General features: G+C 40.0%; 4 protein-coding genes across 11 annotated transcripts; all 4 read right to left on the bottom strand.

Moving 5' to 3' along the window:
* Positions 1-5,659: 5,659 nt before the first annotated feature.
* syt19 (synaptotagmin XIX) lies at positions 5,660-12,500 on the bottom strand. 6 transcript variants are annotated; one of them, XM_080474431.1, is made up of 10 exons: positions 12,283-12,486; positions 11,998-12,056; positions 10,948-11,183; positions 9,670-9,743; positions 8,491-8,613; positions 7,729-7,911; positions 7,361-7,513; positions 7,062-7,181; positions 6,777-6,888; positions 5,660-6,700 (listed from the first exon to the last, which is right to left on the bottom strand). In XM_080474431.1, exons 3-10 carry the CDS (start codon positions 11,147-11,149, stop codon positions 6,393-6,395), a joined length of 1,275 nt encoding a protein of 424 aa, XP_080330557.1. In that variant the 5' UTR covers positions 11,150-11,183; positions 11,998-12,056; positions 12,283-12,486; the 3' UTR covers positions 5,660-6,392. The 6 variants fall into 6 exon arrangements, with proteins under 6 accessions (XP_080330557.1, XP_080330556.1, XP_080330558.1 ...); XM_080474430.1 differs by having other exon boundaries at positions 11,998-12,072; positions 12,283-12,446; XM_080474432.1 differs by having other exon boundaries at positions 11,998-12,053; positions 12,283-12,446.
* A 1,938-nt stretch (positions 12,501-14,438) lies between these two features.
* Positions 14,439-21,334, bottom strand: LOC308116447 (C-signal). The gene is made up of 6 exons (XM_080474642.1): positions 20,987-21,334; positions 20,707-20,758; positions 19,709-19,896; positions 16,461-16,631; positions 16,115-16,225; positions 14,439-15,937 (listed from the first exon to the last, which is right to left on the bottom strand). The coding sequence occupies exons 1-6, from the start codon at positions 21,137-21,139 to the stop codon at positions 15,824-15,826; spliced, it is 789 nt and encodes a 262-aa protein (XP_080330768.1). The 5' UTR covers positions 21,140-21,334; the 3' UTR covers positions 14,439-15,823.
* Positions 21,335-34,402: 13,068 nt separating this feature from the next.
* Positions 34,403-55,757, bottom strand: calb2a (calbindin 2a). Of its 2 annotated transcripts, none has more exons than XM_080476035.1 (11): positions 55,438-55,757; positions 48,125-48,201; positions 47,956-48,045; positions 46,843-46,923; positions 44,348-44,404; positions 42,258-42,335; positions 40,298-40,353; positions 40,117-40,156; positions 39,932-39,985; positions 36,716-36,787; positions 34,403-35,793 (listed from the first exon to the last, which is right to left on the bottom strand). In XM_080476035.1, exons 1-11 carry the CDS (start codon positions 55,529-55,531, stop codon positions 35,677-35,679), a joined length of 816 nt encoding a protein of 271 aa, XP_080332161.1. In that variant the 5' UTR covers positions 55,532-55,757; the 3' UTR covers positions 34,403-35,676. The 2 variants fall into 2 exon arrangements, with proteins under 2 accessions (XP_080332161.1, XP_080332160.1); XM_080476034.1 differs by having other exon boundaries at positions 34,957-35,823; positions 55,438-55,634.
* A 5,760-nt stretch (positions 55,758-61,517) lies between these two features.
* On the bottom strand, positions 61,518-73,088 carry pnp6 (purine nucleoside phosphorylase 6). 2 transcript variants are annotated; one of them, XR_013935781.1, is made up of 7 exons: positions 72,905-73,088; positions 69,868-70,037; positions 69,673-69,776; positions 66,855-67,030; positions 66,576-66,766; positions 62,630-64,658; positions 61,518-61,693 (listed from the first exon to the last, which is right to left on the bottom strand). XR_013935781.1 is itself a non-coding variant. In XM_080474902.1 (6 exons), exons 1-6 carry the CDS (start codon positions 72,919-72,921, stop codon positions 64,459-64,461), a joined length of 858 nt encoding a protein of 285 aa, XP_080331028.1. In that variant the 5' UTR covers positions 72,922-73,088; the 3' UTR covers positions 61,518-64,458. The 2 variants fall into 2 exon arrangements, 1 of the variants encoding a protein (XP_080331028.1); XM_080474902.1 differs by having other exon boundaries at positions 61,518-64,658.
* Positions 73,089-125,180: the final 52,092 nt, after the last annotated feature.

Genomic DNA, 125,180 nt, shown 5'->3' with positions numbered 1-125,180 from the left:
TTAAACTTGGAAGCAAAACCGCAGTTCTAATGGGAGGATTCACAAACCGTGAACTGATCCAGAAGAAAGTCCCCTCAACTAGCCAGTGCAATAGCCACTTGAATGTAGATCACAGCCTCAGACCACAGCAAAATAAAAACCATTATTACTGTAAAATAGTGTAAAAGAGAACAACTCAGGAGGTGAAATCAAACAGTCTGAATCAATACATCCACTGGAGTTTGGTTGAACCATTCACTGAAATATAGAAATAACAAAGTGTGTGTGATCCCAAAAACATGCACCGTGGGTCCCTGAGCAAAACTTTCGGCCCCCACCATCCCCAAGTGCTGCTCTGTGTTGCTGCGACTGATGGGTCAATTCGGTAAAAAAAATCTCCCCAACGGAATTGATACAGTATGATTAAAATGAAATTTTGAATGACCATCCTCACATACAGAGGGGCTATAACTTGCAGGAGCAATGCAATCTATGATTAAAATTTTCATTTTATTTTATTTATCTATCACAGTGCAATTGCTTCTACCTTACTTCTCATGTAAAGGCTGCTTTTATCTTTACAGACTATAAATAATTTGGAGTATGAAAAAATTAATTAAACTTTAATGAAAGTATTTTTTCATTGGCGCCAGCATTTGTTGAGGGACTATTTATTGTCGAACTTGAGGAGTGTTTACCACTCACTGCCGTGTGTGACATTTTGAAGATTACATTTCTCAACAGGCGGAAAGAGGATGACATTCAGAGTGCAGCAGTCTGCAGGAGCCAAAAATGGACTTGTAATGGTGTACAGTCTTATAAAGCGTTAACGGCTTGACATATGAATAATGATACCAAAGACATATCCATTACACCTACTGATGAGGATTTATTGTATCTATAATATAGTTAGATAAAATTCATTCCTTAGTTTCTGAATGAAGGTTATATCTTTTAATTGTTTCTCAAACTATTTTATTGAACTCTGCAATTTAAATATCTTATTGAACAAGTTGTTTTAATCAGTAAGGATAACTCAAATCAAACAGAAATCTCTCATATGAATAAAAAGAATCAAATTGATTAAAGTTTTCTTTTCTATTTTAGGTGGAGGGATCATTACAAATTGAGGATCAGCATTCGCTGATGGAAACATGAAACATTAGATGCATGTAGAGTCACAAATGCTAGACTCATTGGATCAGCTGCCAGCCGAACCCTATTTGGCATGAGCCCCATTTTTAACTTTTGCTTTCTAAGCAAACACATGCAATTGCTAAGAGTCTGATACAAGCCTGCAGACAAAGGCGTGTGAAGTATGTGCATTTGGATGATGTACTTATATATTTAAGTGAATGAATTACAAAAGAAAACATGTCATGTATAACAACACTTTTAATCAATAAAATATTTTTAATGGTGTCAATTACACAAAATGACAAATACACACAAATACTACAACAATAACTATTTAAACACATTATTCTGTTTAATTGTGTGCAAATAAATCTGTTGTTAATCATTTACCTGTTTTTAGTTAATATTTGATTGGCTTTTATAGAGTCTGAAAATCGAACTACCCTGATGTAGTTATATCACTTTTATTTGATTTATCATATATTTTCCAACACGTATGAAACAGAACAAACAGAATAAAATAAAATAGTCCATTTGATACAGAAGGACTAACTAAATATAGGAAGACAATTTAAACAAACAAAACAAAAATAAGATAATCATGCAGATTGTAGTGGATCAGGATGAAGGCACATTTTGTATTCTTAATCTTTTTTAGGTCTTCACTGACAAAGTACCATAACTATTACTATATATATATATATATATATATATATATATATATATATATGTGTGTATACACTATATACACACATCACAATTGTGATTTCCTGCTCAGATAAATAAATTTATATTAATCAAGGCTAATGTTGTAATTAAATAATCCTTCATTGAGAGTGTGTTCAGTCAACAGGTGGGAGGAACTGAGGATCACAGGGATATTCTGAAATAGACTCTCCGGGGGTACAAAGTGTCCGAGCAGCTGCTCATAACAGCTGATGACTGCTGTGGACACATGCAAGCATTTCTACCGGACTAACAAAATTACACACTTTCATTCATGATGATTTTTCTCTATTTGTTGAAAGGAGGGGTGAAAACAATGATTTTATATTAAGAGTAATAATAATGAATGCAGGAAGGCAGCACAGACTGACAATCTGATAAACTGTGCCATGGACTTGAAGCTCTGGAAAGCAATGAGAAGTGAAAAGCCTTGATAAACACACTTGTAAACTGATGTTTTCCTTATTTTGGTAAGCAAAGTTGAAATTTAAAGAGTCAGGGTGTAGATAAGGACATGCAAAAATAAAAAATAAATACTAGACACTCTGCAGAGTAGGAAGGGGAATTCCCCCCCACCTTGCTGATTTATTTATATCACCAAGCCGTGGTGGTAGGGGGTAACTTGTTAATGACTGTTGGGATTTATTGGCAGTAAATCACTATTACTGAAGTGTAATGCCGCAGTCCCACCGCACTGTTTGTAAAGGGACAGAACAGGACAGGAAGGATTTTCGTGCAGCCCCACTGACAAAAGTTGTGGATGATACAGAAAAAACCGTAACCATCGGTTACATTTTTCGTCAGCCCTCTGGTGATGTACCTAGCATGGGTCTCATAAGGCGAGGCTACAATGCAGCTGTCTGCTGATTGGTAGTGACGATTGTCACTCTGGACTTGCCAGCAATACTTAAATATTTCATCGCTCCCATTGTTGTTTACATATGCCGCTTTGCGCTCACTGGTTGTTTTGTTGACTCTGGTTTATTGTCTTCCAACGACGTGCAGATGCTCCTCTCTGGAGCATGTAATGCTAGCCCGATTAGCAGTTAGCTGCTATCTGTCTACCGTAATTTCAGGGTCTCATACACAATAAAGCACAATGTTACACAAGTGGCAAGACTTACCAATTGCACTGCAGGTGAGTCTCCGACAGTCAGAATCTTTCCAAATGCAGGATTGATGCCATCTCCAACTGGTATTGTCCCAAAATAATGAAAAATTGAGGCGCACATTGTATAGCGCCGACATGAAAAGCTGCTTGGAGAGTCACAGGTACATTGTTGTTATAGATAAATTTGATTCCTGGTAGTTTGGTTCACAAATGCAAGGACACTTAAAACACTTTGGTGTTGATTTTGGCAACCAACAACAGAGCAGTTGACATGTGAGCAAAGTTTAGACATGTTTCTTACAACTCATCAGTATTATGCTGTGGCAGCCAGTGGCAGAAAACAATGTTGTTTTCGTCAGGAGATTTACTATAGCGAAGTTCGCGTTTGAACAAATTGTTTGATTCAAGTCACTTACTGGACAGTGACTCACGAGTCATCACGTTCATTAACTCGTTCACAAGTCATTCTTGCTACAGCCGACGAGCTGCAAAGAGGAAAACAGAAATGTCCCTGTTGTGCAGTTGTGTCCTCTAACGGCTTCTGTATAAATATATCACATTACTCACATTAGTCACCCTTTGGGAAAAGCAGCCCTTCTGCTAGTGCTAATAGCTGTAGCTGCACGGCTAGTGCTAATAGCTGCCACCGGCTACTCAAGTTCATATGAGGCGTTCAGTGCGCATGCTCGAATCAGCTCGCTTCAGTCGTTCAGTGCGCATATCTGATTCACCTTGGAACACGATAGTGTTAACCGCCTCTGTGAGCCCTCCGCCCCTCCCGTACCTGAAAGTCTCCAGCTGCGTTCAGATTGTTTCTGAGTGACGTTGTAGAAAAAAACCCACATTGTTTGTTTCGCAAAGCTGTTAGAAATAAATACATGAATTATTCACATAATCGCTAAGGTTAAAATAGGACTGTCCCTATAGTGTTGCATTTAATGCTGCCCTCTAAAAAAAATTTCCGCCCTTTGAACATGAAGTTATTAATTCATACTAGTTAAACTATTTTCGAAATTTGTAAGAAGAAAATAAGAAGAAAACTTTAAATAATATCTGTAAAGAATATATACTGTATATTTGCCATTCTGAACACCCGATATTATTTTATATTTAATATCTTTAACTTAGTCCCAGGTTGAAATAAACCTTGAAAACAACAAATAATGTAGACTAAAGAGACCAGTGCCACCAAAAGCTAGTGTGCATAGTGTTTATTTCCCTCAGAAGTGTTTCAGCATTTTACTATTAATACATGACACCCCATCAAAAAAAAAAAAAAAGAAAGTTTGTGTCCGAGCCACCATGTTGGTCCGGTTATAACTGCAGGAGCTGACAGCCCTGAGTGATATGCTCAGGTGCATCCTGTAACTGCGATCTGTGCTACAGGCTACATACTAAACACGATTAAAATATGACTGATAACACTCATTGGTGAGCTCGAGCGTGTGCACGCAGCTTTCGGCAGTGCTTGGACACCATGCACGCCACCCTGTCACAGACTTGTGGTGGCCCACAAGTGACACAGTTCTCGTAGAATGCTGCTTTGACAATGAGAGAGTAGTGAACAAGTTGGTGAAAGAGGAGGAGGTAGAAAAACAGATTCTTGAAGCTGAGGAGAAAGACGATTTGGTGTTGACACGTGCGATAGCCCAGCAAATGAAGAAGAAAAAGCACAGGAGGTGGCATCCGTTTTGGTTTGCGAGTGCCGGAATTTGAAGTAAACAAGAAAATTCTGACCAATCACACAAGTGTTTGCAGATCACACAGCAGAAACAGCCCCTCATCGCCCAGATGAGGGGCACAGCTGGGCGAAATTGTTTCTGACAGAACGAGTTGAGTGAACAATAATTACATAATTTGTTTGCTCAGAGACCTGTGTGTCAGAACTTTCTTTATTACAGGTAGTGGACAGAATGGGCTGGTGGAACAGAGGTGGGCTTATGATATTAGCCTTCTGTCTTAATGACATTCATACAATCACAATCTCCTGTTTTGGGGTGCATGCCCTTGTGGGCGATTCTGATTTGAACAAAGAGACTAAACAAAAGAACCCAGCCACTTTCAAACTCCAGTGCTCATATTCACCAAGCGTCTCCAAAACCTCCCAGAGAGCTCCTAACTTAGCCTAAAAATTTCTAGCAAGGAATCTTAGCTTAAAATTGATCCAGGAAGTTTCTAAGAGCAACTCTGATCAAGGAGTTGACAGAAACTTTTATCTTAGTGAGGAGGTGTGGTTGACCCAGTTGCTATGTATGATGCAAACAAAACTATTGGCCTATACTGCTACCATGTGGACAAACTGAGGAGTTACTGTATCTCATGAGGAGTTATATCATGTACAATAAAATTATTTTCCATACATTCCATACTCTATGCCGCACTGCAAGTACACAAGTTTGCATGTCAGTGTATAATTTGCACATTATGTTTTCCCTGTGTGTTTCGTCACCAGGTTTGAACATGAGTGTGTTTTTTTCCCAGGCAACCTGTCCAGTTTCCACTGCCTTCACCCAGACCTTGAACTTGATAAAGTGGTCTGGAAGATTGATGGATGATATTTACTTATATTGTTCGCAAGCTAAGTATAACCCGAAACGTGGCAACTGAGAGTATTGTACACACATCGACAAAAAGATAACTTATGTGTTTAAAAAATACGTTTGGTTTTGCTTTGTTTCAGTGATAAAAAAAGAGAGAAAAAAGTATGACATGTATGTTGATTTTTAATGCTTAGCAGTCTCAAACATGCTTTCCATGATCATTTGCCTCTCCACTCAAAATAAATAAAAAAATTTTTTTAAATGGTGATACAAGGGGCTGGCACACATTCTTCCAATATAGTATTGGCCATCCAAAGAAGGCCACGTGCTCCTGGGAAGATGTCAAGTGGAAATCACTGAAAATGCTGTACTCACTAAACACACATTTTATCAATCCAAAGTTTTAATGATCCAAAATAGACAATTAAAATGTACACAAAGACTTAGTGATATGATAAACTTTAACCAAAACAAGACAGTTTTTCATATTTATTAAGTGGAGTTAAAAAGACAGAAGTAAAGAGTGCAATATTCATATTTGTTACCTTCTTCATGTCTTCCTGTTTTTCCCCCAAACTAATAAAGACCTTTTGTAATACATTGACATTGATGCTGCCTGCCTACAGTTTGGGCAAATAACAAACTATGGCACTTTTGTTTTTGCATAAAATCTTTCATATATTTACACTGGTTTTTTCTTGCTCTGTGTGTGATAGTGGTCTTTGCTTAAACACGCAAAATAAAAAGAAACAAACGGTCATGGAGCCACCTACAAACAGTCACACTGCAGAAAACAAACCCCGATTGACTAAGGGAAAAGAATAAGGGGGTCATATATCGACAGAGGTGTCTCATATTCTAATTCTCAGCTACAAGCAAAATACAAATATGAGAGAGACTCAGACCAGCAGGCTGTGCCACTTTGCTACCGGCTGACGAACTGAACGCATCATCAAAATCCAGTGCTCATCCTCCGAACTCTTGTCCTTCCCCACAATCGACTGTCCAATCAGATGTTTGGCGGATTTCTTAGATGTGTAGGTCTCGTATACGTAGACCAAAACTTTACACTGCTCCACGGGAGACTCCGGCAGGGAGAATATGAGGACCTCATTGAAGACGGTCAAGGAGCACCGGGGCACTGCACAGGTTTTCTGGTACGGCAGCTTGGACTGGTTGCACTGGACGGTGATCCTCGCGTAAAGAGCTGAACACATGAGGAGAATTTGCATTGCACTGCACATTTGTGATGATTGTATGTGTGAAGTCGGTTTGTTGTCTACCTTCATTTGAGCAACTCGGAGTGAGAACAGTTCTGATCTTCAGCAGGCCAACCTCTAGCCTCTGGGAGGTGGGAAGAAACTTCAGTGACAGCAGCACCTTTCCAACAAGATCCTGTGCATAAGGTCAACAACACATCAGCAAAACCACTGCACGGTGAGGGATCGTCATTGGTTGGTAAGTACCTGCTCCTTCTAAAGGGTTCCCTAAAACATTTTGCACCCTACACGTGGTTATGCTTGGTCCTGCTGTGTGTGTGTGTGTAATTGTGTGATAGCCTGCAGTACCTTCTGTGGAGTCTGCAGAACTTCGTGCAGCTCCAGCGGATAGGAGGAGTGCAGCCGCCCGAGAGGAACCCTCACCTCTCCTAACACTGTGTGTCTGGAGAATTTATCATAGTCCCTGACCTAACAACACAAACATGACAGAATCACAGAATCAGGGATGCTTTGTAAAGTCTCCTGCACACATTTCCTGTATTGTGAGGCCTAAACGATTGCAAAATGTACATTTTAAACCATTCATATAAGTAATGTTGATCATGTACAGTTTTAAGAGTGAGAGGTGTATTTGTGCACTGCCGGACCTCCATCCTGAGGTTGATGTGGTTGAGCAAATCCTCTTCCTCCGGCAGGATGCAGGTAAATTGGTCTCCGAATAAAGGGTTGCAGCTGCCTTTCACAACACGAGTCTTCCACTGCTGCAGCACCGTCCACAGAACAGGCGACGTGGCTTCTCTCTAAGAGGATCACACAGCACTAATCCATAACACCTTCAGACGATCACTGCAGAGAGACAGCTCCAGCAGGGACGGTGTTGGCATATTTTTGCATGGGAAATGACAGGGATTTGGCTGACAAACAACTTTGGGTCAAAAGGACAACTCCAGATGCTTTTAATTCTCAATACTTCATAAAAGAGCCAAATAAAGTTTGTGTTTTACAATCAAATCACCTCATCATAATCAAATTCCTCCATATTCACTGCTGACTTTGCAAACATGAGCCGTATCTTGACAAATGGCTGAAGGCTTCGCGTCGGCCTGTCCTGAAACAGACCCTCAGCCTGCAGCACGGTGACCACCAACTGTGCCTGTTGCTGGTCGTAGAAGACAGAGAAACGTAGCGATCCGTCAACCTGTGAGAAGTAGATACAGTATGTTAGTAAAGAGCTAACATTTCCTGACAATTAAACCTTTCAATAACAATGAGGTTGAAGTAAGAGATAGTTTTAAAACTACTCAGTTAAAGTATTCTTGTGATTAGTGCCTATATAGATCAATTGTGTAAGATTAAATATCTTAACAGCTACCACATAAATACAAGTGGAGTTTTGCAGCTTAAGGTTTTGTTCTGATGTTTCCTTTGAGATTTTAGACTGTTTTCTTCTTCACGTGGCTTGTTTCAAATTGTAATTGAGAATACAAATAAAAATCTATCTATCATCTGTCTAGACTATAGAGCCATGATACATTTTGTGTACGAGGGAGCCATCTAGTGATCAAACCGAGGTATTGGCATTTTGAACATCTCATCACTCATCAGAATTCAGACTCAGTTAAAGGTAAAAAACCAAGCAAATACAGTGAGGAAGCTTTCAAAGAGTGTGCTCACCCTAGGTTTTTTCTTTTTTTAACCACAGAGGAATAGGTACAGACAATACAATAAAGCTTGCATGAGATATCTCATTACATCAGCATGACGGAGCCTCTGTTACCTTCCTGCTGGTTCCTGCTTTCTCTACCGTCTCCCCGTCTGACTGGCTGGATGCTGAGGAGGGAAACGAGGCCAGAGAGAAACAGCGGCTGAGCCTGCAGACCTCGGCGTTGGCAGCAATCATCTGCCAAACACACACACAAACACACCCACACGTTTCCATGACACCTCCAGGTTTTCTTTGGCTTCTGGCTCCCAGGTCTCAGCTTACTTTGTTTGCATAGGTGTTGCACTACAGCAGTGATGTTCAATGCTTGTCCTAGAGGCCACCATCCTGCATGTTCTTAATCTGTTTTTACCACAGAAACCTTAATTATAACAAATGCCTCATCACCAAGCGTTGCAGAATTCTTGAAACCAGTCTTAAACATGCATTAAAGAGGCTCTCCAAGACAAGAATTGGACCCTATCGAAATGAATCAAACTTTATCTCCAACGGACTCTTAAGCTAACAAACTTTAAAATGAGAATCTAACTCTTTTTCCCCCCCCCAACATTAACTTATCTAAATATAGAAAACACATCTATTAAACTCAGTGCAGCATTGACTGACACATAAGTCATGTGGCATCATGCAAACAGACTGAAGGAAGGTTCAATATCAGTATAAACACCACACCCAGCCCGCCTTGTCTTCTCTCACAGGAGTACAAACAGCTGCTAAATCTATGTCAAGATAAAAGCATCGGCTGAAGTCATTTTTGAGTCATAATTTTATGATTCCTGAATATTCGCAAATATTCTTGGTTCGTGTCCAACATTAGTGCCCATAATGACTTTGCTTCCTGTGAAGGCCCTTAAGCTTAATTTGTGTATGAATTGTTGCTTTTAAGTGTTGAGTTATCAATATGTACAAAGATATTCATAGTTGAAAACACTACGTTTTTAGCTTCAAGTGCTGAAAATACAGAAAATCACCAGTTACTAGTTGAGCAGCTTCACAATTAGCATCTTCTTTTTTTACACATGACTTTTGTTACTCATACACTAAACAAGAAGAAGCAAAACAGCACAGAAGATGCTCTTCCCTGAAATGCAGTATTCATTCATTCATTCATTCATTCATTCATTCATTCATTCATTCATTCATTCATTCATTCATTCATTCATTCATTCATTCATATTCTCACTCTGGTATAGTTTATTCTGAGTGATCTTGTTTGGCTCAGTTTCCTCTTACCTTCATGCTTGGAGCGCCCGAGTAGTTTCCTGCTGTCGAGGACTTTTCCTCTGAGTACATCAGATCACTATTTACTGCAACACAAAAATGCACAAGATTGTATTAAAAACATTTTTTTTCTCAATGAAAGTGTTATTCTTATTCTTTTTGTAGTAGTAGTAGTAGTAGTAGTAGTAGTAGTAGTTTTTGTAATGTTGCATAACATTTCACATATAATTTATAGTTTTGTTATTTTGAAATGTTTTTGTCATATTGATGGCTTTTTTATGAGTACCGGTACTTGAGATTATGATTCATTACAATCTCCAAAAATATTATTTTAAATTTGATTTAATGTATTTCAAAATACATAACACATAAACATACAGTGAACAACAACAACAACAACAATAATAATAATAATAATAATAATAATAATAATAATAATAATAATAATAATAATAATAATAATAATAATAATAATAATAATAATAATGTTTTTGTTATTATAACATTTTAATTAATCTAAAGGTCTATTATATCTGATTTTGTTTATTTCTGACTACTGTGAATCATAATTCACAATAACACACAATAAAACAGACACATAGTGTTTCAGTTTTTCTTTGTCTGATACTCAGTCTCATACTTGCTCTGGTAGACATGGGCCAAAATCATCTGTGAAATGGGGGTGTCACGATCCCCTCTTACTTAATAACAACAATCGAACACTATATACCGGTATATATTCAATACAATTGTTTTCAACTATTTACCAATAATAACTAAAGGCAATTGTGCATATTTTAAGGATCCAACGATGCATTTGTTAAAAAGATCATAACCTCCCCCAGTCTGTGATTATAAATCATTCATTCCATTTGTTTGCCTGTCGATTGTAGTGGAAGTAACTGATCTTAAACAAGTTTTAAACAATCAAACTGAAAATGTATTTTGCACCTTTTATGGGTTAATATTTTTTGATATGACTGTATTTTTTTCATGCATATTGGTTTGTTTCTTTTGTCTTTATCCTATATTTTGCAAAAATATTACTAATATACAAATGATCAACATACCGCATAACTATATTTTCTTTTATGGCATGCAAACATTTTGAAATGAATGACAAGTTTAGAAAAATTTTGAATTTCGAACATAAACTAAAATCTTGTGCTGGACAGACATTCAAAGATTGCTCTTACATTAAAAAAAATATTTCTGTTTATTGTTGCCCCCTGAACCATGAAATTAACTTTCCACACATGCTGGGAAAGTAAATACTCTCATCCCGGTCACCTGCATCTTGCTGGGTGTATCTGGTGTGTGAGTGTGTGCAGCATCTGTGGATCTGCCAGGCCAACATGCCCAGAGCCAGGAGCAGGAGGGTGACCGAGATGGCCAGGATCAGGTACTTCACTATCTCTGAGAATGGCATCCTCAGCTCCCAGGCCGCAGAGAACGGCTCCAGGGGAGCAGGAACATCTGTGAGAGTCACCATGACTCTCTGTCTCCATGTGGTCTATACCATCCCTCTGCAACACAGGAAGACGGACAGAAGGCTTCATCACATTCATCACAGCAGCTCCACAAAGGCACAAAGGCAAGAAAACTGCACTCTGTCAACATCCAGGATATGGACACACATATGGACAAAATAAAGAAAGAGTACATTCAAAAAGAAATTAGCTTTGACAGGGTTGAACCACTTCCTCCACCCTGCTTATAATTTAAATTGGACAGTCGCTTGGATAAGAACATTTCTCCAATTGCAATTTTAAAGACCAAAATACGCTTGATGCTGAACTCACAGACGGATACAGACGTAGCTTTCTGTCCTTATACTGACTTCATAACATATGTACTTTGGTACGTTTCCTTGGAGCTTACAGATGCGTAGCAAATAGAGCAAAACCACTGATGACCTGTGGCGGCAGTATTGTGCTGTATAACTTATGTGAGACTACCGAAAGGAACAAAAGACAAAACTCGGTAGACAACACAAATAAGGAAAATAATAAGGAAGGATCTCTTTAAGTAAAGTATAAACGAAAGTGTCAGTGGGTACAAAGAAAACTATAAAAAGGATTGTTAATCTTTTATATTACACTGCCCTAAACTGCATATATATCTACCAAATGTTATGCTTGACAACCACAACAATGTAATGGAACGCATGGAGTATGAAAGCAGTGACATTTAAAATGTACATACCAATGTATGTGCATAAAGGAAACATATGCCTTCAGTGAAACAGAAGTAAAGTAATCAGAAAAACAAGTACAGCTAGAGTAAGACAGTACTGTCAGAATGAAAAGCACACACATTAGATACACATATAGTACCTACTGAATACAATTTGTAGAGACGAAGAACTCTAAAACATCCCGTCAATGGTGGAGTTCCTTCTTTGAGTAGAGAAAACTGGTACAGTTGTAAAGACATGCTTATCTCCTATCAGGAAGCCTTCAGTCAAATCATGCAAAACCCAATGTACGCTGCAGATGATTATCTAGTGTGTTTAATAAAAGAAAGACAGCACTCTTTAAATGTGTAATGTTGTATGAATGAGCTAAAAACTCTACTTAATTGATGAAAAAAAACACTATAAGACCATATGAGTACAAAATGTACCTGTTGTAAGTGATGACAGCTCAATACTTCTTTTTCTTCAGGAATCCATCCCTCCTTCTCTGGTATGAAAACATGCTGTTTAAATTCCCCATGAAACGACAAACCCAAGACACTTGAGCCTCGTCACATAACTGTTCCTCCTGCGTCAACACCGCAGACACACTGCCTCACTCCTCTCTCCGCAAACACCCAGCACATGACCTCCTGCACACCAGTGTGGGCAAACAGGTTTGATTACATCAAAATGCCATTTGAGAGAGCTTAAGATGAAGTCATCCGTGATGCCTTTCTCCTCAACTTTTGTCTGCACGCTTATTTGATAAATTCTCTTTAAATTTATTTTGAATAAAATACAATACATATCCAGGTAATGCCTGGGGTGCTTAACTGAAACATTTGTCAGTTAGATCTATATGATCCATCCATCCATTTAACACACGTTCACATCCATCCATCCATCCATCCATCCATCCATCCCTCTGTCCACGTTTTATACTGTTCAGGATGTAATTAAGAGTTGCCAACTGAATTCAAATGTCCAAACACCAAAAATATGCTTGTCTAATTAATGTATGTGGTGTGAATATGTGTTGCAAAAAGGTTTTAAATATATTTGTTCATGGGTAATACATTTCTTTTTTTAAATATATGTAACTTTCACAGCTGAATTAAAATGATAAAATATAGGGGACATTTATTTAGCTATAATCTGATTTTTTTGGGACACACATGCAGGTACTAAAAGGTCTGCTGCTCTAAATTAGCACCACGTCCTATCAGTTTGCTTCTATCATAAAGCTCAATAATAATCAGTGTATGTAATAATCTAAATAATTATGCACATGTTTTTTGGCAATTTTTCAAAGTTACAGGTTCAGCATTGTTTCATCCTGATTTCTATGCTTAGACTTTTCAGGTGTCTACTTTATTTATTCTTCGAACTGGCTCTTTCCTTTCTTTTAACTTCTTTGAGGACCATTTAGAGTCAATGAAATGATCAAAACAAAAAAGGAAGTTGATGAAAAGAGAAAAAGTTACATGCATACTGATTCTTGGAGTATTGAAAAGAAAAATCCCTCCCAAAGGTTCGAGGGAAAATCCTGAATGTTGGATGATTTCTAAATTTAGAAAATAATTTCTGAACCAAAACTGGGATACATGTCAAATCACAATCTGCAATGTTGAAAATCAAGCTACTATAATCACACTGTGAAACACGTATGTGTGTAAATGTGGATAAGACACCTGACAAAATAAATATTGTTACAAGAAATAAATTAGAGATGTCATGGTTTATATTTTGTTTCTTGTTCCTGGAGATTCTAACTCTGCCTCTTGTTTCAGCCTCGTTGACTTTCCCTCCTTGCGTCTGATTGCTGTGTTCCTGCCCTGATGTGTTTCACCTGTGCCTGAGTGTATGATTGTCTGCACCTGGTGACAGCAGCGCATATATAATGGTTGAGTTCTGTCTTTTCTTGTTGGTTGGTCTGTGTTTCTGTGTGGTGAGCACTCCAGTTGTTCGGTCTGTGTTCCCGTGTTTGGACTTTCCAGTGTCTCTTCGTGATTTTTCCTGTGATCTCATGGACTTTGTTTTGATCATTTTAATAAATTTTTTTCCTGGAATAAAGGTGAACTCCTGTTCCACCTACAGCAGTGTCTGGCGCCATGAGTCCTCCGCCGAGCCAAACCTAACAAGAGATGCTTTAATAAAAAAAATTTAAAAAGCATTAATCAATGAAGTTTGAAATCTACTTCTTCTTAAATATATTTCAGAACTTTTTTTTTTTTATTGTATTGCGAGTACTTTTGGAAACTCCGTCTTAAATACTCTGTGATCTTCTGGTAAAGATAAAATACTCTCTGTAACAGGGAGAGAGCCCAGAGACACAAAACTTAAAATGACATTTGTGTGAAAAATGTTTCCTTGTTCCCTTGAATCTTCTTCCCTGTTGTTTCACATGACAGCAGAGTGACGCTCACAATGGAAAAGAGGCTCAAAGTGAACTTGTGTGGGTGAAAGATAAAGCTGCAAAATAACCTAAACTCGTGTTTCAAAGAATGAGGAAGAAACTCCCTCCAGCATCTCCACTTCCTTGTTTGACCAGGTTAAAGTTCACTTAGGCGCTTTGCAAAGTATTCAAAACAAAACAACAAAGAAAAAGAAAACTGTTTACTGCTTGTGGTTGATATTGATCACAAACAAGAGATTTACAATAGTGTTAATGTCTTCTATAAGATTTTTGATCTTCAAGTATTTGTCCACATACTTTTTCTGATCCTTTTCTTAAGACCGTCAAGCTGCATTTTATATCATGAAGGGGCTCAACAATTAAACTTTATGAGTATTTAAATTTAAATTTAAGCACCATACACAAAAGCTGAATTTTTTTTTGTTGCATCAAAGGGACTTTTCATTTTTCCAAAAGTAGTTTGTTTTAAAGGCAGGCTTCATGAATTACTACTTAAGTTGTAACTAAGAAAGGAAGCCCGTTAATCATGAAAAAAAAAACAAAATATATCTATTCTTCTGTAGCTTCCTGCACAAAACACACTATATTGATTGTTTCAAGTTTACAAGACAAATTACACCATACTCTTTGGTTCATAAAGGTTCATTAAATTTGACTATAATAATCAGACTAATAATCCTATTAGAAGTATCATTGATAGCCCGCCGTAAACTCTTCTTTTCTGTATCTAAGCTCACTTCTTATTCCCAAGGACATTACAATTAAATAAATCTACATTTTTATAGTTTTGCTGCATGTAACAAAAGTTGTTTTAATTTTCAAGCTTTATGACGCTTTGCAGCTTCAAATTTTATTTGGTGGGAAGGTGGCAAAAATGGGCCTTTTCTTGCCCCGTTGCTATGGAGCGATCTTGCCAGAGTTTGCCACGTCTGACGTGTGTGCAAATTTTCACAAATATTTGAGCACGTTTAGGCTGTCACAAACTCAGCAGTTTGCGCAGTAGTAGAAAGTGAAATATAGAGTTTTACAGAGTTCAGGAAAAATTGATTTTACTATTTTAAAAATGCTTAAAGAAAAAGAAGAAAAAAAAGATTTGTCAATATTAATTTTTTTCCAGACTTTTGGTAATAGTCCCCCCCCCCCAAAAAAACCAAAGTGAAACTTCACAATTTCAAAGCATTTTAGCGCTCTATGAGAGGCAACATGGAAAAACGTACATTTCAGAGCTCACCGAAACAGAGAACCGTAATAGTTGGTTTTCCAAACCTTCCAGCAAATCACATCCTTAATGTCAGTGAGTGAACATTAGCAAGAAGTTAACTCAAAGTTACTCTGCACTCGTCTGTCATTACAGAAAATCAGATCAGAGTAACAAAAAAGTGGATGTATCTTCATGATCCCACGTTACTTCATGACTTCCCTCTTTTGGTAAATTTACCACTACTAAAAGCCTAAATTGCACCCTATTTGCTTAACACTGCACAAATTGCATCAAAACTTTGCGGGACCGACGGGGCAGCAGTCAGGATGAGTTCCGAGTTCCTGGAGACTCGTTCAGGTCGCCATCAGGGTCACCAAGGCAGCTTCTCTCCTGTGAAGTTCAAAAAGGACCCGTGATCCTTTTCAGTCAGTCCGCCGATCACAGACAGGACAGCAGAGACGCTGTCCTCTGAGCTCAGCGGCGCCTGCAAAGAGACGGACAACCAAACAAGCTCAGTCTTTACACTTCAAAAGAAGTGGACGCTCGCACCATTAATCACAGCCGACAGGCATCCTCTGAGAAAACTGGCTTCTTACGAAGCCTTTCCCAGTGTTCCAGCTTGTGGCGTCATAAAGGAAGAAGACTGGGGGTCGGCTCGTACCTCTGGTCCTCCCATGTCAGTGCGGACCCAGCCGGGGTGTATCGCCATGCACAGAATCCCGTCAGGCTGCAGGTCCACAGCCATACAGCGGCTAACCATGTTGAGGGCACTCTTAGAGGGGAAGAAGGTATTAACTAGCATTTATCACAACAACAAAAAACTGTTTTCCCATCTGAAATTCCACTAAAGCTACAAAACCAATACAACTTAGCTTTAAATTGATTGAAGCTACCCTTTTATTTAGATTTTATGGCTGTAATATTAAAAAAAAAAAAAAAAAGTGCAATGTGAGATAATCAGAGTTAAACAGTCATTTTCACCCCACAGTAACAGCCTCTGTTCGTACCTTGGATGTCCTGTAGGGGTACCATTTGAAAGTGTCGTTCCCGTCGCCCCAGTTGAGCTCCACAGAGCCCAGCAGAGAGCTCATGTTGATAACTGCTGCCCTCTGGATCCCCATCGCTCCTCCACCTGCACCTCCTCTGGATGCAGCTTTCTTCAACAGAGGCAGAAATGCCTAGCAGGGCCGAAAAGAAGAACTGACACATCAATGTTGAGACATGAGACTTTATCGTTACTGAAACTGAAAATAAAAACGACAAAAAAAACCCCAAAAAAATAACTGAATTTGGTTAGTGCTTATCTGACAGGAATGTGAGCATCATATCCAAATAGAAAGTAATCCGTCCAAGTAATAAAAAAACAAACAAAAAAAAAAACAAGAATATGGTGCTGCAGAGGGATGTAGTGCAAGTTTATTCACGATAATAACATTTTACCTGTTAGTAAATAGTTTATTTTTAAAGGCAATGAGGAAAAAAAACCTGATGACAAACCAGGTAAATGCAGAATCAAAGCACGGGCCAACCATCATTTTATTTATTTTTTTAAATTTCTTTTATTAAAAAGTTTAATTATTTTCTCACCAGAGAAAAGTGCAATATCAACATACCATGAGCAGGAGTGTCAAACGTACAGACTGAAGACCAAAAGCAGCCCGCGAGGTGGCCTTGCAAAGTATAAAAATGTTTACTTATTGTTCAATAAAATAAAAGTTTTTTGTACAGTCGACTAATTGTACCGTTTTAATGAGACGAGCAGATTGAAAAACAGACTGCAGCTGCAGTTACATCAACCATAAATAACCCAATTAAAATAGGGCTAAGTAAACATGTGATCAGATTGGCACCATGCTTTTGTAATTAAATCCACTTTAAGCTGTTCCTGTTGTATGTTCTGTTAAATATCAAGGTCATTATTATTTTACATTTGTATTTCAGAGATTAAAAAATGATTCATAGTATATTCCATTCTCGATTTCCACTTAAGAATCCTCACACTTGTAACTGTTCTGCTGTGCTCATGCACATGGTTGAATGAAAATAAAGTTTGTCTGGGACAAAGTTGGATAATTTGTTTCACATCTGGATAAAAAATTTTTTTTATATTTGACATGCTTTTTGGACTTTTCACAGTATTTTGGTCTGAGCAGTGGCTTTTTTAGTTCCTTTGTATAATGCTGTTTTGTTTGGGGGAGTGTGGGGGGGGGCACTGACAAAAATTACAAAGGTTATTTAAGGAACGTGACAATGAAACAATAATTTAAGGGCACAGATCAATGCAGTGTCATTTAACAAGTTTGTATTTCTTCTCACTCCCTTTTGAACACATTGTTTTTGTTATTTCTTTCCTGCAATACAATAAAGGAATAAAAAATAAAACAACTACATGTATTAAACGTAGACTTTTTGATCATGCACTCATACCTATTTGCACTAAAACAAATACAATTTATTTATAGATTATAATGCTGTGATTTTACTAGTTTTACTGGTATGTGGCGCCAAAACACCCCGACCTACAGGGATAATGTTGAAGTTGCTGCCCTCTGGTGGTGGGATGATTATCTTACAGAAAGGCATGAATCCCTAGTCTAGATCCTCTAGAAATACTTTCAACTTGTCTGAATACAGTTTTAGTCAATGACATAATGAGGACTTGTCCATAAAAAAGAAATGATACACTGCTGGTCATGTTATTCATGTAGCTCATATGTTAGCTTTTTGTTCAGCTTTCAAGTCAAGTCAAGTCAATTAAATTACAATTTCTATACTGTATGTAGCGTCACATACAACAAAGCCATTTCAGGGCACTTTTACAGTGAAAATCCAACAAATCCACATGAGCAAGCATAAGTGATTGTGGAAAGAAAAAAACCCTGCAGTTTTTATAGTAAGAAACCTGCAGAACCAGGCTCAGAAGTGGCGGCTTTCTGCTATTCCAGAGGGAGAGAACAAGTGTGACTGTGATTCAACATGTCCCGAATTTTAGAAATATTACGTCGGTGGAAAAAGGCCGTCATGAAGATTTGTTTAATGTGGGAGTTGAAGGACAAGTCCTGGTCAAAAATATGTCCCAGGTTCCTCACAGTGGTCCTGGAGGTCAAAGTAATACCATCCTATCATCATACTAGATATTTAGATAATTTTTCTCAGACGTTTTGGGCCAAATATTATAACTTCAGTTTCATCAGAGTTCAGAAGTAGAAAATTATGACTCATCCAAGCTTTTGTGTCTTTCTTGTGTCTCTCGAGGCTGTTTGAAATACTTCTAAGTGAATTAGACTCCATTTCTTTGCCAATTTTCAGGCTGATTTCTTTAATGTTCGCAATTGTTCATTACATTATGGTGGTGTTGCTTTTATCTTCAGGGGTAACAGAGTCAAGTGTGCAAGTTTAGATTTAAATAAGCCAATTTTACTCAAATCAATTCAGCCAATTTAAAACAAAACAAATAAGTTGTGTTAAATTTGAAGGTATAACTAATAATAGCAAAGGATTTATTGTTTTACTTTAAAAAAGTCAAAATGTATTTGAACTTTTCCTTCATCCAGAATTTATGGTGAGATCTTCTCATTGCTTTTCTTAGTGAAAAAGTGAAAAAATTGACATAAGTAAAGTTATGTAAGGTATTAAAATGCAGCTAATTTGCCAACGGAGGCTGGAAATGACAAGTATGTGTATAAAATACTCCTTGAAATGTCATAAAATGTTCACTTCTCTGTAGTTTATCTAGAGCCGGCTGGAATAAATGTAATGCAGTGGGAATAATGACATGATTTAACACATACAGAGAGAGGATTTCTGATCTTTGTGCTTCACCGCTGACTTCTGACCGAACAGACCGTGACGACAGGAGCGCTGTGTGCAGCCTGGTGGCCTTGCAGTCACAGAGCGTCCTTCAGTGGGAGCAAACTGTGCGTCAGCAGAAATCTGCCCTGCCGACTTCTTTTTGATCAGCATCTGAGTTTGGGGCCGGCGCTCTGAGGCAGGCCACAACAAGGGTTTTAATTAATATTTATGATTTGCAGGCTGCCGCGAGCTGGAGGGTTCTCTTTCTTCCGTGCGTCAAGGTCATCTCTTAGTGTTTGTTTGCGGCGCAGAAGAGGAGCGGCTCCTCCTGAGTCCTGAGTGACGCTGCTGGAGTTTGTTTTGTCCCTCATCTGGTGAAATGAGAGCCTGCAAATAAAACTTTTGCTCACCTCGAAAGGCCAATTTGGCAGGAGGTACGGGAGTATATACTTCAGGGGATTACCTTGGTGACCATGAGAGGAGCCACGGCGTTGGTGTGAAAGTTTTCCATCATCTTCTCCGCAGTTACCGAATGGAAGTCGGCCAACACATTGATTCCAGCGTTGTTGATGAGGCAGTTCAGACCTTCATCCTGCAGCAGCTGGCCCACTTCCTCCACACACTTCTCGATGCTCTCCTGGCTCAACACGTCTGATCAAGAGGTGGGCGTGAAGAAAAGATGGCAAACAATGAATTCTGTGTAAAACATATTTCCAAGGTATAAACTGTGAAATTGCAAATCCATGGATAAATGTGTGTCCATTGGTCTTATTGGGCGTATACATTAACATTATCTACTCCAGTTTCATTGCAAAAAAGAAAAGTTTTTTTTTTTTTTTCTAAATTGCATATTCAACTGATATAACTGTACTTATGAGCATGATTTTTGTCATGTAGCAGTGGCCCCCTGGTCAAACCCACACTTGAACACCTAAACTCCACAGAGAAAAAAAAACACAACCTCATGGCCGTATTCCCATAAAGTGACAACAGCGAAACACAAAACAACCTAAAGACATTAAACAGCACAAAGTAGAAGTGAAATGACTAAAAGGTGAGAGGTATATGCACAGATTCAAAAAAAACAAGCGGCAAACAAACACCACATGAACAAATCCAAACCACACAAAGTGACACATTATGAAAAACTACCAAAATACAAAGATAAATAATTAAGAACTGTATGTTTCTCTCAGTTCAGGAGGAAGGTGGGGGGCTTCTCAAAGTATGCGTCTTAAGACACATTTTGTTCTTAATCCGACCATGCACAACAAATTTAAAAACACACCCGCACACACACACACACACACACACACACGCACACACACACACACACACACACACACACACACACACACACACACACACACACACACACACACACACACACACACACACACACACACACACACACACACACACACACACACACACACACACACACACACACACCAGTCTTACCAAGTGGGGCAATGTGGATGTTTGGATGTTTCTCCCTCAGTTCCTGAAGTTTCTGCAAGTCAAAAGAAAACCATGACATAATGCAGTAAGGGGGGGGGGGGGGGCAGCGACCTCTAACGACCGTTAATGTGAATAACCTCAAGTTCTATTTATAGAATATCTCCGTAGCATACGGCATGTATGTAGGTCGACTCAGCAGCGCTGAGTTCGGCGCTGTGTCTTCCGAACGCGGTTTTTACGCATCGGGAGCGCACGGATAGCGACAGTTGTTGGTGTTTACCGGCGCTCCTGTAGGATTTCTCGTCGTGGCGATGATCTTCCCGGGCGAGAAACCTCCGGTCGCCAGAGTTTCCACAATCTGCAGTCCGAGCCCCCGACTGGCTCCGGTCACCAGCACCGAGCCGCACTTCGCAAAGTTCATGGCGCTGCTCATCGCGGACTTAATAACAGGTGTTTTAGGTGGATTCCGGTGTGTTTGTGTGCACTCTTTATGCCCTGCACGGGGAGTGATTTTTCAGCTCTCTGCTAATCTGCCGACGTCACGGGGCTCTTCCGATAAGGGGAAGAATTGCAACACCGGCGGACCGAACCAAAACGGAGACTTTACACTGAGGAGATGGTTCAGAAGAGAAAAGCAATCGCAACAGAGCCTGAAAAATAGAGCTAACTCCCCCCACATCACGCACATACACATAAAATAACAGGTGGGTTCATTGACCCATAATTCACGGCGCACAGATGCGTTTGCTGCTGAGTCATAATCAAGTTTTAGATATGAGAGACAAAACATAATTATGTTCTGCATTTGGACAATCACACATTTCTCAGTTTTCCTCGATCCGTGTTGAAAGAGTCTGAAGTAAAACAACAGATTCAACATAATAAAAAAAGAAATTGTATTCATTTCAGGTGGTGTATTTCTCATTGTTGTATGTATTTGTCTCTATAGCTCATGCTATCTACTCAGCTCTATAGTAAAGACTTGCACAAAAACACAGTTTGCATGCCAGATATTGTTTGCACAAGTACAAAAACTCTCTGTCACTTTCCAAACAATGCAAATTTCTTCCCTGAATATCTCAAATGTTCGTTTCTGAGTCTGGCCAAAGGTAAACACAGACGTCACCCGTCTGGAACTGTGCTAATGCTGACTGTGTTACAAATATCTGTGTGTGGTGACAACATGCTGCCTGGCAGCAGCTTTTATTTACCAGCACAGACTGTGATTGCTAATGAAGTTAGCTTTAGCATTGTTCCAGGCAGAAAAAGCCAGTGTTTGCACACAGTCGGAATTAAACCAAAAAAAAAAAATGTTTTTGCACAACACAGAGAGCTTTGTGCTTCAGAGCCCCACTGTTTTATGATTTCATGTTTCATCAAATCCATACAAAAGAGGCAAAGAGTGATAAATTAGCAGCATGAACCAACGATTTTAATGGGAACTAAAGCGTACAACCACCAACAGAATAAAATAAATAAATTTGCCATTTCCAGCATGCATTTCTACAGGTGATGCGAGAGAAGATATCTGCAAGTAACTTTTGAATGCAGGGTAGAACAACTATTTATGTCATTAAAATACTTAAAAATGTGAAAAAAATAATAGTGACTTCATATCAAGCAAAATGTTGCTGGTGTTTGGTTCAAAACCATTGTTTTGAGTTTTATGCCTCAATTTGAATATGCAGTCTCATTTTATGGCATTAGTTTGACCTCCAGTGAAGAACCTGGGTGTTATCCTACACCAGACGTTATTGTTTCAGTCCCACAACAAGCAAGAACTGCTTTCTTTCCCCTGTAATGTCTCTAAAATCAGTAGCGTGTTGGCTCAGAGTGATGCTGAAATATTAACCTATGTGTTTGTTAATTCTGGTGTGATAGTGCTGACAGGAACTCACGGGAGCGATCGTATTTCTCCCATATGGGTTTTTCTTCACTGGCTTCCTGTAACATCTAGAATAGAATTCGAAATTCTCCTCTTAACGTACACAACACTCTCAACAACCAGGCTCGAAGACATCTTAAAGAGCTGCTCGTCCCATATTACCCCAATAGAACTCTTGTTTCTCAGAATGCTGCTTCCTGGAGGTTTCTAGGTTTTCTAAAAGTAGAATGGGAAGCAGAGCTTTCAGCTATCAGGCTCCTCTCATGTGGAACCAGCTCCCAGTTTCAGCTCAGGAGGCTCGCATAGGCTGTACTTCAAAGGTTAGGCTTCAAACTTTTCTTTTTAATAACGGTTACATTTAGGGCTGGTTCATTCCACACTGGGCCATTTTCTAATCGAGCTATCATTGGTGTAGACTGCTGCGATACCTTCTGATTTGTTTTGAAAACAGCCAAATTATTACAATCGCTATAAATGGATAAAAACAGCAAAATTGGTTTGAAAAAAGATAAACATCTAAAATAGCTAATTCTACCAAAAATGCCATATTACAAAAGGTAGGAAGGTAAAAAAAAATACGAGCCCAATCTTCTTTCATGGTAAAAGACTTGGAGGTCCTACTAAGTGCCAGGAGAACATGGACTGGGAGTCATGCCACTCTGGAGGTCATGCTTGTTATTGTTCATCTACTCACATGTGCAGAAGAACTATTGGTGCACATGGACAGAAACAGAAATTCTGAAAATCTGCGCTTTCCTCTTTTTCCACAGAAAAGAGTCGTAGTGTTCCTCAAACGTTTGTGTTTTCAGTGGCTCCGAGCTCCGCTGTCGACACAACGCAATGGAAGTTTTCAAATTTCACTTGAAAACGTTGTCCTGAAAATGGGGTTTAAGCATCTTGTGATCTTATTCTCTGCACTGCCATCGCCAAAGTACATGGATGGATGGATGGATGGATGGATGGAGGAGTCCTGATTGAAAAATGTTAAGGATAAAAAAACAGACACATTAGCCCAAAACTGGTAAGATAGCTAAAAGTTCTAAACCAAATTAAAAGAACTGAATAATCTAAAATTATGAAAATAGTTAAAATACTAATAGAGCTCAATCAGCTAAGACAACAACTACAAAAGTCACAATTCATAAAACAAGTAAAAATGTAAAAAACTAAACAAAACAGGTAAGATGACTTTAAAGAATATATAAATAAAAGGTAAAATGTCTTAAAGGACTGGATTCAACAAAAATAGCTAAAGCTAAAGAAGCTGTTTTGTTGTAAAAGTGGTAAAACTGTTCTTTCGTTCATGCTGGTTGCAGACTCTTATATAAGTGCCAGTACAAACTAACCCATTACAATATATCTTATACACAGTAACGCTGTGTTGAATGCTCACTGAGTGCTGGTACTAAAGGTGCTCGACTCCATTTTTCACCGCTTTATTATACGATTTGACAAAATGAAAAGAGGGGTGCTCCTCCCAAGAAACCAAGGTCGACCACATTAAGGAACTCGTCTTGCTCTGACATTTGAGTTTGATCATTGGGCAGTGTGGCGTTCATGAATACTAATTCAGTCAAGAAGAGACTGCTGTGTGCAGCCAGTTCTCAGATATTGAAGCTGAGATGAAGGTGCAGAGATAAGGGTGAAGGCACAGCCGATGGAGCTTATTGCAGTCACGCACACAGATGGTTTCTCTGGCAGCACCATAAGTCCAGATTCCCTTAAAGCCTCTGGTGCTCGGGAGCGGCAGATATCCCAGGTCTGCTCCAGGTCAGTCAATTTGGATTTTTGGCTTCCGTGCCTCCATTTTACAGACACATTACTTTGGCACCAAATGAGGAGCTGCTGAAGCAGCAGTACAATGTGCGGTGCAGGGAGCTGACTGGCTCGTGCATATGCAACAGTGAATATAATCATGTGGCATTGTCCCTACAGAAAATACAACAGTTAATGGCTTAGATTGCTGTTGCTCTGTCCAGCAGGCTAATTATTGCAGAGGGACTCACTCACAGGGCTTAATATTCCCATTCTGCATGCTATTTTGCTCTTTCAATCATTTGCAGACTCTACAACGTGTCTATGCCAGTGTTTAGTTTCATCACAAAAACAAACAGCTGTCCCTGAGCGACTTTAACAATTCCAATGACCACACAGTAATCTCAATTATGGTTTTACCCACAGATTTCAAATCTGTTTTATTTAATATGATTTAGCAACTGCACTCGGCACATGTTTAAAAATATCTGAGCACTTAATACATGTTTTTTTTTTAAGTGAAATGAAACAATTATCGTATTTTCCTGACTATAAGCCGCTACTTTTTCCCCACGCTTTGAACTATGCGGCTTACAATGTGGTGCGGCTTTTCTGTGGATTTTTCTTCACCCGCCAGGGGGCGCTGTAGTATAAAGTGAAAAAAACGAGACCGGTGAAAGTCAAATTTTAACTTAAAAGTAGAAAGTGCTAATTTTCATTTAGCACATGCAAGCAGCAGGCACGACAGAGATTTTTTTTCAAACCCATACCCCTTCATCATGGAAACCACTCGAAGAAGTTCATATGATCAGCAACTCCCCCCGGACTACCAGGAAAAACTTGCAAATTTCCGACAATTTGTTGAAACAAAGATCGCGGAGAACGCCATAGAACCAGACAACATTATAAATATGGATGAAGTGCCACTGACATTTGATCTGCCTCTGACCAGGACTGTAAACAAGACAGGTGCATCATCCATTATGGTGAAAACCACCGGGCTCGAGAGGACACATTTCACGTGTGTCCTGGGCTGCACCGCATCTGGAAAGAAGCTTCCCCCGATGGTCATTTTTAAGCGCAAAACTATGCCGAAAGACCAATTCCCGAAGGACATTGTGGTTAAAGTCAACCAGAAAGAATGGATGCAAGAAAGTCTAATGAAGGGCTGGTTAACGGAGTGCTACGGAAAGCGCCCAGGAGGATTTTTTCACCGTAAAAAGGCGCTGCTTGTTTTGGACAGTATGAGGGCCCATGTTACCGATTCAGTGAAAGCAGTCATCAAGAGAACCAACTCAATTCCTGCTGTGATTCCTGGAGGTACTACAAAGTTTTTGCAACCCCTGGACATCAGCGTGAATCGAGCGTTTAAAGCAGCACTCCGATGTGAATGGGAGACTTGGATGACGAGTGGCGATAAATCCTTCACAAACACTGGCCGCATGCGAAGAGCATCATTTTCTGATGTCTGTCAGTGGATCCTCGCTGCGTGGAGCAGCGTGAAGGAATCTACCATCACCAATGGGTTCCGAAAGGCTGGACTGTTGCGTGAAGAGGGCACTTCAGCTTCAGAGTCAGCTTCACCCCGGGATGATGACATCGACACGGAGAGCGACAGGGAGAGCGACACGGAGAGCAACACTGACATCGCCACAGAAAAGGTGTGTGACGAAGCTCTTCTGAGGCTGTTCAACTCCGACACTGAAGAAGAGGACTTCGATGGTTTCAGTGCGCAGGAGGACGACGAATAAAGCAATCAATAACTTTTCTGTTTTGTTTGATAAGCACTTTTATGCTTTGGGCACCGTTCGGAAACTGATCAGTTCAGTTCTGTTCAGTTAAACTAAATATTCAGTTAAGTAGTTAACCGCGGCTTTTAGGCCGGTGCGGTATATATAAGTACATTTCCAATTTTTTTTAAAAACTTTGTTGGTGCGGCTTTTATTGAGGTGCGCTCTATAGTCAGGAAAATACGGTAGGTGTTTTGAAAGAGAAACGGTTCAAAACTGAACAGCGGCAGCACCTTTCACAATATATATTATGACGATTTGATTATGGATTATATGATTGTCATCAATGTAGAATTTAAATTAATCTGTAGATCTTACTGATTATGATCACTTGCCCCATAAAGAGTTAATTCCAGAAGCATTGCAGTGCCTACAAATCTGTATTAAAATGGGAAATTAACACATATTTTAGCAAGTGTTAGATAAAACGTCAAATATATCATCCTACTTTTGCTGTAAATACATTCATTTGACTCATAATCTGAGTTGCGAAGCAACTTATTCTTATCTTTAATGTTAATTTCTGAGACAGTCGTTCTTCTTTGAAATTCTTGAACAGTGGTTAAGATTACAGGACATAACTACCATAATTCACCATCTAATTCAATGGACCTTTGATTCACCTGATGACCCATCAAACCTCTTTGCATCTGTTTCTTTCTGCTCGAATGACACCCGAGGTCACGCCACATCAGCATATTGAACATGACTTATTTAACATCATACATGCTCTGTGGCTATGTAACATTCAACCTCACCCAGGTTGAGTGTTTCCAGGAGGTATTTTTCTGAACCTGAACATGTTTGTATTGATCATCTAACAGTACTTCCTTCCACCAAGAATCCCTTAAGGATCCTGTTTCATATGTTCTTCCTGAATCGTGCTATAGGTGGCACAAAATAAACATCATCAGGTCCGTGGAAGTCTGTGGAAATTTAATCACCATAGTGTGATTAAAGGATATATATATCTGTTGACATGGCCCCGTTTACATAACATTGTTTTCGGGTTAAAACGCAAAACAACAGTGATTGAAAATGCAACTTTTGGAAAAACGGCGCATTGTTATCTGAGCATGTGTGTGTGCTTTCATTACAAAAACAAATAACAGCACCCACAAGTGGCCCAACATGCTTACTACATTATTTTCAGCGTTTCTGCTGTTTACATTTGAACAGACATCGTTTTCAAAATGTTGCCATGTAAGCGTGACATTTTTTCTGAAATGAAAATGCAGAGACAATGCAGTTTCACCTGGAATGTTGTCGTTTAAAATCTATCTATCTATCTATCTATCTATCTATCTATCTATCTATCTATCTATCTATCTATCTATCTATCTATCTATCTATCTATCTATCTATCTATCTATCTATCTATCTATCTATCTATCTATCCATCCATCCATCCATCCATCCATCCATCCATCCATCCATCCATCCATCCATCCATCCATCCATCCATCCATCCATCCATCCATCCATCCATCCATCCATCCATCAACATCGGGGAGGAATGGAGGTGTAGAATGATAGAACGCAGCTCTAAAGCTGTTTCAAATGGCAACCTACGTAAACACACGCTGATCAACAACAAAAGTTCTCTTTCACATCAAGTGCCATTAAATTGCACATTTTATGGCAATTATTTATTTATTATTTTAAATCCAAGCTTTCATCCAAGCTTTCGTGTATGTAGTTTGTTTTGTAGTTACTGATGAACTAAAAGTATCGCTTCATTATTAAGACGTTCTGTGGACAGAAAATAGCGGAGCGCAATGCAGGCGCGTGCAGACCTCAGCCTGCGGTCATAACGCCATACGAGACCTGGAAGTTAAGTTAGTTACAAGGATGTTACCATGAAAAAAGTGAACGAAAACGACAACGGAAAACTGCTTCTACATTCTCATGATTGGAATTTTTTAGAATTGCGTATTGGCTGATTTTGATAATTCCCCGATCCGATGTCCACATTTTTTCCTCAGGTATGTTGACTTTTTAAGAGTTTCCTCTTCTCTCCAGTGCAGACCAACACCTCTCTTTGTTCTTTTCCACCCAGTCCAAAATCTCACCACGAATCGTCATCTTCCACAAAGCCTTCTGCCTGACCTCATTCGTCGTCCCGTCCATCCTCATTGCAAACAAGGAGGGGCTAAAAGCTAATCCTGGATGTAGGCCTACCTCCACCTCTTAATCATTTGTTCTGCTGACTGCACACATGTCCTGCACCAACCTCCTATGCTTTTCTGCAACTCCTGACATCTTCATACAGTACAGGAGAGGACAAAATAATTTCATGGTGGTTTTTCTGTCTATGGACTCCCGTCTGTCAAAATAATGTCATGTGATGTGGCACATGCTTTTGTTTACGTGTGCACATACCCATGTTCCGTGTGTGCAGGTGCCTGGGTGTGTGGAATGTACAAGAAACTCAGCTGGAGCAGCCACGTTCAGCCAGTTATTTAATTCACATGAGCTATTTTTAAAAAGATCATAAATAAAATACCAGGGTTTCTTTCATCAATGAATAAATCATGGCCGTTATCCTCTTATATTCATATTCTCTTTCTCTCTGCTCCGTGTCGTTGGCTGCCCGAGGTCTTCATTACAATGCTTTATCACAGTCGGCTGTTTACATGCTGCTTTTGTTTTTCAGTCTGCTCAGATATTCAGTTTATTCATGTAAACAGTTGGTGAGTAAGTAAGCATCATTGCCTCAACATGTGAAACCCTTAACATGATTTTAAATTCAACACCGGTTAGTATCCTGAGGGAAACTCTTGGTTAGACCAGGACAGGGTGGAAAATATTTTCAATGAATGTCATCACCACGCAGCAAAAGAAAGGCTTGTAAATCTGTTTGCAGTCAACAAGAGAAGGCCAAATATGAGCTTTTGAATTCCTAATTTGAAATGATCTGTGTTTAAAACTGCATGGGTTTATAAAGAGACCAATGCAGTAGAAGACTTTTACGCTCCGTTGACAGCAGAGGTGTGGGCTCTGAGTGAAGTGAAGCACTGGATGGAGCACTGAAGTAGCTTGCAAGATGCTTTGCAATGGCGGCTTCATTTACTACATGCCTGGATGCGAACACATTTTCTCTGAGAATTCAACATCATGCCGGGATCTTGGATTTTATTGCTATTTTTAAGTGTACTACATTTTGAAGATTTATAAACATAAAGTGCATTATTATTATTATTATTATTATTATTATTATTATTATTATTATTATTATTATTATTGTGGTGTCTGTCATCTTGAGTCCTTCACTCTGCAGACCATGACAATCTCCTGCTTTATTCTTCTCAAAAGCAACGTTATTACAGTCTCTTGAGCAGATAATACCCTTGTTGATGAGATAATGACATATACTACTTACTGTTACCACACCGATCCAAACAACTTCCAACAAGCAACCATTGTGAAACCAAATGAACCTGACCAACACTTTCCAGTTATAAATATGGATTGATTATCAAACAAACAGTTCCATAAATAAGCAGGGAAACAACAACATATATAGAAGTACATGATTTTGACATTTGAAAAATGTCTGCAGAAAACAAGCAATAGCAGCAGCACATCTCATTTAAGATAGATGGATGTGCGTGTGTGTGTGTGTGTGTGTGTGTGTGTGTGTGTGTGTGTGTGTGTGTCCTCTGACTCAGAGAGTCCTCTGCTTTTATCATAAATCTGCAAATAATCTAGTTGTTTTAAGGGTATTTCATTTAACTTCACAAAGCGAATCCTCATGGGTTAAGATAAAAAATTCATCCAGCATCTGTTTTGAAAGTATCTCATTTACTTTAATTGTAGAATCTCGTCCCAGATGGGAGCAGAAGGCAATGCTTAGTGAGACTGCGTACAGTGACTGTCGATGCATTTCTGCCTTTTAGCAGTTCAGATTCTCCTGACAGTGTCACTGATGTTAGGATGCAAAGTTTACGCTCTCCCTCGTCCGTAGACAGGGGCAAGTGTTAATTCTTTATGACCTTAGTAGCTGTAGAGAAGGTGAAGGCATGCTTCACTGCTGCGGCAGAAATGAAACGGTGAGGTCTTTACTTCTGCATGACTGACACAGTACTATTGAAGAGGACTAAGGTAACCTTTATCTATGGTACCACAGCATTTTCAGCAAAATGTTCAATTAGATGTGTTTCCTCTCAAAAGCCAGAGCTGAAGATATAGAAGGTATTCCCAAACCAGAGCATCCACTCCCTTAAGTAGTTTCACCCCCCCAATGGAAAAAAACTGCTGAGTCATCTCTGTACTTCACTACCGAACAGTAATTAAACATCTCGCATTGTCAGAGCGAAACAGCATTTTATATAAATGTGAGAGGGGAAACAGTTTTTGTCACGGCTGCAGAGATTCATCTGTAAATGATGACGATTACTACAGGTCTGAAATTTTAAATGACTGCACTGTATTGAGTTTCTGTTAGCAGAGACAGAAGTTTTGGTTTCGGATCAGTTTGTGTGTAGCAGATGTGTGCAAGGACAGACTGAGGGAAGGATAGGGCAATAATTATAAAAATGCCTTGTGCGCTAGATTCTGGGTAATTTGAATGACAGAAAATAGCAGGTCATGCACAAGGAAGTGTACCATGACCTTGCACAAAGACTGGACAGGGTTTTAATGATATCCAAGAGGGCACCTCCAACAAATAGCCCTCAGTTAGTGGGGTCAGTCGCCCCTTCTGCCTTCTTTAGGTGAAATCAGGTCAGACTGTGCAGTGGAAATGAGAAAATAAATGATGTGGTATAAATAGTGGACATGGTAAAAGAAGCCTGATCCAACAATAAAAACTTATGATGAAAATAATGCATTTGATTTATAGAGTGCTTTTACCAAGCTGAAAAACGCTTTGCAGATGACAATGAAACACCCACCGAACGTCTTTCCCACTGCAGTGGCAGTATAGTCGGCAAAGAAGCCCATGCATCTTTGTCCTTCGAAGCTTCTTTAAGTTCTTTTTGGGGGACCCCGAGCCACTTCCAGACCAAACTAGATATAGAATCTCTCTGGTGAGTCCTGGTCCAACAATTGGGATGCCTCCCAGTTGGATGTGCCTCTAATAGGAGGTGACCATGAGGCATCGTAATTACATCCCAGAACCACCTCAACTGGCTCCACTTAAAGGTTGATGGTGGGTGGTTCGGTTGTGTGTGTGTGTGTGTGTGTGTGTGTGTGTGTGTGTGTGTGTGTGTGTGTGTGTGTGTGTGTGTGTGTATCTTTGTGTTTTGGTTTCAATGTCTGTAAAGCATTTTGTGCTACAGATTGTATGAAAAGTGCGATATAATTAAAGTTTGATTTGATCAAAGTTCCCCAATTATAGACTTTTTCAACAATTTCACATAGGTGTCAGAGGTCCAACAACATTGTTATCAAAATGTTTGTCACCAAATCCAGTCTTGGCCCTAAATTTCATCTAGTCTAAACGTCCCTCTCGTGAGCTCTTTTGAGAGCAGACTGTTTCTGTGTCTGCACCTTTAAATGCTAATGAGCTGTGTCTGTTCACAGGTACTCCATGTCTGTTATCTGGCAACATTTGCGAGGAGAAACAATGGTGCCCGCACGCAATTTTAGAGGGCAGAGGTCACCTTTCTGTGGGAGTGTCAAAGTGAGTATCCACTACCAGAGGCAGTGGTTATTTCTCCGCTTGAGGTCATGAAGGGAAAATCTCTGATTCGCCTGTATGAGCACACTTTCACTAACAAGTTGGAACACGCCAGTGAGGGAGATGACCAACTTTCTTCACTTCCATAGGGTTAGCCATCAGCGGGATTCTTCAGACTTTTGTATGGTGTCCCGTTGATTGTTTTAGCTGATGTATTTCTACTCTGTGGCGATAGCTGTCACTCGTAGCGGCAGTCGCACTGTGTACTGAAGTGAGAGGGCAGTCATGAAACTTCTGATGATGTCCAATGATGTCAGAATCTTTCTTACTGCACCTGCACCTGAAACCACAGAGTGTAAATTATGAGTAGAGATCTTGTCAAAATTGCCCATCGTTTGCCTGGAAGGGACCAAATTGCAGTGTATGACCTTCAAGAGCCAAAGTAGCGTTTAACTAAAGATTTTCCCATTCTTTGCAATGCAGGAATCAGGAATGAGAGGCTTTAATAGACCAAACACACACTTGACCTATTTTCTGGTGCCAAAAAACCCAAACAGTTTTCAATAGTTTGATGATTCCCACAATAGCCACTCAAGTATACCATCATCACAAAAGGGCTCTATCGTTCCAATTCTGTTTATTTGTCCTTCAGTATCACTGTAGCTCACATACTTTAAATCCGACACATTATAAAAGTGATTATAAGATGATAAAGTGCAGCAAGAAACTTAAGCTGAGCGATTTTTAATTGCATGGTCGTATTCTGCTTCCTTGCTGAGTATAGGCTTAGGGTTCATAAAGCTAAATCTAAAAATAGTTGAGTTCAGCTTGTTATTGCGTTGTAAATTCTGTTATTCTCTTGTCTCTAGTCTTTTTGCCTTTACGCAAGGCTTGCGCTAATATTAAAAAGAAAATCTTAAAACATACTTTTACTGATTGACTTTGAATCTTTTATAAACTAAATTTCCCCCCAGTGTGTTATAACGAGTGTGTTTGCACTGGGATGGACTGGCAACCCGTTGAAGGCGTACCCAGCCTTAGTCGATTAATTGTTAACGGGAATCGGCTTCAGTGCTCCTGAACTGGATAAAGCGGAGTAGAAGATTGATGGATGGATTTAACTTCAATCTGAAACTACGTCTTCTCATGTACAGGCTCAGAGCTGACCTAAAGTTGATACTTTGCTCCCATGTAGGATTCAGTTTAATGTATCATCTCGGGGGTTTTTCTTGAACCGCTTTCACACTATATTTCCACAATTTTCCGTTTTAGTCCAAAACCATCGAAATGTTAAGAGTGGCCTCACTCTTAACATTTCATGTGACAAAATTTTCGGCTAAACAAGTCCCTGTTAAAATTTCTGCAGTATCAGTAAACCATGAATTCTTTCCAACTAAATTCATTCTTAGCGATATGAACACTTTTCTTGTGTAGCTTTGTGTCATATAAAGATTTAAACGCCTCTGATTAATTGATGCGGGTTTGCACCAGCTCCTCGGCGTGTGCGGTCGCTGTATTATTCAGAAGGTTTTAAAAGCATGTCAACTCAATTACAGAGGTTTTACTAGAAATAGCATGTCCTGCCCCACTATCTCAAGAGTAACACAGCCCAGCTGCAGGGGAAAAAGGAAAAAAAACAACAACTCTCATTCTGGATGCAACTGGAAAAAGTGACAACACCCAGTGCACAATTGGAATCAAGCCAAACATTTTTTGGGGGTTGGTTGTCAGTTTAGATTACTGTAAACTCTAACAGTGATCTGATTCAGTAGTTATATTTTATTCCAGACTTTACGTAACAGGCTTTGCATTTGTTTTTTTTTGTTTTTTTTTCAAATTGACATTTAAGGGTTTCTGAAGCACACCATGTCTTTTTTTTTTCCTCTCGATTTCAGGTAATGTCAGATTAGATTAGCTCTCCCCGATGATTTATTTCAACATTTATGAGGCATTAAATCCAACCACCATTTTCAATCGTGAAGGCATTTAAATTGCAGGTTGGGCGACTCTAGGTCAGCTGGTCACGTGATTCATCTTCCAATCACAGTGTTGGTGGTTTGATCCCACTTCTTGGCCTGTCCGTGTATACAATTGGAAGCCATTTGCTTCTAATGGAAGTACCTTACACTGCAGCAGTCAACATTGGTGTTAATCTGTAGTCGTGGAAGTGTAAAGTTCCTAAAGTCCTATTGACATGAAAACGATTGACTGGAAACTGCATTGTTTATGTTTTTTTGAAATCCAACCGTGCAAGCTGAAAGGCAGAGATCAGCTCAATGTAAACATTCTTCTGCTTTTCCTCATTGTTCAGGTCCAGTCACATTTATGCAGATGATGGTGTGGTAAATTGGAATTTTGCTGAAGGTATCTGCCATCACTGTTGTTGTCAATTGACACAGTGAGCATGTGCAGTGTTCCATGTTTCATAAAACAACTCAGTCAGAATGGAACACATTTTTACCGTTCTCGCTTGTAAATGTTGTCTAAACAGAAAGTGGAGCCCATTTACCAGTTCTTAACATTAGTAACCTTAAATATGCTTAAAGACAAGTAAAATTCATTGTGGTCACCTATAACGTTATGCTAGGCTGTGGCTTGTTCAGGTTCTTCAGGAATGCTGCAGCAACTTAAAGACACAGTTAAGATGTTTTCTAATGCAGTTTAATTTTATTCCCATCAAGAAATAAAAAACACTGATGGCATAGTCAGTAACAAAAACACCTCAGTTGTTCCTTCTGCTGTTTTGATTATGTAACTGGGAGAGAGACATAATAAAGCTGTCTGAGTCTGAGTCGGAGCTACAGCTAAGCATGCATCATTTTTATAAACTTCTTGATTCCTCTGCGTGCGGCAAAGCAGTGCATCTGAATTTTAGGAGCATTAGGAGTTTGCTTGTGCTAAGTTTCTCAAGGCTGACCACGAACATCGGAGGGGTTTAGTTTTAGTTTGCCTCTGAAGTAAGTTTGCGAAAGCTTTTCACTGCACACCGTCTTACTCTTGTTGGGATTTGCAACCATCGCTAATCCTTCTTATGCGTTTGCTGGTCGATTGAAGGCAAGGGAGCAGTTTTAAGCTGGGAAGCTTTGATTAAAATTGGCCAAGTTGGGATGGAAAAAGGAAGAACGAGACAACATTGCTTGGGTTTGAAGACAGTTTCTGGTACAAAATCATGTTCATACAATGCAAAGGATAATTTTATCTTAAGATACTTTATTTATATCTTCAATCGACAGTATCAGCCATAAACAAACATTGAAAATGAAAACCATGGCAGGGCAACGGTACACAAGAGACTGAATGGAACAAGATGATTTCAGGAGCAATGGAGGTGGAAAAACCATTATAAGTTCCATCATAGATTATAAATGCAATCGATTCAAACACACCTGTCTGCAGTTTTCTTTTGCTATATATATATCATATCTAATGCAAAGTTGAAAAAGCAAGGGGCATGGTGGAGGTGGGAGGCAATGAAGCCAGGGTGAAGGTTCAAGGGGGAATCAGTCAATCAATCAATCAATCAATCAATCAATCAACCAACCACTTCCCGGGGGGATGGGGTTTGGGCATTGCAAGTCAATCAGCGCATGGATGTGGAGGTCAGAGATGGTTTAAAGGAGGAAGAGAGAGTCTGGAGCTTTCAGGGGGTTCATGTTAGGAGTGGAAGGTTTGAGGAAAGTAATGGTTTGAAGAAAAGAGAGAAGCCGCTGCGTGCTGATGGTGAACTCATCATTCTTTGTCACTTTGAGGAGGAAGAGGAGGAGAGGTAGTTTAGGAAATGACTGGCAGGATGAGGGAAGGGTGGGTGTCCGGCACATGCACCTGATATACGTTGCCACTGGGTGGATGTGGTCTTGGGGGAGAACGGGCGGGGCAGGCAGAGAAAACAATGATATGCAAGAGGAGAGGAGGAGGAGTCACAGGATCGGGTCCCTGCACAGGACGATTTCCAGCTCGGTGCGGTAGAGCTTCCCCCCATCGGAGAGCCTCATGATGCTCTCCTTGTAGCCCGTCAGGTTCTTCAGGTCCACCTCCTTTATTGAGAGACAAGGGCGGATGACGGGCTGAGTAAAGCCAGTGAAGCACCAATCAAACCACTCAGAACCAGTTTTAATCAACAAGATGATGCGTTATATGTCATATATTTTAAAAAAAACCTAAAAACTAATTGTCCTGCAAGTATGATTATTTTCATATATGCAAGAAACTTGCAATCTATTTCACAGAGGCATTCGTCTGTATGTGCTCGAATACAAAGACAAACTACTATCACTGCAAGCCAGAATTAAACTTTTTATCATTCCTTAAACAATTACAATGCTTAAAATGAAGCATGTCTGCTAAAATACAGACATTTAGAGAGTTACAGCAAAGAAGTCAGATGCGTAGTTATTATATTTTGTTTACAGCAGTAAATTACTTTTAATGACTTCTAGAAGTAACTTGCAGTGAAAGCATCAAATCTTCATTATGTGCAATATATATTTTGACACTTAAGCATATTTGATGGTGGGACATGTGATTATAAGTCCAATTGTAAGAGTTTTAATCGTGAAAATGATCTTTTGGTGTCTTTAATGTCCCAACAATCTTTCCCCAGCAAATTCCACAGTGATTACAAACATATCAAAACTAATGTTTGAACATTTTCGCTCACATTGTTTCTCCCCCCAAAAACTTCAACAGATAAAATAATTTACTTTTCTAAGCCTTATCAGCAAGCCATAACTATTTCAGAAGTCACACAACATCAACTAAAGCATCATAGAGACGGAATCCTATTACCCTCATAAACACATCCTGGATAAAGACTTTTTAAATCTTCAGTCGTTTGCGAGGGATCAGCAAAGCTTTTAATCCGAGAAGCAGAGTCGTACAGACGCAAACTGATTGACTGGTAAACATACACACTGTAAACTATAATGATGGAAGTCCAACACTTCATCCTCGTCTTACCTTCTTGTGTTTCTGGTAGAGGTCTCGTAGCAGAGCTTCCAACTCGTGCTCGTCGATGTAGCCGTTCCCATCCTGTCAGTGAGATACACAATCTTAATATTGGCATTCAAAAGTTTCCACAAAAGTTGCAACATCTCACTCAATGGCAAAAAGGCAGTGAGCTCAGTAAGTAGCTGCAGGTTAAAGTAATATCCATTAGAATAGTTATGATCGTGTTCATATCAGCTGAAATATCAATCTTAAACTTAAGCACCATTGTCGCGTAAATGGACATTCAAAATGCAACAAAATTTCGCTTGTCACGTGAGCAGGGATAAAATGTTCTCTGTAAGGTGGGAAAACGATGTGCATCTCCAGTCAGGCATCAGAAGAGAAATATTGGCATATCAGCCAAAAAATAAATAAATCAGAAAATGACTCATCTTGCTGAACAATAACCATCTACCAACAGCAGAACAGATGCCTGATTTGGTTGTTGATTCTCATTAAATCCCTCTAAATTGGAGACATTTTGTTAGCGTTTAAATACTGAGCTTTTTGTTCCATGCTGCTTGGATTCATTCAGTTTTTAAAGGCAGCATTCGTGAATGTGTCAAGCCAGAAAGACTTCCCATTCACAAGTCTTTGCAGGGTTTGAGCTGCAAAGTCAATATGAAGCCTCTTTGCTAATTAATGAGTTACGTCTCATGGTGATATTTAGAGTTGGAGGCCAGAAAATAAGTCCAAATCGTTGGAAATGTTCCCCTGGCAAGTGCCACAGAAGCGCATTGTGTTCATGTAGGCTCGGCCTCCAGGCGCCTTCAGCGTTTAGTGTCTTTGCCAGTATTTCTTCAGCGTTGGGAGACGCTCTTTGATGTGCACAAAGTGAGACTGAAGTGTCCTAGATCTTGGGAATAAAGTGTGAATTCTATTTATTTTCCTTTTTTCAGGATGAAAGATCGGACTCTCTGCAGAGTTTTGTGAAGAAACGAGAGCGACGTCAGGTGTCGGTCGGGCTCCTGCTCGTGTGTGCCATCTTGCCATTTCTCCAGTCCTCCTTGCACAAGATTTTGCCGAAACACGGAGAGCCATGTTAGCGTCCAGCTGACCGACTCTGCACTGCCCCGCGATCTCTCAGCACCAGTGACAGCAGCTGCAGGGCCGAGCTCATAACGAAACGATGAAGCTAATTACACACATAAATGGGAGCAGTCCATTTGCAGAGGGTGTCTACATGAATGTGCTGCAGTGGGTTCATCTATAATTGAGTATTCAACCCTGTCCTCTGCCAGTGAGCTAGAAGTAGTAGAAGCCTTCATTTCAAGCCAACACCAGCAAAGCACGCAACCCAGACTCCGCCCCCGCCATCGCCGCCACCGCCATGACTGACTGCTCTCCGCTCACTTCCTGCTGCTCTCAAACTTTACTGCCAAAGATGATGAATTAAAAAAGGGCTGGACACGAGCAACAAATCAAAACAAGATAAAAAAATACTGAGCTTGAATGGTCATTACTGAACAAGTAGTTTGTCAACGATTCCGAGAAAAATATCAGCTAATTTAAGGGAAAATTGAAGCTCATTAATTTTATTAAAAGTTTAACACTTGGTAATAAAAACAAAAACAAATGGGCTCGATGCTGTTGTTCAAACACTAAAATAGCTTTGTAGGAATTTTGCAATTATGAAACGGAATGATCCTCATGAGAATTTACAAGATAATTCAGATTCCGATTCCATTTCGATTCTGCTTAACAAGTCGGTTCTGATTCTCATTTTGAAATGGATCCTGCAGTATTTAGAAGAGGACGTGCTAATGTTGCCACTGCTGGGTCGAAATTCACTCCGGAGTGGATCAAATTCATTCAAAGGTTACTGCTGCTGGGTGTGCAGATGTTTCTGTATACTGATAGTATTTCCTCCCTTTGATGAAATATCCATTTTGCAAGTATGGCGAGTTAGCCTGTTGTCATCCTTTCTCGTGAAATGCAACCAAACATGTATCGCAACAAGAACTGGTTTTCGATTCCCATCCCCCAGTTCCAAAGCGCCATATGAAAAACTAAAGTAACTGAGATTATAGCTCATCTCAGCTCACAAGCTATCATGGAGAAGAAAATTGACTGAGCAGATGTTCTCTCTCATCTGCTACTCCGCTTTCTTTCATGGTGCCTTGTCTCGTATCGCTTCCCGTAGTCCCTCCTCCCCAATCTGCAGCTAATGTGGAAAATATGGCCATTAGCTCAACCGCTGCTTAACCACCCTGAGTTGTTCACTATCAGATGGGTGTGCCAAGCTCATTTTCCTGGACAAACACTAAGACCTTTGTATAGTCATAGATTTTTTAAACAAAAGAGACTCCTTTCTAACGCAAAACCATGAACATAACAGATACAACAGTTGTTGTTTTTTTGTAAATGCCTGTAAATGGTATATATTACCTATAGATCCCAATGACAATGACAATAATCTAATCCAAATCGTCACCACTTGTCACGAGTGACAGATTAGAAATAATTGCATTTTCTATGCTTACTATACTTACTAGACTTTACCATACATGCATGTTTGTTGAGTCTGCTGGCGAGATTGTTCAGGATTATGACCAACCTTCCTAGAAAATGGCATGTAGGAGTCATTTAATGTGCATTTACCAGCACACTGGCACAATTTTTCAAGTTTAACAATTAAAAGAAACATATTTTGTTCCTATTTTACAGCTGCAGGACTGATTAACAAGATAGTTTTTTACTTAAATGCAATACATTTGTGGGCTAATCACATCCTGATTAGGTTTAATGTGTATCTTCCAGTATAAGAACATTTTCTTTTGTAAGACATAAGGGAAAAAAGATTTAGTTGGTATTTAATAACTTCTTCTCCACTGTAATGACTGCAAGCTGCCATGCATGGAGACTGACATGGTCATGCCAAGCAGTTATTTTCAGCTCAATAATTAGATTTTTGTATTTCAGAGTGAAATAAACTGCTAATGGGAATCCCAAAGAAAGATGATTTATGACCAAATTGATACTACCTGAAAGCTTTCACTTAGAAAGTTACATATATTTATTGTGTACAACCGATATCACATAAAAGCCTATTTGACAGCTTTTTATAGATCCTTGCTGAATGTATTAATATAATCTTTACTCAAAACAATTGGTGTAAAAACAGGGTCTTTTATTGAAGATAGATGCAGAAAATATTTTGTTCCTGTGGAAGGAAATGTCACCAACCTTGTCGTAGAACGTGAAGATTTCATTGAACTGCTCGGAGGTCAGCTTGACGCCCTGCAAAAAAAATTTGGCTTGTGGTTAGTTCAATTCTAATCATGCATTAATAAATGTAGACAGACGTTGAAGTGGATTTATTTGTGAGTAATATTGTGATTTGCATGAGCCGCTCAGTGTTTGTTTCCTACCTGGAATTTGAGGAGGAAATTCTCCTGAACAGGCAGAAGCCTGGAGGACAGAAGGAATTCATTAGCGGACACAATCGGCAGTTAAATTATTCATCCGAACTGACGATGACTGAACATCATCATCTGCCAATGCGCCTCAACGTTCATACAGTGAGCAGAAGCTGGTGAAATCGCACATTACCTCGCCATCTCAGACAGGCCCAACTTCCCGTCTCCGTTCAGATCAAACATCCTGAGCTACAAAGCAGAGCAGAGACGGAATAATACAAACAAGAAGCTGAAAGGGAAGTTTTTTATAGGTGCGCGCTGTCAAAATGAAGGCGAGTGTAGTCCCACGAGCTCCTCAGACCGAGAGATCGAACATAAAATGCTTCTGTCTTTATTGCACATCCACATCTTTTGCGTACTCACAGATTCTTAGCAGAGGGCTAGTAAAGCGACCGTCCATAAACCTTCTCTTTGTGAGTGGCTTTGTGCAGAACATTAAAACAAAAGGCACAGAGAATGACATTGGGAGGAGAGAATATAATCGAAGCTAAAATTAATACAAAGACACTTGGCTGTAGATATATGTGCTTATTCTTTCTTTCTCTCATGGCTGTGAGTTGCAGTTTTCGATGTGTTCTCCGTTTCGACATGCCTCCAACACCATCCAAATTAATTGCACAATACATATATTGTCATTTTAATCATGTGACTCTCATTCTCAGTACTTGAGAGGCAACAGCTCTGCTTTACTTTTGATATTTTTCTGTTATGCCTGACCTGCTTTGAGTTAACTTTGTCCACCGCTGTGGTAAAAGTAATCAAGCAGAAGGGGCAGTATGTGGACCAGAGGGAGGCATATTCCTCCCACCACCAACAATGAGGAAAAGGGAACCAAAATAGGCTGCACATTGGTGTAATGGTTCACACATTTATCGTATAGCAAAATTGTTCCTGGTTGTCGGGACTTGTGGGGCAGGCTAAAATTAAATGTGGGAACCTGACGATCAGGGGGATGCCGGTTCCCAGCATGATTCCTTCTGATTATTTTCTCTTGAAAACATATATTTGAAGGGTATAAACGAGATGAATTAAAATGCTTTGACTACCTCTGAGTGTACCAGCAGTGACAGATTATATACCTCTACAGATTAAGCCTTTAATTATAATGTGGCCCATGTTCCCATACTTTTCCGCTCGTAACCAATTTCCACATATTAATAAATTATTGGTTTCACAGGTAATTTTAGGTTAATGATCATTTTACTTGAAGTAGGTATCAATGGCGATTACTGTGTTACTGATTTTCATCATGGTAAAAAGTAAAAAACAGCGGCGTGTTGATTAAAAGTGGGGACTTGAAATGAGTCCTTTTAAAAATTTTATTTCTTCAACTCTCATAATACCTTGGAGTAGATGTGCTTAGCCACAATTTATTAATATTAATAAGCTATGAGTGTTAAAGCGGAAGGATGGATGGATAATGCATTCATAATACACTTTACACCTAAATAAAAAAAAAAAAAGTTACATTTCAAGTCGAGGCATTAAAGTGTGAGAGTAAAATGAACTAAAACCAAACAATAACATAGAATTGCTTCAAGCAAATGCTCAACCAGCAACATCTGACTAGTACTTCTACCTGGAAACTCTCGCTGGTTTTTTCCACCGTAAACATCTGGGAGTGGATTTTAACTATGAATGAGCGCCGAAGAAACAGTTTGAGAGAATCAGGTCAGTTCATCTTAAGGGCTTCAAGGGTAGAAGCAGATGTGAGCACATCTGGGCTGCAAGCTCACGACCTGCAGGACACGGCGTCCACTCAGCTGCAGCGCACTGCAGCCGCCAACACTGACTAACAGCTTTCATTCTGAGTGCATGTAATTACCGTGGTGAATTAATTCGTGCTCCCAAGGTCTTGGTTTTCACACATAAATCGAAGTCTGATATTAAGTCTTTTATTTGTCTAAGTCCTCTTCAGAGAGAAACCTTATGTTTTTTGGTTTTTTTTTTCTTAGTATTGAAAAGCACAACTGGGTAATAAATGTAATTAAACTGCACATACTGGAGAGAGAGAGAGAGAGAGCGAGAGAGAGCGAGAGAGAGAGAGAGAGAGAGAGAGAGAGAGAGAGAGAGAGAGAGAGAGAGAGACTTACTATGGTCTGCGTATACTCCAGCAGTTTCTGATCATCGTAGTGTCTGTTCGCCTTCTGCAGCAGGTCTGACAGAAAGCCCTGAGGACAGAAACACACACAGAGTAGGAAAAAAAAAAAGGAAATGGTTCTACACCATTAGGGATTTTCCATGACAGAAGTCAGCGTGTGGCATATGTGTAAAATATGTAGTTCAATCTGCGGAACTTCCTTCATTGGTTGACAGTTTTATGGCTGTATTACTATTCTATTACTATACTTGCAATGACAGATTGTGAACATATTTTAAAATATATTCTAAAAATGCAATCTCACAAACCTGAACTACTTGGCAATTAAGTATTTCTATAACATGGTGGCGTTAAAGCTGGCTCAACAAACTGTAGGAAGCTGTAAAAAGAATTTTCGATCGTAGGACTCTCACATGTACTAGAATTCTCTTGAATCTCTTGAAATGTTGGAGAATTTTCATGAATCTAGAACTCTCACACGTTTTTAAAATAGAGTTTGTGAAGTTCTTCTGGAGAAGAAAATTAAGAATAAAGATGATTTTTTATTTTTTTTGGTGCAGGCCTGGAATCTACCTTGAGGTAAACAGTCAAATTCAACCATTGCAATGATTGTAGTTAAGTAAAGATATCATTTGCTCGCCATTTTCCACGCCTGCTCACACTTGAGTCTGCTGTCGGAGATCTCATCTGTATTTTTCCAAAGCTCCGGAAAAGGCACACCTGAAGAGCTCATCTGCACCTGGCCAGCTGGATGAAAATTAATTCCCACAAGCAGCCTAATGTGGTGCAGTCGCTGACCCCGTCCAAGCTCAGCTCCCCAGTGTGGGACGCTTCCTTTTATATAATTAGATGAGGTTTCCACACGAGGTGTTGCGGTGAAAAAGCATATTTTTGGTTTCCCCGGGGGGGAAAACACAGCTTTTAGCTTTTATTGGTTTGAAGAACTTTTATTTAATCTTAAATATGCTGATGATCATTATTGCAAAGGGAAAAATTTGGCATTGTGGTATTCTTTGGAGAACCAACTTTATGTTCAATGTTTTGATGCTGTCATAGGCCATGTTTTTCAATGAATGCCCCCTCTAGTGGCCATTTAATTCATGACATGGACAATGGGGAAAATTATGTAGTGGGGTTCCACATCTGGAGTCTACATTGCTGACCAATAACTGACTTTGTTGTTTGAGCCAAGGTGAATTAAGCTCAAATAATGACAGACATTACGCCTCAAAGCGTTGGGTTATTAACACTGGCATGTAGTTGATTTAAAAAATGTTGTTAGCTGTATCCTTGCAAGACACAAAACAATAGCGAGACCATTCTACCCATTATCTACCCAAGTATGTAGAAAAGTATATATTGTTGGCTTAGAAATATAAAGATTCTATATATGTATATTTTAACTTTAAGAAGAGTGTGATGAATAGATTTGTATGTTAAGTGTAAAGCAAGAGACTGCATAGCATCTCAGAAATGTCCCCCATCAATAATAGATAAATTAATTTAATCACATTAGGAACACACAAAAAAGTATATAATTTACACAAAAATTATAGATTCCTTATGCTTACCTAATAGCTGCAGCTTCAGATTTACCCTACACATATTATAAGCAAATAAACATTCACTTAATGTAAAATAGAATTTTTACATTTAAAAATGCGGTTACTATTTAACAAAAAAACCCCATAGAGGATAAATATTCTCAGTTTGTTTCTCATGCTTTATTAAAGTAAACAACATAGTGTGGTCCATCGAGGGCATACAAAGACAAATATGCATACAAATATAGACATTTTATAGATTTATGTTTGTAGCACATGTTCCCTGATAAACAAACTTAAACTATATAGATTGCAGATGATGCAATACCTGAATGTGTAAACTTTTACTTTAAATTTGCGTTTATGTGCATAGGAATGTGTGTTTGGGGGGAGAAGAGAAGAAAAAAACAAACATTACAAAAAAAGTATGAGAAAGTAAACAGATGAACTCATGAAGCAAATATGTGATATTTCGGAAGATGAAAGATGAATGAAAAACAACTAAAGAGTGATTGATTGCAGGGTGTCACTTCTTTACCTTCAGTTCATTTGCTTCGATGTAGCCGCTGCGATCTGTATCGTATCGCCTCCATGCCTGAAAGGAATCAACATAACAAAAGGAAAGATTGGATTGAAAGTATTTTCTCAGCACTGATGCACAAAGAAGCTCCTCTCCAGAGTGATTTACAACCCTGTTTCACCCCCACCCCCACCCCCGCCCCCCACCCAGTCCCAACATAAATCCCCCCGGATCGACTCCCTGCTTGCTCTTTAACTGAGCAGAGGGTTTGATTTTCCCTCTGATTGTGGAGCAGAAATCGTTCTGGACGGGACGACCACAAAGGTCCGGACCGTCTCCGTAATCACACGGTTTTCAATGCAATCCTGTTCGCCCACATACGAGGCAAAAGTGTGTGTGTGTGTGTGTGGTGGGGGAGGAAACGAGGGGGACGGGGGAGGCACAGAAAGTCACTTTAATGAATGTTTTAATCTAGCAGCTGTCCCTGCCCAAACCAAAGAAGAGCTCCTTATCAAAGATGGATGGTCTTCCCCTTTCTCCTCCTCCTCCTCCTCCTCCTCTTTCTCCTCCTCCTCTTTCTCCTCCTCCTCCTCCTCCTCCTCTGGGCTCTGTAGAGGAGCTACAGTAGTGTTATCCATTATATATGACTCTGAAAATAGAAGGTTCTGCTCCGTCTTTCTAACCCTTTAAAAACCTCTCTGCCCACTTCCTCCACCCTGCAACCTTCAACAAAGACTGATTAACACCCATCCCCCGCACCCCCCCGACCCCCACCCTCTTGTTTTATGATCTCAAACTTTCCATCGGCGTTTCATTTACGCTGCTGCTTTCTCTCCTTCGCACTTTCTATCCTTCTCCCATTCCACACCTTCTTCCTCATTCCTCCCCCCTCCCCTCGTTTCATTATTCCTCCCCAGTATGACACAGGAGACGAGGGCTGCCTCGTCCTCGCTCTGTAATTGGTTTGTAATTGGCTCCATTCTTTCTGTGCAGCAGATCTAACATCAAATCTGCCATTTTTTTTCTTTTTCCCCCCACCCTCCTCTCTTATCTTCATGAGGCATTTTGTGAAATAAATGATTTCTTCTTTCTATTACCTTTCAACATATTTCAAGTTTTCTCCACAGAAGGTTTTTTTTTTTGTTCCTTCAGTCGTTCATGCTTTAAAATTCACATCTGTACACAAACTTCGGGATTTCTCTATTTCTTTTATGTTAACAAGATTTCCTAAACTGAAAATGTGGCAGATTCTTAGCAATAAAGCTGAAGAGATATCCACCTTTGCGCGAGGATTTGGAACGATGGTTCATTTTTAATGTTTCAACACATTTATGATGATTTATATGATTTTTACTTTAAAGTTTGGTGCATGCACATACACTTCTGCAAATCTCAAGGCTTATAATTTGTCCACCACTCTGGTTAATGTCTTAACTGCATGTAAGTAGGACATGTCTTCACTGTCTTCTACAGTTATTCTTATTATTTGATATAAGCACTGCTCTGTAATGTAGTGGTTTGCACTCTTGTCTCACAGCAAGAGGGTCCCAGGTTTGAGTCCAGGCTTAACATGTGTGAGGCTAAATAATGCCTCTTAATGTTCCATAGGTGTGACTTTAGGAGTGTGCGTGTGTCTCTGTGTTTGTCCTGTGACGGACTGGAGAGCCGTTAAGAGTGTAACCTGCATACTCCAGCACTCAAAACCCTGAGTAGCACAAAGAATAATAGAAGATGAATGGTTGAAGTTTTCAATGTGATCATCCAGATTATGTTTATCAGGTTTATTGCTGCTGGTTGTTGTCGCAGTTTGTTGAGCAGCTGCTTGTCTTGACCAGGTTTTTAATACTAACCTCATTAGATTAGACTTAAATTACAGTGGGAGCTAAAGAAATTATATTTGTGTGGCTGATCTGTTTGTAGGTAAGTGATTGCGGCTTGCGCTGAAGATTTCCTGTCACAACAAGCTCTCTACGTTCAATTTGAAGACTCGATTCGATGCCACTGGATGAATTTAAGACTTTATTTACATCCCAGCTGCACAATATATCACAAGTTCACATTAACTGACCTGGAATGAATTATGCTTGAATGATCTTGCAATGCCCTGCAAGCTCAAAATGATTTTAAATGTGAAAGAAAAGGGCAAATTATGATTAACTAACAAAAAACATTTAACCGATTGACAGAGACTGAGCAATTTGGAAAAACAACCACAAAGATATAACCATCACCTACTGCATTTTGTATTTTTAAATTTCCATAACAGACTAAAATGACAGCTGCAGCCCGTCATTCAGGAGGAATGAATCCATGAAATGATCTGGTGGGTAGGAATAAGAAGAACATGGCTGACTGACTCTGGTCTATAATGTCTGGTGGTGTTTTGTCGAGATCGAGAGGCACAAATAGTGAAAGAAAAGAAAAGATTGAACGGCTGAACATGTGGAGAGGAGCAGCAGCAGATTTTCAATTTACAAACAAAAAAATCTTGAAACATAGAGAAATGCACTCACCGCCATGAACTCAGTGCTGGAGCTGACAAACTGTCTGAAGCAGAGCAGGAAGTTCTCTTCAGTTGGGAGAATCTGGGCCAGCTGGGGAGACAAACGACAGGGAAATGGGAGGTGAGAGCATAAGATGGTGGCGTTTGGGGAGCTTTTTGTCTGCAAATGGGCACCTCACACATGAATAATAGAGAGCTGTAACCTCAGAAGTTGGGCTTTTCCAAAGCCTGAAAAACTTATTAAAAATAGTGCTTTTGAGAGTTGAAAGACATTGTGTCTTTGTTTAAATGCAAGCATCCGAACATAAAACCTATTTACAGCTTTTTCAATCCGAGGGTGGGTTATTGATATTGAATAAGCTTTGCTCCTCACATCCTGTTCAGATCACACTCTGAGGATGGTAAAATTGTGGAAAAGCAATAGCCCAAACTGACGCTCCGCAGAGACCATCATGTAGACCACGTTTACGCAATCGATCGGAGTATCGAGCGGGACTCTGAAGCATCTCAATTGCAATGTTATTTTTAGCTCTGTGAAGAATCTTAGGTTTCTTTTTTACAACTTTTCTATCCCTCCGCGGAGAGCGGACATCCCACACCTTTCCATGCAGCTTGTTTAAGGTCTGAGCAGTTTAAAAGTTGTGAGCCGGGGATCAATACACCCAAACACCTCGAGGTTGACTGGACAGAAGAGACATTAGTATTTAGTGAGACCACCCTTTGTAAACTCCCTGTTTTTGAAAGTTTCTGAAGGAATTCTGCAGGAAGGTTGTTGAAGGTTGTTTACTTCCAGGACTCCTCAATCATCTTTAAGTCTAAGATAATACCTAATAATATCTTTGGATCATTGTATTCTGCTGCAAAATAAATCAGTTTCTTTTGTTGGGATTGCATGAAGGAAATGTTTCATTTGTTGACATGTTGAAATGTTTTATTAGCTTGACATAAAGACTGGGATCTGCTAATATGGGCTCTGAAAGTGGGATGCAAAAAATTAAACCTTAGAAAAGAAAAAAAAAATCCAACATCATGCAAAACACATGTTAAAGTTCTCATTTGAATGTGAGCGAAAAAAAAATCATATTAATAAGCTGTCCAAATCACAGGTTTCCTTGTATCTTACCTCTGACATCTCAATCCGTCCATCTTTGTTCTTGTCGAACTTCTGCATGAACTCCTTCATGTTTTCTCTGAATGTTGGGTTTGTCGGGTCCTGGAAGAAATGTGCATTGAGTGTAACCCGAAGGGGTCATTATGAGCAGTGATTTTTCCCCTCCGGTCTTTGAACTCACCACCCCGGCTCCTCTCCGAGCCATCTCCAGCTCCCTGAAGAAGTTCTCCAGCTCCTTTCCCTCGATGTAGCCATTACCTGAGGAATAGAATAACCGCATGTCACTACTACACACCACAGGACATTTCTATTTCTTTCTTTTTCTTTTTTTTTTCCATTGCTGACATGCAAAAACCACTCAGGTGCAGATGTGGTCACAGTGTCACAGTGTCAAACAACGCGACTGTTTTAGCCTGGTATCGATTCAAACATGAGCCTTTTACCAGTAACTCTCTTCCTTCCCCTCTAATAGATTACACTATTGACTGACACCATGCAAACTGATCACTCCTCACTGACTGTGTTGTCGTCGGACTGTACGCCAGGACAGGCTATTTATAGGGAAGACTTTTTCTTGAATTTTCAAGGTGATGATCCAGGAGATGCTTCTTTTATTCCACTCAGATCAATACTTACCTCCATTGAGACTCTAGCTGGTCCAGAGACCAGTGCTGAATATTACCGTAAAGAAAGTCATGAAAGTTTGCTTTCCTTGATTAGGGTCAAAAGGTTTAAAGCAGGAGTCTCAAACTCAGGCTGAGCTGGGGGCCACTGCTGACACTGTCATCGTATTAGAGTGGCCACTTCAGTGTTTGAAAGCAGATATATTTCTTCATTCTTAATCAGATATTGAAAAATTTCAATTATTCTACTGAAATATCTCTATTATAATGAACATGATCAGAAAAAGAAACACATTAGTTCTTGCATAGTATTTCAGAACATGTCCTGCTTCTTCTTCTATCACTACAGCTACTTCTTCTGCTGCTTCTTGCTTCTGCTGCCGGGAGTTTGAAACCCGTGGCATGCTGTGAAGGGGAACATGCAAACTTCACACAAGCTCAAAGCCTGGACTGGAACCGTCGATCTTCTCACAGTGAGTGCTTTCTGAAGGTTAACCAAACGATAAAAATGATCATATTTTGTAAAAAAACAAGACTTTGCATAAGTCCTCTAAAAAGCATCTTAACCACGTTCTTATCTCATCAGTCATCGTTCAACCTGAGACGTCAGTCACGTGCTTTCTAGCTCATAGGGCCATGACAGTTATCTCTTCAGCTTTAATCAGATTTTAATCTTCTTTCGGTGTATTCTCGCCCTGACCGCACCTATTCAGAGGACGGCTGAGCACTTCACCCAGGTGCTGTGCGTGAGCCCACGCCAGCTTTCCATCAACAACTACTGCGCAGAACTGCTGGACAGATGGCTCCAAACGATGTGACTGGCTGCTTCAATAAAACCCTGGAAGGCAGAGCCGCCTCATTAAGCACTAACAAAGATTATCGTGCCATCCACTTCCTCTCCTCCTGCTCTAACTCGCCGCCTATCTCTGTCATCTTTGATCTAAACCCCTTCCCTCCATCTCGCCAGCGCCTTAGCGTCTTTGTTCTGTCCGTGGAAGTTTGCGCACACATACACACACACGCGCGCTTTCCCTTAGTGATTTTATCAAAAGTCATGAATAGAAACTCTGCTAATTCAATAAGTGGGACAGCGAAATGCCTCGCTGCCGTGGAGCCTGCCTCCTGTGGGTCTTATTGACATTTAGCACTCTGGAGAGAAATGGCCTGCTTGATAATTAAACAGGCTAAGATGTGATCAACTACAAGGCGAAAGGCATAAAATGACAGTAAAAATAGATTTATGAATAGATTATTTTCTGCAGCGCTGTCGTCCGTTCGATAAACACCGCCATAGATCCATATGTCCTATGATATTTGTGACGGTATCGTCTGTTTGTGAATGCGCCGCACTCATTCAAAAACTGGTATTATCGAGCACACAGCGATAAGTTATACTATCATTTATGTCTGTGGTTTTTAAAGGGTGGGATGAGCGTCTCCTCAGGCAGCGCGAGAGAGCTTTAGCAGCAAGAAGAAAGGTTATAGGTTGAACAATCTTTTCCCAGTATTTTTTTTTTTTTAAATTGCTTTATTAAAAACGACAGATAACAAAATAATAGCTTGAGTCACAATTTTAAGAATTGTTTGAGTGCAAGTATAATGGAAAACTTTAATAACAACAACAACACCAACAATAATAATAATAATGATAATTATGCAAAATGTACTCCATTTACAGACTTGAAATAAAAACTTGCTGTAATTTTTTTATCAAAAGTATCCATCGTGCAATGGAAAATCTTTTCATTTGCTGATGGATCCAGTAAGAAGTGGAGCGGTTCGTGGAGGTAACAGGAAGTCCCTGGTTCCAGTCCATTTCTCCTGGGAGTTTGCATGTTATCCCTGTGCGTGGATTTCCTCCCACAGTCAAATAAATTGCAGTTATGGATAACTGGTGACTCTAAGGCTACGTTCTGCTCACAAGTGACCCATATCCAATCTCTTCTGTGACAGTGTGAACCATGATGTCTTTCAATGCCACCGTTGTCTGAACGATCAACTTGCATCTCATTGACGTGAGACTGATGTCATGAATCTGTGCCGGAGGAATAGGCACTGACACACAAAATGGATCAGGAAAAAAAAATGGAAGAAATGGACGCGGTAGACACTGGTGACACGTTTAATCTTTGGAAAAATTGCGAGGTTTTGTGTCAGTGAATCTCCGTCCATATCTACTTCCGTAAACAGCGCACTCGGCGTGCCGTCACGCCTTCTACTGCGCATGCAGTTGACTAAGGTGTCGGATAATGTTCACACTGCAGTCTGATGGAGGTCGCGTTTAAAATGTATAGTGAACGATCACCCAAGGAAATCCGAACTCAGCAAGAAATCAGAATTGAGCATCAAGACCTGCAGTGTGAACGTAGCCTCAGGCAGTGATTAAAGCCACCAGAGTTTCACATTAAAGCCTCCAGAGTTTTTAACGTTTCAGGTGACAACACCTAATCAGTAAAAAAAAGGAGTGTGTTTACACTGCAGTAGCAGACACAGAGACAACAATGTAGTTAGTATGCCGGGCCACAGGAGGGTGCTGTTGCTTGATTTTGTAATGAAACTACACAGACGTGTGTGCAGAGAACAGTACACTATATACGTGAAGAAAATGGAGAGCACCCGACATGTGTATGGACTGATGATGCATCGGACACTATCAGGGGTGAGTCCCAACTATAAAACTACTGATCTGGACGATAAAACTAGAATACAGACTGCGAGTCATACCACTACGGGGCCGCCATGTTTGTTTACAACTGGGTGAGCAGGAGGGAGGGGGAGAGAGGCGCATGCGCAGTAACAGGCTCTGTAGCCTCCGGCAGTCTCTACAGGAGGGAATAGCGGCTGTGAAAGAATTTTTCTGCCTTGGGAGCCGGATTAAAAACTTTGCAGATACAGTGCATCCGCACACTGGTGCCGTGTAAACGGACCCCACAAAAGTGAAGAAAGTTTTGCGGATGCACTCGTATTCGTTGTTGTGTTAACTGGGCATCAGATAGAACCTTGTGGCAACAATAGCCAGATGCCAGAAATGCTGAAAATCTTGCAGTTTTCATGCTGGGCCACAAGTTGGTGCTGTGTGTGTGTTTTTTTTAAACTTTTTTGATTAAATAGTTATGATTGTGTGCAGAAAAAAGTAGATTGTAAGCATTTAAGCTCCTTTAAACTTTCTTCATCATTAAGGCCCACTCAGTGTCTCTGCATGTTGGAGAAGTGCTGTTTATTCACAATATTTGTTGACCTACTTACACATATGCAGATCATCTAATGATTGTAACAATAGTGTGCATGTGGAGTACTTCACATTTTAGAAAAGTTGCATTTTACATCTTTATTTAGAGTTAAAGACCAGTGCGTTTTGAAAATGTTGCAGTATGGAAGCCAATGAGGGAATACAATGACCAAGGATGTGATTGTGAGTATGCGTGGATGGATCCAACATGGATGGATCCAACAACTATTGACAATAAAATCTTATCATGTGAAAAACATCATCAACATCGTGCAGTGGGAGAGTTTGGGATAAGGGGGACATAAAGGGGCAAACTGCTGTATGTGATGCATTGTCTGTAATGCAGTAAACAGTCCCTGCAGTAAAATCCCATATCCACTCTATGACAACAACATTATGAGTTACTGCCAGCAGCTTCAATTTAAAACTAATTCCAGCTCCCTCCTAGATCATTTGATTTAAATGCCAAATAACTAGTTTTACACTTCATAATAAGAGGACTCCCACCAACCCGCTTTCATATACTGTACTTTGGTCTTTCTGCTCAGGCACTTAAAGCTTCCACCAACCAGCCACATAAAAGGTTCACAAAAAAAAACACTTTTGGCCTTAACGTGCGCGCGCGCGCGCACACACACACACACACACACACACACACACACACACACACACACACACACACACACACACACACACACACACACACACACACACACACACACACACACACACACACTCTCTCTCTCTCTCTCTCTCTCTCTCTCTCTCTCTCTTTGGGCACAGATTTCCCCAGAGACGCTGGTAAAGACGCTTTACTTTTTAGTTTGGATTCAAAAATTCAACCTCAACACAGGAAAACTCTCAAAGTGTGCAGTTGTGCAAACTAAGTGCATATTTAAATCCTATATAAAGTGCATTTGCCTTTCAAAGGAGAGTGGCGCCCTGTCTATTCAAATATTTTGTGTTGGGATCACAGCTGGGTTAACTTGGGAGGTGGAGATTTGCTTAGTGTTCTGAATTTCCATATCCAGGTGATTCGGAAATAATTGCCAGAAATGCTCTATAATTAGCTAAAGGGACTGTAGTTGTTTCCTTATGCGGCTTTGAAGTGAGTACGTTGAAAAGGCCTGATGGAGACAGCAGAGAAAGATGAGAGGGACACGGAGCAGATGAGCTGCATGAGACGCAATCCAGATGAGATTTGATCCCGGGCCAACAGGGGAATACGTGGTTTCATCATCTCTCGGTGCATTGCCCCCTGTGTATTTTTATCTGCTACTCAGAGATGTTTACTCATACCGAGCAAACAAATTAGCGCTTGCTTTTTTTTTCTCCCTCTCTCTCTCTCTCTGAAGACACTCCCAACAATGATGGCCGGAATCAACCCCTTTAGCCAAATCTGTGGACCCACACTGACTGACTGCAGGCATTTGATTTGCAAAGTGGCTTGTTGCAAAGCACGAAATGTAAAAACACCTGCGAGGGCCGACCTCAGCTCAGGCTTTGTGAGGAAAGACAATAGTCCATATGACAACTCTGTCTTTGCACATTGACTCCTGTGGAGAAGCTCAGCTGCTCCTGAGCGTCTCCACCAAGCCTCACTCCTCACGCCACCTTGATTTCCCCGTGGAACATGTTTTAACATGTGTGTGGGTACCGACTTGACAATTAACTCCCATGAGTCTGTGTGTGTGTGTGTGTGTGTGTGTGTGTGTGTGTGTGTGTGTGTGTGTGTGTGTGTGTGTGTGTGTGTGTGTGTGTGTGTGTGTGTGTGTGTGTGTGTAAAACAAACAGGTATAATACACTTGACTTGTATTTCAGGTGTACAATATAATTGATACAAAAAGTGGTATTGTAAGATATTCAAAAGTGAGTAGCCATGACAAATACAATGTAATCGAGTATTTTTCCTGTCATTTGAATGAGTTATCTCTGTGTGTCTGAATGATGATGAAGAGATTGGCACTCTTGTATCACAGAGGCACCAGCCCCCCCTTTTGTGCAGCGTTTGCATGTTCTCCCTGTGCATGCATGGATTTTCCTCCAGATAATCAGTTGTTTTTCCTCCAAAGTCCATAGAAAGAAAACTAATCATGCATGCATAGTTAATTAGTGCACCATCTGCATTTGTCCGGTGATTGACTGGCGATCCGTACAAGGTGCGACCTGCCTTTGTGCAGCGTCAGCTGGGATCGGCTCCAGCACCCTGTAACCCTGAGCTGGAGAAAGCGGCAGAGTAGATGGATAGATTGACGGATCATGTGTGGCCACACATCACTACTATGTTTCATGTTATTTCATCATATCTAACGCAACATAAGGCATCAGATTCCGCACTTTAAAGGCAACCTACTCTGCAATTCAGCTCTGTACTATGGGACAAATGAGTTAAAAGTTTTATAGCGATGAAAGGAATCTTTCAACTGACCACTCTGGACATTTAAGCCTTTCAGCTTGCAGTATGTCCTCAATCCGATGAGGAGTCTGCAGACCAAACGAAATGCAAATATTCATAATCAGGCTTATGAAACTTTCAGTACAGCTGTGACTTGCTGATGGATATATGAGGGAAAAAGGGAACTTGCCATTTAGACATATCCACACAGAGGTAATGAAGGAAGGAGGGCGAGAGGATAAAGCACCAATCAGGATTGAGATGTCGTGAAAAGTGTTTGTGATGGTGTGAGGAAGACATGCCATAAATCACCTTGTAAAGTGGACTATCTCCTGTCAGAAAGTGCACCAGTTTATTGATGCGCTTGAAAAGCCTGTTTATGATTGGAATCGGATCAATATGAGTGGCATCACTCAGAAGCAATTACTTCAAGAGAACACGCAAACTGCCAATGATTATTGATTACAGATTCCACAGAAAACGCCTATCGGGTGAGAAACTGATTGCAAACAGCACATTAACAGAATGTGTAAAACATACATCCATTATATGAAGAGTTGCACGAGAGATCCGTGCGTAATGCGCGTGGAGACTTGGAGTGCACTGTGCGCGCTGAAGCCAAAAAGACGCAGGGATGAAGATGCATCCGCCTGATCTCCGCTTAAATCGTGCTTTAAAACACGATTATTACGATTATTCACACACATAAAATAGTGACTGGTATACCTTCTGTTGCAGTTTCGGCATTGTGTGTGTGTTTTTTTGATTCAACAAACATAAAACCAGACGCATTAAACGTTCGTTTAAAACTGGAAATATCTTGCTGATTGTGCTTTGAAGTCCCCTATTACGCACCCTTTACCTCGGCAACAGCCAATTTACAGCAACTTTACACATCCATAAAACAGGAAACCAAAAAGAAACGAGATGTTTTCATGATATTTTGTCTGAATAATTTCAACCACTTTTAATTTATCTGGACTTTTATTTTTAATTTAAGAACGATCATTTTCAGTACTTCTGTGGGACACCGATCATTTTGGTTTGATATTTTAATAGTTTGAACTTTTATACTGGGTTTTAATTTTCATTTCACTCTTTTTCTTGATATTTTTTTCACGGTAAGAGCAATAATCCACCTTTTGTCGCGCTCCATACCGAAAGAGAGATATCCAATCATGCATTATTTCGTGATTTCTGAGCACATTAACTTGCATAAAGAAGAAAAGAAAAAAACACGCTCCTACCGTCAGTGTCGAAATGTTTCCAGATGTCGAGGAACTGGGACGCGGTGACCTCGGCCAGGTGCAGGTGAGGGGGCTGCTGTGCTTTGTTTGCCATGATGCTCTCGACGGATGCTGCTGCAGGTCGGACGCCAGGAAAAAAAAAATCCGCGACTAACTTTTTTTTTTTCTGTGCCTCTTGTTCAAACACACCCCACACTGTGGCCCCGGCGCGCCGCCCGCCGCTTTTTAACCCCGGCGCAGGAGCTACAGCACCGCGTCACCGGCACTAGGGGCGCACCGTCACCAACAGCATCCGTCTGAGTCAGCGTCCGTGTGTGTGTGTGTGTGTGTGTGTGTGTGTGTGTGTGTGTGTGTGTGTGTGTGTGTGTGTGTGTGTGTGTGTGTGTGTGTGTGTGTGTGTGTGTGTGTGTGTGTGTGTGTGTGTGTGTGTGCGTGTGCGTGTGTGTGCAAGCTTGATGTAATTGTGTGATAGGACGTCTTGGGCACTGCAGTGGACAGGCTGAGGAGTGCTGCGCGCGCTTGTGTGTGCGACAAAAGATGTGAGGGATGCAGATAGTTAGCAGATTGACTGTTGTGCGTTTGCATCATGATTCTTGACAGTAGATCCCATGTGTGCCGATGTGTTTGATCTACTGCATGCATGCAAAGCATGCGTAAAAGAGTGCGTTTGATCCCCCCCCCCCCACTTTTTTTTTAACTACATCTGTGTGTATCTAAGCATGCAGCTCCCCGAGCCTGTCTGCTAGTGTGTGTGAGGCTTCACAGACTTAATTAGAACTCAAACACTAATCACATTTCCCTCACTGCCTCCAGCCAGCAGTGATTAGTCCACATAATAAATGTAAATTCTGGGGGGGGGGGGGGGGTAGGTTCTGGTGTGTGTGGGCTTTTACATCTATGACCAGTTTACTGTTAAGAAAGACAAGCCAAGCCAATAGTCCATTTGAAAAAATTGTGTTAAAATATATATTCCTTTGTCTCATTTACAGCAAGAAGCAATAATCGTCAGAATGAAGTAATAAGACCGTAATGAGCAGGAGGCCAAGTATCCCTGGAAGCATGTTCCTGCTTGGAAGGAGCATTTCACATGTGCAAAATTCAGCAGCCTGCTTGTCCATGTATTTGGAATTATATGAGGAGTGTACGCCTTTAAGGGTTAACTGATAATATGAACGATGCCTCGGTTTCATTTTATTGCAGTAATCACAGGTACTGGGACAGGAATGGCTTCAGGGACTGGCTAAAAATACAAATTGATTACTTTGAATTTAGTCTACATTTGGTTTTCCATCTTACAACAAACTAAAATTTGTGTGGTACATGTAAAAAAAATAATATGGATGTCACAAGTCCTGTAGTCATTGTCGTACTGGGGTTAGTAGTCTGGCCTCTTAGTGAGAAAGTCCCTGCTTCACTGTTCTCCCTATATTTTCTCTCTGGTTTCCTCTGACAGTCCAGAAACATCTGTTTCAATCATACTTGTAAGATTTATTACAGTTTATTGTTGAGGTTGTAAAATAACTTATGTCACTTAACAGATTCCTATATCAATAATCCTTTATATTGAAACAATGGTGGTGGTAGTGATGAAGATAGTAATAATGTAAGAACCTGAGTGATTGTGCGTCCTTGTGTTGATGAAATTATGTAATAGGAAAATTGCACACTTGATGTTTTAAATCTATGAAAAAGAATCTGATCAGATATAATTATTCTAATCTTTACACACTTACAATATGGAATTGTGAAATTGTATTATTTGCTGATCAATGAACTTGAATCTGAACATGGAAGGACTTGGCCTGCAGTCTTTAGGTTTGACACGTGCAGAGAAAGACAATCACACACAATTTAGATCCTGTTTACACAAAACCATTTTCAAGTGAAAACCGACAAACTTTGTTGCATTTTGATCGTTGGTTTACACAACAACGGTGGTCAAGGCCACTGCAAATGCAGCTTTTTGATAACTGCTCCCAAGGTGGAACTATTTGAAAATGCTGAGGAGATGGCCAAAATGCCTCAGTAACTAGTTCTTCTGCACATGTGAAAGTAGATGAACAATAACAACAATGGCGGCCTCCCAGTCCGTGAGACTTTGTAGTTTTAGAGTAGAGAGTCACCTGCAATAACAATCCAACTTCATCGTCCATCCATATAAATGTCCGCATATTTGCCTGTAGCATATTGTTCACTGCACACGTGTGTGGTTTCATTACAAAAACAAACTGCGGCACCCACTTGTGGCCCGACATGAAAACAATATAGTTGTCAGTGTTTCTGCCTTTTTTTGTGTAAATGGAAATCCTTTTTAAAAGTTTTCTGTGTAAATGTGAAACTAACAAATTTTTCTCTGGACCAGTCTGGCTGTTTTTTCATCTTAGATGGTACCGTCCACTTTTCTCAGAGCCTACAAACAAAGTGTACATTTAGAGATTCCTACCAGGCAGTCTTGCAACAGATGTGCAACCCGTATAGTCCACTTCCAGCCTTTTAAAGTAGTGATTGTCAACCGGTGGGTCATGACCCGAAAGGAATTTGCCCATACAGAAAAAAAGAAAACTATTAGGAGAAAATCAACGTCTTGTCATCTATTCAAACTCCTTAACAGTCCATGGCATTAACGGCTTGTAATGTCAGTTGAAAACCATAATTTTAAACAGGTGTGTTTACATATAGATGTATAGATGGATAGATGTATAGATAGATAGATAGATAGATAGATAGATAGATAGATAGATAGATAGATAGATAGATAGATAGATAGATAGATAGATAGATAGATAGACAGATCTTTATTGTCACTCATAGATATAAACCGCAGGCGCATACATGAACAAGATTTCTTTGCAAAAGTTCAACTTAGCTTTTTAAAAAGTGTCTAAAAACAAGAGCAATAAAAAGTATAAAAACACAGTAAAATATATAAAAACTCACAAGTTCCAAGATGCATCATAATACTGGAGCTGGAAGTTGCAATGAAAACTGATTGCATTGGATTGATTTTGATATACTCATCAAACATGGCGTATCTCAGAGAAGAGATTTGAATTTTATTATATTTAGGACAAAAACCTCTACGATTTATGCAGCAAGTTGTAGGAACAGGAAACTGAAATGGTTTATGCATGAAAATAGTCAGCTGAAAAGGGCTGAAATTACAAAAGTGAGGAGTCCTGCCTGCATTTATCATAATTTCTGGGCCATAAGACACACTTTTTTTAGTTGTCTGGCTGGTCTCGTGTTCATGTTAGGAAGCTACTCATATACCAAAATATATTGGTAGATACCATCTGGGACCACTAGATGCCACTGTACGACAACATAATGCTGCTATGGTACCACAGAAAAACCTCCATTACTACTGTTTTTCACAAGCAAACTGTGGCAAAAAAGAAAAAGCCACACAGCAGAATTCGAACTAAAAATGAAAAAAAACATATAACGTTACTGTGATGAAGAAAACAAAGAAGGTTCCAGTCGGAGCCAAGGAACAAATCCACGGATGGTTCTGGAACAGCAGCTGCTGGCTGACGATTATCGACAGTGCAGTGAAGTTTGGTCATGAAAAAACAAATGCAACTTAAATACCCGTGTGGCCTATATAGCCTATGTTCTTCATGATGCAGTTTTTGACTGATGCGACTTATGCAACCAATAGTCTGGAAAAGACAATAATTCACATGCAGCTAAATGAGAATTAAAAGGAATATTTCATCATCTACATCCACATTTTCTTGTTACTTTGCCATCCATCATTAAGTTTGCTTTTTGTTTTGGTGTATTGTCACAATCTAATCACTATCTTTCCGGCTCTGTCATTTAATGACTTTTTTCAATTTTACTGTAATGTATAGTCAACTTGTGCAACGCAATAATTGAAACATGTATTGATATCATTCATTTTTTTATTATATTGGATTTTGTATATTTGGAAAACCTGGGCAGCACTTTGGTCAACAGGATCAGTTTTTGAATGCGGCGTATTGTTGAACTTGACCTGATGATTCTGTGGATGCAGCCGCAAAGCTGCTTCTCATGAAGTAAATGAGCACCTGTCTCATATTCACAGGCACATGACAGTACAGCAGCTCACACTGTGTATGCAGGATGAGGGCATGGACGGAGTGTGTGGCACTTTTTAAGAGTGTAAACTCAGCAGAGCTGTCCCGCTCTATTTCCTCAGCTTCTCTTTTCACCCTATAATAATCAATAGTGGGCTCGGGGGCTTTGTTGGCACGCTGACAATAGATAGATCAACATTACATTAACGATGAAGCCTGTCGCCAGCCTGCAGGGACTGCCGATCAAACACACTTCATTCTGCTCGCTTATTCTCTTCACACACACACACACACACACACACTCACAATTTCTATCTGTGTACGCCCAGTTTTCCCACTTCTCTCCAATCCAGACAGACATTTGCATCCTCTGTGCATATCTGTTTTCCACAACCCACTATGCACTATGAAGCCAGGCCGTGAGGCGTCTTTTGTGAACGTGCGTAAATACAACAGAGCCGAGAATTGGTGTTGTGTTTGTGTTGTCAGGCTGCCCGGTTCATTTGTATTAATATTTCAGCTCGGCAGTGGGCTGCGCCCCTGCACGCTGTACGTAGATGAATTATGTAAGAGAGTGGAGCAGGGCCTGGAACAGCCATTTCCACTTCATCTCAATCTCACTGCGACTTCATCTGTTTGAGGTGTGTTTAGAGTGAGATAGAGATAGAGAGAGAGAGAGAGAGAGAGAGAGAGGCTGATGATACAGGAAGAGAAAGGACAGTGTGTTTGCCTCAATCTCCCAGCTTTTCATTCATATTTGCATGTCCACTGATCCTCATTATCACTGCAAGTGGGGGAAACTGCTTTTCAGCATGGAAAGAGCTCCTTCGTTACAAACCAACATATTTTCCACATGCACTCATGCATATCGGCAAATGCCAACATCCACATGCAATGTGCATGTTTCCTTTATTATTAGATGGTGCCATCATTTAGCATGGCGATGAACTGTATGAATCCAGCCTGGAAACAGCTGTGATTATGAGCATGGCAGTTTGTTCAGAACAATTCTGCAGAAACATGAGGAAGAAATGACAACAGAGAGCTGAAGTAATATTACTGGGATGGTTTTTCATGTCCAGGACAAACATGAGCATGGCAGGTACAGTCAGGCTTTTTCGTGGCTTTAAATGTTAAAAAATGAATGATGACAAGTGCAGGATGGATCCTATGGGCTCAGTTCCAACACCTGAGTTGTGTGCAGGTGGTATAAGAAGATGGGAGACAAAAAAGGATGATGGACGACTCCTCTAGCTGCTACAACGACTTCTTCTGTTTTTAGGTGTGTTAAAAGCAAGTGATTGAGAGAGATGGCAGTATGCTGATGTGTTCGGGGAGATGTCCGTGTCCGCTGATCCTCGTTACTGTAAATGGGGTAAACTGATTGATTTGATTTTCCTTCACTTCACTCTTACATATCCACATGCACCCATGGATAACCGAAAATACCAAGGCTATGATAGTTTTTTTTTTTTTCTTAATTGCTTTTGTTAATTGCACTTCGTCTTTTATGTTAGTGAGATGTTTTCTTCTAAAATGTATACATGAGGAAGACTGAACAACGGAAGCCACAAATAATGTGCCCAAGATACTTACTAATGTAAAGAGAAACAGTCAGCATGCCAGCTGGGATCTGCTCCAGCAACCTAAGCTGGATAAAGTGTGTCGAGAGGATGGCTGGACGGACAGATGGACAGATGGTTGGCTCTTCCTGCAGGTACAGCGGCTTCATCTGTTTGAAGTTCGCTTAAAGAGAAGGATTGGAAGTTTGAGCTGATGTGTCTGATTTCATCTCGTCATCATTTCATCTTTTCACTGAAATCTCCATTTCCACTTGTCTTCATTGTAGCTAAACTGGAAGAAACAGTTTTTCTCCTTGAAAACAGCTTCCATATTGACTTGGTTTTGAGCGGTTGCTGCCTCAGTGCACTCTCACTTACATGCACAAACCGAAACATATCCATGTGCACTCATGCACAATAACAACAACAAAAAAAACACACACACGCCAGCATCCACATGTGTTCAGCATGTTTTTATTTAAATAGCACCAGCACCAGCATTTGGAATGAAATATTATTTCGCTGTGGTTAAACTTCTACCCCGAGTCTTGAAAACAGTAAATGAAACAAAAAATAAAGTAAGAAATGAAATCAGTGTGATTCAGCACTCCCATGAGGAAGATCAGGGGCCTATACTACGACCCGGGATAAATATACTCAGGATGTTTCTCTTTTACCTGTTATAAGCAACAACATGAAGCATGTCATCAACTCTAATTCAACCCAGGGTGTTCCCATTGGAATCAATGCTCATTCATATGAAAGGGGCGGAGTTTGCAGACTGTCTGACCAATCACAAACATGGAGAGACCCTGCAGCGCAGTCTGCATATTGAAAGAGCAATTATTCTCTGAGAATATAAAGAATTCAAACACATCCACCAGGCTACAGCGATAGTCAGAAAATACCCGACTCGTGAGATTACACGTTATTAATTCATTGGACAATATAAACGTACGGCACATCACTGTGATCACTCAATATCACTCTATTACAGCAGGAACGTTTCAGGCAGAGCTTCTCCGGTGCCCTTCTTTTAGTTTATATCTTCCATCGAGTTGTTTTGAGGATGAGTTTTCCCACATGTGAGCTCTGAGTTGGAATATTATTTCCTCGCCGTGACAGCACGAGTCGTTGTGCCTTCCATAAATTCACGTTGGTGCAGTTCTGTCAGCCGTGACCATTAAGTTCATTATTTCAGATGCAACAGACAAGTCAAGAACAAGAACAAAAACATCCTTCAAAGCGCTCAGTGACAACGCTTTATTTCATTATGTCAAAGAGGTTGCTCTAGAAATTCCCTAAGCGAGCCTGTCTGCTCTGATTCCACGCACCAATCAGGATCTTCTCAGAATGAGCAGGTCAGTTTTCAGGACATCTCATTGGTCAAGAGTGTCTTATTCAGAACAAAGTCTGCTCCGGAGCAGGTTAGACATTTAGAGAAAGTTGCCGGAGTGATTTTCCAGTGAACCAGCGTTGCAGTCGGGAAAACGCAGGGTTAACCCTGAAGTTACCTCAATAAGAGATAATCCTGAGTGGGTGTATAGGCCCCCGACATCAGAAGACTTATTTCAGTACAGGAAAACAGTTTGTGTGGGAGCAGTAAGTGCATTCAGGCTTTTTGGTGATTTAATGTGACAGTAATAATAAATGCATTAAAATTGGACAAGCTCCAGATTGTACATTTCACCAGAGGTTGGCTTTGTTTTAGGTGGAATTCCCCTTAAAGACTATCACTATCTTGATATTAGGCCTGATGCAAAGAGTCTCAGGGGTTTGAGTGCTGATCACGGATTTCTGCAGCCTCTCCGGCTCTAATGAGTGAGACGGTTAAGGGAAGCTGGCATCAGGCTGGATCTCCATCAGCTTGCCTTCACATTACAGTGCTGTCTCTTCGTGCACTGATAAAACAGATGCAAACTTTTATACATCACTTGAGACTCCAGACCTTTTTTCACATTACGTTGTGATCTTGTGCTGATTTGTTGCATTTGTAAATCTTATTTCTTACATAAGAGCTCTGTTAGACTCATATTTGACTTATTTTTCTGCTAAAATCTCATAGAAATTACCACATTATTACATCCATCAATCAATATATTAAATATTTAATTTGACCACTTAAAAAATAAAGAACTCTCAGGACTAAGGTACACTTCACTGTTTGATTTGTGTTACAATTGAACAATAAGAAATCAGAAGCAGGTGGGGTTTTTTCTTTTGCGTTCAGTCATCAAATTCAGGTTTTTCTCTTCTTTTTAAAAAGAAAAAAGGAAAAAAATTATCTTAGAGTTGTTTTTTCTCACATTTATTTTGTTCTCACTAACAAAACAAATTGACCACAGCTTTCTTCATATTCATTAATAATTCATTTTCAGGCTCCTCTTTGGCTGACACCAATGTGAACGCAACAGAATCTTTTTCTCAATCTCAACATTAGTGCCACCTCCTGCTGTGGACTTGTTAGTTATCTCTGACTGTCCTTGATCAAATCACAGTGCACATAAACATGCATATTCAATCTGACCATTGTATTCAGAGTTCATGATGTCCACGGGACAAACTGATTTCTCAATAAGGAAAATGTCGATCAAAAGGAAATAGAAGTTAGAGATAATTTAGTTGTGTTTTGAAATAACCTGTATCTCGTTTCTTATCGTGACAGTTGTATAACAATTTCAAGTACCTTGTGCTCTCAGCATTTAAATGCATCGACTTTAATTTGTAGCTAAAATAAGTATGTTGGTCCGGTTTTAACTACAGGAGCTGACAGCTTTTCGTGATGCGTTCATGTGTCCATCTCTCGCTATAAACTCTACATTCAAATGTCTTTCTATTATTGCAACAAGCGGATCGTTTAGGAGCTAACAGCCGTTAGCATTGCTGGCTAGCACATTGAAAATTGGTAAAGGTATGCTTAACTTCATACATTATATGAATAAACTTTCAAAATATTAAATTGGTATTGAATTTTTCTTTTTTAATGTATGTGACGAAAATCATTGCGTTTAAAGAAATATTCAGTAATTTGAACTTGTGAAAAATCAGCCCTTGTTGTTCATAGGTTTGGTGGCTGTAGCTTCCCAGCCTGGTGTTAAGACACTCTTTAAAGGTATCAGATATTGTTTTAATCATCTGAAAATTAGAATTACAAACATCAAAGGATTAAATTGCCTGCTCAGTTCATTCTCTTGCATTGAGGAGACATCACCTCTATGGGCGATATTATCAATGGCCACCTTTAGCCTGGATTGTACTCTGCATCATATCATTTACCCTTATTAACCCATTACCTTGTAGTAAGTAATAACCTATTTCCCAAACCTTAAAAAAGCTCCCCTCCTGCACATGCTTTAAATTTGAATCATCAGTAACTTAGCCTGGAAACCAAGTAGCTACTTGATCTTGGTGATGAGGTGTCTGATGAGCTTCTGAAGGTCCTGAGTCCGGCGCTCGGTGGTCTGCAGCACCTCTGTGTGGTTCGCTTTCTCTTTGCTGTCGTAATCCATCACAACCTTGTTGGTGATGAGGGAGAGACCCAGGACACGCAAGCCACAGTGACGAGCCACCACCACCTCCGGGACTGTGCTCATACCTGGACGTGGAGAGAGGATGACATTTAATTACACCTCCGAAAAACACCAAATAAAGACTCACTTGACTCACTACTGTAGACGCCCTGAAGAAACCTTAAAAAGGCACAATGCATCCTTATAAGTTTTACATTTGTTTACTTGACATTTGAGAACCTGTTCTTTTGTTACTTCCACTGGAATGAAGAAGTTCAGCAAACTCCGGGTGTTTAGTCAGACCTCGAACAGAATTCATAGTGCAACTATTTTCACAAGCACTAACCAGGTAACATCACTGACGTATGACTTGCTGGTTCAGTGTGTAGAAGTAAAATCCATTTACCTGAAGAGCAACAAGCTCTGGCCAGTCACAGCTGGTCACATTGACTCTTGAAATTGACCAAGTACTCAGACTGTGAGCTGACATATGTAAAGGTCAAAAGTCATCAATAACCCCGGCTCATGTTACAACAACAATGGTCCTTGTTCACAATTCTACAAAAAAAAAATCTTTTCCTCAGAAAAGAACCAACATGCAATGAAAGTTTCTGTGTTCCACCAGATTTATTTATTCCAACGGGGAATAATCAGATCTTCTGTTCTATTAATAATAGATGCATGTACAGAGCAGAACCAAACGAAGTTCTCAAACGTATGAACACATATGAACACGTTCACTCAGGTGGAGGGTTCTAACCAGCGCTGGTCAAAGCGCTTCACTTAAGTAGAAGTACAGATAAATGTACAGATTGAACTTCTTCATTCAAACAAAGGTGAAAAAGTACAGTGGCTCTGAAATATTCTCAAATAGAAAAGTAAAAATGAAATACAAATAGATTGATACTTTAGAACCTTAGTTAGGTTAAGGGTTTGAGGTCAAATGCAGACACTTAAAATGTATGACTCTAAGGCCCTGTATACACAATTCTCAGGTGAAAAGGGCAAACTTAGGCTACGATTGATTGTTTGTCTGCACAACATCTGCATTTGGAGTCACTGAAGACGGTTTCCAGAGTGCAACTTTTTTTAAACTTACCGGTCAACATTTCCGTGTAAACGGGGAAAATGCAACTCCTCTGAACTGCAGCACACTGCACAGGCAAAGTGTGGTCACAGTACAAAAGTTTTTCTGCACGTGTGCATTGTTGTATTGCAACAACACAGCACGGACTAGTGGTCCAAGCTGTTACTATCAGTTACTTTGAATCTGAATATTCAATATAGATGTTGGAAGAGCCTGTTTAAAGAATGTAAGCGGGGGAAGTGCAGATATTCGTCTTAAAAATAAAAATGATCATCTACAAAAGAAATACTCTAGTACAGGTACCTGAAAAGTAAATATTATGTCACTTTTCACCTGTGCTTAAAACACCAAGGCTACTAATTTTACATTTATTCATTTATGTCAAATAGAATGAATTAACTCTCAGAATCCCACATCTGTTCACATGTTCCATATCAGCTTCCAATAAAATTATGTGAATTAAAAATCTGTATTCAGATCAAATGATAAGAAAAGAAAATCTATATATTGAATGAAAATAAGTTTGAAAATAATCTGACGTGTCCTTGAAGCAGAAATATCTGAAGATCTCCTTTCGCCATTTTTGCATAAATCTGGCTCAGCTCATTAATTCTGGGGCGCTGTCAAGCTGCGTAAGGTGACAGACTTCAATGTCATATCTTTACTGGTGAAGAAAATACAACATCTTTGCATTGTCAGATGAGCTCTTATCTTATTCAAAATGTTCATTGAAGATGAATGTCTTGCTATAGAATACATATTTACTGGTGTTTTATTATTCTACGGGGAGCTATCGCTGCATACATTCAAATGTCTTGTCGTAACCTATACTCTTGTTCCTATAGATGCACTGTTGAGATAATTTCCTGCTGCTCAGTGGCGTCCCATTGAGTGAGCACGCGGGAGCTGTACTGACCCACAGCGTCCGCCCCGAGAGTCTGCAGGACTCTGCTCTCTGCAATGGTCTCGTACGTGGGTCCAGCCAGCATGCAGTAAACTCCTTCCTGCAGGAAGCTGCCGCAGCCCTGTTCTTTTGCTGCTTCCTTGGCAAGGTCCCTCAGTGTACGGTCATAAGCGTCCGACATGCAGGGGAAACGCACTCCAAACCTGCAGCAGAATCGAATGCATGAGTGAACAGAGAAGAGGCATGATGCAGCAAAAAAAACCAACAAACAAACAGGATTCGAATTCTTACTTCTCGTCATTGTGGCCAACAAGAGGGTTTTGTCCTGCAAAGCCCGGCATGTTTATGTGGTCCTTAATGACCATGATGTCTGCCACGCTGTAGTGTTTGTTGAGTCCCCCCGCTGCGTTTGTCACAATCAGAGTCTCAACGCCCAGCAGGGAGAAAACTCGCACCGGATACGTCACCTGCAGAGACAAACACACCGTCTCGTTTAGTTGGGATCTTTCTGAAGTAAACTCAAACAAACCGCATGAGAGGCCAGTCTTTTAAAAAGGGACGTTTCTTTAGTCACTGAAGGCGCTTGTGAGTGGCTCTGGAACAGTTGTGTTAACCTTTTTACTGGGCGACTGATGGCCCATAAATGACGGTTGCTCCTTTTCACCGCAGTCACATTTAGAAATTGCTTTTCCTCGTCCACACTCCGCTCCAGATTGAATTGCCAATTGAAGTGTTTTGCTGGTTAGTGCAGAAATGTTTTCAAGTGGCCCCGGTATCTTGATAAGGTCAGCGCTGTCACTGAGGCACATTGGCCTGTTTGATATAAGTTTTGCATATTGAAGCAGCGGACTGTGCTGCAGGTTGACTTGTGGCCTTGTTAAAAATGAAACGCAATCACGGAGCGCTGCATATACAACAGCAACATTTTGGAGCAGAGAGCTGTTATCGCCAAGTTCCATGAATTATTTTCCAAGAAGCACTTAAGCAAATGTGTTACTTGTGGTAAATATTTAATCCTTTATAACTATTTGTTATTTCTCTTGTGTCGTTGTCAGTTGAGGTAGAGACATACAAAGTCAAGCCAAAGCGGAATTCATAAAAATGAATGTGAGAATATGAAGAAATAGTGAGCACATGGCTATGTTATATATAACGTAAACAAGCAGCATAATCCTGATGCATAACTGCGTTAAAGATTAGCTGTTGGATCAGAGGATGGAAACAGCAGGTAGAAATGTGCACTTTTCTTTCTCACACATGTACTTCAGAACACTTTGTTAGTGTACTTAAATAGGAATTTCCAGGTACTGTAGTTTATTTATATTTGAAAACAAATAACCAAGGTTCTCTCTCAAAAGTGACAAGTGCTCCAAAATCCACATTTCAAAAGGTGAATCACTACTTATACATTTTATCTCTTATTTTACATTTATGCATGTGGTGCAGTTTGAGAAGATGGACCTGTACATTATCCTATTTACATTTACTGAAGCAGCTTGGGTGGAGTCAAACCTTTTTGCCTTAAGCTCATTTCATGTGGATGATCTAACTGGAAGATATTGAAAATATCGTAGTCATGAAGCAGCTTTCCTTCTATTGCTGTACTTATGAACCTGGGTTTTATGACACGGTGAGATTATGGGGAGGATTTTATACAAAGATGGCTTATCTCATCTGATAATGAAATAAAACCCTGACACATGGTTTTAACGAGCCAAAGGTTAAACCTGTGATGACTCTGTGTGTTTTTGTCTGTATCTGCCATCACATCAACACAGCAAATTGAAAGCAAACTGGTACAATCACGAGCTCAAGTTAAAGGTCATGAGGACATAGTTCTACAGAGCATTATAAGGAACTAAATTACAACATGATGTAGAAGGTTTTGCTGAACTGGTTTTTCTCTCCAACGGTGAACTCAAATGTTTAGAAAGGAGCGTCACAAAAGAACCAGTTTCAGGTATTTGATTATCGCCAGAGCCGGTGGCTTACTGGAACTTAACACTGAGAGATTGCCACAAAATCAGACATGTAACTTGAGAGAGAATCCCTCCGTGACAAGAATAACTCTGTAAGCTTTTAGAAAAATCCAAGGTTTAAAGATTAAACCCACGCCTACAGAAACCGTGACGCTTCTTTCTCAAAGTAACTGACAAAGTCAGAGTTGAAAGTGCCAACGGTCGTTCTTTTACAGGATGTATAGGACGTCATTTGCATCAGCAAGGTCTCGAAAGACAGGGGCCAGTTGGCTTGTTAAAGAAATTGCGATGAAAAACTGCTCACGAGGCAGATTAGAGAAGTTACAGATAAATAGGCCAGCAGGCCATTTAATCTCTATTTATGTTAATTCAAACTTATTAATAAAATCCCCCCCCCAAACAGAAAAGATGACAGTTATAAGGGATGAATAACGTTTTAAATTCTCTTTTTGTTAAGTCACATGCATTTTGTCTTTGATTTTTGTGCTTCTGTGGTCACCAAGTAAGAAATGGTAATACTTTGAATATATTATACATTTTTTATTCAATTGCTAATAAAAAAAAAAAAAAAAAAAGATCACTATTAATCACACTTCTCTCATAATTAAAATTATGTCTTGGGGGGGGGGGGGGGGGGGTATGACACTATTATATATTTTATTAATCATCTGGTGAGTTTGATTCTGCTTGATCATTAAGTGCGCGAGATAACTTATATCTGACCTGTGATTAAAAAAATAAATCAGCAGAAGGGGAGGCAGGTACTCCAGACACCATTCACCTCAAGAAAATCACACCCTGGATATATTAAACAGCCAGAGAGCATTTTGTTCTGAAAGTCCTAAAAACAGAAACAATGGGCAAGCGTAAGGCTTGTGATGGCTGATCAACTGTTTCAAAGCATGTGAAAGCTTCAGCTCTAGTGGAGTATTCCCGGTCTGCAGTAACAATATATATCAAAAGTGGTCGGAGGATGAAAAAAAAAGCTGTGTCATGGGTGCATGAAACTCACTGATGCCTGTGGGGAGTGCAGGCTGGAATTCTTTTGCACACATCCAAATAAATCAGCCTCAATTAGACCCTCACGGGTGTCACAGGGCGTGATAAATGATTTACACACGGTTGCTTACCGTGTCCATGTTGTAGCCCTCATAGAAGTGGAATCGGCCCTGCATGCAGACACACTCGCATCCCTCCAGCCTCCCAAACACCAGCTGCCCTGCGTGGCCCTGCACTGCACAGCACAGGTATCTGATGAGCAGCTGCTCTGCATGCGAACGTAAAGCGTCCAAACAGTTTTGATGCAAGTAAAAGACACAACTGACCAGTGCTGGTGGGAAACCGTGGAATGCTCTTATATGGGAACGCATTCTTATCCTCCAGCAGGTCAGCGAGGCCACCAAGGCCTGAACCACAGATGATGGCCACTTTGGGACGCTGCTTTGTTTGAGCCAGAATCCAGTCGGCTGTCTCCTTGTAATCTTCATAACTGTATCTGAAACATTAAAGTGTTAATTGAACCACAAAGTGTCCCAAAAACATTAACCTATCGCTGTTGGATTATGTTGCATAAGGCAACGTACATAATATTGAAAATTCTAAACTCTTTCTGTATAAGGAATAAGGAAATGGTGTCAAAACAGTATCAATCTATTGATGTCCTTATGTTGTGCTTTATCTAGTCAGATAAATCAACACAAGAGAAACCAGGGACATTTTTCCTGTGAGGTGAGAACCATAGTGGAGGTTGAACGATAGCTTGTGGAGAAAACACACAAAAAAAACCAACGCATAAATAATGTACTGTGCATAACATTTACAGGTTTCACTTGGCCGTTTTAAGTGTAACAGACAAATTATTATTCAAGATGTTGATTTCAGAGGGAATGCCTCAAGGTGCCACAATATACACAGGCTGAAACGGACTCTCATTATAAATCTGGTTGTAAAGCCATAATCTTGTTAATGTTCCCCGTCTACCTTGAGTTCTGCTAATAAAACACAATGGCACTTGAGGCTGCAGCCTTCGACGCACCCGTCTGCAGCAGTACAGAGCTATACGACTGTGAGTCTCTGTTTGAAGTGATGGCTAAGTGGACAGTTACGTATGACGAGCCTTAAGCATTCAATCTTTTCAAACTGTGTCGTTTACAATTGATTTAATCTCTAAACATCAATGTGTTTGGGCACCTGAGTGGACGTTCATACATGTGACGTGTGACGAAGAAAACACTGATACAGTTTGCGTATGAACAAAACTTCTCTTGCTTTCTTGTGAGGGTCAACTTCTGCATGCATTCCTGTTTCCTTCGAACAGATGATTGTACATTGATGACGGATGGAACCATGGGAAACATGAAGAAATGGTCTACCTGGACATTGGGAAAGGTTTAAACCCTAAGCTCTGGCAAGCATCGTTCTCTTCCAGTCAGTTCACAAATACATTATCTAGTGTGCCACGCAGTAGTTAGTTTCTTCCAGGAGTTGAGGTTCTTTGGTCACTGATTTACTCTTTGGTTTTAATGTGAGTTTGTCTGATTATCTGTCTCTCTGTGTTTGTCCTGTGATGGAACATGTTGACCTTTCCCTGCCTTTGCCCGCAGTCAGCTGGGATCAGGTCCAGCCCCCAGTTGGAAGTTGGAAAAGGGGTGTAAAAGATGGATGGATGGACATTATATAGTAGGGTACTGGTTCTCAATAGCATGTCGCCAGTCTATTACAGAAATCAATGGAATTTATTGAATTTTTAAGGAGGTAAAAGTGAAATACCTATATTTTTGGTCAATGTAATAATGCTTTTCCAGGATTTTTATCATGAAGGTGATTATCTACACTGAGTTTAAAGTGTTAGGATAAGAGACACTGTGTAGTGTGATAGCTCAAGGAATGTCTTATAAAGGGTTAAGTATTCTACATTTGTTAATGGCAGGTTGCACATCAACTTGACACTCAGGCCTGCAGGTAATGACTGTACCTGCCCACTGGAGAGGAGCCAGCAGCAGCTGTAGAATGAATCACAGCAATTCAGGTCATTTAACCTGAACATCCTTTTTAAATAAGTCAGTTATAAATTGGAGAAACGTAGAACGCTGCCAGCAGTAAAGTGAGGTATGACACAGCTGATTCAACAACAACAATGAAGAAATAAAAAACACGATGACAATGTGTATCTGTAATTCTGTTGTGATGTTTTACGAATACAGTGAACTAAATAGTGCTATTTGTCTCATGAACACCACATTAAATAAACATTTGCAAGACTTATACTTTAAAACTTGGATATTATGGCTTGACGAGCAAAGTGATTCTATAATACCAGTATTGGTCTACTTGCACCAGGTCCCAGTAAATTTTAACAGATGTTAACACTTCACACCCACCCACCCCCAAAAAAGAAAAAACAAACAAGCTGTGGACACTGAGCATTTTATGGCAAACTTTGGAATAGCCTCATCTTTCAAATTAGAGTTACTCAGAAAAGAGATCAGTTTAAAACAATATCAAGACCTCAGACTTCTGATTCACAAATGTAACATTTTGTCCTGTTTGATCATCTTCCGACTTCTTCCAATATCATCGTTTGTACTGACTTTATTTGATTCTTATCACTATATACTGACTTGTATATGGATTTTATTAATTTCAAATATATATGGTATTTTATCCTTGAGTAAGCTGTACAGCATGTTGGTGAGCGAGAGCTGTGTTGTTGTTTTTTTTTTCATAAATAAACTGTGAATTGACGCATTAGACAGTTTGTTTTTTAAACTTTAAACTTAAAAAATCATAACATGTATTCCTTGAAGTCCGAATGCATCTTTTGTGTTTTTCCTTAAAGAAAAAGTTTTATCAATATATATAACATGTACAGAATGTGCATGATGTTGCAGTTTTTTTGACTAATTTATTTATTTATTTACTTTGTTGCGTGCCCTGAAACCGGAAGTAAGCTCGTGCGCGCGGATCAGCTGTGGCCGGAGCTGTCCGTGGTGCTGCGTGTTGCTCTGTCGTCAGACTCCAGGATAGATCAACCTGTCTATCAAGCTTTTTTTCTTATAAACACGCTTTAAGTGAGGCGTTACGGGAGCGGAGAGTCGTCTGACGGGTTTACCGGAGAGGAAAGCAACACGACCCGAAGAGCTCCATCGGCTGCGGTCATCCCCGAGTCAGGACACCGCTGCCTGCTTCCCCAAAACGGTCTCAAATCACGTTCTAACAATACCACAATACTCGCTGAATACCTTTTGGGCTTCGTTATAGTACCGTTTCTAAATTTAGGCTGCAGCGTTGCCTTGACGACCATAGACTCGACCGGAGAGACGCTAATTCCAGCTCAGAGCATCCGGCCGCTGTCAGCTTTACCTGCAGTGCGCCGCCATGTCTGATGCTGAACGGGAAGTCCACCTGCAGAAGAGACGCTGCTTTCAGTCGCCTTTTCAGTCTTCTGGCTTTTTCTTTTCTTTCAGTGCGAAGTTACTATTTGAGCGGCTGATGGAGACTCGGCTGAGGCGGACGCAGCGGCGGAGGTCATCCGACGCGCTGACGTAGGGCGCACGCGGCGAAGGGGCGGGGTTTACGCAGGACGCCGGTTTCCTTTTGAAGCGAAGTAAATCCTGTTTTCTACCAGGATGAGCAACTCACTGATCCATGCAGTGGGACAGACAGGCCTGGGAACACGGGGAGAGGCCGTGCGAGGCCAATGAGAGCTCAGGGAAACAATTCAAACATAAAAGCTGCAAGCATGGGGGGGGGGGGGAAACAATTTTGTAAAGTTAAAAATATTTTTTAAAAAAGTCTAAACGACATTAAAAGGTTACAACATTGCAAAAATGGTTTTAAAAAGCGGCACATTTTGATACTTGAATGGTTCATATTGGTCAGACTGCAGGAGCCCTTAGTGTTCTAGGGTTTAAAAATACTGAAGAAACTAGAAAAAGAAACTACTCACATCCTTTTCAGTCTCTTTATGTTTACACAGAAATGTACACAATGTGAATGCTGGAAATAAATCCCACAATTACTTTCCAGTCTTCGGTGTGTTCTTTTGGCTCACTTCTCCAACAGTTTTTTTTATCCAATTTTGATCATTCTAAAATCAGAAACGTGCAGCTGAGTGCATTACTGCATGATTTTCAGCTATGTAAACATGATTGTTGAATTTGCTGTGTGGTTAAAGTCCCACAGTATTGTTTTAAAACCTGCTGAGCAGGACAGTCCTGCATGAACTCAAACGTAGATGTTACCTGCTGGATTCTTTGTAATGTGTCAGCAAAGTGAATGACATCCACCTCGGATGGTTCATTACTGTCCAGATTAAATCCTCTGGTATTCTGTTACATTTTTGTGTGTCCTGATGGGCTTCATGTCCCGACTATTCTCAGGGATGATGTCACAAAGTTTGGGGCCATGATGTGTGAAAATGTAATTCTTTAAACTCCCTCTTACCAACAGGCAGCGCTATGGCTACGAATGTACATGAGCTTATGGATGTGTTCAGGGCCTCTGAAGTTTCAGGCAGATCGCAGCATGTGGAGCAGTTACACATCACTTCCTGTTTCATGGCGATCCATGAGATTGTCATGGATTGGAGAGCTGTGGCCATGCCCATCGAGATAATAGTTACATTTTGATTCCATCAGAAAGGCCTCTTGTGATATTATTATATATGTGATCTTATGATATTTCTGTGCGGCTCGACGTGCTGCATATGTCCACCACATTTATTTGGTATAGGTGGAACGTGTTAAACCTGTTGCCCGTTTTAGATGTCACAAATGTGAAAACAATGTAGGGGGCGCTATGCAGCCATTTGGCCAGACACGTGCAATGACTATAAAATTCAAAATGTTTTGCCGCTTCTGGCGGGTACAAATTTTCATGAAGGTTTGAGCTCATTTATAAAAAATACAACAGTTTGCTCAGTAGATGAAAGTATAATAATAATAATAATAATGTCTTGAATTCCAATAGCCCTGCTCGGGCTCGGACCCTAATTAACTTTCAACTTTCAAGTGTGCAAGTTATTGAAATTAGAATGATTAAAATAATTTTTTGGATTTTAGTTACTTACTGTATGACTTAGACAAAAATGCAAAGTTACTTCGAAAAATGAGTTTTAATTGTTTTCCTTGTTTAACTGTCTTTCAGCTCCTTTGAGACACATACACTGTAATAAGTGATATGGCCAATAAGTTAACCTAACTTTTTTGTTTCAGTTACTTCCACTTTCCATAATGAGTTATTGGATTTGAATTTGATAATATGAGTTATTGGTAGTCTAACTCAAGGTTGTAAGCCAGTTTAATGAGGTGGAAATTTCAATATGTCAATATAACTTGTCCATGTCAGTTACAAAAGAATAACTGGATCTCTTAAAATTGGACCACCCCTAGTGACTCTACAATATCAATGCCTGGTACAAATAGTGCTGGACATTTGGTCTTAATTTGATAAAGGAATAATAATTTTGATGTAAGATTTTAAAACTTGAGCAAGTAGTTCACCCGATTGCAAATGCAGAAGAGGAACACAAACAAAACAATTTAGGACTGTGAGAAGAGAGCTGCGGAGGACTACTTTATGTCAGCGGGCTCGGGATCAGGCTGGTCTTTTTGGACGAGGAGCAGGCGGGAATCCAGAGGCGGGAGAGAGATAAGGTGAGTGGATGCATTTATTGAAATTGTAATAATAACACCCTATTCATAAATTTGGTCTTTAAAGAAACAAATGTTTGTAACTGTAGCATTTTTAAACACAGGATATTTTAACACCAGCTTGCTAATATATACTTGCCGTTCTAGCATAACTTTTTAAAGTTAAATTAAGAATAAATGAAAGCATTTGGAGATGAGTTTGTAAAGTTTTACACCCCAGATGAACATAGTGTATCAGTCATATTATCATGTTTAGCATCGCAGCGTGAGGCCCGACACTGTTTAGCATGTAGCATCGCTCCAAGTTATGTGCTGCACCCGATTGAACCTCCGCCCTTCCTCTTGCTCCCCCCTCCCCAAGTATCCTTTGGCTGGATACTTGGGGAGGGGGCATCGGAATGGAGGTCTGAGCTGGGCCGCTGCAACCGCGTTACAGTTCCGAGTACGCCCCCCTCCCCCTCTGAGCGGAGCCGGATTTGGTACCCGCACCATGTCGTTCTCCTCCGGGCGCGCGCCGCGGCGAGAGGATATATAGCTGGCGGCGCGGCCCGGGCAGGCGAGGTGTCAAGACCAAGACCAGAGCCGGAGGAGGATGCCTCGGGACGACGAGCGCCCTCCTCGAAAAGAGCGCGCTCGCCAGCCGCCTTGGCGGTCCGGCTCCTGGAGCGCAAACTGAGCAAAGATGGCCGCTCGATCAAAAACTTTCTCTTTTATTACAAAAACACTTCACTGAAAAGTATTTCTGGAAGCGTTTTAGACGAGAAATAAGCCGTGCAGTTGCTAAATATGTCCTTGTTTTGGTTCCACTGGAGCCAATTTAGAAGTTTTGCTAAAGTTTCGCGATGCCGGAGCTCAGCCCCTGTGCCTCATTAGCATAAAAAGGACAAGATGCAAATGAGCTGCGCAACTATTTCTCAACCATAACCTGTAAAATATTTCTGTGATGTTTCTAGTTATGATAAAGGCTTTAATACAATAATCTAATAATATATTCTCTCTGTTTTAGGTGCAGATGGTTAACTAAAGTTGGCTCTGACTGTGGATGAAGTGGAGTTGTAAGTTTTGCAGTTTTTCCACTTACATTGAAAGAACAATTGTGCGTCATTACAAGGACAGTCATGGACGTGGAAGAAGGGGCTTAACCTGCATTTACCCAAATTGCAGAGCTTGGCTCCAATCCCATGTTGGTTTAGCAAAACATATCAAGGAACATAAAGAAGTTTCAAATCCTTTGGCCAAACTACACTGTGAACTTTGCAATTTTTCAGCACCAACAAACATCAAAAAATATTTTCTTCATTTAAAGAGACATTTGAGAGCTCAAGAGACTGTTAATTGTCCATTTTTGGGGTGCTCCTTTAAATTAAGGGTTCTATCAACATTTACGGCCCATAAAAGCCGATATCATCATGCTTCTAAACTGGTTGATTTCAAATCTGACCTTGTTGTGAAATGTCACAGTCAGGTCTTTGGATATGATGAAGAGGAAGTATTGCACAATTCAGAGTCCATCGGATGAATCCTTGCCTCATTCTGAATTTCAGCCAGTGAGTGTTTCTATTCAGCGGCGGATTGCGTTGCTTTTGCTCCGCTTGCAAGCAGTCCTTCATGTGTCACAGTCAGCAATTCAAGAAATTGTCGATGACTTATTTGATGTTGGTGAATGTGCTGGGCAAGTCTCTAGGTGTACAATAGAAAATATTTTGAAGGAGCATAATTGTACAGCCGAGGAATTAACAACATTGTTGACTGAAACAATACAGAGTGCAAACCCACTCACTTTACTTTCAAGAGAAGGGCCTCTAGGAACAGAATTTAAAAGGCAGTCATATTACAGACAGAACTTTGCTGTCATTGAACCTGTAGAATATGTTTTGAGTAGACTACAGAGGTCTCATATTGTTGTTTATGTCCCTATTCTAAAAGTACTCTCTGAAGTTCTCAAAAGAGAAGAGGTACTCAATGAATTGAGAGTTAACAAATCAGTTGAACAATCTACACACTACAGGTCATGTCTGGATGGTGACTATTTTAAGGGAAATAAAATTCTCTCACATGAAGATGGCAGTATTTGCATAACTTTGTATATCGATGATTTTGAAATTTGTAATCCCTTGGGCACATCCAGAAAAAAACACAAAGTCTGTGCTGTGTATTGGGTACTTGCCAACTTGCCAAGAAGACACAAGTCATCACTGTCATCAATCTATCTAGCTTTACTGTGCAAGTCTGAACATGTCAAAATTTATGGATATAACCGCGTTTTGGAGCCACTGATAAAGGACATTCAGCATCTAGAAACAGTTGGTGTGTTTGTTCAGAAACTTGCTTGCAACCTAAAGGGGACTATTTTGTATGTGGCTGCAGACAACTTAGCTGCACACGCCCTAGGTGGATTCCAAGAGTCCTTTAATGTGGAAAGGTTTTGTAGGTTTTGTCTCTGTAAACGTGAAGAAATCCAGACTTGTGATGTCAGAAGTGGCAACTTTGTTTTACGAACACCAGAGTTGTACAATGAAGCTGTAAATGGGTTAACACAGAGTGAACTTTTGTCAGTTGATGGTGTGAAACGAGAATGTCCTCTTAACATATTGACAGGTTTTCATGCATGCCAAGGCTTTCCACCTGACTTTTTACATGATGTGCTAGAAGGCATTGTACCCAGAGAGCTAAGTCTGTGTCTTACAGACTTCATTTCTAAGAAGTATTTCACACTGGACGAACTTAATAGTGAAATACAAGGATTTCCATTTAAGTTCCACGACAAGACAAACTGCCCTCAGAAAGTTCCATCAACTTTCCAGAGAAATAGGACTCTTGGCGGTAATGGACATGAAAACTGGAGTCTTGTGCGTTTCCTTCCCCTCATCATTGGCCACCGTGTTCCAGAAGGTGATCAAACATGGGAATTAGTTCTTGAGCTAAAAGACTTAGTGGAGTTATTGTCAACGCCACATTTCGCTCCAGACTCTCTTTGCTATTTACAAGCAAAGATATCGGACCACAGACAGCTGCTGCAGGCTGTCTTCCCAGAAATAAAGTTGTGTCCAAAACATCACTTTATTGAACATTATCCATATCTGATTCAAAAGTTTGGACCTCCAACTGAGTGTTGGACAATCAGGTTTGAGGCAAAACATTCTTTCTTTAAAAAAGTTGTGCGGGATGCCAACAACTTTAAGAACATTCTTTTTACCCTGGCTTCAAGACATCAACTCATGCTGGCACATTATCTTGAAATGCCAAGCATTTTCAAGCCTGAAACTGAGACTGCAAAGGTGTCTGATACCTGTCTCGAAATCTTGGATGCTTCTGTCAGACAAGCGATATTGAACAGATTCGGTGATGTTGACACAGTTGGGCTGACTCCTCAAATCTTTCTAAATGGAACAAAGTACTCCAAGAGAATGGTTCTTTCCGTTGGGAGCACAAGTGGACTACCAGACTTTGGAAAAATTCTGGAAATATGCCTTGTGTTGGACAGTCAAGTTTGCTTTATCATTGAACCGTTTACAGTGTACTACGTGGAGCATCTGCGGAGTTACCATCTGGTGAAAAAGAATCCAACCGAGTGTCTGTTGGTGAAACAAGAGGACCTCAACGACTACATTCCACTGGTGTCATACGTCATCCAGGGCCGTCTCCTTGTTACTCCTAAGACCTTCTTACTGAAATAAACCTACAAGTGCAAGGTAAATCTTACAGCCTGCAATTTCACAATACACATTGAAAATTTAACATCATTCAAGGTTTAGTCTCAATATTGAACGCACAAATTATTTGATGTCACAAATTAGTGTCATGACCAATCTGGATTTTTCAATGAACATAATTATACTGGCCCCTTTCAGCAGACAAATCAGAAAACACACGTCCAAGAGCCACACTCTGCACATACATTATTTTGCACAGTGAAGCTCACACCTTCAACTGTGGTAAACAGAAGAAAAAGGTTCTTGTGACTGGAAGGGGTTTTTGAAATTTGAAAAATAATGAATATGTGGTCTTTATGATTAGGGTTGATATTGGTTATTTAAAGGGGACATATCATGCTAAATCCACTTTTTTAGCCCTTAAATGCATTTTGTTGTATATTTAGAGTGTTTAGAAGTACAGAAAAGTTCAAAGTAGTCTCTTCAGGTGCTCCGTTGATATCTTTATATTCTGTTTTGGTCATATATTGCGATCGGTTTCGATTTTTCTATTCTCTATTACGTTTTTTGAACAATGACGTCACAGTATTCTCAGCGGAACTGCCAAATTAGGACATCGACACTTCGAGCAATCCGCCATTTTTGTTTCTCGCTGCGATTTTGTAGTCCAACCGAAGTTACGAGAGGATAAGTCGAAATGTTCGGTTGTTGGATGTAGTAACCCACAAGCTTCGTTACACCGTCTCCCAGCATCAGAACCTTCTCGAAGTGCCTGGTTGAGTTTTATTTTTCACAGAAATGTACCCACATCTGTGGGTAAGGTCATTTTTGTGTGCGCGAAGCACTTTAAGGACGACTGCTTCAGCAACCTCCGCCAGTATAAAGAAGGATTTGCCGAAAGACTTCGTCTGATTGAGCGTCAGTTCCTTCTATCTATGGAGACGACGAACAGAGCACTTCGGTAAGCTGTATATAACGCTAAAAAGTGTGATGATAAGACGTCCCTGTCATTGTTTTGTTAGCATTAGCAGTTGCACCGTCTTCATATGTTAGCGCTGTGTGCTCGTTTTAGATTATAATGTAACTTCTGTGTTAAATAGTCGTTGTAATACAGGCAGTATTGTAGTAGTGGGCATGGATGGAGAAGTTAGTGTAAATATAGTAACACACCATTGCGTTACATCCATATGAAGACGTTGTTCTTCAGGTGCATCATCGTCATTTTCATCTCGCTCCGCCGGGTCCGACTCTGGCTCCAACATGTATGGCTGGATGGACAAATCTTCCGTTGTTGACATTTTGTAAATAATGAGTGAATATAAAGTTTCTGCGCCGCTAGATAATTGTATCTGTTCTATCAAACTACAAAGATGGCCGAACAGGGTGACGTTGAACCGAGTGTCACCTCTGCAACCTGGAGAGGAGGCGGGGTATGAAGTGTCTCATTTGCATTTGAAGAGACCGCCCCAAAACGAGTTGCTCTCAGAAGCACATCAGAAAAGGGGTAGAAAAGGGGCCTGTGGAGCTCTAATAATGAGGAATTCAGACCCAAGCATTGAAGTTCCGCTTTATATAGACCACAACTGTATGATTTATATGTAAAAAGGAAGGATTTAAAAGCATGATATGTCTCCTTTAAAAAAAGTGTGCTAATTCGTATTTTTTAATCTCCTAATTTTGAAAATAAATTTTTTGTAGTTAACTCTAAAAACACCAGGAAGATATGAATAAAAAAAAAATAACCATCATCTACATAGCATATAATATATTTGAATATTTTTTTTCCTCCACCTAAATTCAGTGACATAACAAGTACCTGGCGTAGAGGATTAAAAACTTGAACATAAATTAATCTTTTCTATTTATGATTAGGCACTGATATTTGTTTAAAAATGGCAGTCATTGAAAGTAGAAAACCATGGTAATATTTGATTGTTTAAATAGTCTAATTGTTAAAAGTACTTTTTTTTGGAGGGGGGGGGGGGGGGGGGGGGGGGGGGCGTACCTGTACAAATGTGCATTAAATTAAAAGTATCTTGGGGTTAAAGACTGATCTGATTTAGTTTATTATTTACAAGCATCTGGACCTGTGTCTGAGGTGGAATAACACATTGTTTTGACTTAAAATGTATACTTAATTGCTTATTTTTCTCCATTTGCAGGTAAACCTAATCAACAATGCTGCTGCGTGTGATAGTGTCAGAAAGTGAAATCAGACGTCTCTCCGTTGAAGACTTCCCCTCCAGCATCGAGGAACTGTACCAACTCTTACGAATCAACCTTGGTCTAAGAGGGGGATTCATCTTGCAGTTTGAGGATCCTGATTTCAATAACCAGTTGTGCAACTTAACAGACATCAAAGACCTTCCTGCACAGCGGGCAACGTTAAAAGTGTTGTTCACAGCTGATGACTCCTCAGATTCTACACTGGACACAGGCAGCCTTCCATCTGTCAGTAGTGCAGATTCTTTTCAATGGCCTGACCCCTTCCCGATTCCGCAATTCTCACATGATGTGGAGCTCCAACTGAAAGAAGCGAATTGCAGATACGCTCAGGACAGAGCTGTGATGGTTGTTACCAAAGGCTTAAAAACTGATATCCTTGACACACTTGCAGACATTATGTCAAAAATTAGTGCTTATCCTGAGAGGCGTCACTACGAGAGTGTAGCCAGAGCACTGGTAGAGAAGCATCCCTGTCTGCGAGAGCCAGGGTCTGACAAAGGATGGTTCTCATGGTTTCACAGCCTGAAATTTAAGCTTGGAAACTACCGACAAAAGTTAAGTGCAGCAGGATGTACTGAAGTGGTCATAAACAAACGAAAAGGAGAGTCAAAGGGAAAATGTGTCAAGAAAGCAAAGAAGGGCGAGGTGAACTATTGTCCAGATCCACCTGAAGCACACAGTTCGGAAAACATGGAGGAGAAGCGCAAGATCATGGAAGCTGAAATGCAGAAAAGAGACCCTGACAACCAGCTGGTGGAGGATCTTATGGTTGCAACCTTTTCCCAGCGCAGAAAAGAAATCGTTGGTGATCAGCCACTCATGGCAGAAGTCATCTCCCGATGGCCAGCTCTGTTCCAAGAGAGACAGGTAATCTCACACTTGTGGATGATAGAAATTTAATCATGTTATGTTTCACTCTGTGTACTGTTTTCCTATTGAGGAATATATTGATTACTAATTTCTTTCTGTATGCCTTTTTACTCAGATAAAGGCAGAATTTAAAAGAATTGTCACCTCAGACCTTCAGGGATCTTTTCTCAGCGGACTTGATGACCTGATCCCAAGACTGCTGGAGGCTTACAGAGCAGCTACCAAGTCGGGAAAGAAGAAGCCACTCAAAGACATTTTGGACTGCCTGGCAAAAGATGTAAGTTCAAGAGCAGATGACTAAAAAAGGTAGCATTTGTTATATTTGTCATAACAATTGTATCTTACTGCATGTTTCTTTGTCTTATAGGACACAAATGAAAGGAGAAGGGCAGCTGCTCTGCTTGGTCTGCCACACTACATCTCAGGCGAAGATCCATCAAACACAATAAGGATGTGTGATGTAAGTCGAACAATGTTGTAATTCAGAAATGTGTGTGTGTGTTTTCTTTTTGGAGTATTTTTGCCATATAAAAGAAGTCTCACCTTCAGAAGTCAAAGTTTATTAAAGGCAATGTTTACATGTACCCAGGTTTTTAGAAAAACAGATATTTCCAACTTTACGTTTACAAAAAAAATCTTAATTGACACAGACCTGCATATCCAGCTGGTTCAGAGCTACAATGAGCAGCCACACCTGTAGGAGGCAGTGTAACGAGAAAGATTAAGCCATCATAGCCAATCACAATTCTAGAAAAAACACAATGTCACACATTGTGACAAATCTCTGTCTACCCCCTTTTAGATGCAAACAGAGACACAGAGTTTTTCTAAATCCCCACTGTGGCCATAGTTTTCAGGAATCATCATTTGTGGAGACTCGTACCTGTGTTAGTGTGAATGCCAGAAACGCAGAGAAATATCAGTTTATTGAATACCTGGGTATGGGTGAACGTGGCCTAAGTCTTACCTATTCAACTGATTTAGAAAAGTAATGAGTACACAGCAGGCACAGTTCCGCTCGTGTGCCAGACAACAGTTCTATTTATGAGAGAACTTTGTCTCAAAGGGAAGGGCTGTTTGACGACAAAATAAAGCTTTAAACAATAACTGTGTTGAACACTTCGACTGTGGAATTCTTTCAGATGAGACTTCTTTTAAATGGTTAAAATATACTTTGTTGGCCTCCAAAACACTTAATAGATCTCCTGTTCGTCACTATGCTCTGCTTCTTCAAACCTTTAATGTTGATAGTGTTACATGGCCAATGTATTTACAGACAACAATGGTCTTACAAAATTCCTTCTACTTTCCAAGGCTCATGCTGAGAATCTGGACGAAGCCATGAAAGGGATGCAGCTTGGTCTCCTGATTGGCTATGAAGGAGGTGAACGGGGAGCCATTCCCCACCAAGTCTTCGACGTGGCGGTTGTGGTGGAGGAGACTGTTGTGGTTCACAACATTAAAGATGTGGCACATGGCTTTGCCATGCTTCTGGGAGTTATCTACTGTGTGAATCTTCAGTACCCAGATGCCATGAAGTATTCTTTTGAGTTTCTTCAGAGAGTGGTGATGAAGATACAACCAGACCAAGCATCAGCCCGAGTTCATGGACTGAGAAACAATATCCTCAGGTACAGACTGTAATAGCAGCCAGTTTACTGTGTATTGTGAGATGTTTGGACTTTGTTTTTGACAGTTTGCTCTTCATTAGGACCTGGTTATGTCCAATTAAGCAGTTCATTGTATGAAAGAATGTTGTTAATTGTTCTTTTCACAAGTCAAATGTTTTCTGGAGCTAAAGAAAAAGGTTCAAATAAATGTTTCTGACCAGTAATTGTGTGTTTTCATGTTGTAAATATCTTAAGTAATATTTTGATGGTGACATTGGTGGACTTGCAATCATTAGTTAAAATTGGATAAAAAAAATGAAAATATGAGTCTATTTAATTTGCCATTTTAAGTTGTATTGCTGCCTTAAAAACACAAGTTAACTTGTTTAGTTATTTAAAAGTATGAGTTAAATCAGTGCATGATTATATGTTACTTTGGCATGACAAAGTAAGTTTTCTTGAATGCAATGCAAGATAGTGAATTGTTTTAACTCAAATGATCAAACCACAGTAATATATAATCATTAATTAAACAGTGAATCTAACTGAATTTTGTGAGTTGAGATAGCAAACAATTATAAATTTATTTGACTAGAGAAACCAAGTTTTCCTGAGTGTTTGATGTAACTTATTTAGTAATTTCAACATAGAGTATCAAGTTCAAAGAACACGTGATCATCAATTAAGCAGCTTCTAAAACTTACCTATCTGAGTTGAAATAAAGCTTTTCTTGAAGTTGAGTTTACTTACATTTTTAAGGCAGCAAATTAACTTAATTTTTTAAGTTAAACCACCCTAATCCTTTTTACAGTGTAGTTCTCATTGCTTATTTCTCGAAAAACAGTCAGCATATGTTTTGTGAATTTTGTGTCCTATAAACAATGCAAACAGAGAATAACGTTCACAAATTTTCAACCATATCTGGACCGGCTGCCCCTGAGCAGAGATATCTTGTATCTTCTCACTACAGAATGTTCCAGTAATCAACATCCAGTAGTGCATAAAATAACTGTACTCACTCATTCTTCCAGTCTCCCTTTGTAAAATACATTGTATTTTTACTTTCTGAACTCTCCCATCATGAAAAAACAAACACACAAAAAGCTTGTATCTTTGAACTTAGGAAAAAGTCAGGGTCTGTTTTAAAGAACATAGGTTTGGTTTTAAGAATAGCGATGCAATTTAAAGATTTAAAAAGTCTATATTAAAATACTACAGGTGGGATTTAAAGACTACACTGCAAGTATAAAGTAAGTCTATTTTAACGGGACCATGTGATTTGTCTGTCTACTTCAAAAGGTCAAGGTGTGGCTTGAGGAGTCAGTCAGTTTTATAGAGTCCAGGTCTGTTTGGATGATATCTGCATTGGCTTATGAAGTTTTTTATTAGTTTTGTTTTTAATGGTTTTATTGTTTGAGATGGTGTTGAATGGTTAAGCAATGTTGAGTTGAAGTGATCCCATACCAGCTATTCATCTATCCTCAATACCACATCAACAACATATAAAACAGCAACTTTACAACCAAACAGCAATTGTAACTGTGTCTTTAATTTCACAACAGCTTGTTAATGCAAAAAGTAGTGGTGTTACAGTTATGAATTACTTTTCGACTTGTTATTCCACACTCCTTTTTTAGAAGCCAGTTTGTTGACCGCTGATGGATTATACTGATGAAGTAAGAGGCCCAATGGCACATCCTTAGGTTTAGTTAAACTCCATGTATACGGTCACATCAGCATGCCGTGCCTGAAGCATGCTGCACTTTGTATAGTTCCTGTATCTGTCTGTTCCTGTATCTGTCCGTTCCTGTGTCCCTCTTTTCTCTTGTGCACAGGCAGCAACAATTCAGAGCGCTGACACGTGAAAGTGATCATGGTAGAAAGCACAAAAAAATAAATAGATACAAAAGCTGCAAAGTGCCTGAGCTTAAGACATCTTACCCAGCACAGTGCAGCGGTGCAATAACCAAGTCTCCCAATAACCAGAGCTGAAAACCTGGTGGTGAAACCTTGTTTTTCTGTCTTTTTAGAGGTGAAACTAAAAATGTCTTAAAGGAGACATATCATGCTTTTAAATCCTTCCTTTTTACATATAAATCATACAGTTGTGGTCTATATAAAGCGGAACTGCAATGCTTGGGTCTGAATTCCTCATTATTATAGCTCCACAGGCCCCTTTTCTACCCCTTTTCTGATGTGCTTCTGAGAGCAACTCGTTTTGGGGCGGTCTCTTCAAATGCAAATGAGACACTTCATACCCCTCCTCCTCTCCAGGTTGCAGAGGTCACACTTGGTTCAACGCCACCCTGTTCGGCCATCTTTGTAGTTTGATAGAACAGATACAATTATCTAGCGGCGCAGAAACTTTATATTCACACATTATTTACAAAATGTCAACAACGGAAGATTTGTCCATCCAGCCATACATGTTGGAGCCAGAGTCGGACCCGGCGGAGCGAGATGAAAATGACGATGATGCACCTTCAGAACAACGTCTTCATATGGATGTAACGCAATGGTGTGTTACTATATTTACACTAACTTCTCCATCCATGCCCACTACTACAATACTGCCTGTATTACAACGACTATTTAACACAGAAGTTACATTATAATCTAAAACGAGCACACAGCGCTAACATATGAAGACGGTGCAACTGCTAATGCTAACAAAACAATGACAGGGACGTCTTATCATCACACTTTTTAGCGTTATATACAGCTTACCGAAGTGCTCTGTTCGTCGTCTCCATAGATGGAAGGAACTGACCGCTCAATCAGACGAAGTCTTTCGGCAAATCCTTCTTTATACTGGCGGAGGTTGTTGAAGCAGTCGTCCTTAAAGTGCTTCGCGCACACAAAAATAACCTTACCCACAGATGTGGGTACATTTCTGTGAAAAATAAAACTCAACCAGGCACTTCGAAAAGGTTCTGATGCTGGGAGACGGTGTAACGAAGCTTGTGGGTTACTACATCCAACAACCGAACATTTCGAATTATCCTCTCGTAACTTCGGCACCCTTAGGTTGGACTACAAAATCGCAGCGAGAAACAAAAATGGCGGATTGCTCGAAGTGTCGATGTCCTAATTTGGCAGTTCCGCCGGGAATACTGTGACGTCATTGTTCAAAAAACGTAATAGAGAATAGAAAAATCGAAACGGATCGCAAAATATGACCAAAACAGAATATAAAGATATCAACGGAGCACCTGAAGAGACTACTTTGAACTTTTCTGTACTTCTAAACACTCTAAATATACAACAACATGCATTTAAGGGCTAAAAAAGTGGATTTAGCATGATATGTCCCCTTTAAGTGAATTAGAGGAGGATTTTCAAACTAATCCACTAACAGGACTTACTGAGGACTGTGTCTGTCTGGTGTGTGAAATAATACATTATCTATTCAGCATGTTTCCCTTCATGAATATGGAATATCTTGCATCTCACCCACATTGTGCAAGAGGAGTTGATGCTGATGCATTAATGTACAATGTGCGGTGTTATTTACTACTTCTGAAAATGACCATTTATTATTGCATCTGTTTTAAGTGGATTTGTTAAGGAGGTACAAAGCAGCTCGGCCTTCAGAAGAGGTGATTGCGATGAGAGGAATTTCTCCCTTGACTTTATTATCAGATGTTTTCTGTGCTGTTCCTCAAATTTTGACTTTGTGACAATCTGCTAGATTGTGTTTTGGTTTTGTAAAATTTCACATGTATTTTCTGTGAGGCTCCAATATGTTTCTCCATAAACATGTCTAACTCTCACTCCATGATTAAATCAAGCAAACCAACATGAGAACAATACAGTATCCAGGTGATCATATTCACGTAAATAAGTACTGAAATCCCTCATTTTAATGCTCCCGTTGGTGCTTGATATCAATGTTGTAATTCTTCGTAAGTCAACCGCAAAATTCAACTTGTTACCGCAACAACATTTTCAAGTGAAAGTGACAAATTTTCTTTGTGTCCATTGACATGACAAAAGTGCTGAGAGCCACTGAAAATGCATCTTTTCGGAAACAGCTCCTAAGGTGGAAGTTTTCAAAAACCCTCTGACTGTCTCCGTGTAGACGGAGGAAAATGCCACTTTTTGAAAATACACCAAATGCGCATGCACACCACAGCCGTGGTAATGAGTTCTGCAGATGCATAGATGTACATTAACAACAGTGGCGGCCTCCAGAGTGTAATAACTCCATCTTCTCCTGGGACTCAGCAGGTTTATAGTGGATGCACCCATAATAGCAATCCAGATGTCTGTGTATTGTTAATGTTTCGAGCCAAAACTTTTCTTTATTTTCTTAAACCAAACAGCTGTAAGCAACTCAATGAATCAAATTAAATGTACAATGAAAGCAAAGTTTAGCAAAAACCATAATAAATGAAACAATAAATATTTTCAAATAAATCAAAGAAGTTTTATCAATTCCAGGTTGGTGTGTGTAGGTGAGGCTTACATAGTTTCATTTAACTTCCATGTTCTTTGTCAGAAAGAGTAACATGTCCACATTGTGTGCAACAAGAAAACACATAAGGAAAGTGTTCCTGGTGGTGAAATAAGCATTTTCAGTTATTTCATGTTCTCGCACTGTGCTGCTGACCTCCGATAAGAACCCTAATGAGCGATAATCAGGGTCAAAGTATCTCATTTGGAGGAGAAAGACAAAGATTAGAAAGCCTTTTACTGTACGTCTGTCATGAATCGTATAAGTCCAAGAGGGATAAGTGGATTTGTAAACTTTTGGATTAAATTTGAATTTTTTTCCTTTTCCCTGTCTCTGTGCTCACAGGGCTTTCAAATCCCTTTTGTAGTCCCTCTTACCCTTCTCACGACCCCATTGAACACACACACACACACACACACACACACACACACACACACACACACACACACACACACACACACACACACACACACACACACACTGCTCAACTGATGTCAGTGTAGGAGCGTATGTGTTGAATTGAGATACTTAAGTGATCATGAGATTAATTATAACTTGATTATTTCAGTTTGATCTTATATAGAGATTAGTTCTTTCAGAGTTTTAGGATTTTTCTGAATCATAATACATAAATTAATGTGTTATTTTCAGTGAAAAGGACTCAGACAAGTTGCTTTAAAACTTTTCTTATTGCCGCTAACAGAATTTGGCATGAAAAATTCGTATTAGCATAACTTGTAGTCTGCTTGAATTATCGAGGAAGTTACAAAATGACCAGAAGGCTGAGAAATAGAGCTTTCTGCTCATATATGAGTGGCCCCCGGGACTTTGGTGATATGACACTCCTACATTTTTAAACAACATAAAATTAAATATCTGCCAGATATTGAAAATTGGAGATGTCTTTGAAGGATTGGAATCATTCTGCCATCAAATCTAAAGGTAAAAGGTAAATCTAGTAATAGAAGCTGAAGGTTGAATTAATCGTCTGACAGTAAAACTACGTACAAGTCATATTAAAACACATATAAAGTTCCAGCCAAATAAAATATTTTCTAGATCACTTGAGTACTCCTCTTTGATGCTTGAGTTGCCATGTTTTATTGTAATGATTAAAAATATGTTCATATTAAAGGAGCAACGTCGTGGGATTTGCGTGTTCTCCCACTCGGATACCAAGACATACGTCATCATTACTGCAGACAATCAAAGGCCCCGTTTCGCTTTTAATTGAAAACAGAAACCTTTTGTTTGGTTGTCCTTTTGAACGACAGCAATGGTCAAATTCAGCTTTTCGAAAAAAGCCCCCAAGGTGGAACTTTTTGAAAATGCTCCTCTGTCTCCGTGTAAACGGTTTAAAATGCTACTTTTTTAAAACGCACTAATGCCGTCTCTATGTAGATGGATGAAAATGCAACTGTTCTGAAGCACTACTACTACTGCACATGCACACCATGACTGTTGTAAATGGATCTTCTGCAAATGTGTGAGTAGTTTGGCAATAACAGCAATGCGCAGGTGAAGGAAAGATGGGGGCCGAGTCTCACAGTTTGGGGACGGTTGGTCAGAAAGACCTTCATCCAGGGACATGTGAGCGAGGAGAGGCTCAAGTTGACCAGCATGCTGATCACAATGTCGGAGATGATTGCATTGAAAGTCGGGCTCTAGTCCACGAAACACACCCGGACATAGCTCTGTCGTTGTTCCAAGTGGCTCAGACAGATGATAAAACCAAGCTTTTCCCACAAATTAGCAGGGGGGAGTGGGGGTGCAATTTCCCATGCGCCACTACATGGACAATGTCCCATTATTTTAAAGATCCTGCTTCAAATGACAGATTGTCCTAATAATTACCTTGGCTTCTTAAGGGGAGCAAAAATCAATATGTGACTGTGTGTTTTGTTGCATTGACCCCCGCTCAGCAATTTTAACTTGCTCCCACTCCACTTACAGTTTTGTCAGCTCAGAATGAGATCCAAACAAAACTGATTATCTGCCTTTGCAGTTGATTGTATTGAAGCCAACCTTTTGTTTGGGAGATATCTCATTTTTAATCACACCACAAACTGTGTTGTGCTTCTTGTCCGGCATCGTATAAAAGCTGGTGGGCAATGCAAACATTCGCTTCGGTTAAAAGTTAAGTAACTCTAACAAACATCTGCAGTGAGTTTCTCTAATTTTATTGGCTTATTTGTTTCTTTGCAGTTTGTCATGTGAGTTGGTATATGAGGACAGATATACACTATTCAGCTACTTGTTAATGCAAGTAATCCGCCACAATGCAAATGGATTTAGACATGGTGAAGAAGAGCTTCTCATGTTCAAACCGACCATGAGAATGAGGAAAAAAAGATATATAGGTGAGTTCAGCTGATCTACTGGGAATCTCCAGGGTTCACAGAGAATGAATCAAAAATGAGAAAATAGATCCGATAAGCAGCAGTTTCCTGAGCTAAAATACGTTGATGATGCCAGAGTTCAGAGAAGAATAGACAGACTGATTGGAGATTAGAAAAAAGCATCTGCAGCCTAAACAACTGGCTACAACCAAGGAGCAGAAGATGAACAGGACCAGGTAGAAAGGATGTTGTCTGGCCTGATGAGTCTCAGATCTTGCTGTCACATTCATATGAATCAGAACATTGGTGTAAACAACATGAATGCATGGATCCATCCTGCCTTGTTTAAACAGATCTTACTACACCCGATGTATTGGTGTGAGGGAGATTATATCTGCAAACATGGCGCATTCTTAGTATCAACTGCACATCTTTAATCACCACAGCCAAACTGAGTATTGTTGCTGTCCATGCGCATCCTTTTATGAGTTTTGAGGTATCAAATTTTATCTGGAGCTCATTATTTTTTCCCTGTTTTTCCAATCATCAGGAACGGCAAGTACCTCATCACAGCTTGTTTAAGAGACAGTAAACAGGCTCTGTTAGTGTATGAGCTTGTGGTGTTATGGTCTTCTTTCAGCAACCTTTTGCAGTCCCACATGTTAATGCTCCTCCCCAGAGGTGTTCCTGTACACTCTGAATCCCAATGCATAAAAAAAACAAATTGCTGTTTGCTGACTTTGGCTGTTTCAAAGGCCTTTGTTAAGTCTTCCATATCTTAAAAACCTTCAAACTCCACCACCAGTTATAAACAGTGCCAATCCTGTGAGCCTCTTCTGGCACATGATTGACCTTAAATAGATTGTTATCAGCCTTTCGCTGAAAAGCAGCTGTCACCCTGAGGGATACAAGCACTTCCTTATTCAAGCTCCTTCATAGCAGCAGCAGCAGGTAGAATTGAGGCTCCATTCGGGGGGTTACCAATCTTTTTCAGCCTAAGGATGTTTCATTGATACCACAGGACAATGGTATAGACCAAATGTCCACCATCTCTGGGAGGCCTCACGGCAAGGGCAGGTAGAAGGCCCCTCTCAGGGGGGTTTCCAGGCTTTGTAAAATACAATATTTTTCCAGAACATAATAATCATGAGTTGCATCTATAAAAAAAAAAACGCACCATGAAAAATAAGAAGAAAAAAGTGTCACTGGTGTAAAACGTCTAATGCCCAGACTCAACTGAACTATCAATAAGCCTCAGCCAGCAGTTCAATGTTCAAGAGCCTACCTGAGTTTATTCTTCAGCTCTGGCCATCATTGCTTTAGCTCACAATTAGCTTTTTTGGTTTTCTTCATCAAGGTAACAATTTAACTGCCTTCACCACTCCCTCACAAATTCCACTGGGACTCCAAACTCCTTTGCTCTGCTTCTGTTTCTATTTCTATTTGATAATTTTTCATTTAAATTCTTTGGTGTCACTTTTTTCTTTTTAGTGATATTGTGCTCCTGTTATAGCAGCATACTGTTGTAATACAGTGACATCGAATGGTCCTAGATGGTATGTAAAGCTGTATTTCGATGCATCAGTTGATTTATGAGTTTAGTCACATTATGAGCCAAACAACTAAGAAAGGTGTTCCTTATAGTCCAGAAAGTAGGTAACTAAGTAGAGATATCGAGATATTGTCATTGATGAGGACCAATGTCAGCAACATGACAGGAGCCGCACTTCGCAACACAAAGTTAATGCCAGCACATGCTGTGAATTCTCTGGTCAAGTGGGTGCAGGTGGTGCAGGGACTGCCAAAGGTGATGGTTGGCACAGCTAACTGAAATGAAGTTCAAACATGTGCAGGATACTGGGAAAGCACCATCAATAACAACAAAGAGAGTGACAACAATCTACAGTGAAGGTGACGGTAAGCCATGCCTTTGCTGTCAGATCTGAAGAAGCTTATGCTGCTGGCTTTCATCCTTATGGGAGTAGAACCTCAGAGGAATTCACTATAGGTTTTAAAATAACACAGGAAAATCATATATTTGGAGTGTTTATATATAATGCCATGCTTTTGTCTCACATTTATTTAAAGTAGGTATGAACCTTGAAAATTATTGAAAAGACAGGAAACAGACCTGAAAATATCAACAATGCCCTCAATGCACCTCTTGTTAGTTTTTAATTAGCTCTCTGAATACAGAGTATGTGCTGTCGGCATTTGTAACGTACTAAGGCAATTTCCCTGAGCCAGCAGTTTCTACTTGATAGGCAGAGGGCAACCAATGTTACTTAATGCAGTGTAATTTGAGAAGCAGAATTAACAGGGACCAACGATGTCGTCAAAAGTTTATAAAAAGGTGTCTTTGAAAAATAATGAATGCCCTGTCATTACATTTTAAGTGGATCAACTTCAGCAGTTTGTGTGCATTTTCCGTTGACTTGCTGATAAGACTGAGCTGCAGTCAGGTGGAACAGGCACAGGATCTTTTATAGGTCATTGTTAGATTACACATTTGCATATAAAGTCTAATATCATTTCACACTGCAAACAATGCTGTGATGAAAGTCAAGAATAGCATTAAAAGGATAGATTTTCTCTAAAGTCTGAAGAAGCAAGCAAGTGTGAAGAATAGTTCAACGTTTGGGAAACCTTATTCTCCGCCCTGCTGATTACCAGAGCCAGCAGCTCATTATCTGAGTGTAATATAAGTGCGAGAAACAGAGAAAATCGCTTTCCTGGCTCTCTCTGAAGATAACAAAATTCAACCAGCAGCGCCTCTAAAGCGCACCACCCAACATAAATGTCTCATAGTTCTATTTTATTTTATCCACACAGAAATCTTTTTTTTTTTTTTTAACCATTTCACAAGGGCTTTGCACTGAATTATTTGAAATCCAGACTTATCCAGCCTTCATGCAAAGCTAATCGACTACTCGCAATACTGTAGCCTCATGTTTAATGAGTCCAGATCAAAGTTGGTCTTCTTGTTTAAATTGTCAAACCTTCCTCGAAATATCATTTCATTCTTGATTTTAGCATCATGTCGTGGAAATGGCATAAAAGTAGAATAAAAAGGGGTTAAAATTCTGGTAACCATTCAGTGATTTAATCATATTGAAGTTATTAAAAAGATTTCAGCCAAAAAACAAGAAAAACAGGATAGTTTATAATATTTTTTATAGCTTTTTCAGGAAGCAGACATTTTTTTCTGCATAACTTATCCTGGGGTAAGTAGTTACGTTATTTTACCCCACTATAAATTACACTTTATTTCGTTCTTGGTCTGTTCATGACTTTTATTAGCAACTTATGCATAAATGTACCAGTACACACAAACTGGGACCACTGGATAGCATCGTGTGAGACACATCTGGCTAGAATCATGTCCATCAAGACGAAACAATGTTTTCTGGAAGTACAAAGCACAAAGATATTTAAACATCTCATACTTAAGTGTTTATGTATTACAAGTCATATCGTGAATCCAATACTCAAAAACATTATGTTGCATGGTTCAATAATATTGTGCAGCTCCAGCTCATCATCTTAAACACTTGTGCATTTACACTGACTCCTGTGCACGCCAACTACCATAGTTTCTGGACTATACGTCACAGTTTTTAGCTGTTTGGGTTGCCATGCATCTTACGTCAAGAGTGGATTTATATATCAACCACTTAGATGAGAATAGAACGCTGCTACAGTACCACCAAAGAAACTTCCAGTACTGCTGTATTTGACTGAGAACATCACTAAACTATCACCAAAAAGAAAAACTGAGACAGCAGACCAGTAGAAAGAGAGATCAGAGTGTTTCAGAAACTTGTGAGACCAGAAACAAAAAGCAGAGAAACTGTTACAGTGATGAAGAAAACAAAGAAGGTTAAGCCACCGAGTCAGAGACAGGGTCCAACCATCCTGCGGTTGCCATTTATTATGTCTCCAACGAGATCCAAGAGGGCTCACATCTGTTTGTCTTCGAGGGAATCCAGGAGGATCTGCCCTCATCTGTGCATTTTCATGAGGAAGACCAGGAGGATCCTCCTCTGTCTGTTCATGTTTGCAAAGTGGTTCTGAGCAGATCTATCCCCATATGTTCTTGTTCTCCAGGGCGTCCGGGGGGATCTGCCCCATCTGCCCCTGCTACTGATTGGGTGAGGGACCTGCTTCCTAGTGCCCTAGTCTTCGTCTGACACTCTCAGCCTCCTGCTTGGCCTCTGGAGTGGCTCTTCATCCCATAAGGTCGTCCCCCTATCTGACAACCAGAGGGGTCCTTCGTCCATAGCTGTTGGCCTCCTGCCCAACTCCTGGAAGGGCCTTTTATTCAACAACGCCAAATTCCTGCCAAGTCCTCGGAGGGGCTCTGAAACCAACATTGCATTCCCCTGCACAGGCCTGAAGATGTCTTTTGTCAGATGATGCCATTCTCCTGCCCCGTCCTGTCCTGTCCTGTCTCCAGTCCACGTCGTCTGTTTTGTTTTTGGAAAAGTCTGCAATTCATCCGTGGAGGGTCTCTAGTTTGTCATAGCCCTGGTTTATGTTCCATTCTTAGTCTTTAATTCATTGTTATTCCTGTGTCTTCATAATGATTTGTTCTCTTTCTATCTGTAAAAAGCACATAGAAATGACTGTGATGTATTTGATGCTATCTTGAATGTGTCCTCCCCTCATGGTTCCTTGTGTTTCTGATAGTTTGTGTTATATTTATTTTTCTGGTTGTGTTTCTTATGTTCACGTTTCTTGTCATGCTCATACTATAGGAATATTTTAAGATTGACAGCTTTGTTCTACATGTCGTATATATTTATATCGATGTCTTTTGTTTCTAAGCCATGCCTGCTTTTATGTTGTAGGTCTGGAGTGTTTGTGCCTGTGGACTTTCTCTCCCCTCATTTCTTGTGAATCCACCCCTGTGTGCTCCATCTGATTACCCCTTAAGTGTTTCCACCTGTGTCTCATCAAGCCTGCTCTCCTAATTTGTGGATTTAAGCACTCCGGTCTTTCCCTGTATGTTTGTTTGTCCATCTTTCTATCTGACTTGTTACCCTGCCATTTTTTTCTTGTTTCTTTTGAACCTAGTTGTGTCTTTGCAACCTCTGTCAAGGCTCTTTGTCACACTCTGTTTATTACAGTTTCACACAAATGTGAACCCATGCAGTGAGATTTCAAACTCATATGCACGCACACAGATTGGAAGCCGAGATTTTCACACTACTTGCAGAGTTTGCATAATTTGCGGTGCCAAACAGAGGTGGAACTAAAAGGATAAATGTGTTTACTCTCATCATTGAGGTAAACACAGTAATAAGATCCTCTGTCTGCAGTAATGTGACCCTGAAGCAGAAAGAGCCTGCTAAGTCGGGTCCAATACTGTCAGAGTCAAACACGCACCAAACACAAATGGTCACCATGAATTCTCCACTTCTTCTCAGTCCATCTGGTTTTAGGTATTTTCAAGGTTTTAGGTGTATTTAACAGTTGATTTTGACTTACTCCATCGAGCAACTTTTATCTATTCCATCATTTCAACTGTTTAGAATATAGCAAGTTTCTAACACTGGTGAATTTGTTTCAGACGTTTTAATGGTTTTAGCTGTTTTTGGGCGGTTTATGTCATTATGTACTTTCAATATTGTAGTGCGTAGCCTCGTCAGTATTTTCCATCCTGCGAGATCTCCATAGCAGCACCACACTCACACACACATTCCCCGAACTGAGTCAATTAACTGCTCATTGTCTTTGTCCTAATTGATTTTCTTTGTTCTTCTTAATTTGAACCTGCGCATGACCAAATCAAGAATCTGTATGTGTGAGTATTGCTCTGGAGATGCCCTCAGAACTGTCGTATGCAGCAGATGAGTGGATACTAACAAGGTGTGTGTGTGTGTGTGTGTGTGTGTGTGTGTGTGTGTGTGTGTGTGTGTGTGTGTGTGTGTGTGTGTGTGTGTGTGTGTGTGTGTGTGTGTGTGTGTGTGTGTGACATCCTAGGGGATGTGGGTTATGAGCGTGGTGAGGATTCAGCTCATGATCACCACTACAAATTTCTCCACATGCGAGATAAATAAAGGGATATCTTATGATGGCTGTGGTGTTTCGTATTTACTGCTCGGTGCTGCTTCCTCGGAGGGTTCCTTATCTCTCCTCTTCTTTCTGCTGCTGCTCTGCAGTTTCTTCTCACGTTGCACCACATTGGGCTCCTGCTGGAGGATTTCATAACCTCTTGATTTCCAGGGGTAGTTTGCATAAGACAGGTGTAATGCTGCAGAAATGGTTAACTAGATGACTTTTAGCAAACGACTGCATGCTTGATATTCAGCATTCGACGGCAAAGAATAACAGACTACCAGCACTGCTTTGACATTTTGCAGGATTAAAGTGTATGTTTTCCACGTCACTCAATCAAACAAATGAAGTATACTTGTTTAAAAGTGAGGTGCATTGTGTTTATAGCTTCAGATTTTAAAGAATGGCCCCAGCCTCAGTTCAGCGCAGCAAACCAATAAATCTTTCATTCTCTCTTTGTTTATTCATGAAGTATTTTGTATTATATGTGGTAAATCTGCTTGATAAATCCTTGCTTATACACAGTCTGATCGTACTTTCAAATTTATGTTTTTATGACAAATATGCTCATTTGTGATAATCTTGTTAACAGTATTTTTTTTTTTTATATGTCTGCTTTACCTACACAGTAACTTGCTGCCCCGTGGTCACACTTTCTATTTTTATTTTTAAGAGCGTCACAACTAGCCAGACTTTGTGAGATCAAACATAATGAGTGAGCTTTTGACTTTTCTCGTCAGACACACAAGGGGATCAATTAGAGGTGAATGGAGAAAGTTGAGAAGGAAAATTAGTTCACTGTTTTTTATCCTATTCAGCAAAAAGTGAATAGATTGGGACTTTATCCAAAAAAAAGATGCTTTAGGTCAACCAATTTCAAAGATGCTTTGTTAAAATGTTTCCCTTTAATCTAATCGACATGGTTTTAATGCAGTTTGACAAAAAAGGGGTTGTGAAACACAATTTTATGCTGAAGTTTATGATGGAAAAAAGAGAACTTTGTCAGCTTAATGTTGCCAACTAAAAATAGCAAACGTGAGCAGCTCGGTTGATTAATAACTTGGATGCTTCAATCAGACGCAAATGAGCCTCACTCTTGACCCAAAGTGGCTACATCAAATCTCCTTTAAAGCTAATTTTAGCCGTATGAATCTGTCTAACAAAATGCAATAAAACAGCTCTGTGCTGGGCAGGTTGATAAAAATGGATTTCGACTTTACTCCAATTAGTAATGCATAACCTGGGTGGGTATTCCAGGGGGTGCAGGGAAAACCTGGTTGGATGTTGACACTGATCATTTTGTGATCATGTTTCATCAGCAGCTGTTTGGAAACTCAACAAAGTCGAGGAGGAGAAAAAAAACCAATCACTTTATGATCTAGTGGTGACTATGACTGGGTCATGACTATGAAAAGAATGTTTGGAACTGAGCGACCTTTTTCGTGGCACACCAGCATGTCAAGTGTCATAACCTCGGAGCAAGGATGCACTCGCACTCAGTGACGTTTTGGATAACTTTTAGTAATGCTGATATTCAATACAACACATTCCACCGCAGCTCACTTGAACCTGGTCCCCACACAACAAATCCGTTGTGAAACAACACACAACAGCACAAAGGTTCTGGGGTCAAGCCCGAACTGCAACTACAGTGACGCCATCACTCATTATGACACCATGTTTCACCAACACAGCAAAACCTTGTTGAGTTTTTTTGTCATTTCTGAGAGTTCGTCCACGTTATGGTGGATCTTGAGGGCCTGTTTTGACACACCATTGGACCTGACTTCAGTTCCCAGTTGACATCTGAGCTGTGAACAGCAGTTGCTGGGAGCTTGGGGGGAAAATTATACCTTGCCGCAGTCTTCAACCAGCAAACGCTTTCATCACACCATAAAGGATGCTCACTGGGCCGATGGAGTGTTGTTGGTTATGTTGAGTCAATGCTCTGCTCTCAAGGAAGATCTGTAGTCCCCTGGACCAGTTGCTGAAGGTTCCTGGGTAGTTTCTCCTGGAAACCTCCGGGCCCTGGTCTGCTGCACCTCATCAGCCTACCTCCAGCGTTTTCTGACAGGTTCCTGCTCATCACTCCCTCTCCCACTCCTACATCCCAAAGGACTGGATGTCAGCCACTGTGACGTTAATCCACCATGATGCCCACCATTCATGCCCTGGTCCGATTACTTTGTTGTGGGCATGGACGGAGTCAGAAGCTGGTTTCAGTGGATCATCTAAACCCTGCTCATGTCTGCTTCATCCGTCTAGCCACCTTGCTGGCATTGCTGGCCCCTGCTGATACCTCTCCAGCCTGACTTTTATTACTTTTATGAACCTTTCCTTCTCATCGTTGTGTCTTTTCACAAAATCCACTACAGAGGGGTTGTGGAACCAGGGGCTGCAGACCCTTCACCTCGAGAAAACCTATAGGCATGGGAAGAACATGCACATTCCACATAAACAAGCCCTGGCCCAGACTCAATCCAACACAGTTCTTGTACTGAGCGGACACAGCTTATTCCTTAGAGAGAAAAAAATTGTCTAAAAAGGTATATTGTTTGCCTGTGTGTGTGAGAGAGAGACCGTAAAGGGGCAGGATTTCAGTGTGACATTCAGGTCTGCTGAAGGCGTGGAAGCATTAAGCTTTTATAATGGGAGCCCGACCCTGCGTCCAGAATACCACTTACAGTCCATCAAGAGACGATCATTTTTAATTTAGCACCTTTCCCTTCTCCCTCATGTATGTTTTAGGCCAGCGTGCTGCAAAAGGCTTCACTCTGCTGAAGGGAGGCTGGAGATGTGGAGCCACAGAGACGTCGCCATGAGTCAGTGCGTGTTTGTTATGGTCTGCCAATATGCACGTTCGCTACTTCCTGATAACAATTTGCTCAGTGCATGTGTTTTTATTGTGATGGTTTGTGCTGGTTCTTTCTTAAAAGTGAGCATGGCTGCAAATCACAGACCCCCCCCCCCCCCCCACAGCTCCGTCAGCGCATCAGAGTTAGAGGAAAAGACGGACAGTTCGGGGGGAAGTACCGAGACATCTGCTTTGACAGGACGATAGAACCGAGGGAACTGAAACACACACACACACACACACACACACACACACACACACACACACACACACACACACACACACACACACACACACACACACACACACACACACACACACACACACACACACATATCTGCTGTTTGTGCTGTAATAAAAGGAAGCAGAGGGAGTTGTAGCAGTCCAAGTGGAGAAATTATGGGGGTGGGGACGGGCTGGTGGAGACCAATGATGATGATGATGAAAGCCTTGCAATAAGCTGTAGCTCTCCCTGCCTGTCAGCCACTGTCATAGCAGCTGGATGCTGCGAGATAATTGCTTTTCTCTCTGGATCCACCAGTTCTTCCTTATTTCTAACTCATTTCCTTCCATCACTCATCCTCTATTCTCCTTTTCTTCCTTTTCTTCATTTGATGATATCTCAAAATTACTTGCATGCTGGAACTATGCCAGGCTGTGGATGGAATTGATAATTAAAGTTTAAGCACTCTTTGAATTCTATTGTGTTTGTACTGTCATGCAAACATTTCACCAGCCTGCATTCACCAGTATTCTTATTCCTTCACCTAATCTGTGGTCACTTTTGTCAGTGGATTAAAAAGTTATGACACAATAATGAATATTTGCTACGAGTAGCACTTAAATTTTTAACTGTAGATACTTTCTGTGACCAATAGATGTCACTGCAAGGACAACATGACGACAGGATTATGCTACAGTACCACAGAAGAACTGTATTTGTCTGACAGCGCAAGCAAAATTTCTATCAAAAAGGGGAAGCTCGAAGGAAAAATTTGGATTGAATGTATAAAAATTTAAATAAATCTGCAACAGAAAACTGAAACAAAAGCTGCAGAAAGAGTTCAGAATGCGTGAGAAACTTGTGAGGGACTGGAGAACCGTGCATTTTTTCGACAGTGCGACTCATATTCTGGGGAGATTTATAATCTGGAAACTATGCTATTTAATTTTCTCACTTTCCGAGCGGTCAGGACTAAATCTAAACTTCTTATTCCAGCCTGAGCAGCACTTCATGTTTAAAAGGATAAAATGAAAATTCAGCTTCTTTGCTTCTCATTTGTAAGGAAATGTGTTGGATTTATGTGATTCATCGCAAATCCTTAGTCTTCTCTTTATGTATAAGCTAAAATCAAAAGTTTCTTTTTCTCTCTTTCTTTCATATTAAATGACTTTTGCTTTCAAGGTTAGTACATTCATTGCATGTGATGGTGTTGGTTATTATGTATGGCAAATAACTAAATACAGAGAGACACACAGCCACACATCTACAAGCAATTTAAGGTCACATATGGACCTCAAGTACGAGTTTTTGGATTGTGGGAGTAAAACAAATCAATCCTACACAGCAAAAACATGCAAGCTCCACACAGAAAGGCCTCAGAATCCAGACTCAAACTGCGGATTTTCTTACAATCTCAAGTGTCGTAACCATGTTTGTTAGTTTCAATATGTGTTGAAGTCAAAATTAACCCATTTTGACATTTGAAAGCAAAAAAACAAAAAACCTAAATTATTTGAAGGCGACTCCATCGGCATGTGTTCAGAGGCTTTACAATATAATTTCAAATAATGTAACTATACAAATTTTGCCAATCTTCAGGTAAGCAGGGCGTTTCCACAAGCTCAAAGCCTAGTGGCTCTGATTTGAATATAAACAAACACATTAAATTTACATGAGGCCTTATTCTCGTTGGCTTTATACAAAACCGAGTTTTGCATTTTATTTTTGATGCTGGTTATTGTTGCTGTTCGTCTGACTGTTGGATCCTGCTCCTGCCACAGATTACCTGCAAATCACCTCACATTACAATTTAAACCTTCTATATTACTGTGAACTTGGGTTATTTTGTATTGCTGCCCCGCCAAGGAGGTCCAGCACGGTCTCTGCTTTTCATGACAGTTCTCCAGGAATGTTTCAGAGCAGTTTCGATCACCGATCTGCGTAATGCGCCTTTTGATCCAGATCCAGTATTTCTAATCAAGGCACCGCTGTTGACTGTTGACTTTCCAGTAAGGTTATTTGTTATTCTAGGGATGGGCAATCAATTATCCCAAGGGGGTCACATTCAAAACTATGGGACGAATGCAGAGGATTGAGCCATAAGTTCTTATCAATTATGTTTGATTGAATTTACTTGTATCTATTATTGAAAACCAGGATGTGAAACAGCTACTGTTACTGCTCTGCATCACCAAGCTTCTGTATTTCTTTGAATGTTCACAGTGAATTTTTTTAATATTTATCAGAGAAAATCTGGATAGAAGTACAATCATGAGCATCACCTGCAAACACTGGAGAGAGAAAAAGGTCTTCTGGGGCACTCCCAACTAGAAACTTTAAAATCTGATTTCAACAAGAGACTAACAATTATTTTTCCTATAACATTTACTCCAGAAAACGAATAAGTCAAAAGGAATCAATTCTGTTGCAAATCTTTAATTAAAATTGATGCTGCACAGCAGCCCGTTGCAGCTGTTGAGACGATTTTTCTTTAAAGAAAGCAAAAGTTCATAAATGTCCTCAACAGCTCATCAATATTTAAGGAACACATGCAAGACATAATATGCAAACTGTTCCTTGTTCGATGTTGATTAGAAAACAGAAAATCATATTCCTGCAAATAACAAAAAATCTCATAAAAATCGACTGCGATTTTTATGAGAGTTTTTGGGATCTCATATTAATGACAAAATGATCACAAGTGACACAGGTAGTGTAGTAATATCAAATTGAACAAATGTAACACTGTGAACTTTTGTGCTTAGTGTAAACCTCGCCCTCAGGTCAAAGTATTTTCTCTCTAGTAAAATAATGAAATTATGTGGCTTCAAAACTACTCTCAGTACAAGTACAAGTAAAAGTGATACAAAAAGTTAGTCAAGTAAAGTTAATGGAGTAAATGTAACATTTAAGTGGTGCACCTTCAAATGAAAGAAGGAACAAAACAGTTTGATCATTTCAGTGAAGTCCAGATAACTGAGTTGATGTTCTGAAACTGTAAACTAGCATTTGTTTCCTCATCTCTCCATCCCATTACTCTCCAACTGTGCTAGTCAGTTGACCAACATATCGTCCTCGGACGGCCGTGTTGGGTACTTTTCATATCTTGGATTACACTGCAAAAAAGCCAGTGTTAAAAGTTTGGTGTCAATGTTAAATAAACAGCATTGATGTTACTTTATAACTGTGTGGTGTTAAAATAACACTGCTGGTGTAAGTTTTAACATTTTCATGTTGTCAAACTGGAGTGTAGATGAGCTGGTGTCAAAATAAGCCACGCCCACACATCATGGCTGCAAAATGAGAATATTTTTTGACCGCCATTTTTTTTCATTCTGTGTACCGAATTATAGAATAGAATAGAAGAATAGAATAGAATAGTTCTTTGTTGTGGAGCAGTGGTTAGTGCTCTTGTCTTATAATGAGAAGGTCATGGGTACAAATACCACCTGTGGTTGGTGTATATACGCGTTAGTGTCCCAGGTATTAACTTTTACAACACCATATCTTGTCAGGATTACACTATGCGAGTGTTATTTTTAACATTGCCTTTTAACACCAACACCAGTGTAACGTTAATACGACACCCAGTAGCATTGAATATTAACAATAACAGGTGTTAAGTCAACAAAAAATGAGTGTCAATCTTTTAGGAAATGTTACTTTAACATCAGTTAAAGGGCGTTAGATTAACAAAGGCATTTTTACTGTGTCACTGAGAGTTAGTTCTTGGCTTTGCAGTGTGCAGTTAAATCCAGCCTGACTCCTCAGTGACAGGAGGGCCACGCACCGTGTCATCTCTGCACAGGGACCTTCAAGCCGCCTGACCTGTTCTGACACCACCAACCCCCCTCTTCTCCGTCAGCGTCTCTTCGGCTCAGCTCAGCCAGGTTCCCTGGAAAGTGGGATAGAAGAGGCAAATGAAAACCTGAGAGGGGAGATAGAACGTGTGCGCCGAAGAGATAGAGAACAGTTTGCATTCCAGTCACAACACAAACTTCAAGAGGACATTTGAGAGAAATGAACAGACACACGTACACACCGAGACACAAACAGGAGTCCAAAGAATCAATCTTCTCCCGTGTCGGTTTTTTCATGCTCACGTCTGTTTTTCTAATATTTCATCTCACTGAGTTTTACTAAGTTAAAAAAAAACAAAAAACTCCTGCCTTCACAATTCAACATTGTCTTCAGGACAAACAATATACTGTGAAGTCACAGGTCGACGATCAGCCAGAACAAAACAATTCTCATTTAGGGTTCACATGAGAGACAGTATAATCTGACATGCAAGTAGCAAACATCACAGGTAAAATGTCACGTTGTTCTCACAGCCCTCCCTCATCAGCTGCTGAGCTTTAACGTGTGCATCCTGCCTGTTGCTTGTCATTTGCAGTCCTGATCTGGTCTTCTTAGTCTAATCACATTTGGTCCATCTGTAAATCTTCAATATCCAACTTGGTGCTGCAGGGTACTGGAGCTGAGCCAAGCTGACTATGGGAAAAGACAGGGCTCAAACAAAAAATATAAGAAGTACAAAAGCAGAATTGGACCCGGATTACAAGTCAAAATGAAAAACTATAGCATATTGTTGTCTGCGGGCATGTGTGTGTGTTTGGTTTCATCACAGAAACAAATAGCATCAACTAGTGGCCCGACATGAAAACTACATCAATTTCGGTGTTTCTGCCATTTCTGTATAAACATCTTTTTCAAAATGTCTGTGTGTAAGCAAAACTTTTTTTGAAAAGAAAACACAAAAATTATGCATTTTCACTTTAAACGTTGTGTTAAGGGGGCCTTAATTAAAACAACCCGCTTTTCCTTAAAGGTTTTCATGTATCGACCTAAACATTGACGTGTGTTGTCCTTATTCCCCTCCGAAAATCACTTCTCCTATTTCACACTTTCACATTGTACAAGACAAGTACATCCAAAGTCTATAATTAGGCAAGAACCAACACGTTGCTTTATAGACAAGGAGTAAGAAAACCCACACATGCATGGAGTGAATGTGCAAACTCCTCACAAGTAGGCCTGACCTTAGAGTTAAATTCCCAATATGAGGCAAGGTTGAGGCAGAATCTTTTCATGTCAATGTTTTCAATTCTAATGCTACTTTTCAAATCCTCATAGAGAGTAATGAGACTGTCCCTGCCTTATGTCCAGTCGTGGCCTTTCTTTGGAAGGTTTGCATCTTCTTCCCATACAAAGGTTTTCTGCAGGTACAGATAGTTGCCCATCAAAAAAAAGGGTTTTACCTCAGGACTTCTCCAAATGTGTATCGCCAAGCCTTCCAACTCTAATGCTGCATTTTTTTCTCAGACCAAGGAGTCATTTCTATTTTAATGCCAAGTGTCCAATGATATTATTTTGTGATCCATAAAGATAGAAAGTGCAATTCTCCTCATGCTGATTTGATACTTTGAAAAGAAAATATTGTTTTTTCTTTAATCATACATAATCTGCAACTGTTGTTACAACAGCTTTGCACTAAACCTTATTTTATCATTTAAATTTGTTACATTTATAACAAATTATGTCCTAAAAATGTGTCTTTTAATAAAATGATTTTTAGTGTTACCCTACACATGTCCTTCTATCATGATTTCTTCAAAAAGGTAAAAAATTTAATAAAATTAATAAGGGAAAAGACAAATTACACTCATGTTTCTACTCTGAAGCTCTCTGGCGCCCCCGAGGGGAGACCAACCACACACTTTGAGGGCCACTGGGCCAACTGGTTAAAATTGTACGTGTGACGATGCGAAGCATGAACAGCTCATCAAAAGTAAGTCACATAAAGTTTTTCATTAAGGGATATGTATTCACACTCGTCACAACTGTGCGCCTCAGCCCTCCACTCCAGTCTCAGTTTTTTCATGTGGCCCCCTCAGCAAAATGAATTGCCCTCTCTTGATCTTGATAGCTAGAAACTTTATTTGTCATCGCAGAAATACAATGAAATTGGATGCAATCCTTGGTGCAGAAGTCTATCTGTTGAGAGCAGTGTACATGCTGTCCGACAGCAGAACATCACAGTTTTACTTTTTGTTATTTCTTGGCTGATGCAGTCCCCTTCCTGCAACCAGGGGTCACCTCTTGGGCTTTGTGTATTTTCTTTCTGTCACTCTGCAATTGATTGTTATAACAACTTGAAGCACACGGCGCACCACTTCTGTAAATCGATAGCCTGGGCTTTCTTATAAAAGATTTTCCTCTCCTCTGTGGGCTGGTGCACACAAAGGTTAGACGGACAAGTCGGCCTGTTTGCTAATCGTCAGAGGACGACAGCGCTCGTTGATCCTCCTCAAACTTCTCTCAAACAAAACAAATACTTCAAATACAGGATGTTTCCTGCTTGATCTGATTTTCATATCAGACGATGCATTCACAGTTGAAGTCTGTGGCTGCAGGTTATTGACATATTTGAATGTGGCCTTGATGTGTGTCTTCTGAGCCGGACGTCAGTTTTACATTAATTTGCATGTTTTTTCGGGGCAGTTGATGACCTGACCAGCTCAGGTCAATGACTGAGCTGTGATTTCTCTCCGTGCAGAAAGCTTCAGCAGCTTAGTCAGATCAGGATGCATCTCGTGGTCTATAGGAAGTCAAAGAGCAGGATGCAGCAAAGGAATTACAATAAACATGAACTCATTTTATGCTCAGACTGAAACAAGTAGCATTCAGCACATTTGATGAACATTGATCAGATTTTGTACTAAATAACACAGCACATTGAGAGTGGGAGTTCATAATCTCTGACAGGAATCCCTTGAGGTAACAAAACACAATTCCAAATTTTTTTTAAAGCATTAAATCATAAAATTCATGCAATTTTTGTCTGTGCAAGAAACTTAAAAAAGGGCTTGAAAAACAATACACAATTATTTGATTTAGTAGGGTTGGGGTTTAGACTAAAAACAAGCAATCAAGCAGTCAGATCATTGTTAAAAAACAGTCGCTTTTAATCTAAGTTTTCATTGTCACACCGCTTGCCTCACTATTTGAACGCACACTTTCTCTCCTGTGTTAGAAGTTTTTTTTTTCATATCCGTCTGCCCTGAGATCATGATACACAGCTACCGTTCATAATGGACGGTAAAAGGACCTAAACTCCACCTCAACTATAACATGAGCAACATAAAGAAAGAGTTCAAAGAATCAAAGGAAATGTATATTTTTGTGCTGGTGCCAGAGTTAAAGAGGCTGATTGATGCCCCGCTCAGGTTGACAGGACCGTGACAACACTTTGCTCCGCGCTTTCTCCTTCAAACCCGAGGAAGGTGTTGTTCTCTCTTGGGTCTGCCAGATTGTAGAAGTCACCTTCCACAGTCGCATCTTGGGCTCGTTCTCTGAGGACTTGGTACTAACTGTCACAGGACAGCCTCAGCCTCTCATGCCGACCTTCAGGCAAATATGGCAAGAACTGATGCTGAAAGTTGTGGCAGTGTTATGAATAAAACAGATTTTCATGACAGACAGAAAACAGGAATTGTCAGCTGGATGTTTTTTTTTTTTTTTTTTTTTAGATTTAACAAGGCTCAAGTGTTTGTCTTTCTGTTATTAGTAATAATTTCCACTTCCACAATATGTCCACTGACAAGTAAAGTCGGAAACTGCTTCAATCGAGCACTCGAAAAGTTAAACTTTATATTGCCTGTCGATGTCAACAGTTGTTGATATTCATTTTTTAATGTGGTGGCTGTTGAGATGCAACATTTCCCTTTGGCATCAAGTTAAAAAAAAAAGTCAAGTTACTTCAGTTTACATATATTATGTGCATGACTAGTATTGTTAATATTAATTGCTATTCATTACGTCCACTGTCTCATTGATCTTCAAGCTAACTTGCAAGTTACAGCTATTTTCATTTTATTCTAAACACTTTTACACTGTTAATGTTGCTGGTTTTGTGGTTGGTAACCTTTTCTCAGTGTGTTTCACTGGCTGTATGTTTCCAGATGATTGCAGGGCATTTGCAGTGTGTTGGGCTCAGGAGCGGCTATTAAAGCAAGCTCAACTCTCTGTCATTGCGTCACACCACACGAGCCTAATACAGTATCCTATAATGTGACAGGGATTAGAAAATGTGGCATTCAACTACCACTCTCTTGGTAGGAGAGTTTGGGACGCAGGGGGATGGGGAATGTGGGCAAGGCTCTGTGATTCTCCTACACTTTGAGGACCAACACTGATTATCTCTTTATCATGGCATCTGCTAGTGGCTGGGATGTATCAGCCAGCAAGTCAACATTTGGAGGGAAACTGGGTTAATACAAGGATTATAGTATATTATGCATTGGTTGTACAAGAAATGTGATCGATAAATCACTATTGATAAATAGCCAGTGCTGATTGAGTGTTCTAGGTATGCAGTTGCCAATATCCATCAAAGATCTGGAACAGAAAAAGAAATGGTGACAAGGTAATGGATTTGGATTTAATTTAGGAATCATAATATAACTGCTTAGTTAATTACGTCCATCACATCACACACCAATGGTGACTGTTACCATACAAATTTCTCCACATGCGAGATAAATAAAGGGATATCTTATCTTATCATGGCGCATGGTAGATTATGACATGGGATCGAATCTGCAATCTTACTGTTGAATAAAGACCCACTCTCCCGACTGAGCCAGAGCTCTCATGGGTGGTCATGGCTCATCGGTGCATATGGTGACATGGTAATCCCAGCAGCTTCCTCGTAATAACTTTAAGGATCTCCTTCAAAACTCTATTCTGAAAGGGGACACCCTGTCATTCTTCCGGACGTGACCTAAACTTCATGACCAGAGATTAGGGATGGGATGTAGACTGACAGCTCAGCTCCCTGTTCACAACAACAGTGAAATACAGAGACTGCATTACCACAGCCGCCCTGAGGTTGGCCAGAACTCGATCAGTTAAAGTCCTACATGGTCCCACCACCAGCCAAGCCCAACCTGGGGGGACGGTGCATTGCTCCGTTAGTGTGGAGGAACAGGAAGTTAGTTGAACCACTGAAATACTTCGCTGTAATGTCAAGTGAGAAAAACATTTTATGTGACTTCGCAGGTTGGTTAAATTAGCAGTGCTGCGTGCAGACAGTTAAGCTTTTAGTTCAGAAACCCTTCAAACCTGTCATGCATTCACTGTTACCATGATCTTTGACTATTCTTGCTGTTATCCCTTTTACATCTGATGAATCTCGCAGGTGAGGCTGTCCTCCAGTGCTATGAAATGATGGAGACTGCTGGTGGATATTCAAGGCTCGATGCACCAGCATGATCATGCATATGATATTTAATTTGCTTCTTCCATACATCGATTGATTTCATACAACTTACTTTACAATGCCACACAAGTTGCATACAGATATAACTTTCCATATTAAACACAATGCAATGGGTCATTTCCCCTACCCCTTGTGTGTGTGTGTGTGTGTGTGTGTGGGGGGGGGGGGGGGGGGGGGGGGGGGGGGGGGATGTAATCTGTTCCTCTGAAATGAGTCTTGAATGTGAAAACAATGTTTTGACATTGGACTGTGTGTTACGCCGGTGATCTGGCAGGTGAAGACACTTTTGTGTTTAATATAATTTGGCATCTGGGTGAAGTAATCTCCACAATCTGAAACAAGGAGTGCTATTTCAGTTTTTACAATTTGCATAAATGTACTTCACCCGAGTTCCCAAGGAAAATGTTTGTTTTTTTTGGTTTTTTTGTACTCAGCTGCAATCACTCGAAAACTTTGATTGCGATTTTTCTTATAGATTAACATTTGATGGAATACATTTGGAAAACAGATGGAATTATTTAGATGAATGTAGTATGTATTTTAAATAGTTTGTATATTGTACAGATATAGAGCAACAGATCCAGAGTACGTTCTTTCATAATCTGCAAAGCATAAAAATGATTGTCCACATTTTCTTTCATTGAGCAATATAGCAGGGAAAAGCCCACGGCATGAGTCATTGATTCAATCTAGCGATTTAGTGACATAATTAATTTATCAACAAGCACAGCCTCTAATGGCTATCATGTGTTATGGAATCTTCTATATTAATGCTTGTTCATCTTAAATACACACTACTGTCTGACCTACACTTGTTGTATCATTTGAGGTGCCACAGGCGTTCCACAGATAGTCATGCACTGAGGTCATGTCAGCGCCTTTTCAATAACAGTAACTAGAAACACGTTGGCTCCCTGCAGAAGCTCAGAACTTTTCTCTCAGATGTCTGATGGATACGTTTCTCGTATCACATTAAAGGACAGTTAAAATGCTCGATCGTAGTCTCTGATTCCTCGGCCTGCCGATATTGTCGCATACTCGCCTCCAAGATTTCCTCGATACATGAAATCCATCGCATCGTAATAAGTGCTCGGTCTACAATTAGACCAGTGGTCTAGCTCGACACCTCGCACTGTCTCATTAGGAATATAGAGGTCCAAACAACAACAAAAAAATTACATTTGTAAGATTTGGATTTTTTTTTAAATAAAAAGACTACTTTAAAGTGGACTGTGTGCCATTGTCTCCCTGGCTCAGCACAATTGAGATTAAATCTGGCTCTTTGTGGCCCCTGAACTGAAAATACTTTGACACCTTTGCTCTAGTGTTTCTATTTTGAGAGCCTGCATTAATCCCAGGTCTAAGTGTTCTTTGACATTGGGTTGTTATTTTGCCAAAGTTAATTTAAGGTGTTTGTTTCAAATTTCTACTAAGGAGCGGACAGGTTACGGTTCCAGATCAATAAGATAATGGAAACATGTTCATTCCAATGTCCCAGACTTGGTGCACACTAATCAGGGTATTTCTAAGCACTTAAAGGGATTTTAAAGGTGAAGGGACAAACGTGTCTGTCTTCAAATTATGTAAAGACAATGACATGCCTGACTGAAGTCAAACTAAACCAAACGTCATCCCATCCATCCATCCATCCATCCATCCATCCATCCATCCATCCATCCATCAATTTACTGTCAATCTATCGACATATGTGTAGAACTATTTACTATGACTGTAGTACACGTGTACAAGAGGTTTCAGAAAAGTTGTGTTTTCTCTGTTTATACTGAGACTAAGAGCTCTGTTTTTTAAAAACATTTCACTCTGGAAAGTGTTTTTAAAAAGTTCTCTTTTCAGCGTCCGAACAGCCAAAATGCAATGAAACTTTGCTGTTTTCACTTGAATATGATGTCGTGTAAACATTTCCCGAGTCTGTTCAGCCTGCTGGATAAATCTGTGCCACTAACCACAGATATATATCAGTACGTCGAACGGTGTAATTACTGCTTTCATTTATTTGCGCCACTATTCCTTAAGCCACACTTCAGCTGCATAAAACAAATTCTTCCTCATCATTGTCGTCTCGACATTGGAGTAATGTCTGGCAGTAACCTTCTGGCTGCTGTGATATTGTGACAAGCTGTGAATGTGGTCCATTGAACTTCCGTACAGGTGTCGACAAACCAGCGGAGGACGCGTTAAATATTCAGAAGATCATTTGCATCATAACAAAATGGAGCGTCACCTGCACCATCACTCAGAATAGGGCAATAGCAGACTGACGTCCTCACGGCAATCGCCATCATTGAAAATTTATGAATCAGTTCTAATTAACGGTCTCCAGTTTTGGCATGATGCAATGGAGCTACTGTTCAGCTCATAAACAAGCCTCTGATCTTTTTTTTCTCATCTTGCTCTCTTTTAGTCTCCTTCTGCTTCTCTGTTCCTTCAATTTATCTTTGAAATTGTGTTATGTAAAAAAAAAAAAACAAACCCAAAGAAAATTTTAAATAAAAATACAGAAATGTGATCTTTTTCAAATGTTATCCTCTATACCTCCCTATGTGCTGTGTCATTTTGACATAAATAAAATTTAAGGAAAAGATGTGACATAAAAAATCCGACACCCCTTAAATTTTTGCAAGTAGAGATGAACCGATACCAGTATTGGGTATCGGGTCCAATCCTACCCGGTGGGTATCACATGACTTCATGTATGAGCGACAGGTTCATAGGTACAGAAGACTGCGTGAGCGATGCCTGCCAACTGTAACAGCCATCCACCTTCGTCGTCTGTCCATATGAAGGTCTGCCTACCTGCCGTAAAACTACCAAGTACCAGGAGAATATCAACTAGAAGTCATGCTACTCTAGAGGCCGCCATTGTTGTTATTGTCCATCTACTTATGCATGTGCAGAAGACTTATTCACTTCGGCCGTGGCGCACAAGCGCAGTAGCAGCATTTCAGAAGCTGTTTCCGGCATTGACCCTTCTTATTTCTAGGATGCAGAGGTGCAGCCACATTGTTGTGCTCCAGGGAGCTTATGAGGGTCAAGGGTCATGTTCAGGGACCCACAATGGCGACCCATCAGCTGTGGGGTTCAAACTTGCAAATCCAAATCCCAATTCTGGCTGCCACGTAAGGTGCTCAGTAAATCCAATGGCAGCAGTTTGAGGTTCAGTCTTGCTCAACGACACTTCGACATGTGGGCAGGGGGAGATCAGGAATCAAACGTGAAACCTTCCCATTGAGATATGACCACTCTGCCAGCTGAGCCACAACCACCCTAAAGTTGAATTTTCAGTGGCTTGTCCGTCACCATGTGAGTGATTCACAATACGTTCTGCCATCTCCAATATTTCTCTTAAATTTCAGACTCTGCCTTACCGGAGCCGGACAGCAAAGTACATGACAACATACAAGATGATTTAAAACAAGACATCACTTTTCCTACAGACATCTGGAGCTCTGACGTTTGCCCCACAGCACTGCTGAGCCGAGCCTCACTGCACAATAGATTGATTCTGACACTTTACAGTTAAATCCAGCAGTGCTGCGCACAGGCCGGTTTCGTGGGCCTCGCACAGCAGAGCTGTGAAAGAAGAAAACCAGCAGATGAGGAATTGGGTAATAAAAGTTCATGCCATTTTGTACACCTTAAAAAATGACTTACAGGAAGATAGAACAAAATGTAAGAATCAGAATTACAACTGAGGCTTTACTAGAGCCGGCAGCATTTGCTTGAGTGAGTTTTCATGCACATTCAGATGTAAGAAAGCACTTGCTACCACTATCATGACTGTCTCCAGAGGATGATTTCAAGAAAATGACTCGACACCACACCCGTAAGCCACCGTTGAACACTTTACGACATTTCCCATTAGATTTACTCTTGAGAAAATGTTCATTTTCTTGTAAGATTGAATAGCTGTGTTTTATTTACTTAATAATCATCATGCTTACTCAGTGTAAATGAAACACCAAACTTGAGCAACTCGAGAGCTTCAGTCTATCATATTTATCGTTTCACCTGCAGCCTGACAGCAATCTGCTGGCTATGCATTGCCTCATCAGCATAGCATGATAATCCATTGGGAATAAACCCGTGCCTGGTGCAGCACCTCAATACTTCTGAGGTCTGCGTGCACACAACCGTGCATGTACTTAAACTCAATGGCACACAGGCAACCCAGTGTAACGGCAGGTGTGTGACCCTGTCCTCTCCTCTAGCGCAGTGTTGAGGGAAGGAGTTTCTCCTCTGCACTCTCAGCTTGAGGATCGATGCAGATTCTCCTAGAATTACATTACATCTCGCTCAATAAGCTGGAAGGAAGCCACACAAACAGATCTGATGAGAGAACATTGTGGAAATTTTGCAGAAGGTGTCCACACCTGCCTGTCGTGGAAGTCTGAAAGAGATTTGGTCACTAATAAAGCCTAAACTTTGATTTACAAGTCAATGCAAAGGTCAATCTACTCTAGAAATTATTGACAAAATGACACTCAGAAATACAAGTTACATTTTTTTTTTCCCTGATGCTCATTCATTAAAGGATATCTGATGTGTAATTGCACCATGAACGCAGAATTTACTCTGTCTGATGCACTGATGGCGTCTGCAGAGCAGAAGGCACAAATCTGAATTCTAAACTGCTCTCAGTTGTGCCGCATTACAAAAGCAATCAATGCTAATCAAGCTGTGGGATGCAGCAGGTTTGATGTGATTATTAGGATTCCAGGCGTCTTGCTCCTCGCCCCTGGGACTCGGCCCCATGCTCTTTCTCCTCTTCTGACTCCACCCACCCCTTTAACGTCTTTACCGTGATATCCCCCCTCCGTATCGACCTGCCGACTCCTTCGCCCCAATCTTACAAACGCTGAGAAAGTGATCTATGACTCACAAAGTGACCCGCTGGCCAAATGATGCCCGCTTGCTTGGAGCATTTTTCTTGAGGTGCATGTTTTCTTTCCTCACTCTTCAGGAGAGCAATGCAGACGCTGTTTTCCATTGAAATCGTTTTCTGCAAATTGATCGCCAATCTGCATCGTTTTTCAATAGCGTCCAAGCTTCACTGCATCTGGAGGAAATTCCTTTTAAAATCCCAATTAAAAGTTTACGTTCCAGCCATCCATCAGCAGAGGTGCTGGGTAAAACATTGATCCCAACCACTGCTTGGTCAGGCATACAATACTGAGAGAACAACAAAGACTGGGGAGGAGCCTCAGATTGATGTCTCTTTTATTTATGCAAAATATAGGAAATAGATTTGTCTTGCAGAAATGCAAAAATAAAGATGTATGACAAATCCGGACCATTTTGGGTGTCACACTTCTCTGACTTCCATTGTTGATAGCTGCAGCTACAGAGAGCCTGAGGCCTGGTACAAATTAAAATGCATAGTTTTGTTTCACAAAGATGTCCCATTTCGATTGCAACAGCAATGTACGTTTACACGGAAACAGCACAAATGCTGAAAATTCTGTAGTTTTCATGTTGGGCCACTAGTGGGTGTTTTTGTAATGCAACCACACACACGAGCAAAGAACTATACGCTAGAATAAACATTAAAAATGGCGAGAACACGGACATTCGGATGGACAGACAACAAAGTTGGATCGCTCTTACAGACAACTCGTATACCATTGTTGTGTAAACGAGCACCCAAAATACAAGACAAGTTTTCACTTGAAAATGGTGTCGCGTAAACGGGGCCTGAGAACAGATATAAACTGTGAAAAAAGATGGAGTAGAAATTTGTGAGCGGGCAAAAAGACACCGAAAACTGCAGCATCTTAAATATTTGGTTTTACTCTAAGCTGACATTGTTTGCGTCGTGAAACAAATTTTCGACAACAGCACGTCCTCAACACCGCAGCAGGAAACGCCCATTATGGAATGCATGAATATATTTCTAAATGGTTGTGAGAGCAGATGTTTCTGTCCTCAAATGACTCAAGGGTTTTTAATCTAATAACTTGTGTTGTGCGCATACATAAAAACTGCAGTAAGTTTGACGGTCAGTAACAACAAATAATGGAATACTTAAAATGATTGAACGTTTACTAGTATTGAGCAAGGCTGAAATTGTGCAAGAAATCAATGAGGGTAAAAAAAAGGTGGGAAATACTATTCGGCTCAATTTTTAAAGCAGCTTTTTGTGAGTGAATTTTATGTTATGTAGATATTATGTCTTTAAATCGGAAAAATCGCTTGAAAAGTCAAAATGTCTTTCAAATATTTTTTTTATAAAGAAGCTTAAGTAGTAAAGAGAAACTGTGTCCAATCACTCAATTAATCATCCCAATCATCCACAGAAAGCTTGGTTACTGATATGTGTTACTGCAGTCCTCCATACTTTAGCGTTAATGTTTCTTCGGTCACCATCCTGCTCTTTCCTGAGATGATTGCTGCTCTGCTTTTACCTGCAGTCCAACCCCACAATCATCTTGATGGCTTTTTAGTGCTACATGATATACACATCTGTCTCTTAAGGCTCATCTGTGGTGCTGCACGGCTGGCGGTGCACGGTCGGGAGGAAAATGCCCCCACGAGGGAGGAATTGTCATGCATCACATTTCAGTCACCGAAGCTTGTGGAGGAGTTATTGTTGTGAAAAGCAGCCATCCTGCGGTAACGCTTCAGCTCATCAGGTTCAGACTGTAAACTGAGTCAGATCGTGTTTCTCGTGTCCCTCCGGTGAATTGGGCCCGGTGAGCCCCCCCCCCCAGAGAGCCAGCTGGAGCTCAAGGTTGCTACACACCTGAAGGACACACTTGACTTCCAGGACGGCCAAACAACACACCGTCCCTCTGCCACAGCATCCAGGACCTCCGGCTGTCAGAGCCAATCGCAGCTTTTACCTCTTCATACACTTTCAGGTGCATTTCAAACAATAGTGACTCAAATTTAGGAGATTTCTGTTGCGGTGATCGACTTTTAGAACCAAATCATCACACATGTTGAACCTTCAAAATGAAGTTGTATATATACAGCAGTTTGCTACACATAAAATCAAAACAAAAGCACAAGTGTAATGCAACAATTTATCATGATAGTAATTTTATAACAATTGAAGTTGTATTTGTTTTTATTGACATATTAAACCGATCACAGTGAAATCTCCTGATTATACGGTATTTGGCCTGCCGCTTTCATGCTGTCTTTTGGTTCAACTGATAACACAGAGAGTCTCTTTGAAAACCGCTCCTCTGAAAATAAAACAAGCTTTCGCTGAGCTGAATTATTGAAGAATGTTGTAGCTTTTTCTATTTCAGGTGACAAGGAGCCGCAGCAGGAGGACAGACGAGGTGGGGTGGAAATGTAGGTGTGAACGTGGAGGGCAGGTTTTCAAACTCGTAAACGTCGAGTAACCTTACATCTTAAATGTCAAATCTACTTTTTTTAATCTTTCTTAAACAGCTAAGATTAGTCACTAATCATTGAAATATTGATACCAGTGCATCAGTAACAGTACCTCCCTCTACTCTCTTCACGATGACGACCTTTGTCGATAATTTGCTTTATTCCAGATGTTCACAACCCTGAGGTTTAGGAGCCAACCGTGGCCCTGCAGCTTTCACAAAATTGTGTGCATGTAGGAACATTGAATTTCATTGGAGAGCAAAGAATTTTTCAAAGCAGGACAAACGTGACAATTGAATCACAGAATGATTAAATGGTGTGTTATGTGGTGAAATGTTTCTGGCCCGCTACCATACACATTCACACTTCTCTGTTAGATAACGATATATAAGGTGGGCATGAATATTTGCGTTCAGTTCTGCTTTACCTCTATTTTGTGTAAGGCACTTTTCAGACGGCTGGAGCACTGAAAATAAGCTGTAAAAGTGAAGTTTTGATGACTTTTACTCATTTGGAGTTCATTTTTTGTTCTGTTTTTTTTTTCCCACCCACCAAGAATCTGGAATCTAGTTTGTGTAGTCCCAATAATATCAATGCCATGGGTCAACAGCCAAATAGGTTACTCTGTTTAATACATTTTAAATGTCAGCGGTTTTAAAATGCAACATTAACTCCATTTTAGTAAATATAGCACAACTTCATTTGATATCAAGTATGAAGTGTGCAGATTGGTGTATAGTGAAAACTCTCCAAAAACAACCATTTTGGTCAGAAAGGTTGCAGATCTGTGTTTTCTGCAATAACATTACCAGAACTCAAGATTCTACTCTGCCATCTGATTAAAATGTGACATTGGAGTCTCCATTGAAATGTCTTTCAAACACTTGGCAGCTTCCTGAGCAAAACAAAAGAGTTGCACAGTCATTTACCAGGCATTGCTCTCAGGGCAGCTAAATAATTTAATTGAATAGACATGACTGTACTCTTCAAAGGTCATGAACTCATAGTTTGACACTCATCAGATAAACATCTGATTTTAAAACAAAGAACTGCTTTTATTTTATTTTATTTTGGTGAGTTCACACACCGTGGCTATAATCCCGACAGCATGAGAACTTTGATGAGCTTGTGTCATAAATAATGACTTTTTAATGTCTATTTCCAGTCTGAGCTTTGAGGCGACAAGCATCAGGTACACATGTGGGTCTGTTTCCATCCAGTTTTCTATCAGGATCAGATATAATCGATTGTGAATGTGGTATTGTAAAATTACTTTCCGAACACAGTGCGTTCGTTTCTAATTTCAGCTGCTGGAATCCTTGCAGAGAGCCGATGATATTCACAAGATAATTCAGTTCATAACACAGAAATTGCTTTTATTCTTCTGATATTCTTTATTCATCTTCTGACTCATTTAAGTTTTGTCTTTTGAGGAAAGGATCCTGACCAAAAAAAAGAAAAAGTCTTTTGCAGAAGTGCATTGAAATGATATTGACTTTAGGCAATAATTTCATAATTATCATGGTTGCTTCATTAATGGTCGTCCTTCTTGCTGTGTTGCGGCTCGATGGAGGCCTCCCAGAGACGGCTGACGTTTGGACCAGATCAGTGACATCAATGACAACTTGAAAACCCCTGAGACTGCTACAACAGGCTGGAAATCTTCCGAATGGGCAAGATGCCTCTTGGCTGGGACTCTTGCCACCTCTCTCTCTCTCTCTCTCTCTCTCTCTCTCTCTCTCTCTCTCTCTCTCTCTCTCTCTCTCTCTCTCTCTCTCTCTCTCTCTCTCTCTCTCTCTCTCTCTCTCTCTCTCTCTCTCTCTCTCTCTCTCTCTCTCTCCTTTTTTCAAATTATTCTAATCTCAAAAGGTAATAAAAATCTAATTTATCCCCATTTCATAGTAGAAAAGGTTACTTCATCAGTAGACCAGGCCAAATGGTAGATTAGGTCTTCCACCTCTCATGCATTGGAATTCCACTTTGGATCGGTGTATCCCAGATTAAACTGGTTCAGACCAGTTCAGACCAGTTCAGACCAGTTCGGACCCAATAAAAGTAGTTCAGACTGATTCAAACCAGATTAAATTGTGTCAAGCTAGACCGGTTTGGATCAGATAAAATATTTTCAGATCAGATCAAACCGCTTTGGACTGGTTCAGACCCGATTCAACTGTTTCAGACCCTTTTACAACAGAAGCAGTTCAGACGAAACAGTTTCATTGTCTTGAAGCTTCCTCACAACAATTATGAAAATCATTTAAAATGAGCTCTTCTCAATGAATTAATAGGAATAACTCTCATTTAAATGAGGTCTTTTTATACCAGACATAATGGAAAATATGTGCAGGTTACGTGTTTATGCGTTCAAAGAGCTTAATCGAAGTTGTGACACAAAAACATTTGGTCAAAACAAAGTGAATTTAAAAATGGGGAAGCAATACAAGGGTTGAGTCATGTTACTTTTTTTTAATGGTGCAGAATTAAAGAGAGCAGAGCCATAGTGTGGAGCTCAAAAATAACAGAAAAAACAAAAAGGCAACCTGTGGGTTAGTGAAAAGACGTGATTCAGCGCCCAGCACAGAATGGATCCCGGCCATACATTAAAGCTTTCCCGTGGGATGAGTCAGTGCAGTGGCTATACATTTAACCCTCTGAGCCGGGAGCCAAATCCATTATAAATTCTCTAGGGGAGACACATTTACTGATTGTGTGCTTTATAAACGTTACGGTGTGCTTCTTTCAAGCCTTATCCTGAAATGAACTGTGAATACTATAGTAGTCCTTGCGCACATGGCCTTGAACCAGCGCACGGCGCCACAAGATTTATCACCCTCAATCATCTCTTACCCTTCCTCCTGCGCTACATTGGTATTCCTCCTTTCTGCTTCCCTTCTTGTCCTCATCATAAGGTGCTTCTTAGCTTCTTCTTTTTTTGGTTATTCTCTCCTTCCTTTCCCCCCTACTCTTCTCATGTTTTCTACCTAATCCCCATCAACCTTCTCCTCCTCTCCTTCTTCATCCATTCCTGCTTAATGTGACCTCTCTTAACAATCCTGCACAAAGGCCGTCTCGCTAATTAAATGGAGACCTCTCTCTGCGCACACACACTGGCTCTCAAGTCTCTTTTCCTCACACAAAACCTGAGCCATCCAGCCATGTTCGGCTAATTACATCCCTATCAGTAATTACACCGCAGCCCTTTGAGAGGAGGATTTCAATAGAGCTTACTCTTTTCTAACCACCTGTCCCACTGGCAGATAGAGGTGCTACAATACGTGTCAATACTCTGGACTTCTCTGTCTGTAGGTGTCTTATCTAAGTAAACTGGAGGGCTTCGGATTATTCTACTTTTCTTTCTTGCGTTGGAGCGACTTACACGCAGGATGGATTTGCTTATTGAGCAAAGCGATGGCAGCCTGCTCAGTCATAGAGTCTGCTGCGAGGAGTGGTTTTCCATTATGAGGATTTCAATTTATTAAACCAATAATCTGTTAGCATGAGGGTTTTTTTTTTTATGTCTCCTATCTTAAAAAATCTTCAGCTGTTTGTTGAATAAACACTTAAGACTTTCACAAAGACTCTTGGCTGTCAAACTCACCAAATTAGATTTTAGTTGAGCCAGATACAAATACAGCATAATTATTGTAAGAACTCCCACAACTCCCAAATTTTTCTTTAACTTTAGTGTGAAAACATGTGTGTCCACCTGGAAAATGTTAACATATATTGCACTTTTAAGAAAATCGTGTTAAACATGTTGCTCATAGTAGATATTACAAATGTAAAAACAATGTAGGGGGCGCTATGGAGTAATTCTGCCAGACATCAGTGACCATAAAATATCAAATGGTTTGCCACTTCTGACGTGTGCACATTTTCAGGAATGTTGGAACACGTTTAGGCTGTCAAAAATGCAGAAGTTTGTGCAGTAGTAGAAAGTAAAATAATAATAATATAATAATTCCTTGAATTCTCTAGGGTCTTGCCCAGCTCTTCTCAGGCTTGAACGCAAATAAAAACAATGTGCATGACACAATAACAAACAAGGGGACTCAGCCATGACTGATGCATCATTTTCATCCTCCTTTTTTTTTCCAGACTGGAATTGAGATATAATTGGTGCAATTGTCTTTGATGTGTAGGTTTCTGGTGACTGAGAGGAGTCACCCCCACAGTGTGTATGAAGGAGAGAGAGAGAGAGAGAGAGAGAGAGAGAGAGAGAATGTGAGAGTGTCCTATTTATGTTTTGAGCAGAGCTCTTGCAGAGTCATCATCTGCTGTCTCACCATCTGTTCCCCTGCCCACACCGGTGGGTTTTAAACTCTTCACTCAGAATCACACGCAGGGTCCCACGTGGGCTTTTTCAGTCTCTTCTGGACTCCAATCCGCAGGAACACATCCTCTTTTTGAAAGCACTGACCTACAGTATTTGTTCACTGTCACATCTAACATTACTGAATGTGCTAATTTGTGATTCCCAAGGCTATAAGGCAATAAGGCCGCCTTGTCCCCTGAAAGAGCGTTTGCGACAGACTGGCCGTGCAACAGTGCCCCCTGCTGGTCACATCCCCGCGGTTCACTCAGCTGATGCTCCAACGCGGAAACATTCTGGAGCGCTTTTGTCAATGCACGCTTCACTGCTGCCCTATATGGAGGCAACCCTGAAGTTCTCCACACACACACACACACACACACACACACACACACACACACACACACACACACACACACACACACACACACACACACACACACACACACACACACACACACACACACACACACACACACTTATATAGCCACTGTTCAGTGATTTAATATAGAACTTGTCCAGTCCAGCTTTGAGATGGCTTCACTCACTAAATCTCTTTCATTCTCATCCATGTTTATTCAGCACTTCACTGCAATCTATCCTGACCTGTTTCCTGCTGCTCGCCTATTAAAATTCCTCTTAATTATAGAACACTCTGTTTAATTAACTTGATGGATGCACCCAGTGTGATCCCACAGGGAAAGAGAGAGTAGAACAGAGAGAGGAAATGAGAGTCAGACTTCTCTGCCGTGTGCTTTTTTCCCACCACCATTGCATTGTGTGTTAATGCTATAGTGGCTGTGCAATACATGCTAATATAATTTACTCACGGTTGTAATTCCTGTGTAAAATATTTATCATGTTTCTCAGATCTTTTATTAGTCTCATTTCAAGAAGGCAGCCTCATTCATATATGACTTTCCCAAGGTGCCATTTTTATACAATACTACTATTGTTGGAGGCGAAATAAATATTTAACATTAAGCAAGTTTAATGTCATTATGTTCTGCCCTGGAAGAGATGATGATAGAGGAAGAAGAGGAGCTGAGAAATGGAGGGAGCTGCTCTCCTTTTCATTTCCTAGCAGCCAAGGGCCTATTACTGATGAGCACAACAATCCCTTGTGTGTGTGTGCGTGTGCGTGTGTGTGTGTGTGTGTGTGTGTGTGTGTGCGCTGGGGGGGTGGGGGGGGGGGTGGGGGGGGTGGAGATGTAGGCAAATACATACATGTAAACAAATCAGCCTTCCCCGGTTAGCAGATGAACAAAGTCTCCAGCAAATCTCTCCTATCCTCCGTCCATGTTGCAGGGCTGTTTCTGCGCCGCTAAAGACATATGCAGATCACTCAATACTGTTTTATACATTCATGAAAAGTATTTTCTTCAAATTGGAAAAGGAATGATTGTTTTTTTAATTTATTTATTGGGAAACTTGATATTGTACCTTTTGTATACTTAATGAGCCTGTAATGCCTTTTCTCCCACAAACTAAAAATGGTATTAGCACAATTGCAATACTTTACTGGCACACTTTTGTAACTCACTATAAACCTCTACATTTATTTATCAGTCCAAACCAATTTAATTACAAGTGAGATAAATAACACTTATTTTTTATTTATTTTAGTGAATATATATATATATATATATATATATATATATATATATATATATATATATATATATATATATATATATATATGAGAGAGAGAGAGGTTTAATTTCTTCAGACTCAAATATGAATGTCAGTTTAGTTGTCTAACTCATCTACCAAAGTATTGGAACTTCTTATTAATTCCTTAACTAGGAAATTAAGTGTGTGATTTATTTATTATTTGTTTGTTTATGCAAATAGATATTTGATATTTTGCTAATAAGCAGTCATCTACAACCCTGTGAGCAGCAGCGAGTGACTAACTCCTATTCGTGGTCACAAAGATGTCAGCAAAGAGATGGTGTCACTGTGAAATTGAACTCAGAGGAGAAGCATGAGCAGCTTTTTTCACCCTCTGCATGGCCGGACCTTTATCGTTCAATGCAGGGTCCACCAGTCAAACACATCAATTCATTCATCCATCTTCCAGGCTGCTTGGTCTGGTCGAGGGTCACAGGGTGCTGGATTCGTTCCCAGCTAACAAGGGTCAAAGGAAGAGGACACTCTGGACAGGTCAACAGTCCATCACAGGACAAACACAAAGAGACAGACACACACACACACACACACACACACACACACACACACACACACACACACACACACACACACACACACACACACACACACACACACACACACACACACACACACACACACACACACACACACACACACACACACACACACACACACACACACTCACATTCACTACATCGACAAACAGTGGGAATGATTCAGCACTTACAAAGTTTTTCTCTTCTTTAGACTTTAAGTTTCAGTACAAACAAAATGATGGTTGCTTCTATCATGGAAAAGAGTCTCAGCTTGGATTTGAATTGATAGAACTAATTAAAATGTGTTAGAATTATGTTGTTTCAACATAGTGCCAAGCATTATTGGTTATCTGTAATGATTGGATTCTGAAAGTTTCTTGGAAAACTGTTTCTTGTTTTAGGGTCGTTGCTTTTGTGCACTAAAGAATCAGAACCAAGGAGACCTCCTGTGTGACTCAGCTGAACGAGTCTGAGGTGAAGCTGCGTGTCATGATGAGGATACGTGAAAGAGAAAATAATGAGGCTCCATTGAAAGTTAAACACAATTTAGCATCCAAAATAATCCATCAAACATGGTGTTTTATAGCAGAGGTTGCAGATTGCTGTATACTGATGATATTGCTGCTGATTGCAACAGATGCATATTAATATTCCAGACAAACGCATTAAAAAGTACTGAGAGACAATTCATGATTCAGTAAGAATATCAAAAACATACTAATGAAGATATGTTAGGTAATATTTTTAATTAAAACTTTCATACTATTTAATAACCACCATATTTTGGAGGAATTACAGTCACCATATAATTTTAGAGACATCAGTTTATTGTGCAGCAGGGATGAAATCAATTATGCCCTGTATGCATTTCCATTTTCCACCACAAGATGGTGCATTGAGTCACTAGGGCACATAGCATAGGAGAACTATATTGCTGATCATAGAGGGATCACACCTAAATTTATCTTTATCACATACTTGAGCAACACGTATCTCAGTGTTTGAAAGTATTTGTACTCCATTACTATACTAAACTACATTTTTCAGGTACAGGTACAACTTGGCTACCATGCTAAAGTTATCTGGATGAATAAACCAACAACCTCAGAATTGGCATCATAGGTTGCATATCCCGAGCTCATACTGACTTTAATAGCCATCTATAGGTAAAACGTCTCATTTCTAACTTCTCTTACTTTTCTTCAGATCATTGCCCACAATACATCTTCACATTGATTTGTTGATGCTGATATTTGTCTTATTTAGACTTAATTAATATATGTCTGCTTTTGCATGTATTTTACACATATGTACAGTATCTGTATGTATACATGTAAGTCTAGCTGAATTTAAGAGACTATGGATAATTGATAAATATCAAGAATCAATATTTTGTCTAATAATAGTGCTTTTTTTTCATCCTAACTGCACTTTTTTCTGCATTTAGAGAATCTAATGCAAGAGAATAAACTTGAGAATGTTCTTATATGTCATCAGGACACAAATGAGTTTAGAGGAAACACATGAACTCTGAATGCCACAGTCTATCTTTCCACAGTCTGGTTTCCCTTTTTAAGCATGTTTTTAACCATTGGGACCAGTTATCATTGATTTTTGATTTATTTAAGAAAACAAAAAACTATTCAGCAGAACATTTGTGCCACCTTCCTGCGTGTTAGCAGTCTTCTCTCTCTGCTCTTCATTTCTTCCCTTTGGCTGCTCAATCTCGGTCTCTTCTAGTCAAAATTGAGATTCATCCACATCAGTTCAAATGTTCTGAAACAACAGCAACATTACAAAGTCCCAGTTTTGTCATTTTTTTTGTTTTGTTTTGTCTTCAATCATGCAAACTAACACAATTTCCCTTTCCTATTAATTATGGTTCATAATAATAATCATTATGAACATACTTGTTTAACTTTTTTGGAGGGAAATAAACATATTATGTAATTTCTTAGCAATTGTTTTCTTGTTTCTTTAAAACTAACCATTATTAATTAAAAGCAATGATGGAAGCCATTACTTTTCTAACACTTTTTTTGGCAGGACCAGTGACAAAAATGACACAACAGGATTGTGTAAACTTTATGAAAACATCCGGAGAGACCTTTAGACTATTTCAAGATTTTCTGAAGCTATTAGTTTTTTAATACAACGTCATTTTACAACATATACATCTCGATTAGTTGTTGTTGTTTTTTTAGGCAGAATCAAAAAAGTTGTAGATGCCAAATTTGTTATCCCTGCTGAGGTCAGTTTCAGAGAATGTTTACAGGTGAGGGGGATTTCATCAAATTGAATGTGTGTCAGGGTTACATCAATGCCGATATCAAATCAAAGACGAGCCAGCCGAGTCAAGGGAACGGCATGAGCTGATGATGAAGCCAGTTGGATAAAAGGCGAAAAATCTTAGGTGCATGAACGATTGCCAACACTAATACAGTGCCAACACTTTGTACAAATGACTATTGTGTCAGGGCAAGCGAAGCTAAGAAGAAGGGTCTTGTTAGTTTTTTAAAATCATGGT

This window comes from Lipophrys pholis (genome assembly GCF_963383615.2).
Source record: "Lipophrys pholis genome assembly, chromosome: 11".
Lineage (NCBI taxonomy): Eukaryota > Metazoa > Chordata > Actinopteri > Blenniiformes > Blenniidae > Lipophrys > Lipophrys pholis.
Note: the sequence above shows the minus strand (reverse complement) of the source record. Positions and strands in the feature narration are given on the sequence as shown.

Bases quoted from the DNA above. Each gene is read 5' to 3' on its own strand.
- syt19 (XM_080474429.1), bottom strand. From the start codon at position 11,149: ATGGTGACTCTCACAGATGTTCCTGCTCCCCTGGAGCCGTTCTCTGCG. The intron at 9,744-10,947 runs GTGACCGGGATG...TTTGTGTTGCAG, and splicing joins ATACACCCAGCAAGATGCAG to TAAATAGTGATCTGATGTAC. The intron at 6,889-7,061 runs GTACTGCAGGCT...CCTTATGCACAG, and splicing joins TTCTGCAGACTCCACAGAAG to GATCTTGTTGGAAAGGTGCT.
- LOC308116447 (XM_080474642.1), bottom strand. From the start codon at position 21,139: ATGAGCAGCGCCATGAACTTTGCGAAGTGCGGCTCGGTGCTGGTGACC. The intron at 20,759-20,986 runs GTAAACACCAAC...TTTGACTTGCAG, and splicing joins GAAATCCTACAGGAGCGCCG to AAACTTCAGGAACTGAGGGA. The intron at 19,897-20,706 runs GTAAGACTGGTG...CCTCTTGATCAG, and splicing joins CATCCACATTGCCCCACTTG to ACGTGTTGAGCCAGGAGAGC.
- calb2a (XM_080476034.1), bottom strand. From the start codon at position 55,531: ATGGCAAACAAAGCACAGCAGCCCCCTCACCTGCACCTGGCCGAGGTC. The intron at 39,986-40,116 runs GTAGGAAACAAA...TTTTTTTTGCAG, and splicing joins ATTTCCTCCTCAAATTCCAG to GGCGTCAAGCTGACCTCCGA. The intron at 36,788-39,931 runs GTTGGTGACATT...TCTCACTGACAG, and splicing joins TCTTCACGTTCTACGACAAG to GATGGGAACGGCTACATCGA.
- pnp6 (XM_080474902.1), bottom strand. The intron at 67,031-69,672 runs GTAAGCAACCGT...TTGTCTCTGCAG, and splicing joins AGGGCTACAACATGGACACG to GTGACGTATCCGGTGCGAGT. The intron at 64,659-66,575 runs GTCAGTACAGCT...CTCCACGTCCAG, and splicing joins TCTCGGGGCGGACGCTGTGG to GTATGAGCACAGTCCCGGAG.